The following is a 144,179-nucleotide window of genomic DNA, read 5'->3' as shown; positions in this document are numbered from 1 at the left end:
GACACAAAAGGTCCATCACGCACCAGACCCAGAGCAGAGCCCAGCACTGCCTTGGTCGTGTGGCACTGAAAGGAGCAGATCCAAGCAGGCTTCAGGGACAGAATCTCCAGCAGTAGCACAGGTCCCTCCACCCACAGGGGCCAAAGGTTAGTGAGAGGGTGTCTCCATAACCCAGGCCCCCTCGGGAGGCAGCAGCTGAGGTGGCAGCAGAGGCAGCAGTGGACAGGGGCTCCCAAAGCAGGCAGGAGCTCGGATCCATTGTTGAAGGTCTCCAAGTAAACCCCCTGAGGGAACTAAACCCCATGTGGCGGCCCTGCCCCCACCTGAGCACCTGAATTTAATCTCACTCCGAATAGCAGCCCCACCCCCTCCAAAAGCCCTGAGGCTGGGAAGCAGCATTTGAATCTCAGACCCCAAGCACTGGCTGGGCAGATCTGGAGGCAAGGTGGACATGGAGAGGAAACTCAGAAGTCAAGCAACTGGCTGGGAAAGTGCCCAGAAAAGGGAAAAAATATAAGACCATAGAAGGTTACTTTCTTGGGGAACAGATATCTCCTCCCATCCTTTCAGAGGAGGAAGAACAAGGCTTACCATCAGGGAAAGACATAGAAATCAAGGCTTCTGTATCCCAAACATCCACAATAAATATTTAATGGGCTCAGGCCATGGAAGAGCTCAAAAAGGATTTTGAAAATCATGTTAGAGAGGTGGAGGAAAAACTGGGAAGAGAGATGCAAGAAAAGCATGAAAAGCAGGTCAACACCTTGCTAAAGGAGACCCAAAAAATGCTGAAGAAAATAACACCTTGAAAAATAGGCTAACTCAATTGGCAAAAGAGGTTCAAAAAGCCAATGAGGTGAAGAATGCTTTCAAAAGCAGAATTAGCCAAATGGAAAAGGAGGTTCAAAAGCTCACTGAAGAAAATAGTTCTTTAAAAACTAGAATGGAACAGATGGAGGCCAATGACTTTATGAGAAACCAAGAAAGAGTAAGAAAGCACAGAGTGAATTGAATAGGATGGGATCATATCTTTAAAAAATGAAATTAAGGGGTGAGAGAGAAATATATTGGGAGGAAAAAGGGAGAAATGGAATGGGGAAGATTATCTCTCATAAAAGAAGCAAGCAAAAGACTTTTTAGTGGAGGGAAAAAGAGGGGAGGTGAGAGAAAAACATGAAGCTTACTCTCATCACATTCGACTAAAGGAAGGAATAAAATGCACACTCATTTTGGTATGAAAACCTATCTTACAATACAGGAAAGTGGGGGAGAAGGGGATAAGCAGGGTGGGGGGATGGTGGAAGGGAGGGCAATGGGAGGAGGGAGCAATTAGAAATCAACATTCTTGGGGAGGGACAGGATCAAAAGAGAGAATAGAAGCAATGGGGGGCAGGATAGGATGGAGGGAAATATAGTTAGTCTTACACAACACAACTATTATGGAAGTCATTTGCAAAACTACACAGATATAGCCTATATTGAATTGCTTGCCTTCCCAAAGGGAATGGGTAGGGAGGGAAGGATGAAGAGAAGTTGGAACTCAAAGTTTTAGGAACAACTGTCGACTACCATTCTTGCTACTAGGAAATAAGAAATACAGGTCATGGGGTATAGAAAGTTATCTGGCCCTACAGGACAAAAGAGAAGATGGGGACAAGGGAAGGGAGGGATGATAGAAGAGGGGGCAGATTGGTGATAGGGGCAATTAGAATGCTCAGTGTTTGGGGGTAGGGGGAGGGGACAAATGGAGAGAAAATTTGGAACCCAAAATTTTGTGAAAATGAATGTTAAAAGTTAAATAAATAAATTTAAAAATTTAAAAACTAAAAAAACAAACAAAAAAACCAAAAACTGATTTGTCCTATAAAACTTGGGCTCAGTGGAAAGGCCGCACCCAAGGACCTAGAGATAGCCTGTAGAATTGTCTGGAGAGTGATTGATTCTTCACCAAACCTTCAAAAAGCTTTTCACATTCAAAGGTGATTTGGGCCATAGCTAACTGATAAGAGTTTGTGCCAGAAGGGGTCAGAAGTCATTCTCTACCGAAGTGCTAACTGGTCCATTTATTTGGCAGAAACTTAGCAAAGCTGGTACTCAGCAGTTGGCAGCTTTAGACAAGTGTCTTCCAGCTAATCTAGTACTTTTGTCAGCCTTGTTTTCTTCAGTGAGCTTTTGTACCTCTTTTTCCATTTGGCCAATTCTACTTTTTAAAGAGTTTTTCAGTGAATTTTTGTATTTCTTTTTCCATTTGTCCAATTTTGCTTTTCAAGGCACTCTTCTCTTTGTTGGATTTTTGTGCCTCTCTTACCATTTGGCCACACTTGCCAAAAAGACTATTTTATGGAGAACTCTCATGGGGCAGACGATCACATGGTGGTCAGAAGAAGTGATACAAGGACACTCAAGGTCTCTCTCAAGAACTTTGGGTTTGATTGTGCACAGGAATGCTCAGCATGGCATGCCCATGAGCACTGTGCTCTATGAGCAAAGCAGAATTGAAACAGCACAAAGTAAATGTAGGATGCACAAATTTGGATTATTCACCCCAAATATTCACACAGAGTATCTATGACCAACCTGTGGTAGAGCATTCTGAGCTCGTATTGGTCTGATCAGCCACAGTTGGACACACTGAAATTTCACTTTATCATGGTGATGTCATTTTGGTCCTCTTTGATAATGAAGGACAACAACCAACCATTTCGCCTATTCTGTTTCTTAAGATGTTTTCTTCATTTTTTTGTTCCTCGTTTATCAAGCTATTGACTCTTTTTTTTCATGATTTTCCTATATCATTCTGATTTCTCTTCCCATTTTACCTTTACCTCTCTTCCTTGATTTTTAAAATTCTTTTTGAAATTGTCTATGACCTGAGACCAATTCATATTTTTCTTTGAGGCTTTGGATGTAGCAGTTTTCACTTTGCTGTTTTCTTCTGAGTTTGTTTTTGATCTTCCCTGTCACCATGGCAACTTTCTGTAGTCTGAATTTTTTCTGCTGTTTGCTCATTTTGCCACCCTATTTCTTGACTTTTAACTCTATGCTCAAGTGATTCTCTGTTTGTGGAGTGGAGGGGCCACTGTCCCAAGTTTCAGAATTTTTGTGCAGCTGTTTTCAAAGATAATTCTGGGTACCTATAAGTTTTTGGTTCTTCCAAGGTAGTATGATCAACAGAGAGGTGTGTTTACTACTCTCTTTGCCTGTGCTCTGGTCTGTGAACAATCATAAGCACTTTTTTCCACCCTGGAACTGTGAACAGGGTCCCAGCTCATCTATACCTGCAAGCTCTGGTGTGCTAGTGCTTCTCCTCACCCTGGGACTGAGACCCAGGACTGTGACCCAGATTCAACTATGGGCAATGCAACAGAGTCCAGCCACTTGTGCCAGCAAAGAGATTCCTGTAATCTCCTTCTGATCAGTTGTCTGATCCCCTTACTGTCTATGGGCTGAATGGTTCAGAATTCACTCCTGCTGCCACTGATTCAATCACCCTCAAGACCTGCTGCAATTTTGCTGGGGGGGATGTGCTGGACTGTGCTCAACTCTCACTCTGGTACAACAGACCTTTCCTGACAACATTCAAAGTTGTTTGGGGCTAGAAGACTGTTTCAACCCATCCTTTCATGGGTTCTGTCACTCCAGAATTTGCTTTGAGGTATTATTTAAAGGTATTTGGAGGGGCTTGGGGCAGAGCTCAGGCAAGTCTCTGTCTTTTCTCCACCATCTTCCCTCCATCACTTTCTCAAGTCTAGATAATCAACAAACCAATAAAACAAGCCATGATTGGTAGCATTTGCCAATTTCTGAGGTATAAATGCTCACACTGAAAATTTAACACTCAACTCTTATGAACCAGTTCAAACTGGCTCCAGCATACTGGCTGCCATGTTTTGCAAGTTTCAATGTAGGAGGTATTAATTATCAGAACATCCAGGAAGTGAGCCCCCTCATGTTCCTGGCAGTATTCTTTTAATAATCTTGGTTGACTTTTTCTTAATTTTCTTTTTCATTATGGAAAATTTCATCATTTTCATTATAAGCATGAACAAATATGACCATTACGATAGACAAATAAAAACAAGAAGGGGGGGGGTTTATATACAAAGCTATGCAATTCTGTTATGGATAAGTTTGTTGTTGCTGCTGCTGCTGTTTGTAATTAACAGTACTTCCAATACTACCCTGCTTGTCTGCATCTTCTTCTGTCTCTTAGCACTTTGAGTAGGCTAGAAGGGATCCCAATGCTGCCACCCAAAAGATGGCAGCCAGAGCTTGTCAAACCAGAGCCATGCTGTCTACTGCCCTATTTACAGTTACAATTCCCTTAGGGAACTTTCCAGATGACATTGATATAGGCCAAAGGTGGGTAGTTTTCATGTGGAGACACCACGGTTCAGGGAGGGAAAAGACTATTGACTCCAGACTCAGAGGACCTAGACCCACATTCTAACTCTGATGCTTGCTTACTTAGGTAACCTGGCACAAGTTCAAATTGTTGGACCTTCATATTTTAGCTATAAAGTGAGGGGATTGAAATAGAAGGACTCTAAAGGCTCTTCTAGAGTGTAACGTTAAGGGAATTTGAAGATCTTCCCTGCCCCTTAATAGACCCATGTGACCTGCTTTGAGCTTTGGCTCAGCCCACAGCTTGAGTCACATGAAGCCCATGATGGGAGGAACTTGCTGAATGGGTGCAGCAGAAAGTGACAGTGAGGTGGAGCCCAGAGAGAGGCAGCAGGCAGAGCAGAGCAACTAGCCTGAGTGAGAGAGGGGCATTTTGCCTAAGGGAGTTTGTTTGTGGGGAGGCCTAATGGAGGGAAGTCTTGGGAATGGCAATCCTCCCTCTATTGTAAATGTGTACAAACTTCCTTGTTACCATGGTGAAATTGGCTTTCTGGTATCTGAATAAATATTTTGGTTTCATCTTTGAGGAAGAAAGTTTCTATTTTTCAAATTTAACCTGGAAATACACCTGCATATCCATGGTAGCTACTATGGGTATTGCATTGGTGCTACATAGAGCTAAATCTAGAAGCCTATAATGACTTTGATCAAATCAATCTACCCCCTCAGGCCTCAGTTTCCTCATCTCTAAAATGAGGGGATTGGATTGGATTGTCTCTGAGGACCCTTTCAGCTGCAAGATCAACCAAACTGTGAGTTCTAAACTAGGTTGTAGAACAGGGGTTCTAAACATGTTTTGAGCAATAGACCCCTTGGGTATTCTGGGGAAACCTATAGATCCATTCTTAGAATCATGTTTTTAAAGAAATAAAATTGGGGGCAGAGCCAAGATGGCAGAGTAGAAGCACATACCTGCTTGAACTCTCCCCCAAAGTCCCTAAAATAGCTGTAAAATATTACTCTAAACAAATGTTAGAGTAGCAGAAGCTACACAATGACAGAGTGAAACAGATTTCCAGCCCAAGATGTCCTGGAAGGCCGACAGGAAAGGTCTATTGCACCAGGCACAGGGCAGAGCACAGCGTGGGCTGTACTGGCACAGACTGGACTGGAAAAGACTTCAGGGTGCAGAATCATGGGCAGCTGCTGTGGTTTCCAGATTTCTCAACCCACAAATGCCAAAGATAGCTTCAAAGGTCAGTGAGAAAGCTCTTTCATCTGGGTGAGAGGAGAGTGTCGTCTGATCCCAGATCCAACCCCAGGGCTAGTCAACAGGAATATATCTATGTCTATATCTATATCTATATCTATATCTATATCTATATCTATATCTATATCTATAGATATATAGATATATATACACACACATGTATATATATGTATGGGTATGTATGTATGCATATTATATATGTATAGGTATGTATATGTACATGGATATGTATGTGTGTATAGATAGATAGATGATAGATAGATAGATAGATAGATAGATAGATAGATAGATAGATAGACAGATAGATAGACAGACAGATATTCACACACACATAAACAGAGGGCACAGGGTGAGCTGAATATGAAGGAAGAATACTTAAAAAATAAAATTTACTGTTGAGTGGAATGCACTAGGAGTAAGAGAAAGGGGAGGTAGAATGTAGCAAATCATCTCACATAAAAGAGGCAAGAAAGAGCTTTTATAATGGAAGGGAAAAGGGGGAAGATGAAAGGGAATAAGTGAGCATTGCTCTCATGGGATTTGGCTTAAGGAGGGAATAATACACACTCAACTGATTATGGAAATCTATTTTACCCTGCAGGAACTCAGGGGGTAAGGAGATAGGAGAGGGAAGATAATAGAAGGGATATTAAATGGGGGAAAGGGATAATCAGAAGCAAATGTGGGAGGACAGGTCAAAGGAGAGAATAGAATAAATGGAGGACAGGATAGGACAGAGAGAAATGTGGTTAGTCTTTTGCAACATAGCTATTATGGAAGTGTTTTGCATGGCTACACATTTATGACCTATATTGAATTGATTACTTTTCCAATGAGGGTGAGTGTGGAGGGAGGAAGGGAGAGAACATGGAACTCAAACCTTTAATAATGAATGTTTAAAGTTGTTTTTGCATGTAATTAGGAAATAAGATGTAGAGGCAATGGGGTACAGAAATCTATTTTGCCCTACAGGAAAATAGAGGGGAGGGGGATGAAAGAGGGGTTGGTAATAGAATGAAGAACAGACTGGAGGAAGAGGGATGGGGTGCATGCTGTCCTGTGGTGGGAGGTGAAGAGAGATGGGGAGGAAATTTTGAATTCAAATTCTTGTGGAAGTGAATGTTGCAAGCTGAAAAATAAATAAATTATATATTAAAGAGCAAAAAAAGAAAACTCAAGAGAAAAAAAAGAAATAAAATAACATACAGAAGATCACAAAGAAAATCTATTCTATTGGAATATAGTTATCAAAATACTTTTTTTAAAATATCAAGTTTATGAACCCCAGCTCATGAATTGCCTCCATAGAGGTGTCTTTTGTAGATGTCTCCCACAGAGTGACTGGAATGCATTCATCACTTGAAATTTGGAAAACCTATATAGCAGGGCATTAGACATCCTTAATCCTCACAGTTGCTACTATGTGAGATCCTAGGAGTTCAACTGGAAAGGATCCAGGAAGGTAAAACAAGGCCAAGGTTCTTCAGGAATTGAAACAGACCCCTTCCTCTTCTACCCCTCTAATTCATTTACTGCTTCATAATGACATTTCATCACGATTCTACTTTTGATCAGCTAATGCCTCATTTTCCCCTTGAATGCTCCCAGCACACATAGGACCATATAGGCTACACTCTTAAGAACAGATAGTACTGTCCTTGTATCCACCTCTTTTGACCTCTGCTCCTGAACTCTGCTACTGTGCCAATTCTCAACAGACCCACTTAAAAGGCAGTGATCTAGGAGGCCTCTCATTTTACCTGATTCTTGATGAATATCTGGTCACTGGATACAGCTGGCTCTGGAAAAGAAGTTAGGCTGGTGACCTTGCACAGCCCTCCCTCACTCAAAATAAAGTCAAGTGCAAGTCATGTCATCATGTCTCTGATGACATGATCTTCTTCAGCAATGAAGGACAAACACAACTTTTGGCCTGAAAGGTCCATACATAGAAAGATGTTCTGAAACCCAGGGAGCCATTTCCTTTTTTAAAAATTTTATTTGTTTTCAGTGTTCTACAATCATTTCCCTATATCTTAGTTTTTTTCCCTCCCTCCCCCTCCTTCCCTGCTACCTCCCCATTCCCTCTTTGAGATGGCATACAATTTTATATAGATTCTACACATACATTCCTATTAAATACATTTTCACCTTGGTCATGTTGCATAGAAGAATTAAAATGAATGAGAGAAATCATAAAACAAAGCAAAACATAATACAAAAGAAAATGGTCTGCTTCATTCAGCGATCAAATTCCATAGTTCTTTCTCTGGATGTGGAAGGCATTTTGCCTTAGGAGACCAATGGGAATTTTTTAAGTCCTTGCATTGCAATGAAGTACTAAGTCTATCAGAAAAATTCCTTGTACGCTATGGTTGTTGCTATGTTCAAAGTTCTCTTGGCTCTGCTCCTTTCACTCAGCATCAGATCATATAAGTCTTTCCAGGCCTCTCTGAAGTCCTCCTGTTCATCATTTCTTATAGCACAATAGTATTCCATTACATTCATATACCACAATTTGTTCAGCCATTCCTGAATTGATGGGCATCCCCTCGATTTCCAGTTTTTGGCCACCACAAAGAGTGGTGCTATAAATATTTTTGTACATATGGAACCCTTTCCCATTTTTATGATCTCTTGGGGATACAGTCCTAGAAGCAATATTGCTAGGTCAAAGGGTATGGACATTTTTTAGCCCTTTGGGCATAGTTCCAAATTGCTCTCCAGAATGGTTGGATCAGCTCATAGCTCCAGGGAGTCATTTTCAGCAGGCTCTTCCTGATCGTACACTCTTCTTCTATCTGTTAGATCTGAGTGGTTTGGGGTGGGGGAGGAAGAAGAGGGGAACTTGTTGGGGTGGTGGTGGAGGCAGTCCCTTTTTGGTCACACAGCAATAGCTTCATTAATAACAAGATATCACACATGGTCCCCTTGAGAACTTGCATCACCCAATAGGGGCCACATCTCAGCTCATGGTGTTCTGCAGAAGCTTTCAGAGCCTTAGCACAAAGTCAAAGCCCTTTGCTCCCTCCTTCTAGAGGATAAGTAGGGACTCCTTTCATATGGCCTAAATATCCAATTGACTCTTGAGCCTCCACATACATGAAAATGACGTAGCCTTGTAGTGTTGCGTTTCTGATTTACATAAAATGTCACAAGCAGATACTCCGAGTCTCTTTACTGTTTATCACCATTTCTCTGCCTTAGTCCTCTACCCTCTTGCCCCATACCAGCACGGTTGCATTCAATATGTTCACCTTTGATTGTCAGAAAACATAATTAGTTCAAACAAAGGCATCTGATGAAACAGTATAATAAGAGAAGTAGCAACAAATCATCTTCTCCATACCTGGGACACAGTCTCTCACATATATGTTGTTGTTGTTCAGTTGTGTCCAACTCTTCATGACCCCATTTGGAGTTTTCTTGGCAAAGATACTGGCTTGGTTTGCCATTTCCCTCTCCAGATCATCTTCCAGATGAGAAAACTGAGGCAAGCAGATTGAAGTGACTTGCCCAGGATCACACAGCTAGTAAGTATCTGAGGCCAGATTTGAACTCAGGAAAATGAGTCTTCTTGACTTCATGCTTGGCACTCTATCCATTGCATCATCTAGCTGCCCCTCCCATATATACTCACCATTAATGAAAAAAGTAGGCATGTGGAAGGAATACCTCAGTATAATATTTAACGAAATTCCTGCTATGGTAGAAAAATGGGAGAGAGAATATATAGGTTAGAACTGAAGGTGGTAAGCCTTACCTAAGAATTACTACTTGAAAATTAGAACGAACCAAACAAGAAATGATCACTCCATGAGACAATATGAACTAGTAAGCAAATGAGAAGACACTGTTCTAATGGGCACTAAACTCTATCAGATCCTGCTGTAATGGATACATAATTTCTTCTAGAGGCATTATCTCCATTGGATGCTGCCAGGCATGACCTCACTGAGAACATAGATGTGGAGCATCTTTCTGCTGCTAGCTCCTGGCATCAGCTGAAATCCTTGGTTATAGTACTACCTCTTCCACTTGAGCAAAGTGGACTATGCCATGTTCTTTCAAAGATTCAATTCAAAGACTTTTTTCTTAAGAACTCTTGTAGAAAATCATTATCACTGCCCTAGTTCCAGAAGAAATTCTGCATACAGGAAAACAATCCTCCGGGTTTTTCTTTTTCTCTTTAAGAAGTGGCCAATTTTCCATCAAAAAGCCTTCTGTCTACAGGAAGAGATTCTTTGCCCCAGGTACCTAACCCATAATGACATAGAGAAAGGCTCTTCCCATTAGCATGGGCCATTAGACTTGATCTTTTCTGTGGTCTAGGTGCTCAAGTCTCTATAGTATAGTCTCACTCTACCTCATGGTGAAGATTGCATAAAACTGCTGGTTTTCATCTCTGAAGGCTACACCTAGTAATGATTCAAGTAGTGGTTACTTTCTCAACAATAGTCCCAAAGCTGTGGAGTTTGAAGTCCCCCATTTCTAAACTCCAAAGCCTCTTCTTCCATGTAGCAAAGTGGGGGAGGAAAGAAGCAAAGCTAAGATTTACTTAAGGCAAAGTTTCATACCACCCTACCTGACTAACCACATTGCTGGCCTTTCATCTTCCGAAGACACAAAGGGAAATAAATTAAGTAAAGAGGAAAACAGAATTGGGGTAGGGGGAAGAACAGCATGGACACATAAGGAATTCACCAACCAATTTAGATGTTATGTATTAAATGTATATTTTCTGTATATGTATAAAAGATAGAAACAATGGCAGCAATTAACAGAGGATTGTTCCTAAGAAAATCTGAGAATGGATTATTAAAAATATGTAAATATTACTTCACATTCACCTGTAACATCATAATAACATCTGATATCACCAGTTCCCTTGTAGTGACAATATCACTATGTGTGTGTGTGCGCGTGTGTGTGTGTGTGTGTGTGTGTGTGTGTAGTAGCCTCACTTCCTATATCTGAGCTAGCAGGATCAAAAGTTAGAACCAAATATGGAACAAAAGATTAGTTTAAGATTGGAAAAGGAGCAAGGATGGACTGGAGATGGGAACCTTGGGCGGGCCGAGAGGAGGGTAGACAGTATTAGTGGCAGAGCCAAGATGGTGGAGAAGAAAGACAAGCATATGCTAGCTCTCCCCCCACAACCCATAAAATACCTGTAAAGAAAGACTCTCAACAAATTCTAGAGCAGCAGAAGCCACAGAACAACAGAGTGGAGGAGATTTCCAGTCCAGGGTGACCTGAAAGGCCGATGGGAAACGTCTGTCACATAGGACATGGAGCAGAGTCCAGCCCAGCCTTGGATGAGTGGCTTGGCTCTGGGAGGAGGATGTGAGCAGGCCTCAGGGGCAGAATCTCCAGTTGCAGTAGCAGCAGTTCACAGATCCCTCAACCCACAGGTGCCAAAGGTCAGTGACAGGGTTTTTTCAGCTGGCAGAGAAGGGAGAAGGGCCTTCCCATAGTTCTGGCCTCAGGCAGTGGCCACAGAGGCCACAGCAGCCCCTACAGAACCCCCCATCCATTGTTGGATTGTAAAACCCCTGGGGGCACTAAGCAGCTGATTCTTACCTTAGCCCTGTGTAGAGGCCCTGTAGCAGCTGATCTTTATCTCACACTGAATGGGTGGCCCTGCCCCTGCAGCTTATCTGAATCTCAGCCCCCAGTGCCAGCTTGGCAGAACTGGAGGTAAGGTGGTTGTGAAGAGGAAACTCTGTTAAGATTCTGGGCACAAAAATCTCTCCCTGTTCCCAGATCAGTGTACACACTTGATTGTGCCACCTTGGAGGAACTGAGAATTTACAGATCTCCAGAGTACACCCTACTCTTGACAAATGACCCAAAAGACAAGTAACTGGTTGGGAAAATGCCCAAAAAGAGGGAAAAATAAGACTACAGAACATTACTTTCTGGGTGAACAGATATCTTCTCCCATCCTTTCAGATGAGGAAGAACAATGCTTACCATCAGGGAAAGACATAGAAGTCAAGGCTTCTGTATCCCAAACAACCAAAATAAATATTCAATGGTCTCAGACCATGGAAGAGATCAAAAAAGATTTTGAAAATCAAGTAAAAGAGGTGGAGGAAAAATTGGGAAGAGAAAAGAGAGAGATGCAAGAAAATCATGAAAAGCACATAAACAGCTTGCTAAAGGGGACTCAAAAAATGCTGAAGAAAATAGCATCTTTAAAAATAGATGAACTCAGTTGGCAAAAGAGGTTCAAAAAGCCAATGAGGAGAATAATGCCTTAAAAAGCAGAATTAGCAAAATGAAAAAGGAGGTTCAAATGTTCACTGAAGAAAATAGTTCTTTAAAAATTAGAATGGAACAGATGGAGGCTAATGACTTTATGAGAAACCAAGAAATTACAAAACAAAACCAAAAGAATGAAAAAATGGAAGATAATGTGAAATATCTCATTGGAAAAACAACTGACCTGGAAAATAGATCCAGGAGTGACAATTTAAAAATTATGGAACTACCTGAAAGCCATGATCAAAAAAAGACCCTAGACATCATCTTTCATGAAATTATAAAGGAAAACTGCCCTGATATTCTAGAATCAGGGAGCAAAATAAATATTGAAAGAATCCACAGATCACCTCCTGAAAGATATCCAAAAAGAGAAACTCCTAGGAACATTGTGGCCAAATTCCAGAGTTCCCAGTTCAAGAAGAAAATATTACAAGCAGCTAGAAAGAAACAATTCAAGTACTGTGGAAATACAATCAGGATAACACAAGATCTAGCAGCTTCTACATTAAGGGATCAAAGGGCATGGAATATGATATTCCAGAAGTCAAAGGAACTAAGGCTAAAACCAAGAATCACCTATCCAGCAAAACTGAGTATAATACTTCAGGGGAAAAAATGGTCTTTCCATGAAATAGAGGACTTTCAAGCATTCTTGATGAAAAGACCAGAGCTGAAAAGAAAATTTGACTTTCAAACACAAGAATGAAGAGAAGCATGAAAAGGTAAATAGGAAAGAGAAATCAGAAGGGACTTACTAAAGTTGAACTGTTTACATTCCTACATGAAAAGACAATATTTGTAACTCTTGAAATTTTTTTCAGTATCTGAGTAGTTGATGGGATTACACACACACACACACACACACACACACACACACAGAAAGAGAGACAGAGACAGAGATAGAGACAGAGACAGAGCACAGGGTGAGTTGAATAGGATGGGATCATATCTTTAAAAAAATGAAATTAAGGGGTGACAGAGGAATATATTGGGAGGAGAAAGGGAAAAATGGAATGGGGCAAATTATCTCTCATAAAAGAGGCAAGTAAAAGACTTTTCAGTGGAGGGGAAAAGGCGGAAGGTGAGAGAAAAAACATGAAACTTACTCTCATCACATTCGACTAAAGGAAGGAATAAAATGCACACTCATTTTGATATGAAAACCTATCTTACAATACAGGAAAGTGGGGGAGAAGGGGATAAGCAGGGTGGGGGGGGGAAGATGGAAGGGAGGGCAATGGGAGGAGGGAGCAATTAGAAGTCAACACTATAGGGGAGGGACAGGGTCAAAAGAGAGAGTAGAAGAAATGGGGGGGGCAGGATAGGATGGAGGGAAATATAGTTAGTCTTACACAACATGACTATTATGGAAGTCATTTGCAAAACTACACAGATATAGCCTATGTTGAATTGCTTGCCTTCCCAGTGGGGATGGGTGGGGAGGAAGGGAGGAAGAGAAGTTGGAACTCAAAGTTTTAGGAACAACTGTTGAGTATTGTTCTTGCATACAACTATGAAATGAGAAATACAGGAAATGGGGTGTAGAAATTTATCTTGCCCTACAGGACAAAAGAGAAGATGAGGATAAGGGAAGGGAGGGATGTTAGAAGGGAGGACAGATTGGTGATAAGGGTAATTAGAATGCTTGACGTTTTGGAGTGGGGGAGGGGAGAGATGGGGAGAAAATTTGGAACTCAAAATTTTGTGGAAATGAATGTTGAAAACTTAAATAAATAAAAAAATTGTATTAAAAAAAGATTGAAAAAGGAGTACAAGAAGGTTGTATGTTGTCATTTTATTTATTTAACTTATATACATAATACATCATGCAAAATGCTAGGCTGGATGAATGAAAAGTTGAAATTAAGGTTGTCAAAAGAAATATCAATAATCTCAGATATGCAAATAATACCACACTGATGGCAGAAAGTGAAGTGGAAATAGGAAGCCTTTTGATGAGGGTGAAATAGGAGAGTGTAAAAGTTCTCTTGAGGTTTAATATAAAGAAATAAAATATTGGTGACTGATCCAATCACTTTCTGACAAGCAGAAAGAGAAGAAATGGAAGCAGTATTTAATTTTATATTTTTGGATTCAAAGATCACTGCAGATGGTGATTGCAACCATGAAATTAAGAGATTTGTCCCTGGAAGGACAGCTATGGCAAATCTGGATAACATGCTAAAAAGCAGAGACATCACTTTGCTGACAAAAATCCATGTAGTCAAAGCTATGCTTTTTCTAGTAGCAATGTGTGGCTGAGAGTTGGACTATAAGGAGGGCTGAGCATCATAGAATCAAGGCTTTTTGAATTGTGGTGCTGAAGAAGACTTTTAAGAGTCCCTTGAACAACAAGGAGATCAAATCAGTCAATACTTAAAGAAATTAATTCAAACTATTCACTGAAAGTTCAAATACTGAAGCTGAGTTTTAAATACTTTGGCCACATAATGATAAGCCAGAACTCATTGGAAAAGACCCTGATGTTGGGAAAGATTGAAGGCAAAAGGAAAAGGGGCTGGCAGAGGATGAGATAGATAGATAATGTCATGGAAACAATGAATATGAACTTGGACAGACTTCAGGAGATAGTGGAGCATAGAAGGGCCTGGCATACTATGCCTTGGGATCACTAAGAGTTGGATGCAAGTGAATGATTGAACAATAGGATCATTATGGAGTTGGTTGTCCATATCTGAACTAGCAGCAGAGTCAGATTGGCTATCAATGTTTGTGCTCCATGGGTTGAAACCATACCCTAGAAGTGTCTGCAGTATTTCTAGGCAAGATAAGAGTTTCATCTAGGTTCATTTCCCCTGCGCTGTAATAATATAGTCTTCTTCACTGGGAACATCATTTCTAGTGCCTGTATCTGGGTCAAAAAGTCTTTGTATAAGTAGGCAGAGCCAAGATGGTGGAGAAAAGTCAGGAAGTTGCCTGACTTCTCCTCAGTTTCTCTCAGAAACAATGTTAAATCAAGTCTCTAAAGAGAGTCAGGAGTGACAGATTCCACAAAAAGATGCAAGCAATTTTCCATCGTAAGATAACTTAGAAGGACTTCAGGAAAGGTCTGTCTCACTTGGGTAAAAGGGGAGCACAGCCCATTGCAGATGGTATCTGGGAAAGCCAGTGGGAGGCTCTTAGCCACAGCACAGATCAGCAACTGAGGCCCCTCAGTCCTGAATGAGCAGGCTAGTGGCAGAGCAGGCCAGTTAGGAGGCCTCCAGTCCCAGTGCACAAGGCAAATCACCAGCCCCAGAACCCCAGCACAACAGGTGTGACTAGGCCAGGCCACCCCAGAGCAGTGGGTAAGCTGCAAGCACCTGAGGCCCCAGTATGAAAATCCAGTGACCAGGCCCCTGACCTTCAGCACAAGAAGCTTGGGACAATGTCCCCTGTGCCCCAGTAGCAGAGCTCAACTTTTAAAAATGAGCAAAAAAACCAAAAAGAGCTCTGACCATGGAAAGCTACTATGGTGACAGGGAAGATCCAAACACAAACTTAGAAAAGGAAAATAGTGTCAAAATGCCTACATGTGACGTCTCAAAGGGGAATATGAATTGGTCTCAAGCCCCAAAAGTCCTCTTGGAAGAGCTCAAAAAGAATTTTAAAAATCAAGTAAGAGAGGTGAAAGAAACACTGGCAAAAAATGAGTTATGCAGGAGAATTATGAAAAAAAGAATCAACAGCTTGGTAAAGGAGGCACAAAAATATTCAAGAAAATAACTCCTTAAAAATAGAATTGACAAAATGGAAAAGGAAGTAGAAGACTAACTGAAGAAAATAATTCCTTAAAAATTAGAACTGGACAAGTGGAAGCTAATGATTCTATGAAACATCAAGAATCAGTCAAATAAAAACAAAAGAATGAAAAAATAGAAAAAATGTAAAGTGCTTCATTGGAAAAACAATTGATCTGAAAAAGAGATCCAGGAGAGATGTTTTAAGAATTACTAGACTACCTGAAAGCTATGACAAAAAAAAGAGCTTGGACAGCATCTTTCAAGAAATTATCAAGGAAAACTGGGATGATATCTTAGAACCAGGTGGTAAAAGAGTCATTGAAAGAGTCCACCAATCACCGCCTGAAAGAGATCCCAAAATGAAAACTCCAAGGAATATTGTAGCTAAATTCCAGAATTATCAGGTCAAGGATAAAATACTGCAAGCAACCAGAAATAATTCAAATATCAAAGAGCCATAGTCAGAATTATACAGAACTTAGCATCTTCTATATTAAAAGATCAAATGGCTTGAAATATGATATTCTGAAAGGCAGAAGAAACTTGGATTACAACCAAGAATCAATTACCCAGCAAGATTGAGCATAATCTTTCAGGTTATAAGATGGACATTCAATAAAACAGGGGACTTTGAAACTTTCCTGATGAAAAGACCAGAGCTGATCAGAAAATTCAGTCTTCAAATACAAGACTCAAGAGAAACATAAAAGGTGAACAGGAAAGGAAAACTATGTTATTCGATAAGATTACACTATTTACAACCCTACATGAGAAGATGATATTTGTAACTCCTGAGAACTGTATCTCCATTAGGGCAATTAGAAGAAGTATAGATAGACAAAGGGTGTGGGTGATATGATGATATAAAATAACCAAGAAATGAGAAAGAATTGTACTGGGAGAAGAGGAAAAGGAGAGACAGAATATGGTAAATTACACCACATGAAGAAGTGAAGAAGACCTATTACAGTACAGGGAAAGAAGGGAGAAGGTGAGCATTGTTTGAACCTTAACTCTCATCAGATTTGGCTCAAATAACATACACATTCAGTTTGTTACAGAAATTTATCTTACTCTATAGGTAAGTAGGAGAGGGAAGTGGACAGAAACGGGAAGGGGAGATGATAGAAGGGAGGGCAGGTTGAGGGAAGTGGTGGTCAGAAACAAAATATTAATGAGGAGGGACAGGGTGAAAGGAGAGAGGAAAGTATAAACAAGGGAAACGGGAGGTAGGGAAATACACAGTAATTATAACTGTGAATATGAATGGGATGAACTCTCCCATAAAAGAGAAGTGGATAACAGAGTGGATTAAAAACCAGAATCTTACAATACGTGGTTTACAAGAAACACATCTGAAACAAAGAGATGCACATAGAGTTTGAAGCAAAATATATTATGCTTCAGCTGAATTTAAAAAAAAACAGGGGTAGCAATCCTGATCTCAGATAAAGCAAAAACAAAAATAGATCTAATTAAAAGAGATAAAGAAAGAAACTACATTTTGCTAAAAGGTACCACAGAATATGAAGTAATATCACTGCTAAGCATATGTGCACCAAGTTTTATAGCATTCACATTCTTAGAGGAGAAGTTAAGTGAATTACAGGAAGAAATAGACAGCAAAACAATACTAGTGGGGGATCTCAACCTCCTCTCAGAACTAGATAAATCTAACCACAAAATAAATAAGAAAGAAGTTAAGAAGGTGAATAGAATTTTAGAAAAAGTTAGATATGATAGACCTCTGGTGAAACCTGAGTGGAGACAGAAAGGAATATCTTTTTCTCAGTTGTACATGGCACCTACACAAAAATTGACCATGCATAAAAACCTCACAATCAAATGCAGAAGGGCAGAAATATTAGATGCATCCTTTTCATATCATGGTGCAATAAAAATGACATGTAATAAAGGGCCATGTAAAGATAGATTAAAAATTAATTGAAAACTAAATAATCTAAATCTAAAGAATGAGTGGTTCAAGCAATAAATCATAGAAACAGTTAATAATTTCGTCAAAGAGAATGACAATAATGAGACAATATACCAAAACTTATGGGATGCATCCAAAGCAGTTCTTAAGGAAAATTTTATGTCTCTAAATTCTTGCATGAATAAAATAGAGAAAGATGAGATCAATGAATTGGACATGCAACTAAAAAAGCTACAAATAATTACAAATCTCCAATTAAATACCAAATTAGAAATTCTGAAACTTAAAGGAGAGATTAATAAAATTGAAAGTAAGAAAATTATTGAACTAATAAATAAAACTAAGATCTGGTTTTGTGAGAGAGAAAAAACAATAACATAGATAAGTCTTTGGTTAATTTGATTTTAAAAAAGAAGAAAATCAAATTACCAGTATAAAAAATGAAAAGAGTGAATTCACCAGCAACGAAGAGGAAATTAAAGCAATAATTAGGAGCTATTTTGCTCAACTGTATGCCAATAAATCTGACAATCTAAGTGAAATGAATGAATATTTGCAAAAATATTAATTACCTGGATAACAGAAGATTAAATAAAATACTTAAATAACCCCATTTTAGAAAAAGAAATTGAACAAATCATAAATGAATTTCCTAAGAAAAAAATCTCCAGCCCCATTGGTCAAAGAAATTGGGGACATGAACTTACTGGGGATGTGAATTGATGGGCACTCATCCAGGCAAAGACAGAAAAAGAAACAGTTGATAAGTTATACAAAGACTTCTTTTGCACCTAATAGTATTTTATTTTTTTCCAGTTATATGTAAAGTTAGTTTTAAATGTTCATTTTTGTAAGATTTTGAGTTCCAAAGTCTTTGTGTAACTTACAACAGCTTCTTTTTCTCAGTCTTTACCTAGATGAGTGCCCATCAATCCACATCCCCAATTAGTTCATGTCCCCAATTTCTTTGTCCATTGGGCCTTTAAAAGTGACCAATGCCCCCAAGATGCCTTGGGGCATTTGTTCAAACTGGCAAAATCCAGATGGACAGATGAAAGCAGTTCGTTCCTTGTCTCCCTCAGACATAGGAATCTGGTGGTATCCACTCTACAAGTCCAGGACTTAAAATCATTGGCTGCCTAGCTGACATTCTAGGGTGTGATTGAAGCCATGGTGTAGTTTACTCATCCAGTTGAGTTTCTTTGTTCAAGGTCCTTTCATCTGTACACATTTGTGATCTTTCCATTTTTCTTAGGCTCTACCACTATGAGTGACACATTCTATCATGAAGGATTTCTCCTAGACCTTCTTAGACTGAATGATCAGGAACCGGTGACCTAGATTTTATGAGTTGTATTTCAAGTACATCTTACATGCCACTATTAGGTAAGTATGTAAGAACAAGCCTATCCACAGGTCATGCCTGCTAAAGGTGAGTGTCCCTAAGGGTTCTGTCCTGAGTCTTCTTCTCCCACTATCCTGTTTCATTTGGTGATCTCATTAGTTCCCATAGTTTCAATGATCATTTCTGTACTGAAGATCTTAGACCTTCTCATCTAGATCTAACCTCTCAACCTCTAGACTTACAAATCCAACTTTCTCTTAGACATCTCAAACTGGATATTCTGTAGACATCTAAAACTTAACATGTCCAAAACTGAGCTCATTATCATTTCCCCCAAACCCTCCCTACTTCCTAACTTCCCTGTCACTGTTAAGGGCAGCCCCATTCTCCCAGTCATGCAGCCTTGTAACCTAGAATTGAAATTCTCACTTCTCACCTCCATTCTGTTCCCAAGGACTGTCAATTCTACCTTCTCAACATCTCTTCCATGCACACCCTTCCCTCCTCTGACACTGTCACCACCCTCATCACCTCACACCTGGACTATATTGCCATAGTCTGCTGATGGGTCTGCCTGTCTCAACTCCCTCCCCACTCCAATCCATCTTCCACTCAGCTGTGAAATTAATCTTCCTAAAGCACAGATCTGGCTATGTGGCTCCACCACCCCTTCCCCATTCAATAAACTCCAGTGGTTCCCTATCACCTCCAGGATCAAATACAAAATCCTCTGTTTGGTGTCCAAAGCCCTTCATCATCTAACTCACTAATCTCTTCTTACATCTTACTCCATTACACTTATTCTATCCAGTGACAGTGACTTCCTGGCTGTTCCACAAATAAGACACTCCATCTTTCAGCTCAAGACATTTTCACTTCCTGTTCCCCATGCCTGGAATGCTCTCACTCCTCATCTCTGTCTCTTGGCTTCCCTGGCTTCCTTCAAGTTCCAGCTAGAAAGCTTTTCCCAATGGCCTCTTAATTCTAATGCCTTTCCCCCGAGATTTTCTCCAATTGACCCTTGTTTATACAGAGCTGTTTGCATGTTGCCTCTCCATTAGATGGTGACATCCTTGAGAGCAAGGACTGTCATTTACCTTTCTTTGCATCCCCAATGCTTAAAGGCACAGATCTTGGTACACAGCAGGTGCTTAATAAATACCTATTGACTAAGTTTAAGCCTCAATCTATGCTTTTATTCTTTTGGTACTGGAGAGTCCCTAAAGCCAAATACCACAGGATCCAGCTCAGAAGTTGAACAGTCAGGGCAAGTCAGTCAATAAACATTTATAAAGCACCTACTATGTGCCAGGCACTGTGCTGTGATGTTCACTGGCACCACTTGTTTCTATCCTGTCTGCATAACTGTGACCATATCTGATGTGCAAGGGTCAAGTCCCAAGTGCTGGCTCAGTCTCCACAGTTCCATTTCACCTGAATTTTCAGGGTCCACCAGGTTTCATTGCATCAGTCTGTGTAAGCATTGCCCTGCCCTCAGGAGGAACTCAACAGGCTTATTTCCTTCCTGTTCCACAGTATAGAGCAAGGGTGAGGAAGCTGCAGCCTTGAGGCCATATGTGGCCCCTTAGGTCCTCAAGGACAGCCCTTTGAACTTGGATTCAGTCAACCGCAGGTTCCTCACCCCTGATATAAAGCCTAATTAGTATTGGCTTCTTTTGACTCCCCCCCCAAACATCTCAGCTACAGTTTGGATACATTTGAGCGAGCTAGGTGACATCTGGCTGTGTACCTGTGTTCACTGCCATTCAGGCTGTCTCCCTTAGCCACGCTATCAGGGTCATCACTTTGGCTCAGGGACCTTCCAGTGTCTTGGGTCCACTGGTGCCTCTTCCATCCCAGCCTCCCGGTGGAGTAAGAGTATTCTGGAGCTGGGTCCTATGTGTCAGAGAGAAGACTTAAATTTTCAGTGTGTGATTTTTACATCTCAGAAATCAGGGCTTCATTAATGTGTTTTATTGACTGTCTAGACCTAATAAGGATATGGGGAAAAAATGCTAATAGTGAAGATCTAACTTCAAAGTATGTCATGTATCCATTTTATTCCAGAGAGCCTGTTGTCAAACATTTCCCAGAATATCCCTGGATACAGGCCTCCTGTCCAAAGAAAATGACAACTTGCGACCTATGTCTACTGTGGCCTCTGGCTTCCTCACAGATGTAGAAATATTTCTGAATTTAACTGTGAAATTCGGTCTCCCTGGAGAAATTTCTCCTTTGATTAGAGAATGGTTACCCTTTTCAGTTTTTCGCCCTCAGAGGGCCAACAAGTGTGAAATGCCCAAGGGGAACTCTCCACTGTCAGTTGTCAGGAACAATGGTCATAATTCTCAGGTGGGATTAGGAAACATTCCTGGGTTGTCTCACTTTCTTTGCCATTAGTGATATTTACAATACACTTTTACTTTCACTTTTCTGCTCAATACCCTTAAAATGTTCTAATTGTCAAGGTATGGGTCTACTCCTAAACATTAGGAGATCTCTATGTTCTTCAACTACAAATGGAAGACAATACTATTGCCTCAGTTCCCATCTTTTTTGAAGGCAACTGGGGAGTGCCATAGTGCACAGAGTGCTGGGCCTGGAGTCAGGAAGCCCTGAGCTCAAATCTGGCTTCAGATACTTCCCAGTTGTGTGACCCTGGACAAGCCATTTATTTGCCTTGAGGAAACTGCCTCAGTTTCCTCAACTGTAAAATGTAATGTAATGTAAAATGTAAAAGAAAATCTCTAAGGATTGCTGTGTAGATCAGATGAGATAATATTTGTAAAGGACTTAATAGTGCTTGGCACATAGTAGGTACTTAATAAATGCTTATTCTCTTTCCTTCCATATTTTCTCACGTTCATATAAGAGAGACTGAGAGACATAGACAGACAGACAGACAGACAGAGAGAAACAGAAAAAGAGAGGGAGAGAAGAAAGGAGGGAAAGACAGAGCCAAAGAGAGCCGGAATGAGCCAAAGACAGACAGACAGAGACAGAGTGAGAGTGAGGGAAGGAGGGAGGGAAAGAGACAGTCAGAAGAGAGATAGAGTGAGTGAGAGAAAGAGAAGGAGGAGGAGGAGGAAGAAAGGAGAGAGGGAGACAGACAGAGTCAGAGATAGTGAGACATAGACAGACAGACAGAGAGAGACAGGGAGAAAGGGAGGGAAGGAGGGAGAAAGAGAGAGAGAAACAGAATAAGCCAAAGACAGAGAGACAGACAGAGACAGTGAGAGAGAGAGAGAAGGAGGTAGGAAGAGAGAGACAGAGACAGAGAGATCCAAAGACAAAAAGACAGAGAGGCAGAGAGAGAAAGAGATAGAGAAAGAGACAGACAGAGAGAGACAGAAAGAGAGGGAGGGAAGGAGGGAGGGAGAAAGACAGAGGAGAGACAGAGACAGAGACAGAAAGAGAGACACAATGAGACAGGGAGAGAGAGAGAGAGAGAGAGAGAGAGAGAGAGAGAGAGAGAGAGAGAGAGAGAGAGAGAGAGAGAGAGATTTAGATAGAAATTAAGATAGAGCTAGGTAAAGATCTAAATGTATGTGTATTTGTTGATGATACAGATTTTGGACATGGCTAATGAGGAAATTTGTCTTACTTGATTATACGTGTTTATAATGAATTTTGTTTTTCTTGTTTTTTCAAGATGGATGGGAATGAGAGGATTCAGAGCTGAAAATAAAATAAAATTGAAGTTTAAACTGAAAAAAAGAAAAAGGAAAGTTAGGAAGCAGTCAGGCTAGGACTTTAAATGCCTGAATAAAGGAGTTTCTATTTGATCCTGCAGCTCACTGAGCACAGGGGTGACACAGTCAGACACACTGTTGGAAAATCCCTTTGGCAGCTGAGTGGAAACTGGATGAGAGGGAGGGAGGGATTTGAGGCAGGGAGACCAGTTGGAAGGCTAATGCAGAGGTGAAGCCAAGATAATGGAATCACAGGAAGCAAGACAGCCAGTTCCCCTCCAAACACTCCCTTTCAAAAACATTTCTCTAAACAGATCTAGAAAAGTCACCAGACCAAATTCTGATGGGAGAAATCCAGAAAAGTCAAGTGGTTCATTTGTCTAGCCCAAGTTGGTGTAGTGGGGCAGATGGAGAGGTTTTTAGACACTTGGGACATGACCTGGTCAGCAATGTACATGGAAGAGCATTCCAGCACTCTGAGAGAGGCTATATACCAGGGCAAGAGGAGGTTCCAGAACCACACTGGGGCATTGTATAGAGTGTGCAGGAATAGGGACCAATTGGTAGCTTGGGGACCCACTACCCAGTTCAAGTTCCCATATCCAGGACAGACTGAGAAGCAGAAACTGCACTCAGGGATGGTGTTCCCTTCTAGAGAGGCTCTGGGTGGAGTACAGAAAGGAACAAGTTCAGAAGCAGGTAGCAGAGCTGTGGCTCCCCACCCCGCTTCCCCAGGAGCAGAGCAAGGTCTCAGTTCCAACTTCTAGCACAATCTGAAGCCTGCAGAGGAATATACAGGGCAGGACGTTCTGACCAAAGGTTAACTTAGAGTTTGGTTCCTCTGAACCAGCAGGGCTTTCCAATAGGCTGAGAGTGGCTTAGTGCAGCAGCAATCAACGTTTGCTCAGACTCAAATCCAAGTCAGGCACTTACAGAGTTCAGACCAGCAGGACAGTGATCAGACTCTGCCTTGGATCAGACCAGTTGGAGAGCACTGTGCACTTCCATGGGTGTCCCTGAGATCCTGGAATAACACAACACTCAGTACTCCAAGAAAGTAGCAATAGGACAAGCTCAGCTCTTTCTTCCAGCAGTGTCTAGAACCTGGCCCTAACATCAAGTCCAAAGACAAGACGTAGGCTAGAAGAATGAGCAAACAAAAAGGAATCTCACTATAATGAGTTATTATGATGACAGGGACACTCAAGACACAAACCTAGAAGAAGAGAATGACTCCAAAACATCTACAAACTACACCTCAGAGAAAAACACAACTTGAGCACAAATTCAATGAGAATTCCTGAAAGAGATGAAGCAAGAGGTTTTTTTAATGTTTTTTTTTTATAAGTAGAATGAAAATGCTAGGGGGAAATTAAAAAAAAAAGTAAATGAGAGCTATAGAAGAAAGAATTAGAAAAGGATTTAACAACTTGGCACAAGAGATATTCAATATTGCCCAAGAGACAAAAATCTTAAAAGAAAACTGCCCGTATCTCTTAGAACTAGTAGGCAAAGTAGAAATAGAAAAAAGCCCCAAAATGAAAACTCCCAGAAGCATCATAGCCAAAATCCAATGGTTCCAGGTCAAAGAAAAAATATCTTGAGCATCCAGAAAAAAGGAAAAAAGCATCGAGAAAGAAAAGATTCAAGTACCAATGAGCCATAGTCATAATCACACATGATGTAATAGCCACCACCTTAAAGGAGTAGAGAGCTTGGAATATGATATTCCATAATGCAAAAGATTTGGACTTACACAGAAGAATAAGTTACCGAACAAAACTGAGTATAATGCCATGGGGAGGGAAATAGATCTTTAATAAAGTAGGTTTTCAAGCATTCCTGATGAAAAGACCAGAATTGCAGAGGAACTTTAAAGTTCAAATATAGGAGTTAAGAGAAGTGAACAATTAAAAGGACTAAATAAGAATAAATTGTTTATGTGTAAATATGAAGAGATGATACATGTATCCCCTCTGAACCCTATGATCATCAGGGATCATAAGAGTTTAATTAGATGAAGTCTTGGAAGGATTCTGTTTTGTCTTGATGATCCTAAGATAAGAATGAAAACAGAATAAAGAGGAATACACCGGTGGGGGTGAGGGTGGGAAGAGAAAGCAAGATTAGGGGAAATTGTCTCACATAATCAAGGTGTGCAAGTACATGTCTATACAAACAAGGAAAAAGAGAAGGACTCAGAGCGCAGAATGAAACATAATTTGGGGTGGGGTAGGGACATGTCCAGTGTGGGAATTTGTTTTGCTTGACTATGCATGTTTGTCAATGGGGTTTTGTTTTCCTTTTGTTCTCAGTTGAGGGGGCAGAGTCAGAAAAGAGATTTTTTTGCTTATTGAAAAAAAAACAAATATGCATATGTGTGTGTGTATACATGCATATATATAATACATATATATATATATGAAGAGAGAGAAAATTTTAAGAAAGGGATTGCAGTTGTCTAAGCAAGAAGGAATGAAGGCCTCAACCAGGCTTGTAGCTATAGAAATGAAATAAATGGGACCTCTATGAGATGTGTTGTGAGATATAATTCTGCGGTTCATTGGATAGAGCACTGGGCTTGGAATCAGAAAGATTCCTCTTTATGAGTTCGAATCCAGCCTCAGACACTTACTAGCTGTGTGACCTAGGGCAAGTCACTTTACCCTGCTTGCCTCAGTTTCCTCATCTGCCAAATGAGCTGGAAAAGAAAATGGCAAACCATTCCAGTATCTTCACCAAGAAAACCCCAAATGGGGTTACAAAGAGTCAGATATGGACAAAAACAACAAGACAAAAACATTGGATATGCAATGGGAGGCTTGAGGAGACATGAAGTTTGGAACAGCTCCCATGAAGAACAGAAGAGTGAATCAGGGGAATTGGATTTCCTTGAGGGCCCAGTTTAGATAAGATAACATAAATGTGTAGTGGGCCCAACCAAGACAATTTCAAGGTTTCTTCCATGTTCAACAGCACATGAGTAGGATCAAAGGAAATGTGTGATGGGAGTAATCTAGAGTTGGGGTGTAATCAATAATAAGACAAAGGGGCAAGGGATTCAAGAGAAGAGGATTGTGTAGAGTGAAGTTCATTCCTTCATTCATGAAAGGATTGAGGAAGGAAAGGAAAGAAGGAAAAGTGTAACCAGTGCAGGGGTGATGGCCTAGGAAAGAATTAAGAGATAGAAGTATAGAGGTCACAGTGAGGATGAAGAAAATAATTAGGGATTGCAAAGCATAAGGGGAAAATGGAATGATCAAAGTTTATAATCAAATAAAGGAATTTCAGAGCTCACAAACTGGAAGCAGAAGACTTGTGGGTGGTGCTAGGTACAGTGCTAGCTCCTGGGGATACAAAGAATGAAATAATAACTACTCTCAACGAACTTATGTTCTGATAGAAGAGAAAACAAGTACACACATAAGCTTTGTTGCTCTCCATTGTGTCTGACTCTAAGAGACCTCATTTGGGGTTTTCTTTGCAGAGATGCTGGAAGAGATTGCCATTTTCTTCTCTAGCTCATTTTACAGATGAGGAAACTGAGGTAAATAGGATTAAGTGACTTGCTCAGGGTCACACAGCTAGTGAGTGTGCAAGGACAGATTTGAACTCAGGAAGTTTTCCTGACTCCAGGCTTGGCACTCTATCCACTGCAGCACCACCTAGTGGCCCTATGATTTTTTTCAGTCATATCCAACTATTTGTGACCCAATTTGGGGTTTTCTTTTTTTTATTTAATTTAACTTTTAACATTCATTTTCACAAAATTTTGGGTTCCAAATTTTCTCCCCTTTTGTCCCCTCCCCCCACCCCAAAACACCGAGTGTTCTAATTGCCCCTGTCTGCCAATCTGCCCTCCCTCCCCACCCCTTCCCTTTGGAAGGCAAGCAATTCAATATAGGCCAAATCTGTGTAGTTTTGCAAATGACTTCCATAATAGTAGTGTTGTGTAAGAACTAATTATATTTCCCTCCATCCTATCCTGTCCCCCATTACTTCTATTCTCTCTTTTGATCCTGTCCCTCCCCATGAGTGTTGACCTCAAATTGCTCCCTCCTCCCCATGCTCTCCCTTCCATCATCTCCCCAACCCTGCTTATCCCCTTATCCCCCACTTTCCTGTATTGTAAGATAGGTTTTCATATCAAAATGAGTGTGCATTTTATTGCTTCCTTTAGTGGAATGTGATTAGAGTATACTTCATGTTTTTCTCTCACCTCCCCTCTTTAGCCCTCCACTAATAAATCTTTTGCTTGTCTCTTTTATGAGAGATAATTTGCCCCATTCCATTTCTCCCTTTCTCCTCCCAATATATTTCTCTCTCACTGCTTGATTTCATTTTTTTAAGATATGATCCCATCCTCTTAAATTCACTCTGTGCACTCTGTCTCTATGTGTGTGTGCGTGTGCGTGTGCATGTGTATGTGTGTAATCCCACCCAGTACCCAGATACTGAATAGTTTCAAGAGTTACAAATATTGTCTTTCCATGTAGGAATGTAAACAGTTCAACTTTAGTAAAGTCCCTTATGACTTCTCTTTGCTATTTACTTTTGCATGATTCTCTTCATTCTTGTGTTTGAAAGTCAAATTTTCTTTTCAGCTTTGGTCTTTTCATCAAGAATGCTTGAAAGTCTTTTATTTCATTGAAAGACCAATTTTTCCCCTGAAGTATTATACTCAGTTTTGCTGGGTAGGTGATTCTTGGTTTTAGTCCTAGTTCCTTTGACTTCTGGAATATCATATTCCACGCCCTTCAATCCCTTAATGTAGAAGCTGCTAGATCTTGTGTTATCCTGATTGTATTTCCACAATACTTGAATTGTTTCTTTCTAGCTGCTTGCAATATTTTCTCCTTGACCTGGGAACTCTGGAATTTGGCCACAATGTTCCTAGGAGTTTCTCTTTTTGGATCTCCTTCAGGCGGTTATTGGTGGATTCCTTGAATACTTATTTTGCCCTCTGGTTCTAGAATCTCAGGGCAGTTTTCCTTGATAATTTCATGAAAGATGATGTCTAGGCTCTTTTTTTGATCATGGCTTTCAGGTAGGCCCATAATTTTTAAATTGTCTCTCCTGGATCTATTCTCCAGGTCAGCTGTTTTTCCAATGAGATATTTCATATTATCTTCCATTTTTTCATTCTTTTGGTTTTGTTTTGTGATTTCTTGCTTTCTCATAAAGTCCTTAGCTTCCATCTGTTCCATTCTAATTTTGAAAGAACTATTTTCTTCAGTGAGCTTTTGAATCTCCTTTTCCATTTGGCTAATTCTGCTTTTGAAAGCATTCTTCTCCTCATTGGCTTTTTGAACCTCTTTTGCCAATTGAGTTAGCCTATTTTTCAAGGTGTTATTTTCTTCAGCATTTTTTTGGGTCTCCTTTAGCAGGGTGTTTACTTGTTTTTCATGCTTTGCTTGCATGTCACTCAATTCTCTTCCCAGTTTTTCCTTCACCTCTCTAACTTGATTTTCAAAATCCTTTTTGAGCTCTTCCATGGCCTGAGCCCATTGGGTGGGCTGGGATACAGAAGCCTTGACTTCTGCGTTTTTCCCTGATGGTAAGCATTGTTCTTTCTCATCAGAAAGGAAGGGAGGAAATTCCTGTTCACCAAGAAAGTAACCTTCTATAGTCTTATTTTTTTTTCCCTTTTCTAGGCATTTTCCCAGCCAGTGACTTGACTTCTGAGTGTCCTCTCCACCCCTACCTCGCCTCCAGATCCGCCCAGCCAGCACTTGGGGTCTGAGATTCAAATGCTGCTTCCCAGCCTCAGGGGTTTGGGTAGGGGCAGGGCTGCTGTTCAGTGTGAGATTAAGTTCAGGTGCTCAGGTCAGGGCAGGGCTGCCTCACGGGCTCCGTTCCCTCAGGGGGTTTATGCAGAGACCTTCAACAGTGGATCTGGGGTCCTGCCTGCTTGGAGAGCCCTGGTCTGCTCCCGCCTCTGCTGCTGCCTCCCGAGGGGGCCTGAGTTATGGGGGCACTCCACTCCCCTCTCGACCCGCCAAAGAGACCCTCTCACCAACCCTTGTCACCTGTGGGTGGAGGGACCCACGCGGCTGCTGGAGATTCCGTCCCTGAAGCCTGCTCGGATCTGCTCCTTTCAGCACTGCGCCACCGAGGCAAGGTTGGGCTCTGCTCCGGGTCCGGGGCGTGAGGGACCTTTTGCGAGAGGTTTTCAGGCTCTCTGGAGCATAAATCTCATCCACTCCATTCTGTGGCCTCCGCTGCTCCAGAATTAGCCAGTGGCTCTTTTCCTTACAGGTATATTATGGGCAGTGGGTTTGGAGGTAGTGTATGTGCGTCTTTCTACTCCGCCATCTTGGCTCCGCCCCTATTTGGGGTTTTCTTGGCAAAGGTATTGGAGTGGTTTGCCATTCCTTCTCCAGCTCATTTTTCAGATGAGGAAACAGAGGCATACAAAGTTGAGTGATTTTTCCAGTGTCACACAACTAGTAAGTGCCTAAGGGTAGATTTGAATTCAGGTCTTTCTCACTCCACTGTGCCATAGTAATTATGGAGGAAGACTTCAAAACAGACTTCATGTCTGAGATGGTGTTTAAGCTGTATCATGAAAAAAGAGATGAACTCTATGAGGTGGAGGTGAGGAGAGAGGGCATTCTAGGCATGGGAGACAAGCAGTACAATGGCATAGAAATGGGAGATGAATTACCATGTGTGAGGAATAGAGAAAAAGTCAGTTGTCTGGATCATGGAATACAAGAGGGAGTGTAGGTTACAATGCAGGTAGAAAGATAGGTTAGGTTGTGATCAGGAAGGGCTTTAAAAGCTAAAAAGTTTCTGTTCTATCCTAGAGGCAATAGGGAGACAATGGAGTCTATTGAGTAAAGGAGGAGAGACCACAGTGAGGAGAGATGAGAGTCAGGAAGACTTATTAGAAAGTCAAGGGGGTGGAGCCAAGATGGCAGAGTAGAAAGACACACCTACTCTAGCTTGTCCCCCACAGTCCATAAAATACCTGTAAAAAAATGACTCTAAACAAATTCTAGAGTAGCAGAAGCCACAAAATGACAGAGTGAAAGAGATTTCCAGCCCAAGGCAGCCTGGAAAGCTGACAGGAAGAGTCTATTGCATTGGGGTGCAGAGGGGAGCATAGCCCACAGAGCCCAACCCAGCCTTGGTTATGGGCACCAGCAGGAACAGGACCTGAGCAGGTCTTGGAGGCAGAATCCCTGACAGGAGCTGCTGTTCTCTGATCCATCAATCCACAAACTCCAAAGACAGCTTCAAAGGTCAGTGAGAAAGCTTTTTCACCAGGGTGAGAAGGGAGCAGGGTTCTCCCCTAGCCCCAGCCGCAGGCAGCTGTGGTGGTAGCAGCAGCAACGTCTGTTTTTGGAGCCATTGGCCTAAAATCCCTGGGAGAATTGAACTAATGATCTGGGTCTCAGCTCTGAGTGGCAGCCCTGGGGTGAGGAAGAGTGCTGGCATGGTGGAGCTGGTGGAGGCCCCGGAAAGAGAATTCTACTTGCAGATCTTGGGCAGAAAAGCTTTGGTAGCTCCCAGACCAGAGCACAGGCCAAGACAGGAGTAAACTCCTCTCCCTTAAGTATGCCATGTTGGAGTAACTGAGAACTTATGGGTCCCCAGAGTATACTCTTCTCTTGACAAAGGACTCAAAAGTCAAGTAAATGGCTGGAAAAATGCCCAAAAAAGGGGGAAAAATAAGACTATAGAAGGTTACTTTCTTGGTGAACAGGTATTTTCTTCCATCCTTTCAGATGAGGAAGAACAATGCATAGCATCAGAGGGAGACCTAAAACTCAAGGCTTCTGCATCCAAAACCTCTAAAATGAATATGCAATTGTCTCAGGCCATGGAAGAGCTCAAAAAGGATTTTGGAAATCAAAGAAGAGAGGTGGAAGAAAAATTGGGAAGAGAAATGAGACGATGCAAGAAAATCATGAAAAGCAGGTCAAGAGCTTCCTAAAGGAGACCCAAAAAATGCTGAAGAAAATAACACCTTTAAAAATAGGCTAACTCAACTGGCAAAAGAGGTTCAAAAAGCCAATGAGTTGAAGAATGCTTTAAAAAGGAGGATTAGCCAAATGGAAAAGGAGGTTCAAAAGTTCACTAAAGAAAATAGTTCTTTAAAAATTAGAATAGAGCAGATGGAAGCTACTAACTTTATGAGAAACCAAGAAATTACAAAACAAAACCAAAAGAATGAAAAAATAGAAGATAATGTGAATTATCTCATTGGAAAAACAACTGACCTGGAAAATAGATCCAGGAGAGACAATTTAAAAATTATGGAACTACCTGAAAGCCATGATCAAAAAAAGAGCCTAGACATCATCTTTCATGAAATTATCAAGGAAAACTACCCTGACATTCTAGAACCAGAGGGCAAAATAAATATTGAAAGAATTCACAGATCGCCTGCTGAAAGAGATCCAAAAAGAGAAACTCCCAGGATATTGTAGCCAAATTCCAGAGCTCCCAGGTCAAGGAGAAAATATTGCAAGGAGCCAGAAAGAAACAATTTAAGTATTATGGAAATACAATCAGGATAACACAAGATCTGGCAGCTTCTACATTAAGAGACCGAAGGGCTTAGAATATGATATTCCAAAAGTCAAAGGAAGTAGGATTAAAACCAAGAATCACCTACCCAGCAAAACTGAGTGTAATATTTCAGGGGAAAAATTATCAGCCAATGAAATAGAGGACTTTCAAGCATTCTTGATGAAAAGACCAGAACCGAATAGAAAATTTGACTTTCAAACACAAGAATCAAGAGAAGCATGAAAAGGTAAACAGGAAAGAGAAATCATAAGGGACTTACAAAAGCTGAACTGTTTACATTCCTACATGGAAAGACAATATTTGTAACTCTTGAAACTTTTCTCAGTACTTGGGTAGTTGGAGGGATTATACAGACATACACACACACACACACACACACACACACACATATAGACAGAGAGCACAGGATGAGTTGAATAGGAAGGGATGATATCTAAAAAAATAAATTTAAGTGGTGAGAGAGGAATATATTGGGAGGAGAAAGGGAGAAATGGAATGGGACAAATTCTCTCTGATAAAAGAGGCAAGAAAAAGCTTTTCCAGTAGAGGGGAAGGGGGGGAGGTGAGAGAAAAAACATGAAGCTTACTCTCATCACATTCGACTAAAGGAAAGAATAACATGCACATTCAATCTGGTATGAAAATCTATCTTATACTACAGGAAAGTAGGGGAGAAGGGGAGAAATGGGGTAGGGAGGATTATGGAAAGGAGGGCAAATAGGAGGATGGAGCAATTAGAAGTAAACATTTTTGGGGAGGGAGAAGGCCAAAAGAGAGAATAGAATAAATGGGGGGCAGGATAGGATGGAAGGAAATATAGTTAGTCTTTCACAACATGACTATTATGGAAGTCGTTTGCAAAACTACACATATATAACCTGTACTGAATTGCTTGCCTTCTCAGTGGGGATGGACAGAGAGGGAGCAAGGGAGAGAAGTTGGAACTCAAAGTTTTAGGAACGAATGTTGAGAATTGTTTTTCCATACAACAGGGAAATGAGAAATACAGGTAATGGGTTATAGAAATTTATCTTGCCCTACAAGACAAGAGAGAAGATGGGGATAAGGGAAGAGAGGGGTGTAATAGAAGGTAGGATAGATTAGGGAAAGGGGCAATCAGAATGCTCGGCATTTTGGGGTGGAGGGAGGGGAGAGATGAGGAGAAAATTTGGAACTCAATATTTTGCGGAAATGAATGTTGGAAACTAAAAATAAATTTAAAAAAATAAAAAAAGAAAGTCAGTGTGGGGCAGCTAGGTGGTGCTGCAGTGGATAGAGTGCTGGCCTTGGAGTCAGGAGGACCAAATATCCTCAGATATTTACTAGCTGTGTGACCCTGGGCAAGTAATTTAACCCCAATTGACTCCAAAAAAAATGATCTCCAACTGGAGAAGGAAGGAAGGAAGGAAGGAAGGAAGGAAGGAAGGAAGGAAGGAAGGAAGGAAGGAAGGAAGGAAGGAAGGAAGGAAGACAGGGAGGAAGGAAGACAGGGAGGAAGAAAAAGAGAGAACTGAATGTAGTGGTACACTCCATTACCCTGTTACTAGGGCAATCTGAGGCTGGTAGGTCCCTTGAGGTCAGAAGTTCTGAACTGCTGCCAGGCTAAAGGGTGTCAGCATTAAGTCTGGGCCCAGTATGGTGAACCCCCAAGAGCAGGAGGGAGGGAGAGGAGTAGAGGAAGAAAGCTGCTTTAAGGAGAGAGGAAGCAGCCCATATCAGAAAGGGAGCATGCCAAAGCTTCCAGACTGATCATCACTGGGATAAGACCCAGGAGTGGTCACTGTCCTTTCAGCCTGGGTGAAATGAAGAGACACAGCGCCTTCCCAAACAAAAAATAATGTTATAAAGCTATTTCAGGCCACTGAGGTGGTACTGCAATGGATAAAGTACCAGCTGTGGAGTCAGGAGAACCTGATTTTAGACATTTGACACTTACAAGCTAGGCAAGTCACTTAACTAAAAACAAGAGCTATTGTAATAATCTAGGCTAGAGTAACAACAGCTTTAACTAAAGTAACGGCTCTGTAAGTGGAGAGAAAGGGCAGATAGATGTAAGAGAAGCAGCAGAGAGAGAAATAGCAAGATTTGGCAACTGATTGGTTGCATGGGCTGAGGGAGAGTGACAATTTGAGAGAAAGAGATGGCAGGGTCCATCTAGTCTGACCATTTCATTTTACAGAAGAAACTGAGACCCAGAGATATTAAGAGGTTTGTCCAAGAGTAAATTTCCCAGAGTCTTTGAATTTCTGTTTCCTTTGTCCTTGGAGGAATTTCTACCCTGAGTTGTTTGGGGGTTTTTTGGTTTGGGTTTGGGTTTGGGTTTTTTTTTTCTTTTTTTTGCAGACTTCAGGAGGACTTTAGGAGAGACAGACAGACAAGCAGTAAGCAGAGTCCAGATTCGAACCCAGGTCTCCTGACTCCAAATCCAATGTTCCTCCCAAAAAAATAATGCCAAAGTTCTAGACCTAGAAGACTAGAAGCAATGTTTTATCGCTCAATCTTTTAAGGATTCTTTTATGTGTAACATGGTAAAGATTGCCCCAGACATAACTGGAGCAATATTTGGACCCCTTTAGGTTTTAAGCAGCTAGGTGATGTTGCAGTGGATAGAGCAGCAGGCTTGGAATCAGGAAAACCTGAGTTCAAATCTATCCTCAGACACTTTCTAGCAGTGTGACCCTGTGCAAGTCACTTTACCTTGTTTGCCTCAGTTTCTTCATTTGTAAAATGAGCTAAAGAAGGAAACAGCAAACCACTCCAATATCTCTGCCAAGAAAGCCTCAAATGGGGTCATGAAGAGTCAGAATAACTGAAAAGACTGAAAAACAGCCATCAAAAGGCCTTTAAAACATCTGGAGCTGAACAGAGGAGACTCAGAGATGAGATAAATTATTTCTCTCTCATATTAGTAATCAATTATTGAATTAGGACCAGGATTTTTTTCAGAAGTCTATAGGTTGTTCAGTCTCTGAAGGGTATTGTTGATGGATGAGATTATCCAAATCCCTGGGGTCCAACATGCCTTTTGATCCCTACCCAACTAGAAAGCCTTACAAAGAATTTAATCTAAGGTAAATTTAGGCAGGTTTGAGCGGGGGTGGTGGTGGGAGGGAGATCCTTTTGTCTCGACCAGACCTACACAACATATGGCCCATGGGCCACTTCTAGTCCACCAAAAGATTTCGGGTGGCCTCCAAAAAATTGTAAAGGATGTAAAAGAAAGTAAAGATGTAACAAGTGCTTTGTCTGTGCCCCACTTAACCCTCTTTCCACTAGTCAATATTGTGCCTGTCATATAACTTGGTAGGTGGGTTGTCACTGCACCCTCTCTCCTGCTTGTCACATGACTCATGACAACCAACCATGGTCAGTCTGTCTCTAGTCTGAGCCTTATCTTTTCACTGTGTTTTCTGTCGTTACTGGCATTCAACGGGAACAAAGTGAGTGCAGCTGACGCCATCTATGCGATGAATGACAACAGGGGAGGGCTTCTTCCCCTACCTCTCTGCTAGGCCGTCCTTCAGGTTTCATGAGTGTCTGGTGCTCTCTCCAAGGTCAGACATTGATTTCAGTATTTCTTCGTAGGTAAGCAGTTGAAGTGGAGAATTTTTTGTTTCTAACATTAAAGTTTTTAAAGTAACTTTATAAAATAAGTGATAAAAAGAAACGGAAGATCAAATCGGAACGTAGAGGAGTGGACAGCTACTTGCTTACTTACATGAGAGATAAAATATTGGGCCTTGTTTGCAGAGAATTAATAGCTATTCTGAAGGAATACGATCTTTGTTGCCATTCCAAATCAAAACATACTGACTTACGCAAATTGGACACCAACAAAAAACAAATTAAAATGTCCAAACTGTTGAAAAATCTCCGTGGTGAATAATTTTTCAAGAAAGTAAACTCAGAAAATGCGATGGCTACTATGATTAGTTTTCAGATCTCTAAAGAAATTGCTGCTCCTGGGAAATCTTTTACTGAGGGTAACATTAAAAAGAAGTGTTTACTGATTGCACTTTCTGACTGATGTTCCAATAAAAAAGAGTTTTAGAGAACTATTTTAATCATGAATTATACTTTTACTTAGAAAGTGAACCACTAAAAACCTATCCATGGCTCAAAAGATTTTAGTCTATTTTCATTTTGGCCCCTGTCTACTGCCACATTAAACAGGTGTGGTCTAGATTACCCTAGACAGGGTGAAAAGAATATAGATGTCTCTTTGACCAAGATCGAGTGACCAGAGTCAAGTCTCCCAGCCCCTCATTAGCAAAGACCCACCCCTCATTGTAATAGTGCTTCTTCTCATTAATTGTTAAATAATCAGAGTTGATTGTCACCCACAGGAACATCCACTCTTCCAACAGTGTTGAGCAGGTTTCATGAGGGGTCTTTGGCATTCCAAAGTGTCACTGACTTCTTTTATTAATCATTGGTAGGATGGTTAATAAAATGATTATCCAGAAGTTATGTCTCTCAAATGTTTTATACATCACAGAGGGCAGGAGAGATGGTGTGAAATGGCTGCCAGTCCGTGACCCTGACCATTTGAGGAAGGGATGCACAGTTATATTTGTTTCCTTCCACTTTAACCCTCAAAAGGACATCTGCTAGCTTCTAGACACTGAGGTGCTGCCCTCTTTTGGGCATTGAAGGTACTGAGACCCATGCTTTGTTCAAATTTCAGATATTAAGGTGACTTCTCCTTTTCAGGTATTGAGACAACTGTGTGCCAGGTTGGGTCTCTCAGTCAGGTTAGCCAGGCCAGTTTGAACATGCAGGTATGAGCAACAGAGAAACGGGTGGCATTGGTCTGGCCCCAGGCAACCAGAAACATCCAATGGACTTGAAAATGCCAACCTTTTTAATATGAACAGTAGAACTGATGTGGAGTCCTGTCAGGATGGGGATTCAGACTGGTGCTTTCAGGAGATGTGTGGGAACAGGAAGCCATTCTGGTGTGGGTGGCAGGAAGTCTCCTGATTAATTTAACTAGAAATTGGTCATTAACTTTGTTTTCTTATTTTAAAATAAGTGATTTTGTTTTGTTCTAGTGCCATAGTTGTTGCTTGGTTTGGGTCATAGGGTCAGTCAAAAAGAGAAAGGGGGAGTTAGTGTAGAGACTGTTTGGGGCTTTTCTTTGTGCAACAGTGACCTTTGCCCTCCCAGATACCACCCATGAAGAGTCTGATCATTTTCAAGATACTCAAGGTTCCAGCTACCTACTCATGTAGCAGGGGAGTGACATGGGAGTACACATACACCTGATAGATGATGAAATAAAAGACAGTTTGAGATCTTTACTCAATACCCAGCTTTCCAGGACTTCGAGAAATGACCAGGGGGAAGGAGCATAGAGGCTTGAGCAAGCTAAAAAATGTGTGCAAGTATAAATTTTCCAGAGTCCTCAATGTTGTTTCCTTTGTCCTTGAAGGAATTTCCACCCTGGGATATTTTTATTATACAGGCTTCAGAAGAGAAAGACAGATGGGACAGACAGAGACAGAAAGACAGAAAGATAAAGGGAGCAAGAAAGAAACAGACAGAGGGAGAGAGAAGAGGAGAGGAGAGGAGAGGACAGAGAGACAGAAGAGACAAAGAGGAGAGACAGGGAGATATGGAGAAACAGACAGAAATGAGAGAGAAGAGGAGAGGAGAGAGAGATGGAGAGAGACAGAAACAGAGACAGAGAGGAGAGACAGAGATGGAGGGGCTGAGAAAGAGGAGGGGGGAGACAGAAAAAAGGAGAGAGACAGAAAAACACAGAGAGAAACAGAGACATAGAGAGAAGAGGAGATAAATAGAGAAGAAAGAGGAGAGACAAAGAGATGGAGAGACAGCAAGAGATGAGATGGAGAAAGAGAGAGAAAGAAAGGCAGAGACAGAGAAAGAGACAGAGATAGGCAGAGAGAGAAGAGAGACAGAGATAGAGAAGTGGAGAGACAGAGAGAAGAGACAGAGAAATGGAGATTCAGAGACAAAGACAGAGAGAAGAGAGAGTAGACAGTGACAGAGATGGAGAGAGAGAGAGACAGAGATACAGAGAAATAGAGGCAGTGAAGAGAGAGGTAGTGACGGACAAAGATAGAGAGTGATGGGGGAGAGAGAGACAGACAGAGAGAAAGGGGAGAGAGACAGGGAGAGAGAACAGAGAGAAGAGAGACAGAGAGATGGAGAGAGAGATAGAGACAGACAGAGAGAGAAGAGGAGAGACAGAGACAGAGATGGGGAGAGACAGAAACACAAACAGAGAGAGAGGAGAAAGATAGAGACAGAGAAAGAGAGAAGAGGAGAGAGAGACAAACACACAGAGAAACAGAGAGAGAGAAGACAAGAGGAGAGAGAAACAGAGACAGAGATGTAGAGAGACAGAGAGGAGAGACAGGGAAAGAGAGAGACAGAGAGGAGAGAGAAAGGAAGACAGAAAGAGAGAGAGGACAGAGAGACAGACACACAAAGAGAAACAGAAATGGAGAGCGAAGAAAAGTGGAGAGAGAAACATAGACAGAGATGGAGAGAGACAGAAACACACACAGAGAAAAAGAGATAGAGACAGAGAGAGACAGGGAGAGAAAGAGAGACAGTGGAGAAAGACAGAGAAAGAGAGAGAGAGGAGAGTTGGACACACTCAGAGAAACAGAAACAGAGAAGAGGAGAAAGAGAAGAGACAGAGAGAGTGAGAGAGTAGAAGATGAGAGAGACAGAAAGAGAAAGAGAGAGACAGATCCAGAGAGAGGAGTGAGACAGAGAGAAGAGAGAAAGAGACAGAGAGTGAGAGAAAGGAGAGAGAGAGACAGAGAGAGACAGAGAGGAGAAACATAGAGACAAAGAGTTGAGATAGAAACAGAGAGACAAACGGAGAAACAGAAACAGACACACAGAGAGAAACAGAGACAGAGAGATAAAAGGAGAGAGAGAAGAGAGAGAGGGAGGGAGAGAGAGAGAGAGAGAGAGAGAGAGAGAGAGAGAGAGAGAGAGAGAGAGAGGAGGGATATCAGAGACAGAGATGGGGAGAGATAGAGACACAAACATATACACAGAGAGAAGAGGGCCAGAGAGGAGAGAGAAGTGGGCCAGAGAAGAAAGAGATAGAAACAGAAAAACAGACAGAGAGAGAGAGAAGAGGAGAGTAAGACAAAGTGAGAAAAAAGAGATAAAGGGAGAAAAGGAGAGAGACAGAAGAGAGAGAAAAAGAGAGTGGAGAGACAGAGAGATGCAGAGAGAGACAGAAATGGAAAAGATGAGAGAGAGTAAGAGAAAGGAGAAAGAGAAGCAGAGACAGAGAGAGACAGAGGAGAGAGAGAGAAGGGACAGAGACAAAGATAGAGAGGAGAGATAGACACACAGAGAAACTGAGGTAGAGCGAGAAGAAGAGAGAAACAGAGAAAGAAGAGAGAGAAGAGGAGAGTGTGGACAGAGAAATGGAGAGAGAGAATGAGAGAGAAGAGAAGATGAGAGAGAGAATGAGTGACAGAAAGGAGAAAGTGAAACAGAGACGGAGAGAGAAAGAGGAGAGACAGAGAAACAGAAAGACAGAGAGAAAGGAGGGAGACAGAGAGGAGACAGAAAGAGAAAGAGAGAGGTGAGAGACATAGAGACAGAGAGGAAAGAGACAGAGACAGAGGGAAAGAGAGACAGACAGAGAAGAAGGAGACAGGAGAGAGAAAGAGACAGAGAGGAGAGACACACACAGAGAAAAACAGAGAGACAGAGAGGAGAGAAAGAGAGAGGAGAGCGAGAGAAGAGGACAGACAGAAAGGAGAGACAGAAAGATTGTGAGAGACAGTCAGAGAGAAGAGAGAGGAGGAGAGACAGAGACAAATGGAGAGAGAAAGAGATATAGACAGAGAGACAGACAGAGAAAGAGAGAAGTGAGAGAAAAGAAACAGTGACAGAGAGAGATAAAGACAGAAAGACAGACAGAGAGGAGGAGAGACTGATACCCAGAGAGAAACAGACAGAGTGAGAAGAAGAGAGACAGAGAGAGAAAAAGAGACAGAGAGATGTAGAGAGAGACAGAGTGAAGAGATGAGAGAGAGAGGGAGAGAAAGGAGAGAGAGAAATAGAAACAGACAGAGACAGGCAAAGAAACAGAGAGACAGAGAGAGAGAGTAGGGAGACAGAGAGGAGAGAGACAGAGAGGGAAAGAGAGATAGACAAAGAGAGTGACAGACAGAGAGAGGAGAGAGATAGATAGAAGAGAGAAAGAGACAGAGAGAGGAGAGAGACTGAGAGAGAGATAGAAAGACAGAGAAAGAGATATAGAGCCAAAGACAGAGACACACACACACACACACACACACACACACACACAAAGAGAAAGAAACAGAGACAGAGTGAGAAGAGACACAGAGAGAGAAGTGAGAGAAGAGGAGAGAGTGGAGAGAGAGAGGTGAAGAGAGAGACCGAGAGAGAAGAGAAGATGAGAGAGAGACAGAGTAAGAGAAAGGAGAGAGAAACAAAAAAGATAGAGACAAAGAGGAGAGAGAGACAGAGAGGAGGGAGAGAGACAGAGTCTGAGAGACAGAGACAGAAATGAGAGACAGAGAGGAGAGAGATAGGGATAGAGAAAGAGAGAGAGAGAGAGAGAGAGAGAGAGAGAGAGAGAGAGAGAGAAGAGTACAGAGAAACAGATGGAGAGAGAAGAGGAGAGAGAAACATAGACAGAGATGGAGAGAGACAGAGAGGAGACAGACAGACAAGATAGACAGACGGGAGACGAGGGATGAGAGAGCGGTGGACACACAGAGAGAAACAGAGAGAGAGAGAGAGAGAGAGAGAGAGAGAGAGAGAGAGAGAGAGAGAGAAGAGTCAGAGAGAGAGGAGAGAGCCAGAGACAGAGATGGGGAGAGACACAAACACAAACACATACACATTGAGAAGAGGGCCAGAGAGAGAGAAGGAGAGGCAGAGAGGAGAGATACAGAAACAGAGACATAGAGACAGTCAGAGGGAGACAGCGAGAGACAGAGAGAGAGAGAATGATAGAGAGACAAACAGAGAGGAGAGAGACATAGAGAGAGAGGAAGAGAGAGAAAGAAAGAGAGAGGAGAGATACAGAAAGGGAAAGATAGAGAAGAGGAGAGAGACAGAGAGAGATAGAGAGGCGAAACAGAGGCAGAGAAGAGGAGAGAGAGGAGAGGAGAGAGAGGAGAGGAGATCAAAGAGAGACAGAGACAAAGAAACATATACAGAGAGATATTGACAGGAGAGAGACAGAGAGACAGACAGAGGGAGAGGAGGGAGACAGAGAAAGAGAGATGGTGAGAGACAGTCAGAGAGAGAAGAGAAGAGGAGACAGTGACAAAAACAGAAAAAGAAAGAGAGAAGAGGAGAGAGACAGAGAAACAGAGAGAGAGAGAGAAGAGGAGAGAGAAACAGAGACAGATGTGGAGAGACACAGAGACAGACAGAGACAGTGACAGAGTTGGAAAGAGATAGAGCACCCGAGAGAGAGAGAGAGAGAGAGAGAGAGAGAGAGAGAGAGAGAGAGAGAGAGAGAGAGAGAGAGAGAAAGACAGAGAGAGAGAGATAGAGAGGAGTGAGAGACAGAGAGATAGAGAGAAGAGGAGACAGAGAGAAGTGGAGAGACAGAGAGAGGAGACAGGGTGATGTTGAGAGAGAGAGAAGAGAAGGAAAGGGAAGGGAAGGAAAAGGAAGGGAAGGGAAACTTACAGAGAGGAGAGAGACGGAGAGAGACAGGAGAGAGACAGAGAGGAGAGAGAGCAAAACAGAGAGACAGCAAGAGGAGGGAGACAGAGAGTAAGAGAGAAGAGAAGATGAGAGAGAGACAGAAGAGACAGAGACAGAGAGGCAGAGACAGAAACAGAGAGAAAGACAGAGACAGACAGGCAGACAGACAGGAGGGAGACAGAGACAGACAAAGATAGAGAGGAGAGAGAGTGAAACAGAGAGACAGCAAGAGGAGAGAGACAGACAGACAGACAGAGACAGAGAGAGACAGAGAGAGAGAAGATAGAGAGGAGAGACAGAGAGATGGAGAGGGATAGAGACAGAGAGAAGAGAAGATGAGAGAGAGAGACAGAAACAGAGGCAGAGAGAAAAACAGAGAGACGGAGACAGACAGGCAAACAGACAGAGGAGGGAAACAGAGACAGACAAAGATAGAGAAGAGAGAGAGTGAAACAGAGAGACAGTAAGAGGAGGGAGGCAGAGAGAGAAGAGAGTGGAGAGACAGAGAAATGGAGAGACAGAGAGATGGAGACAGAGAGACAGACAGAGAGAGACAGAGAGGAGAGAAAATGAAACAGAGAGACAGCAAGAGGAGGGAGACAAAGAGAAGAGAGAGAGAGGAGAGACACAGAGATGGAGAGAGAGATAGAGATGGAGACTGAGAAAGAAGATGAGAGAGAGACAGGAGAGAGAGAAACAGATAGACAGAGAGACAAAGACAGAGAGAGACAGAGAGAGAGATACATACAGAGAAATGAGGAAAGGAGGAGGGACAGAGAGGAGAAAGAGACAGAGAGAAATAGAGAGAGGACAGAGACAGAGAGAGATTGAGAGAGGAAAGAGAGAGAGATAGAGAGACAGAAAGAGAAAGGAGGGAGACAGAGAGACAGAGAAAGACAGAGAAGACAGAGAAAGAGATAGAGAAGAGGAGAGAGAGAAGAGAGATAGAGAGAAAGACAGGGAGAGAAGAGGAGAGATACAGAGAGAAGAAGAGAGTAGAGAGAGAGAAGAGAAGGGAAGGGAAAAGGAGAGAAGAGCAGAGCAGAGGAGAACAGAGAAAGACGGAGACAGAGACAGAGAAACAGAGATACAGAGAGAGATAGAGAGACAGAGAGACAGAGGAGAGAAACAGAGAAAGTAGGGGAGATTGATGCCCAGAGAGAAACAGAGTAAGGAGAGAAAGATAGAGAGAAAAGAGGAGAGAGTGGAAAGACAGAGAGATGGAGAGAGACAGAGAGAAGAGATGAGAGAGTGAGAGAAAGGAGAGAGAGAAAGAGGCAGACAAAGGGGAGAGAGATAGAGAAACAGAGACAGAGAGAGTAGGGAGTCAGAGAGGAAAGAGAAAGAGACAGGACAGGAGAGAGACAGAGAGAGACAGACAGAAAGACAAACAGAGAGACAGAGGAGAGACATAGAGACAGAGAGGGAAAGAGAGATAGACAAAGAGACAGAGAGACACACAGAAAGAGGAGGGAGATAGAAGAGAGAGAGAGACAGAGGAGACAGAGAGGAGAGTCATACAGACACTCACAGAGACAGAGAAAGAGAAAGAGAGATAAAGCCAGAGAAAGCCAGAGAGACAGACACAAAGAGAAAGAAACAGAAACAGAGTGAAAAGAAGAGAGAGACACAGAGAGAGAAGCAAGAGAACAAGAGAGAGTGGAGAGACAGAGAGGTGGAGAGAGAGACCGAGAGAGAAGAGGAGAGAGAAGGAGTGAGAGAAAGGAGGGAGAGAAACAAAAAGATAGAGAAAAAGAGGAGAGAGACAGAGACAGAAATGAGAGGCAGAGAGGAGAGATAGAGACAAAGAAAGAGAGAGAGAAAGGGAGAGAAGAGGACAGAGAGACAGACACACAGAGAAACAGAGACAGAGAGAAGAAAAGAGGAGAGATAAACATAGACAGAGATGGAGACAGAAATACACAGAGAGAGAGACAGAGAGGAGAGAGACAGACAGACAGAAAGAGACAAGAGATGCGAGGTATGAGAGTGACAGACACAGAGAGAAACAGAGACAGAGAGAGAGGAGAGAGAGCCTGAGATAGAGATGGGGAGAGTCACAAACACACATACACAGAGAGAAGAGGGCCAGAGAGAGAGAAGGAGAGCCTGAGAGAAGAGATATAGAAACAGAAACAGAGAGAGACAGAGAGAGATAGAATGATAGAGAGACAGAGAGGTGAGACAGAGAGACATAGAGATAGAGAGGAGAGAGAGACAGAGAGAGAGAGAAACAGAGAGAGAGACAGAGAGAGAGGAGAGGAGAGCAGAAAGGAAAAGATAGAGAGAGGAGAGACAGAGAGAGAAAAAGGACAGACAGGAAACAAAAAGACAGAGAAACAATGAAGAGAGACAGAAGGGAAGAGGAGAGAGAGAAAGACAGAGACAGAGAGAGATAGAGAGCAGCGAGAGACAGAGACATAGACAGAGAGAGGAGAGAGAGACAGAGAAGAGGAGAGAGACGGGGTGATGCTAAGAGATAGTCAGAGAGAGAGAAGGGAAGGGAAGGGACAGAGAGAGAGAGATATAGAGAGGAGAGACAGAGACAGAGAGAGGGGAGATAGAGAGACAGACAGAGAGGAGAGAGTGAAAGAGACAGCAAGAGGAAGAAGACAGAGAGAGAGGAGAGACTGAGAGAGAAGATGAGAGAGACAGAGAGACAGGAGAGAGAAACAGAGAGACAGAGATAGAGAAAGAGACAGAGACAGAGAGAGACATACAGAGAGAGGGAGGAAGGGGGAGAGAGAGAGGAGAGAGACAGAGAGATTGAGAAAGGAAAGAGAGATAGACAGAGACAGAAGGAGAAAGGAGGGAGACAGAGAAAGACAGAGAGGACAGAGAAAGAGACAGAGAAGAGGAGAGAGAAGAGAGATGGAGAGAAAGAGACAGAGACAGAGAAAGAAGAGGAGAGAGACAGAGAGAAGAGGGTAGAGAGAGAAAAGAGAAGAGAAGGGGAGAAGAGAGAGCAGAGGAGAACAGAGAGAGATGGAGACAGAGACAAAGAAACAGAGATACAGAGAGAGAGGAGAGACAGAGACAGAGGAGAGAGACAGAGAGACAGAGAGAGAGGAGGGAGACAGAGAAAGAGACAGAGAGGAGAGAGAGACAGAGGGAGAAGAGAAGATGAGAGAGAAAGTGAGAGAAAGGAGAGAGAGAAACAGAAACAGACAGAGAGAGTAGGGAGACAAAGAGGAAAGAGAAAGAGACAGCAAGAGGAGAGAGACAGAGAGGAGAAGAGACAGACGAACAGAGAGGAGAGAGAGACTGAGGCAGAGAGACACAGAGAGAGGAGGAAAGGGAGAGAGAAAGCTCCTCCTGAATTCCATGCTTTGTTGTTGCTGGGTTTTTCCCCTCCTTAGTGGGGGAAGTAGAGAAGGTTCCTCATGTGCCACCTGGCCCCCAGGGCAGCAGGCTGAAGCCTGAGAAGGGAATTCACCAGGGCAGAAAGGGAGGGCTCAAGAACAGAGGACCTTCAGACGAGATACGAGGCCCAAAGCAAATGCGCCACTGTTGTGGCATGGACAAATGAAGGGCCAGACTGGCCTAGCTGGGGACCCGGTCCCAGTGAGATGTGCCAGGAGGAGGGGTTGGGAGAAAGGAGATTGTTCCCCAAGCTCTAGGTCGCTTCCAATAGCAGCTTGCCACCTGAACACTTTTATTTGCTATTTGCTTGAGTGTCTAAGCTACCAGATTGTGTCAACAGGTCACTTGGCCATTAAAAAGAGGGGGTTGAATGAGCTGCCCTTTGTAGTTCCCCTGAGGTCTAGACTTATGAGCCTATGTGTAACCTTGGACACCTCACTTCGCTTTCTATGGGCCTCAGTTTCTCCAGCTGTAAAATGTGGGAGTTGATCTTAAATGACCCATGATCCCATCCAGCTCCAACTTTAGGACCATATGTGAGACCCTGTACAAGTTACTTCACCCCCATCCCCCTAGAGTCACTTTTCTCATTCAAATGCAAGGGTTGGCCTGGGTGGCTTTTGAGGTCCTTCCCAGCACTGAATCATGGATTCTATACAAGTGAAGGACTTTAATCAAATCACTTCCCCTGTTTGGGCCTCAGTTTCCTCATCTGTAAAATGAAGAGGTTTGGACTAAATAACTTTTGATACTATACTAGTATATATAGGTATCTTCTAGTGCTAGATCTAGGATGTATGTGACCCAAGGCAAGTGAGTTGACCTCCTTGAGACTCAGTTTCCTCCTCTGTAATAAGGGTTTGTTCTAGATGCCTTCTGAGGATGCTTGGAGCTGTAGAATGGAGATACTTGTGACATTGGGCAGATCATTACCCCCTTTCTGTGCCTCAGTTTCCTGCTCTGTAAAATGAGAGAGTTGGACTAGGTACCCTCTGAGCTAGGAGCCTATGTGTGACCTTAGACAAGTCCCTTCATCTGCCTAGGTCTCAGTTTCCCCCTCTGTAAAATGAGAGGGTTGGATTCGACCTCTGAGATCTCTTCCAACTCTAGATGTAGGATCTTAGATGTGACCTTGGGTCGGTCTCTTCTCCTCCCTGGGTCTCTGTTTCTCCCTCTGTAGAATGAAAGGGTTGGATTCAGCCTCAGAGGACTCTTCCACCTTTAGATTTGGCATTCAGTGAATTATCTAAGCCTTTTCATTGAAGGCTGTCATTACAAAGGAACTAAGGAGAATCAAGATGGGAGTGATTTCATATTTTGCTAACTGAAGCAAGCATATTTCAGGTCCTTTGTTCATAGCCTACTGAACCCAAGGGTCTGCTGTTTACAAGCTGCTGTTTATCCTTCATTCTCAAAGAGGACCATGACATCAGAAGGTGATGCCATGACTTGTGACTTGGATTTAAGTGAGGCGGGGCTGTGCAGCCACCAGCCTCACTTTCTCCTCCAGAGCCATCTGAGTCCACTAGCAAGATACATACAAGTAGATTAAGGACAGAGCCTAAATGAGGAGGAGTCAGGGGAGGGGAGGGGCTGGTAGGCCATTCCTGTGTAACTAGATAGCCATCTAGCGACCAAATAGCATACTACACCCCCTCCCTTTTAGCTGGTTGAATACTTGTTACCTGGAAACAGCTTTGTGATAGCATCAATCCACCAACCAGCAAGTATTTATTAATCACTTACTGTATACCAAGCTGGCAATACAAGCAAAGGCAAAAACCAGTCCCTGTCCTCATGGAGCTCCCTCTACTGAGAGACACTACATATCAAAATCCAACCATACAAGATAAACAGGAGGAAGTGATTGAATTTATCACTACATCCACCTCTAGCACTCACCACCCACCACCAGCTGTCATATATGATTCGAAAATAAGCATGGGAAACAATTTGTTGGCAGACAGCTTTTTAAGAGGGTGTTCATCTCTATCAAATCAAATGCTCTTTTGGAGACAACAAACAATTAACAAAATGGAATCTTGCATTCATTCTCTGCCCTTTTCAATGGTGTAACCGTAAAAGGCAGTCTGCTATAGAATATCATTTTGGAAGGCCTCAGTCTGCTATAGAATATCATTTTGGAATGCCTCCCTCATCCCTTTGCATGCTTTCATAAAGGAAAGGTAGGAAGAGACCATGTTGTGAACGGCTTTCAAAGCCAAACAGAGGATTTCATATTTGATTCAGGGGGTAATAGGGAGCCACTGGAGTTTGAGTCAGGAGGATGACACGGTCAGTATGGTGCTTTAGGAAGATCCCTTTAGCTACTGAGTGGAAAATATACTGAAATGGGAAGAGTCTTGAGGCAGAGAGGTCAACCAATATGAGGTGACAAGGGCCTGGACCAGGGGTGGCAGTTATGTGAGTGGAAAGAGAACACAGATGGAGAAAGGTAAAGGTAGATACAAGACTAGAACAGATTGGATGTGTGGGAGAAAAGCCAAGAGCTAAGTTGTGAGCCTGAGTCACTAAGAATTTGGTGATGACCTTGATGATAATAGTTCAGAAGAAGAAAAGGTTTCAGGGAAAGGTTAATGTGTTCTGCTTCAGATATGTTGAGTTTAAAACATTCAGCTGGAGCTGTCCAAAGGCAGTTGGAGATGCGAGACTGGAGGTTAGGGCTGGATGACTAGATGATAACTATCTGATAGGTATGATGATTGAACTGAATCCACAGAACCCAATAAGATCATCAGGCAGGCCAGAATCCCTGGCTTCCTTCAAGAATCAGCTCCAGGCCCACTTGGGCAGATTTTCCTGACTCTCTCCAGCTGCTAGGGCCTTCCTAAAGCTATCTTGTACCTTCTCTGTAGTATTGTTTATGTACTAAATTGTGAACACCTTCCCCATTAGAGTATAAGCTCCTTGAGGGTAGGGGCCAATGCTTGCCTTTTTTGTATCCCCAGTGCTTAGCACATAGTAGGTGCTTAATGAATTCTTGTTGACATAGGGGAATGACTAGATGGCTTCTGGGATCCTTTATATGGCTTTTTACAATATTGAGGTCTTTTGTTTTTTTTCACACAACCCCAAAATGACCTTCCCACCATCCCAGTGAACTGTTCCTTGTGCCACTGAAAGACAGTTCATCAAAATCAATCAACAGTGCACATTCTGATGGGATAGACAACATTCTATGCCTGGCCTCTCCCACATCTCTTCTGAGAGGAGGGAAATGGCTTTGATCACTCATCCTCTGGAATCAAGACCGCTTGCAGAATTGGAAAACAGCTGTCTGTCACCATCAGTTTTCATTCATATTCATTTTATCTTTCTTGTTATTTCAGCCATGTCTGACTCTCCATGACTCCATTTGGGGTTTTCTTGGCAGAGATACTGGAGTGGTTCATTATATCCTTCTCCAGCAGATGACAGATGAGGAACTGAGGCAAATAGGGTGAAGTGACTTGCCCAGGGTCACACAGCTAGGAAGTGTCTGAGAACAGACTGGAACTCAGGAATTTGAGTCTTCCTGACTCTAGGCCCAGCATTCTATCCACTGCAGCGCCATCTAGCTGCCTGCCTAGCACATAGTAGGCACTTAATAAATCCTTCCCCAAAATGAAGGCTGCGCCTTTTAGGAAGTAGACACACATACTACCTTCTCTATAGCTCTTCCTGTGACCCCCTCCCCACCAGCTATGTGACCTTAAGGTTTCCCTTCTTTATGCCTCTGTTTCCTCTTCTGTAAAAGGAAAGGGTTGAACTAGATAATCTCCAAAATCCCTGCCAGCTCTGACACTTTATCAGCATGTCAACTTATTGCCCATCCAGCCTGGGGAGGGAGGGAGTATGTACTCCAAGGTACCATAAACTGGTATTAGGACTTAAACTGGTGAGACCAATGGTCAGTGGTAGGCCACAGAAGAGTAAGTGGAAGAAGCATCTCGACTGCCCTGGGCAGGGGTAGGGAATCTGAGACCTTGAGGCCACATATGGCCCTCCAGGTCCTCAAGTGGGATCCTTTGACCAAACCCAAACTTCACAGAACAAATCCCCCATAAAAGGATTTGTTCCATAAAACTTAGACTCAGTCAAAAGGCCACATCTGAAGACCTAGAAGGCCACATGCAGCCTTGAGGCTGCAGGTTCCCCACTAGAGAATTCTGAAAAAGAACAGTAGAGTGGGCCAGCTGCCCCTAACAGAGAAATCTAGTCCTCAGCTCCTCCATCTGGATTCCATTCAAATTCTCATCCTTTTCCCCAAGTCACACTCACACGTACATAGTCTACTATCTCCAAGCCATCTCTCCTCCCCCAGAAGGGAGGAAGGGCAGCCTGCACACCCACAGACACACAACCCTTGTCCTCTTGACTTCAATACCTATGCTGAAACTCAAGATGCCATCCAGCTCACATGGGCCTACAGCCCATGCCAACCCAGGCCACCCCAGTCAGTCACTCTGGCTCCCCCCACCCCCATCCCCTTCACCAACAGGAGGACAGCCACACACAAATAATGTTTGTGAATACTTTATTTGCCGGGTGAAGGGTCTTTGCACTCCCCATACCTGCCTGTCCTAAGCACCTCCTGCCACTGACCCCCCAAGACCACAATTACATATCGTGATACATCTACACAATATGTATGTGTATACATGTATAGAGATATGCGTATACATATGTATATATTAATATATATCCCGACTGTACAGTATTTATAGGTACAAAAGAGACAGGCTTAAAAATGGTAATTAATTAGATTAACAGCTATGCCCCTCCCCCCTCCCCCTCCCCCCCCCCCCCACATCCCAATTACTTCTACAAAAAAAGGCAGCAAAACCCAAGGTATGGGATTTGAAATGCCAAAGATAGAGAAGAGTGGTTAGGGCTAGATCAAAAGAAAGGCAAGAGAGAGTGCTGGCCTGACACTTTGGGAGACCTGAGTTCGAGTCCCAGCTCTGTCCCTAACTAGCTATTTCTGACCTTGGGCAAGGCCGCCCCTCCCCAAATCTGGTTGATCCCCAAGGTCCTTTCTATCACTAACACACTTGGAGATGAAGTCCCAGCTGATTAGCACAGTCAGTGTCTTGCATACAGTACGTACTCAAACAATGCTGGCTAAGCTGGTTTGTCAGGCTACCTGCATGATCATATTACCACTAGGGGTTTTTGGGAATTTAGCTAGCCTGCTACAATCAGCAGAAATGGGGGCCAGGGGCAAGGTGGAAGCTGAGGCACAGGGGATCTTTCGTCTTCTCTGCTTTTGCTATGGTATGTAAAGCTGGCTGTTCTTTTCTAGCTAGCCACTGGGGCAGTGAGTGGAATGCGATGCTGCCAGGCAATACCATCTGGGGCTGGGTGAGCAGCCCAGGCACCATTGCTCACCTGGTGGCAGTTAACTTAGATTAGTACTTAGGAGGAAATTAATAGCCTTGTGGCCAAGTCATTGACAGAGGGGAAGCTCCCTTCAGTTGAGGAGAGTCCCTCTACCAGAGCAGAATTTCACCTGTCTCAGTGAGAGGTCAAGTGACATGCAAGGGTCACAAAGTTAGGACGGATCAGATGCAGGACGGGAATCTAGGCCTTTCTGTCTCCAAGGCCTGACTCTATCTGCCTCTCGATTTGAGCTTGATATCAAGGAAAACCTTGCTAACAAGTGGAACTGTACCAAGGGAAGTGGATAGGTGGCCTCACAGGCCTAGGGGAGATGGGTGCCTTCCTAGAGGGGTTGGACAACCATTTGTCAGGGATGTCAGGCAAACACTGGGCAAACTGCCCTCTGCCATCCTTTCTCATAGCCTGGCTCTACTCTAGGAGGAGACATCCCACCCAGGCCCAGGTGATGAGGGCAGGTCATCCTCCCTATCGGGAGAAAGCTCTAGGCAACAGGGTGGGGGAGGGAGGGAGGGAGAAAGCCACAGGGAGGTACCCCCTCAATCCTCCCCAGACTGGGGTTAGGGCATTGCCTGCCAGAGAGTGACCCTGGGACTCTTAAGCTAGTCTGAGCTGGCGCTACGCTGATTCAATAAAATCAAAAGAGCCAGCCCAGGAAGACTTCCCTCTTCTCTCTTCTCTCCCTGCAATCTGCGCTCTCTCTCTCTCTCTCTCTCTCTCTCTCTCTCTCTCTCTCTCTCTCTCTCTCTCTCTCGCGCGCGCGCTCTCTCTCTCTCGCGCTCTCTCTCTCTCTCTCTCTCACTCACTCTTATTCTCTTTCTTTCTCTCTCTCTCTCTCTTGCTTTCACTTTCTCTCACTCTCTCTCTCACTCTTATTCTCTCTATCTCTCTCTCTGTCTCTCTCCCTCTCTAGCTCTCACTCTCTCGCTCTCTTTCTCTCACTTTCTCTTGCACTCATTCTCTCTCTCTCTCTGTCTCTCTCACTCTCTCTTGCACTCTTATTCTCTCTCTCTCCTCACCACTGGATGCTTGGCATGTTCTGGCTGGTAAACAAGGTGAAGGCTGAATCCCAGCACTCTGCAGTTGTCATGGCTGCTCCAGCCCATCCATTCTCTACACCTCAAGATGAGGCAGTCGGGGGGAGGGGGTGGGGTAAAGGAAAGGGGGGCCAAGTCCCACCCAGAGTGCACTGGGCGGCGAGGACCTTGGCAGGCCCAGGTCAGGGCCCACATTTGTTTGCTCTCTTCAGCTAGCTATTCTGGGAAGACCCAAACGAGAGCATCCCTGGGCCCTGCCTGGCCCAACTTGTTCACAGCTTTGTCTCAGGGATGGGCCGCATGGTAGCGAAGGAGTCTCGGATCCTTGCCACCTCCATGGCACACAGGTGCCCAAACACCTTGTTATACCAGTCAGGAGAATGGCCCCTGGGGAAGTAAAAACAGCAAGTCTGAGTAGGCAGAATGTTCTAGCTTTGCCCCAGGATGCTCTGGTTGGGCCCAGGGGGAAACCTTGACTCCAACAAGAAGCCAGTGACACACAAGCTGGGCCTGAGGCAAGGTTCTGGGATGGGGGAGAGGAAGGGAAGGGGGCTGGAGGATCCCAGGGCCAGGGATCTGGGGGAGCAGCCAGAGATGGGACTCTTACCGGAGGTCAGCCCTGCAAATGTGGATTAGCCGGGAATGCCCTGGACCATAGGGTTCTATGAGGTACTGAGAAGTGAGCAGCATGGCTCGGACCCCAGACTCTGGAATTGGCTCCTCAGGCTCCAAAGACTGAGAAACAAGCAGGCAGCCCCCTCGGGGCAGGTCTGAGCGCCACATCCTGGGTAGGGAAGGGGCAGTAAGCTGAAGGCAGTCTGGTTGGCAGACCCCCTCCACCCCCCTCCCCCATGACAGGCCCAAAGCTCACCGGAGCACCACAAAGTCTCGGGATGGCTGAGGAGCCATGCTGTCTGTGACATAGTGGTAGACATCCACACTGGGGCCCAGGGACTCCAGCACGTGAGCCCGCAGCAGGTCCTCATCCCACATGGCCCGTTCTCGTAATACCCGATGCAGGACCGCCACAGGCGGGGCTGCTACCTCGGTCGTCACTTTCCACAGGCGCAAGGGGTGGCCATCCCGGACCTATGAGGACATTCTGAGGAGTCTCTCACCCCACCACCCACTTACCTTGGGCTTGAAGAGAAGTTTCCCTCCCTCCTGGCTCCCCAGCCTGGCCATGGACTAGATGAGGCTTGTCCTACCCATAGCAGTCACCACCCCAAGATCTCCCATGGGTCCCTCCCCCAAGCCAATTCAAACCTGATCTCTCTATCCTCCTCTCCTTATTGCTTATTCTTTTCCAGTCTTTCTCCCCAACCTCCAACCCATGCTCAGGATACTCTACATCCTAACTTGGATGACCTAGGCTCCTTCCCCTCCCTGGGCCTCAGTTTCCTACCCTGTTGCATGAGTGGGTAGGTGGTTATATGCTCTCTAAGATCTCATATATCTGCAGTGTTCTGTCAGAGAAGTAGATGGGACATTTGTTCTCTGACCTCCTAAGTAGACCTACTGCTTATTTCTTGGTGACTAATGAAGAAAGTACAGAACTTGGGAGTAAGAAAGATCTGAGTTTGAATCCTATCTTGGATACCTACTAGCTATGTGACCCTGAGGAAGTCACTAACTCCTCTCAGCCTCAGTTTTCATATCTGTGCAATGGAGATAATAATAGCATCCACCTGACAGGATTGTAAGGACCAAGTGAGAAAACCTGAAAGCACTGGAGAGAGGCTTACTGTTATTATTACTGAGAGCCAGCCTCTAAACCAGGAAGTCCTGGGTTCAAGTCCCACCCTTGGTAGCTGTGGTGAGTCATTTGCCCTCTGAGTGCCTCAGGGACCACAGGCTCCAGAGAAGATACTGACCTGCAGGGATGGATGAAGTTTCCCCATCCCCTATCCCTGTCATCATTATTTTTGTGTCCCTGGAGCTATAGGTACTGGTTCACTGATCAACCGCTAGGGAATGGGCCCTGGCCTAGCCTGGCCTGGCCCCAAGGCTAGTGGGCTGGTCTGTCCAGGGGAGACTGACCTTCTTACTGGCTAGCTCTGTGTGCTGCGGTCCAGGCATATTCAGCCAGCCCTTGAATCGTTCAGCGGCCTCCTGCAGCAAGCTCTGCACACTCTCCTCCAGGTAGTCCCCGGGCTTGTCCCGGAGCTCAGCAAGAGCCAGAGGAGGGGAGCTAGGTTTGGTTACCACATAGGAGTTACACAGCTGCAGCATCATGTCCTGGGGCACCTGGGGATGGCCAAAACATTAGTGGATCCCACAACCACTCTGGTAGCCCAGTTTAGTAAAGAGAAAGGGGTTCAGAAAACTGAAGAAGGCCACCAGGGGGGTGTGAGAGGCCCCCATCCTGAGAGTATGAAGCACTCACAGTACCCTCTTTCGGCAGAGGGCCTTCTCTCTTCGGAGAACTGGTTGTTCACATCCTTTAACCATTTATCTACTGGGGAATGGTTCTGTTCTATTTATACCAGTTCCCTATACATTATAGATATCAGACCTTTATCAAATTTGCTGCAAAATTTTTTCCCAGTTCATTGTTTCCCTTATAATTCTAAGTGCATTGATTTTGTTTGTGCAAAAACTTCTCAATTTTAAGTTGTCAAAATTGTCCATTTTATCTCCTATAATCAAACTTCTCTAATCCTTGTTTGGTGAGGAGTTGTTCCCCTGAGGACCCTCTCTCTAGGATGGGCACCAAGAAGGCTCTGGAAAGAAGAAGAGTGCCCATCCATTGGCAAATGGCTGAACAAGCAGTGGTATGTGAATGTAATGGAATACTATTGTGCTATAAGAAATTATGAGCAGGTAGACTTCAGAAAAACCTGGAAAGACTTATAAGAACTGATGCAGAGAGAAGTGATTAGAACCAGGAGAACACTGGACCTAGTAACAGCAACACTGCACAATGATCAACTTTGATAGACTTAGCTCTTCTCAACAATGCAAGGATCTAAGACAGTTCCAAAAGACTCATGATGGAAAATGCTATCCACATCCAGAGAAAGAACCATGGAGTCTGAATTCAGAGCAAAGAGACTATTTGCTCTTGTTTTTTGTTTTTTTCTTTCTCATGGTTCTTCTCATTTGTTCTAATTCTTCTATACAACATGACTAATGTGAAAATATTGCATGCCATCTTGGGGAGGGAGGTGGAGAAAATTGAAAACTTATGGAAACGAATGTTGAAAACTAAAAATAAATTAATTTATTTAAAAAAAAAAGTAGGGTGGACAATAAGGATACTCAGAAAAGAGGCTGGGTAGGGATCCATGAAAACAGCCCATGGCAGGGTGGGGTGGGGAAAAGTGGGAGGGTACGTGTTGCTCTTCCCCCTCCCCACCATGTGGCAATAACTCCAGTTTTCTAGCACTAATGTCTATGCTTTTCTCAAATCAGTACTGTGAGATGCCCATTTTACAGATGAGGAAACAGAGGGTCCAAGAGATATCTGGGATCACACACAACTGGGATCTAGTACTAGTGTGGGGACACTCCAGCTTTGCCACTGCCTGCCAAGAGAGCTTTCCTTTCCTCATCCAGTACTCAGTGTCTCAGGGTCAAGCCCCCCACCTGAAAGAGCTTCTTGCAGTCAGTGATCATGTGGGACAGGCCCTGGGTGGCAGCCATGTTCTCACTCAGGTCTCTTGGGGCTGGTTTGCCTGACTGGCCACGTCTGGGAATGACTCTGGAGAAGGGAACAGAAGGAAAAATGGCTGAGGCTCCTGGCCTACCACTGCCCTGCCCCCCAAGCTCTTAATAGCCTTGGGCTCAAGTTCTGACTTCCCCCTGTTCCCAAAACAATCCTAAAACCCAGAGTTGTGGAAAAGGTGCCAATCAACATTGGGAAAGGGAGTTTCCCCAGTCAGAGGGCTGGTTGAGATAAACAAAGGAATGAATAAATAAATGAGTAGAGAGATAAACAAACGAGCAAACAAACAAATAATAGTTCCCAGCTCTCCCCAGCTATGTTATCCTCATTTTATAGATGAAGAGGCTGAAGCTTGGAGAAGGCCTTGACGAAGATCCCTCAGTAAGGACATGTCAGATAGTCTACTCTGAGGTGCTTGCAGAGCCCAAATTTGCTGAGATAGTCAGACACTGTGCACAGGTGCCATAATTAGCCAGGCTGACCCCTTGTGGTGAACCTGAGAAGTACAGCTGATTCCTTTCTAGGTGAGGCTCAAGGTCCCTTAAGTACCTGCCTTACCCCCTCCCCCACTTTTCCTCCCCCAAAATACCAGATCTCTCTCCCTTCTCTCCCTGCTTCAAACACCCCATCCAGCCATCCACTCTGGCAATCTTGCTGTCTGCCCCACCCTAGCTCTCCCCTGCTTCTTCCCCAGGGAGTCTAACTCAGCTCCATGCTTGGACCTAGGCTAAGCTGAGCTCAGCTGTGCAAAGTTGAACCACACTGCCCTGACTGGTGACTGAGGGAGTGCCTGGAAGCCAACCAGCCAGCCCCAGACCTTGCTTCACTTCATCACTGTCATGCCCTCATTCTCACATCAGGAAGAGCATCCCCTTCAGCCTTGGGGGAGACTCTGTATGTGCCCCCACCCTGGTGGCTTTAACTTGGATTTAGAAGCCCCAGACTCACCACCCATCCTGTGTGTGTTGGCCCCTGCCCTGCCATCCCCTCCCCACGATCCCCTCCTACACCACTGGCTGTACTCAGTCATTATTTGATCACTGTCCTATGCCACAGCCCAGTCCTAATTCCCCACCTGGGCGAAGTGCTATCCTTTGAGACGTTGAGGTGGAAGATGGAGGGTGCAAGGCAGACAGCCAAGTTGCCAGCAGTCATCTGGTTTTCTTGGGCAGCAGCAATGTCACTCAGGAAGTAGAGCAAGGTCTGGAGCACCTCCCGATTCTCATCAGGCAGCAGGACCACAGCCGCCTGAGCAGCCAACAGCTGCTGGTCCTTTGGGACAACTGCTGGGATGGGCAAGAGGGGCCAAGTGACCCTCCCCAGAGCCACAGACCTGGCCCCCAGGCCCCAGCCACAGCCTTTGCTTGCAAACCCCTTCCCATCCCTACTTTGTACTCAATGGCCGGATCTGGATGGAGGGGCCTGAGAATTCACTGGCTCTGAGATCTCAAGACAGAAGGCAGCATCATATCCAACTTGGCCATTTTACAGAGGAGGAAACTGAGGCCCAGGAAGGGGAAGTAGCTGACTCCAAATCCAGCTCTCTTTCTACTATCCCACACTCCATACTCTTCATTTTTCCGATGAGGAAATGGAGGCCCAAAGTTACAAGGGCAGATCTGAGCTCTTTCTGCAATGCCTGTCTGGAAGTCCATCAAATGGGATCTTCACAGTTGATTCTCCCTCCCCAGAGCCATACTACTTCTCCTCTCAGCTTAAGTTTGCCTATCTTTAAAATGCAGCTTATCATATTTGTATGACCTATCTGTCAGGGCAGCATTATTCTCCCCATTTTTCAGGTGAGGAAATAGGCAAGTACCTTGGCCAAGAGTGACAGATAGCCAGAGCCCTCCAGGCCAGGTATGCTGAGGCCCTTCCCATAGCAGTAAGTCAAGGCAGGCTCACTCACACTGGTAGAGGCGTAAAAAGGTGGTGGTCAGCTTGCTGGTGAAGATGGGCTCTGGGAGGTCCCGGAAGTACTGCTTCAGCAGGTCTGCCACATCATAGGCCGATTGACCTTCATAGACAACATGCTCTGGGGATGCCTCGTTCATCTGCCTCAGGGTCTGGATCCTTGACTTCACCCCAGACTTGCGGAAAATGCCCACCTGGTCCAGCCGGAGGAGAGGAGGCAAAGGGTAAGAAGTCCCCAGGTTGCTCTAGGCAGGCCCTGGCTTGCCTCAACTCCTCTGAACAGGACTACAAGTCCCCCTTTCAGGCTAATGGGGGCCACCCCCATCCTATGAGCTCATACTGGGGATCCAGCCACAACATGGGAAGAAGAAAAAACATCTGCACATGATAAAAACAGGTAACATGTGAATGAAGGAGGAGTGTATAAGGTCAGTAGGGGCCCAGCAAAGATGGAGAAGTCAAAGTCCATAAGGCTCAGACCTGGGGAATGCTGGGGGGGGAGGTGGGGAGGGTGAAGGGGAGCAGAGGACTTGGGCAGATGACAGAGGCTAGGGAAGGCATCACACTACAAACAGGAACCCAGGAGAGGAGTGAGGTGGATAGTGATAGTGCACTTGGCTAACTCCCTTCCCACACAGAGGGCATTGGTAATGGAGGCTCAGCCTCAGGCACAGTCCCCTGAGGTGGGATCAGGGCCAATGTCTCACCTGGTCCAGGCACTGGCTACGGAGATAACGCATGGCCTGCTGGATGCTCTGAGGCAGAGGCTGGCCTGTCCTCTGCATGTGGATCAGGAGGGGCACTCCAAAAACACTCTTGCCCTGGTAGCTGGGAGTTTTGCTCCTTTTCATGAACTTGGGGACTGACCTGTCAGAGGAGGGAGGCCACACTCAGAGGTCAGCAAAGCTGAGGCCTGGTATCTGCACAAACTACCTGCCTGTAACTGAGGGAGAAGCCCAGTGTCCTGTGGCTAACACCACTTCCAGCATGCATTGACACACATCTTTTACCCATATTACCCACGCAAAAGACAAGTACGCATGTCTTGGTCCCACTTTTCTCCCCAGGAATACATTATAGGCTGGGTACCTTCCTGAGACACCTTCCCTGATGCTTCTGCACCCAGTACTCTGGGGTCGCCCCACCAGGGGCTCCTCCCTAAAGCTCACCAGGCCCAGGTCTGCTTGTGAGGTACAGAGTATTTCTCCATTAAGGCAGTGAGCCGCAGAAGGGAACCCTTGTGGAGCAGGTTGAGCTGGGCTACAGACTGGCGGTTGAGCTCGAGGGAAGCCGAGTTGAGGCTAGGTCGGTGGGAGTTCTGGAAGCTGTGCCAGCGGAGTTTCCTGGCAGGGAGAGAGAAAAGCGGGGTTCAGGGCTGGAGGTGGACACTGCCTGCCTGGATGCCTCTCCAATGGCACCGATCCCATCTGTACCATGCTTATCATGCTCATCTTAGACAGTGGTTGACCCTCAAGGCAGGGGTTCCCTAGTGCCTAGAACAGGGTACCTGCTTAAATAAATGACACCTGACTGACCCCTGGAGTCATGTGGTGGTCCTTTATGATCCAGGACATTGGCTCTGACGGGCCACTAAAGAACTAGAGAAGGTGGTTTGTCATTCCCAAGGTCAAAGGTCAATACCACCTTCCTTAATGACTCATGTATAATGCTCAACTTAGATCCCAGATGTTGATCTGGAACCTCAGGGGCCTTTTAAATCCAATCCTCTCATTTTACAGAAGAGGAAACTGAGGCCCAAGGAGGGAAAGTAAGCTACCCAAGGTCTTATAGGTGATAAGCAGTAAAGCTGGGATTTGAACTCAGGTCCTTGGACTCCAAATTCAGTGTTCTTTCCCTGTTCTGCTCTCTTCCACCTACCGTGTAGAAACTTGACTAAGCCCCTACTTTCCAGGTGCTAGAAACTCACTACCTGCTTTCCACTTTCAATTCCCAAGCCCACATTCCCAGGGTTTAGCAAAGTTAGGCTGAAAAGTCTTCCCCCAGCTCCTATCCCAACTTCCCTTGGCCAGTCATTAAAAGTCAATGAGCCTGCAGAGGCCACTAGAGGGCATCAGAGTCCACTGTGCAGCCTGTTGGTAAGAGCTTGGGCCCCCCGGGGGTATGTGAGAAAGGCTAGACACACTGGGATGTCCCATCTGACTGCCCTTGCTCCAAACCTTCAACAAAGCACTAGAAGAAAAGCCTACAAAGAGAGAGCGTAGAGTCTGCATGGGAACCTTGAGATGAGAGTGGGGAGGGGAGATCCCCCTACTTTCTGTGACTGGGGTGACAGCCTACCCCTCTAGGGCCCTAAGGTTTGGAGCCTCTGGCTCTATCGCCACTGGCTACCTGTATAACCAATCACTTCTCTATCTAAGTCTCAGTTCTCACACACATAAAATGAGGGGAGTGGGCAATATTGCCACTTTCTCTTCTGACATGACAGTCCCTGTTCTAAGGGCCCTCCCAGCTGACAATCCTTATTCTAAGATTCCACTCAGTCCTGCCATTCTATATTCTAAGAGCCCTTTCAGTTTTGACATTCCCTGTTCTAAGGTTCTTCCCAAACCTAAACATCTCCTATTCTGAAATCTTGTGACCCCCAGTTCCCATGGTTCCTCAGGTAACCCACCTGCAGGGCCTCGTGAGTGAGGCTCCCACCCCAGAGTCCCGACGTTCCCGTATTTCAGTTTCCTCAGTTTCATTCAGGGAGTTCCCAGTACTGTCAAAGTCACTGGCAGAGGTGCCCATATCAGACATGGAGTGCTCCTCTTCCAGGTGCAGGCTAAAGGGGAAGGCCTGCTCTCCAACCGAATCTATATCCTCCTCCTCCTCCTCCTCTTCTTCTTCTTCCTCCTCTTCCTGTCTAGGCTGCCCCATGTCTGGGCACACAGCCTGGGACCAGAGTTCCACATGTTTCTGTAGGCCCCACATGTCCTGTAGGATATCATCAAGTTGGGCACAGTTGGTCTCAGGCTCGGAGTCCCTTGACTCCTCCCCATTGCCCATCAGCTCGGGCATGTTGTCATAGACACTGAGGCGGCTGTCCATGGAGCTACATGAGCCCCGCCGTTTCTCTGGGCCCCAACTCCCCGGCTTCTGCCAATCTACTAGGCGGTGCCCTTCCTTGGGGCACAGGCTCTCAATGGACAGAGACCGGGGGAAGGTGCCGGGCTTGTGGTCACCTGGCACATGCACCAAGCAGGCCTGCCAGCGTCCCTGCTGCTGTTGTTGCCATCTTGACCCTTGTCCAGGCCCTGAGCCCAGAGGCCTAGCCCCCTCAGCCTCTGCGTCTGGATCCTGGCTCTTGGAGGAATAGAAGCCAGCTGAGAGGAAGCTTCGGCGGCTGTGAAAGGAGAAAGCCTTCCCAAGCTTCTCAGGGGCAGTGGCCTTGGTGGGAGTACTTGGTTCCCCCAAGGCTGATCTGGCCTCAGGGCTTCCCGGCTTCTCCCTCCTTCGCAGAGAGTCAAGGTGCCGGAGAAAGCTTCGGGTACGGCGTTTCCTGGGCTTATCTAGGGGTAGACCAAGGAAGGAGCTGGGGCTGGTGGTCCAAGTGGGTGACTCAAACTGGGTCACAGCCTGGTCTGGGGGCTCTGGTGGGGGAGACACCACAATAGCCAGGGTGTCCCGAGCCATGTTCCCAGCCTGGCTGGTCTGGGATGTGGCACTGATGTTGGTGAGTATGCTCTCGTGGCTGGAAGCTGCCCACAGGCCTGCTCCAGGGGAGACCGCCAGGTCTGGGGAGCCCAAGCGGGACCACCTCCGACTATCCCGTTGGAAGGTCCAATTGTTGCTGATGGCACACAAATCTTCCTCCTCTGGGTCTTCATTCTGCACAAGACTGCCACAAGTCAGAGGAGGCCCAGGCCTAAAGGCCTCATAGGTCAAACACAACTCCACTAGCCTTCCCCCCTCTCCCAGAGAGTTTGGGACCAAGATCCCAAGCCCTTTCCATGTCCCCACAAATCTCTAGAAGAAGAGACAGACTGAAATGGGGCTAACTCACAGCACCACAGCCAGTCAGGGGCAGAGGATCTCAGGAGTTGGCTCAGTGGTCCAGCTTGGGGACAAGGTCACCTCTGCCATCCCCAAAGTCTAACTTGGGAAATCACTTGTCTGGGAGGCAAGACCCCACTGAGTAAAGGACTCACTCTCTTGGGTTTTGCTGGAAAAAGCAGCGTAAGTCAGGAGGCCTGGGTGCTTTAGGTCTGACGCATAGTACCTGGCACCCAGCAGGCACTCAGTGAATGTTGTTGATTGACTGACTGCCACCAACTGGCAGCATAACCTTGGACAAGTCCCTTCCCCCTGTAGGGGTCAGTCTCCTCCTCTGGAAAATTATCTGAGTGAGCTGCCCCAGTTGTGGCCCACTAAGGCTCATCAGCCTCTTCCCCTGAGATCCTCCCAGGCCCTGCCCCATTCAAAGAGGCTGCCCAGCTACCCAGAGAAGGGAGCTGCTTCCCAACCCTAGAAGGGCCTCCTCCCCCCAACCACGATTCCCAAGCAGCACACTTGCCAGGCACTCCCCACCTTCCCCATGGGCTCTGCGTTGGGGGCCCAGCCTCACCAGTTTGCGCTGACTGCGAACCTCCAGTTTCATCGAGGCACAGGCGTTCAGGGTCATTAGTCTCCTACAAAGGAGGAGGGAAAGGGATGAGCGCTCACCCACCTAGCCCCTCTCTGATGCCAACCCCCCTTCTTTGGCACCCTTCAAGGTCTTTTCTCCAGCTGTCCTTACCGGCAGAGGGCACGCAGGGAATCCTGGTCCAGAAAGCCATGGTCCTTCTTCACAGAAGTGATGTCCAGGGGGAAAAGGGAGTCTTGGAAAAGAGGGGTCACAGTAAGAACCACAGAGTTTTGGGGACCAGCTTGGGGGCAAGGGGGAACCACAGGAAGCAGACTCTGCAAGATCCTGGGGTAGGGGGAATCCCAGAACATAGACTGTGTCAGAGACAGGGTTGGGGGGATTCCAGAACATAGACAGTGTCAGAACCTGGGGGGGGGGAACCCAGAATATAGACTGCCTGAATTGAGAGATCCCAATGTGGTCAGTGAACCCTTCAGACAAACAGTCCCTGGTATCTGCTTACTTCTCTAGGAATTCCTTAATAAGGGATTTCAGGGTGGCAATGTGAAATTGGGTCATGCTGTCCGTCAGTTCTATCCCTTGCCCCTTGGAGGCTCTGTGGAGAGGGAGCCCTCTTGTGTCTGGTCTCCCCTTGGCCCCAGAAGCACAGGTGAGAGATCAGACCTTGGTCCCAGGTGTCACCACAACCTGAAGGATGGGAGCTTGGGGCCTGGGCCCTTAGCCTGTCCAAGTTCCAGAGTCAGCCAGTTGGGCCCCATGCCTCCACTCCTTCACACAGGGGATGGTAGAGAGCCTCATGTCACCTGCCTCCCCCACCTTCCACGGTCACAGTTCAATATGAGATAGGATTTATCAGGCCACTTTCTAATGTGGTTCAAGTTGACATCCATCCCCCAGGCACTGGCCCCTCAGCTTTCTCCCTGAGCTCTGGGCCCTCTTGTGCTCAAGTAGAGGAAAATCAGGGGTGGAGGGGAGATGATCTCCAGGGGGCCCCCAGAGGTACCCTTACCTTCATACAGCTGGGCATACTGGGGAAATCCCGCTGCACGCAGCCAGTCACAAGCCTTCTTAGCCTCAAATTCTGAAAGAGAGAAAAGAAAGGCAATGTTGTTGGGGGTCAAGCCTCTGCCCCTTCAGTAGGTGAGCTAAGAGGGCAAATTCAAGCACACAGAAAGCAACAGGAACAAGATCCAAACCCTGACTCTGTCACTAATGTCCATGTGATCTTGGGCCTGAGCCTCCGATAAGGGTCCGCTCCTCTCTAAAATGAATGCTTGGTCTCTTCTGGCTCTAGAGCTATGACCCTACAGGCAACCTCTCCTCCCTTGGCCTCAGTTTCCTCTATCTAGTCTAATTCCCTCATTTTGCAGACTGAGGAAACTGAAGCCCAGAGAGAGGAAATGACTTGCTAAAGTTCATAGAAGTAGCAGTGGAATTTGAACCCAGGACCTCGGACTCCAATGTCCATGTCCTTTCCCTTATGCCATATACTTCCTAGGCATGGAGAGTAGAATTCACCCACAGGTCTGACCTCTTTAAAAACAAAATTACCCAACACGCAAATAATTTTTTAAAAAAAACAGGAATGGAAAATACACCAGCATTAGATTTCTCCTGGTTTCTCCTATTTCAGGTCAACGTCTATGATACTGACCAATGAAATAAGGATAGAGAAGATTAGGGGTGGGGGACAGAAAAGCTAGACCTGCTAATGATCATTTGGACCATATGATTCCATATCTGAGCTCTGGTCAAGACCCAAAGCATCCTGGGCCTGACTTCCAAGGTCACTAGAAATCGAGGACAGCTGAGAACAGATGAAAATGAATGTGGCTCTCATGATAGTCTGGGACCTTAGATAAAATTTCAATACCACTCTCTTTGCTCAAGAACTATCAATGGCTCCCTATTTCCTAGGGAATCAAGTTTCAGCTCTTTTCCGAGTCTTTCAAAGCCTTCTCTAATTGGATCCAACTTAATCTCCCATGACTCCTTCCCCACCATCCTATCCCCACCCCACCTCACAACACAGTCTTTGTCTGTCTCTGTGTCTCTCTCCCTCTGCCCTGGTCAGGTTGATCTCCTTGCTGTTTACCATATATACCATGATCATGGCTATAGCTTTGGTCTGGGATATTGTCATATTCCCATTCCCACCCCACCCCTCAACTTTTCCCCACCTTCCAAAGCCCTGACCAAACCCTGTCCATCCTTGCCCATGGTGATTTCTTCTTTTGCAGCATTTAGTTTAGACAGCAGAAATTAGTCTTTGATTACATATACAATCATTTATTGTCCACTACTGTTATATGTATCTCCTTAGCTAGGCTAAGCCCTGGCTGTGGAACCCTGGGCCAGAAGATTGCTTCTCTCTTGCTGGTCACACATCCCCCCTGGGGATGGAGGCCCTATCCATCCCAAAACATTTCCTTTCCTCTCCTCCCCACCCCCAGAGCCTAGCCTTGCTACACTGGCCCCAACACTGCCAAGGTCAAGGCCCTTCTGGTGGGTCAGGCGTGGCCTCCCAAAGAGAAGGGATCACTTTTTCCAAGACCGGAAGAACGTTCCCTTCCATACCCTCCCTCCAAAGGAAATCCAAGATGGGATCTTGGCAGCCAGACGTAACAGACAAGACAAGACAGTATTTCTGAGAAGTTGGGCAGTGGCCATGGACAGGGGGAGTTGTTGAGGGTGGGGGAAATGGAGCCGGGAGGAGGACAAGGTCAGGAAATGGATAGGAAAAGAGTGACAGAGACATTGAGGCAGAGGTCACAGACAGATGTGATCTCTAGGATGGAAGGAGGATGCTTGGACAGGCCCATGGGAGGTTTTGTAGTTTGCCTGGGTTTTTTTAAATAATAGTTCTATTATTATTATTAATAGGCTTAGCACCATACGTGGAACATTAGAAGTATCTAATAAAATGATTTCTTCCTTTTTTCTTTCCTTCTTTTTGTCTATATATTTAGCAAAATTCTTTCTTTTCTTGCTACGTATTTAATAAAATGCTTTCATTCTTCCTTCCTTCCTTCCTTCCTTCCTTTCTTGTCATTCATTCATTCATTCAGCTTCCAAAATAGGGGCCCTTGCGGATGTCATCAACAGGAAGGAAACTGTTCCTCAAGGCTGGCCCTTGGGTTCAGGGCCTACTCTTAGATGGTGTGGGTATCACAGCATATAAGAAGATGTGTGTGTGTGTGTGTGTGTGTGTGTGTGTGTGTGTGTGTGTGTGTATGCGCGCACACATGTATTTACTTCCATGAACAGTAAATAGGTGTTGTAAAACCTCTTCACCAAAAAAGATGGCCCAGGAATGCCCAGATCCAGAGATAATGCCCAGAGTTTTAGATGAAGATGGCAGAGCTGAGAGCAACTTTAGGATGTAAAAGAGCCAAGCTGGAATGGCCCTTAGAACACAGAAAGCCAATGCTTGGAAGGACTTTAGAACACAGAACATCAGAGCTTGCAGCTGAGCTACCTTAGAATAAACAAAATATTTTTAAAATTTTAAAATGAATGTTAAAAATTGTTATTATATGCAGTTGAAAGAGAAAAAGAAAAGCGTTTTTAAAACAACAACACTCTATGACTTCTGTTCTAAGTTCCCTTCCAGCTCTTACTAGAACAAGAAGGAGCCTGAAGCCTTAGAGATTAGACAGTATTAGGTGGGGAACCTAAGGTCTAAACCAGAGACTCTTCCACAATCACACAGCTAGAAACCAAATCTCCCAATTGCTGTTCGCAGATCTAGCCAGCACTGGAAAGGAATTAGGAGACCCCTCGTTGGACAGTGGGGGAAACTGAGGCTTGGAGAAAGGAACCAACTTGCAAAGTCACATAAGTAGCAAGAGATTAAGATCTGAACCCAGGTCATCTGACTTGAAATCCAGAATTCTTTTGCTCTTGCTACAAATGAAGTCTAAAGTGAAACAAGTATCACTGTTGATATAGCTTGAAATAAAGGTAAAGTATAAAAAGTTATCAGTAAAAAAACAATTTTTAGTAAAACTGTTGCTTCGAAATTCTAGGAATCTAAACATCAGCAACTATTGAATCACAGAATGATGTGATGGAACCAACTGTTAAATTTTCGGTGTGGGCAGTTATACCTCGGAAATTGCAATGGTTATCAGTCAGGACTTCTTTGATTAAGTATCTAGACTTAAGAAAGTGAGTGAGAAAATATGAATAATGCAGATGAAACTTATGCACACACACACACACACACACACACACACACACACACAGCTGGTTGTTAAACATTTACCAGCACAACTCTGGTTAGGACCTTCTAGAAAAGGCTGTTCTTACACTACCATTCCTGAAGAGGGTGGTTCTCGTGTTATACAATCCTACTGCTCCCCCCGAAAATAGAAATGCTGTATCTGCCCTCTAACATGTGCAAATGACTTACCCCAAAGCTATTCTATCTGGCTAACATCAATCTTTTTCACCCAAATTTCAACCCTCTGCCTACTGTTCTGTCTTCAACGGAGACAGCAAACAGCTAGCAAGCACCCTCCATATAAAAGCCGCTCCGGGAACAGATAACTATCAGATTGTCGAATAAAATCCTACAGTTGGGTGAAAAAAGAAAGAACTATACAAGACAACTTTCCAGAGAAAACATGGCCAGGCAACAATGAATCCATGTGAAAACCCTGCAGCGAGTCTCACAATCAGAGGATGGCAGATCCACCTCGTCCAACCTGTACTTCAATTTATGAAGCGCCCAGTGCTGAGCTGGAGGGGTCAGCTGGTGGATAAACAAGGGGCTAATGACCTGAACTCCAACTTTCTTTCTCCAGGAAACAATAGTCAAAGGAGATGAAAGGACAGTTTTCAAAGAAGGAAATCCAAGCTATCAGCAACATAATTCTAAGGTACTACTTCATATCAATTAGATTGGCTAATAGGACAGAAAAGGTAAATGACAAATGTTGGAGGGGATGTGAGAAAATGAGAAATTAATGCACTCTTGGTGGAGTTGTGAACTGATTCAACCATTCTGTAAAGCTTTTGGAACTATGCTCAAAGGGCTATAAAACCATGCATACCCTTTGACCTAGCAATACCATTACTAGGTATGTATCCCAAAAGAGATAAAAAAAAAACCAAAAAGGAAAATGACCTATATGAACAAAAATATTTATAGCAGCTCTGGGGCAAAGAATTAGAAATTGAGGGGATGCCCATCAATTAGGAAATGGTTGAACAAATTGTGGCATGTGATTATGATGAAATATTATTATACTATAAGAAATGATGAGCAAGATGCTCTCAGAAAAACCTGGAAAGACTTGCATGGGCTGATGCAAAGTGAAATGTACTGTATACAAAATAATGGCAATATTGTAGGATGATCAGCTGTGAATGACTTCACCATTCTTATCAATACAACGATCCAAGACAACTGTGAAGGACTTATGATGAAAAATGCTCTCCATCCCCAAAGAATTGATGAATGCAGATTGGAGAATATGGAATGCAGATTGAAGCACACTTATTTATTTATTTTCCTTGACGGTTTTTTTTTTCTTGGTCTATGTTTTCTTTCACAACATGACTATTATGGAAGTGTTTTGCATCACTACATATGTTCAACCTATATCAATTATCTGATTTCTTGATGGGTGGGACGAGGGGAAGAAGGAAGAGAATTTAGAACTCTGAGTTTTAAAAATGAATGTTAAAAATTGTTTTCATATATAACTAGGGAAAAATAAAATACTGAATAAATAAAAAATAAAAACACTAAAAAAGCTAAATAAAATGAGGAAACAAAAAAACCCTACCATATGAAAAAATTCCCCCAAATTGCTAATAGTTAGAGAAAACTTGAACAAAACCAACCTGGAGGTTCCACTGCACACCATCAGACTGGGAAAGTCAACAAAAAAGGGAAAATGACAGATGCTGGAGGGGCTGTTAGAAAACAGGCACATTAATGCACTATTGGTAGAGCTGTGAACTTGGTCCATCCATTTGGAAAACAATTTGGAACTATGTCCCAAAAGCCACTAAACCATGCATATCCTCTGACCCAACAATGCCACTACTAGTCATACCCCTAAAGAGGTCAAAGAAATAGGAAAAGGACTCTTTTCTGCAAAACTATTTTCAGTAGCTCTTTTTGAGGTAACCAAGAACTGTAAACCAAAAGGTTTCCCATCAACTGGGAATGGCTGAACAAATTATGGTATATGAATGTAAGGGAATACTATTGTTCCATAAGAAATTATGAAAGGGATGGTTTTCGTGAAACCTGAGAAAGCTTGCATGAACATACTGAAGTGAGCAGTAGCAGAACATATTATACTGCAAAATCAACTTTAAAAGACTTAAGACTTAAGAATGCAATGACCAACCAGGATTTTGAAAAATCAATGATGAAGCCCGCTCTCCACCTCCTGGCAGAGAGGGGATGTGTTCCTGGTGAAGAATGAGACATAGATTTTGTGGATATAGCCAGTGCAGGAATTTGTTTTGCTCAACTATGCATATTTGTTTACAAGGGTTTTGTTTTCCTTTTTTTTTTTTTATAATGGTGAGGGTAGAGAAGTAGGAGGAAGAGAAAACTTATTTTTGCTAATTAAAAGAATAAAATTTAATTTTCAAAAAGGGTACTGAGCCTGGCATGTGATCACATTACTTCCTCTCTGAGCCTCCATTCAACCAACTTCTTCATACTGTACATCCGGAATGAATCTTACAGATTCCCCTTCATTTTATTTTTAGAATTTTTCTTTAAAAAGAATACATTCTATTGATGCCTTTTTTGTTTTGTTTTTATGTTACAGTCCTTTCCTTCCCCACCCTGCCCCCCACCTTCCCATCCTCCCTTGTGAAAAACAACAACAAACTAAAACTACAGGGATCACATCTGACAATGTATACAGCATTCTGTCCAGCATTCTACCAAGAGAGAGGTGGTATGTTATTCATTGTTTCTTCTTGAAGCTTTTTTCATGACTCATCTTCCTTTTAGCGATCTTTCCACTTATATTGTTGTACTCATCCTGTGTTTTCCTCTTGGTTCTACTTATTTTACTCCCTCATATAAATCTTCCCATGTTTCTCTAAATTCCAAATCATTTCTGACAGTGGAATAATATGCCATCACATTCATAGACCACGCCTTTTTCAGCTTTCCCCAATTGATGGGTAGCCACTTTGCTTCCAGCTCTCTGGTACCACAGAGGGCTGCTGGGAATGGTGTGGTACATACTGGACCTTGGTTTTTATCTTAAATTTACTTGAGATCCCACTTGCTGTAGCAGAAGTAACATCCACAAGGGTCATTGCCACTAAGACTGGGTCAATTTTCCCCTAAGAGGCAGGAAGGCTGTTCTGAGACTTGATTAATCTAGAGTATTAAGATTCCAGCTGATGACATAACCACTCCATCACCTAGTGCACTGGCCAGCACATGAGGAGTGGGTGCCTCTCAGACGCCATGAGAATCACCACATTCCTCTGATCCTACCTCTCTGTATGGAGAAGAGGGGGGCTGCAATGTCTTCAAACAATCTTTTATTGCTCATGTCATGCTGGTATTGGGTAAACTTTTTTAAGTTAAGTGTTGGATGATCTATGAGTATCCCATTGTGTTCCAATCCCAAGCCTGAATCATTGGACCAGCCTGCAGAGAGTCTGATTTGCAACAAAAGCCCAGTCATAGTGGATCGGCTGGGTCAAAGGGTATGGGTGATTTAGCCACTTTTCTTGGACCACTTCCCAGCTCTAAACAGGACTCCTCTAACACTGACAATGGTTGGTTATTGTTTGTGATTCTTCTTTTGAAAACTATTTATTTATCTCTTTTAATCATTTATCTGCTGAAGATTGCCCCGCACCTGAAAAAGTCCAGGACACGCAACTGAAGAGTATTAAAGAGATATGACAAGCTCCAAATGACTTATGGTGAGAGAAGTGCAGAGGAGAACAATTGAGGTTTCACTGGACAACATGCAAATTGGCAAAGATACTGACAAATAGCTACAGGTGGCGTGGAGGAGCCAGGGGAATCAGCCAATCGTTAGGGTTTCCATTTGGAGTTAAGCAAGAAAATCAACTAATTGATTCGTATCCTTAAGCCAGCATATTCCAAGGAAATCAAAGACAGAAACGGAGGCATGAACACAAAAAGGCACTCAGTGATTCAGAAGTAACCAAGAAAACCGATGATCTACGAATGCAAAGGAGCATCACTGAGCAGTAAGAAATGATGCCTATGAGGGATTTAGAGAAACCTGGAAAGGTTTATATGAACTGATGCTGAGGAGAGTAAGTAGAACCCAGAGAGCAAAATAGACAGTGACTCCGATGATTTAAATGAAAACCTCAAAAAGAGGAAGGTAATCTCTGACTAATGGAAAAACCAAGGATGGTCCAGTCCAACAGACAATGAAATGAGCCTAGCCCCTTAGGACAGAGAGTGGGAGGCCTGCTAGGACAGAACATTATATCCTTGGTCAGATGTAGTCACTGTGTCTGATGTTTTAATTTAATTGTTTTTCTTTGCCAGAAGGGAAGGTCCATTCTGGGGGAGGGGGAAATGACTGATGTAGAGACAAAAGCATCCTTAAAACATAATTATTTATTTTTAAAGGGATGGACCTTTTCAGAGAGATACTGAGAGAGCTGAACACAGCCCAAAGAACAGCAGTGGGATGAAAAGTCCATCTGGGTGCTGGGAGAGGCAAACACTCGATGCATCTGCACCATCTCCACCCGCCAGGAACTGCTAAAGGCTGCCTAGGGCAGAGGTCCATTCTATCTAAACATCCTCTCACCCTGAGAAAGTTCCTGGACCCCAACCATGGGGAGGTAGTTGTGTAACCTGAGAGATGGAGAGGCAAACAACGTGGTGGACGTTCCTAAAAGTCCTTGAGTGCTTACATGGGAGCCCGGGCCCTTTTACCTACATCTTTGGAAGCCTATATTCGGAGATTCACAGAGGAAACTCATGGTGGGGGCAAAATGGGCCAGAGAATTGAAAGCCCCCCTAAAGGGGGCTTTCCCCAAGACTGACCTTGATTCACATAAGCGTGGAGTTTGGGGCACTGGGCAACAGGTAATACATGTAAAAGTGCTTCAGGGCCACAAATATGGGAGTACAGGAGGTGGACCTTTGCGACAGTCTAGGCCCACCTCCTATTTACAGAGGTAAGCTGAGGCTCAGTAAAGGAAAGGGACTTGCCCAAGGTCATACAATTAATAAGCAGAAGCATGAGGATTCAAATTGAAATCTTCTGACTCAGTTTCCACTATCCCAACCTGGGCCTTGTTTGCCAACCAATCTTTCAAAGAGGGGCATGGATTTGCCCACAATGGAAAGGGTAGCCAGGAGGGAGATGCCAAGGGATGTGCAAATGAAGCCTGAGACAAGGCCTTCTGTCCCATAAAGGCTGAGCCTTCCCAGCCATAGTCTGTTGGGTGGGGCTGGCAGGTGGGCATGTGCTTCCAGGGAATGGGGAACAGAAGGTGAGAGCCAGCCCAGCAGAAACTGGGACAGCATTGGCAGCTCAGCCCCATCGTGGCCCAGGTCAAAAACTTGGCTACTTTCCCTTCAAGTCGGCTTCAAAGTCAACCCCATTTCACTTCACAAACTCCTAGACTCAGTTTCTCCACCTCCCCCACCATAGAGGTCTCTTCATCTCCCAAGGCAGAGCCCTCAATCCCGAACATAGCAGTCAGGCCCAGCCTCCCTCCCTTGCTCAAGTTACGTTTATTCAACCTCTCAAGGCCTCTTCTTCCTCTGGAAAATGAGGGGCTTGGATTAAAGGACACTTAAGTCCCCTTGAAATCTCATAAATCTCAAAGGTAAAAGGAAAAACAGAAAGACAGAGAGAGATGGAAACAGAGACAGAAACAATGAGAGGGGCAGAGACCAGAAACAAAGGGCAGGGACAGAGGCTGACTGGGCGGCTTTCCCTCCTAATACCCTCCCGAAGCCGCTGGGGGCTGAGGTCTGAGCAGCTTCCCAGGGCCAGGACTCCGGCCTTCAAGTCCCATTTCCCAAGGTCCCCTTCCCAGGTGCAGGAGTATCCTCCATCCTGCAGAGGTGCTCTGAGCTCCAGCAGGAGGACAGGAGGACATGGGGGTGCTCAGGGAGATTTGGCCAGCCCTTTCTCAAGTTCCCCTCATTTGCCAGTCAAAGCCCTGGTTTGTCTCCACCTTTCCCCCTTCCCCAGTCTGGATGTAGCCAGTCTGCCCCGCCAGCCCCTGGAGCCTAGCCTGGCACGGTGGTGGAAACTGAGTGCAATGGAGAGACCTGGGAGAACAACTTACCCAGCCCCAGGATGGACCAAGTATGTGGGGCCCTGTGCTTACTGCTACACTGGGGAGGAGGTGGAGAGAGATGGAGGTGTACCCCATCAGTCTGGGGGGGGGGGGTAATGGAGACATACCCTATCCGTCACACACAAAATGAGATCTCTTTGAAAGAAAAAGCTCCACCTCCATGCTGAATAATTTCATCGATCACAGGCTGATCTCAAATTTTCCATCAGCCCTCTCTGGGGCAAGGTATAAGCTCTTTGGGCCAATATGGTACAAGTCAGAGCCTCTTCTTAGGGGGTTTGCCATGAGGAAACCAGCCAAACACACCCTTCTTAAAGGTCCTGTGATTCTGTCATCGACATGGGGTCCCCTCCGCTGATGCCAAGCCCAGCCAGGCCACACTTTAGTCTCCATGAGTTTCTATAGCTGGAAAAAAATTTCCCCCAGATATCAGCCCACCTCTTAGTGATCTGACTTCCTAAGCTTCACCAGGGTAGTGGTTCAACAGCAAACAGGCACCGTTTGTGGTCCTGTGCTAAGACTTCAAGGACCCAGAATCACTTCTACAACACAACTAGGCAACAACCCCCCCTAAGTAATAATGATTTGGACTGGACTTGTGAGTGTTTTGGTATGGGGAAAAGTCCCTCTACTAAGGCAGGATGTCCCCTTCTCTGCATCTTAGAGTCTTAACCCAGGGTCTCAGAACTTCAAAAAAATGTTTTTGATAACTGTATTCCATCATTATAATCCTATGAAGTTTTTTATTTTACATATGTAACAATATTATTCCAAGAAGGCACCAGACTGCCCAAGGCCTATGGGGTACTAAAGGGTTAAGGAGCCATCTTAGAGTTACCATGGCACTTGGTGCTGAATCTAATAATGTGACTCCACACACACCCAGATCAAATCCATAAAAATGGGGAGCACTTACCACCTCTTCCTTTATGTATTTGAGAATGAACTGCCTGTGGCCTGAAGAGGACAGGTGAGCTATCCAGGGACACCCAGCCAGGATACAGGCCAAGGATGCTTCTAGAGCCTGGGCAGCTATGAGCATTAAGACTGAAAGACTTCCCCTCTACACTGCTGTCTCTGCCCCTTCCGGGGAAGCAGGTTGCACTGCTGTACCATTTACTCTTCACCACAGCTCTGAGAGGTTAGCCCTCCATTACCCCCTTTTAACAAGTGACAAACTGAGGTTCAGAAAGGGCAGGTGACAGCCCAGGTCACACAACTGAGATGGTTAGAAAAGTTTTCCAAATTGCTAGTCCAGGGCTCTTTCCATGACACCATTCTAGCAGAGGCAGGAAACCCAGCGCTAAACTGGCCCGTCCAGATGGCGCAGCAAGAGAAAAGAGGCTGGCGGGAAAATCGATTCCAAAGCAGGTTCTGTTCTCTCAATTCTAAAGTGTGTTGCAGTTGGACAAAGCAGAAAGCAAGCCAGAAAGCAAATGTCAAATTGGAAAAAAATAATTAAAAATAAAAAGGTCAGCTACTCTTGATCAAACAAATAATCTTCCAATGCACACCCCCTCTCCCCCCAAAACACTCATGCAAGCACGCACACCCGTCAGCAGCATGGGATAGCAATTAGAGCAGGGGTAAGCTAGGCCTCCTAGGCAGGGGAGCTTTCTGCAGCCAACCCACATCCACAAGCCTTTGAGCCAGCTTCTGTCGGAGGGAGAAGTAGGCCACAAGCAGTGGGCGTCCATGGGAGGTGGCGGGCTGGGCAGGGGGGCCCCCAGCAACACCTTGCTGCTCACCTGGCTCAGGTCCCTCTTCTGGGAGGGGGCCTCTAACTTTGGTGCTCTCAGGAGAGCTTGAGAGGACTCAACTGGGGGCTGTCTTTGAAGCCCCTGCTACTGGCAAGGCTTGGGGGTGAGGGCCAAAGAGGTTGTTATTCACTGTCATCACCAAGGATGCTCACCCCCCATAAAGTATTTGAAAATGACTTCTCTTTTTCCACCTAAAACCAGAATTCTAACTAGAAATAAGCTAAAACAAACACAGACACACACACATACGCACACGCACATGCACAGTCACCTTCTGCCCCCAACCTGAGTGGAAGACAGGCCTGCACAGATAATCTCATGCCCACAAGTATGTGCACATGCACACACACACATGCACACACACATGCATGCACATGCACACACACACACCTGGATCAAACGTATAAATTCTGAGTGTATACCCACAACTGGTATTATTTCTCTAAAGGTAAATATACCTCATTTTTCTTTTCAAGAAGATCTACTTTGTGGGGTGGGAAAGAGAACACTGTCTATTTCTGGTTGCCATCTTGGTACTGGCAGAAGGCCTGAGGGAGAATACGGAGTGTACTACCTTGGGCAAAGTCACTACCCTTCCCTCGTCTCTCAGTCCCTCCAGATGTCACATTCTCTGATCTCAGGGTCAGATAGGCCCTCGCCTCTTTGACTCACCCAATCCAGGCCAGCACACCAGGAGCTTGGGCCCCTCTCAGCTGCTGGGTCCTGGTTAGATTGGGTCTCATGATCCCCCTTTTAAGTTGGGTATTACTTAGGGCAAACCAGTTTAGTCTAGTTTAGGGCAGCTTCAGGCCTGAATTGGAGGCACACCTTGAGCCCAGCACATCTGGTCACAGGGCAGGGCCAGGGGCCATGGACATCCCCACCCCTCCTTTTGTCTGTGCAGGTATCGTTCTACCTGCTGGACAAGCCAGGCCACAAGCCGGCAGGAGGGGGCCCAGCCCTGGCCCCAGCCCCAGGTAGACAGACCCCAGGCCAGTGGTAGGAGTGGGGAAGAACAGAGGCAGGGCTTCTGGCCCAACCCTTAATTACCCAGACAGATGTCCCTCACTCCTCCAAGCATCCAGGCCTCGAAGGCCCACATGAGATGGTATGTTATGGGGAGCCAACAGCTCTGACATCCTGCTTGGGAATATTCCATCCCATTTCCTGTATTCCTGGCAAGAAAGGTTGCTGGAGAATTGAAAGTATATGTAACCCTCCCCTAAAACACACACACACACACACACACACACACACACACACACACACACACACACCCCTACATAAACGCATACACATACACAAACATACCTCTACATATACACATACATACCCCTACATATACACATGCATGTATACACACCTACATATACACATGCACATATACATACCTACATATACACATGCACACACACACCCCTACATATACACACACACCCCTACATATACACATGCACATACACACCCACCCCTACATAAATGCATACACATACACAAACATACCCCTACATATACACATACATACCCCTACATATACACATATACACACACCCCTACATATACACACATACACCCACACACAAAGAACACCTTGCTGTTTTTGTCTCTCAGGAATTTTAAAGTGTCCTAGAAAAACAATTCCACCAGAAGCCATTTGGGGAGCAGTCTCTCGGAGCAGCATAGAATGGCAGGGCTGGACGGGATGTCAGGGGACACAGAGGATCACAGAATCGGAGATCTAGGGCTGGAAAGGGGGTATGCAAGTCCAATCTCCCCATTTTACAGAGAGGGAAACTGAGGCACACAGAAGTGAGATGGCTTGACCAAGATCCTAAGAACTAGAGCAGGAAAGGATCTCGGAAGCCATCTAGTCCTATCCTCTCATTTTACGTGAGAAAACTGAGGTCCAGGGAGGGGTTGCTGCATGCTAGATCAAGGCCATCAGGGTAGGCTCCATCCCTTTACAGTAAAAGGAGAAATGTGAGCTCCATGAGCTCCGACAGGCTCATATAAACAGGTCTGCACCTTCTGAACTGTCTTGGGATCTGCTTCTTTCTCCTTAGTTTTGGTTTTGGTTTTCATATCTTTTTCAGTAGCCCATGGCCTGAACCCTGACAAAATCCTGAATGCTTCCTCAGTGAATGTCAGGAATTCCTGGAGTCAAGAAACCCCGAGTTCAAATTCAATCTCAGATACTTACTAGCTGTGTGAGCCTGCGCAAATCACTTAAGCTGGTTTGCCTCAGTTTCCTCATCTGCACAGGGCTGTTGTGAGGATCAAATGAGATAATCATTGGAAAGCACTTAGCACAGTCATTGGCACACGGCAAATGAAATAGAAATTTCAGTTATTATTATCAGGTCTGATACTCCTTCCTCTACAGCAAGGCTACCACTCCACCCCCCAACCCCACCCCATCTCCATCTTCCTTTGAGCAGAAAGGAACAGCGCGACTTCATTCTCCTCGGTTTCACTTCCAAGTCAGGGGCAAAAGCAGAAGTATTGGTCCAAAGTTCCAACACTCCCCATTCTCGGCAAGGCAACGGAAGGGCTCATGCTCGGGTGGGAGTGGGACAGCTTGGTTCTGAGGCTAAACACTTGTCCATTTGCCCAGAAGTACAGTGGACCTACATGTATCACCAGGGCCCACGGCTGTGGTCTGGGGTTCCTGGGGGTGGCAGACAAAAGTTAGGACCTTCCAACACCGCATCTGGAGATCATTTAGTCTAAACTAAACAATTCCTCCCCACCTTTACAGAGGGGGAAACTGAGGCTCATTGGAGGGAAGTGTCTTAGTCAAGTAGTAGAATTAGGATTCCAACTGAGGTCAGAACTAATAAATCTCTGGCATGCAGAGAACACTCTTCGCATTTGCAAAGTGCTCTACAAACGTTACCTCATTTAACCCTCATGATAACTGCCAGGTGGATACAGCCCCCATTTTTCAGATGAGGAAACTAAAGCACTAAGAGGTGAAGTGACTGGCCCAGGAAGTGTGTGAGGCTGGATTTGAACTCGGGCCATTCTGACTCCAGGCCCCAGTGGATTCTGAGAGGCCACCCACTCTAAGGCCCAGAGATTAGAGGACATTAAGTGCCTGAGGTGGGATTTGAAAGTCAGCCTTTTGGATGCCGAGTCTAGTGCCCTCCCCCATTCACGGCATCACTCTGGCTCCAAACTGTCATCATCCCACACTGCATTCAACCCAGTAAGGCCTGGCCTGGGAGGCAGAAGATCTGGGTGTGAGCCCTGTGACATTGGCAAAGTGCCACTTTGCTTCCATGGGCCTCAGTTTCCTTCCCGGTAAAGAGAGGTGTGGGGAGGGGAGTCTCTGCACTGGATTTCTCCGATTCTTTGGAGTGTCCTGGGATTCCTGCTGCTCAACTTAGCCTCGGCCTGCCTTGCTGCGTTCCCCAGGACTGCTGAAACTTGAGCCTGCCCTTGGCTGCCTGGGCAGTAAAGAAGCGTAGGCAATGACCATCCTGACAGCTGCCACCCCCGTGCCAAGGCGGGGACTTCCCTGGAACACTGAAGGTCAGGGTCACCAATAGCTCCCCTGGGCTCAGCAGAATGAAGATGAGGGCTCCCATTTCTCTAGCATTTACTAAGCACCTACTATGTGCTAGGTATGCACTGTGCTGGGGATACAAGTTCAAACCAAGAAAGAGCCTCTGTTCACAACAAGATACAGGGTGCTTTCCTTAGAACTCTGAGAGAGAAGCCACATGCTACTGCAACCATTTTACAGAAGAGGAAATTCAGGCTTGACAGCATAAAATGACTTGTTTCAGGTCATACCATAGGTAGAAGAGCTGAGAATCCACACCCTGGTCTTAGAGCTCAGAAGACTGATCGAGTTTAACCTCACTTGCTCAAGGTAACCTGTAAGATTCTAGATCTAAGGGTAGAAGGGACCTCAGAGTCAACGTTGCTGTCCTCTGATCTCCCTCTGACAGTCCTTCAGGCTCCTGGACACCTCATTCTCACCCCCCCAGATCCAATATGGCGCCAAGTCTCAAGGGGGCTTTCACATACACACACCCCATATGGCCCCCACCCCAGTGCAAGCCTTCATCATCTCATGCAGGGTCTACTGCAACGGCCTCCTGAGTGGTCAGCCTGCCTTAAATCTCTCTCCACTGCAGTCTGTTTGCCACTCAACTAGCAAAGACCAGATCTGACCATGTCACCCCCCTTTCCAGCAATCTTCCTATCATCTCCAGGATCAGCCCCATGTCACTTGATGCCCCCCCTTTACGTTTCCAACCAGGTTACATCTCATTCCTCTCTGAGTAGTCTCATTTTACAGAGGAGAAAACTGAGGCCAAGGAAAGGGAAGTCACTTGCCCAACATCACAAACAATAGTAGAAGGGCCACGATTGGAACACGTGTTCTCCTCCATCATTATTCCAGCCCATCCCCCAGAGACCCCATCCCGGGTCAGTCACTGAGACTTCTTGAAACACCGAGTACCCAGAGAAGGTCACAGAAACAAAGAAGAAAAGACAAAGTGTTCTATTAAGCTCATGTGACAGCCCCCACGGTTGGGCAAACTGGTCCCCAGCAGACAATGAGGCTGCTGGTACCTGGTTTCTCTGGCTCTTCTTGCTCACTCATTCTGGAACCTTGGACAAGGGAATTACCATGTAAAATGAGAGAGGGTTAGAGTTAGGATCACAGACCTGGAAGGGACCTCAGGGACCCTCTAGTCCAACCCCCTCATTTTACAAAGGGGGAAACTGAGGCAAAGGAGGAGAAGGGGCTTGCCCAAAGCCACACAGGTAATAAATATCTGTCCTCTGGCTCCAAACCCAGCATGATCTTCACTGTGTTACATTGCCTTCCAGTAGATGACATGGTCTCTAAGGCCCCTTTGAGTTAAAACCGTATTAGTCCACTACAACCTTCCACTTCATACCAGCCTAGACCCCAGACAGACACAGCAGATGTGGGATGGAGTGGCCTGGCCCAATATCCACAGCAAATGGATGGCTTCCAGAGAAGGGGCATCCAGTTACCTAGAGATCAGGCCAAGGCTTTTGAGCCCCACGCTCTGCTCACCAGCCTTGGAATTCTGTAGCTCTTCAACAGACCAACTCAAGTATACATAGGTACAAGGCCCCAAAGATTCCATGTGGAGTCCCAGGACCCGGTTCGAGTCTGACCTCTGAAACATGCTGGCCATGTGACCCAGGGCAAGGCTCTTCAACCTGTCCCAAACAACTCTCTTAGCCAACTAGCTGCAGAACAGGTGCTGCCTGACATTGGGGGAGGGCATGTGCTCACCTGAGAGTTCCTTCCACTCACCAAATCAGAGAGCTCTTTGGACTAATTGGCTCCCATGGTCCCTTCTGCCTCCAGATCTAGGTTAGATCTCACCCGCAGCCCTCCCCATCAGTCCTTCTGCCTCAGTTGCCTATAGATGGCATAGCTGTCTGACACTGAGGTCACCTGTCCCCACCCACTGCCCCAGGATCCCCCCCTCTATCCCCCTCCCACCCTACTTCCCTAGTCTGCCTCTTCTCCACTTCCCTTTCCCTTAGTGCTAAACCAAATATAAATTCCCAGACAGGAAATGCCTTTAAGGAGCCGAGCCACACCCCACGATCTGGGGAAAACTGTCTCTTGGTCAAAAAGGAAATGGGCCCGGGTGAGTTACCCTTCCTCTCCACCAGCTCTTGCTGCCCTCCCACCCCCTCCCCCCATGCTGGGGAAGAGGGGAGGGGCCGAGATTCCTGGCATCCCTGGCTACAACCCAGGATGCCACTGGATTCCTTCACAATTTTCCTAACCTATCAATAGAGAACAGTTTTGCTATTAGCCCAGAGATGGCCTTTACTGTAGGTCTATCACCCAGAAGTGATAGTGGCCTCAAGGGAAAGTTTCTTAGGGCTAATGACTAACTCTTGGGAGCTCAGGCCAGGCCATTAGTTAGCAGGGGCTTGGCCATCAACAGAACTGTCAACATGAAAGTACAACCCACCACTGATCAGAGGACTCAAAGGTTCTCCTTTCCTTATAGAGCAGCAAGGCTGGCAAGGCAGGACATCAGGACCTCACAGGTCAGAGGAGCCCCTGCTGGCCCAGGATCCTCCACTGACTGTTAGAAACGGGAACCCCAGAAGCTACTCAGTCCAACTACCTCATTTTACAGAGATGGAAACTGAGGTCTAGGGAAGTTAAAGGATGTAGCCAAAGCCACTCAAAGGACCTCAGATCTAGAGCTAGAAAGGATCCCCCTCATTTTAGCCTCCTCATTTTACAGAGAAGGAAACTGAAGTCTAGGAAGGTTAAAGGATTTACCCAGAGTTTAAGTCAGAAGCAGGAATGAAACCAAGGTTCTGCTTCTTACTACCTATATGACATGGGTCAAGTCATTTTACTTTGGTTGTCTCATATGTAAAATAAGGGGCCTGGACTAGGGGACCTCTGAAGTCTCTTTCAGATGTAAACAGAGCCATTACCTAAGCTGCTTGGACTCTAGAGACATCCTGCCCCTGCTGACCTGTTAAGTTCACCTGCTCTCCAGAGATCCCAAAGGTAGCTTAAGGCAATTCACGCTACTGAATCAGGATATAGCCGGCAAAGGAAAAGTCCCAAGAGGTATACTCTCTTGGCCAGTCTAGTAATCAGTGTGGTCAGAGACCTGATCCAAGGAGCTCCCATTGTCATAGAAAAGCACATTTAATGGACAGAAAGATCTAGAAGTCACCAGGTACAGCAGCACTGAGGATGGTGAATGGTAAGGTATGCCAAGAGAAGGTCTTTAAATGCCAGGACTGACCATTTACCCTATCTTTTTAGCCAACTGGATAAAATGCAATTCTTATTCTTTCCAAGGTGGGGCACACCATGTTCAGACCTGCTTTCACTTTAGGAAGAGCACTTTGGCTGTGGAGGGGTAGCTGGGTGGGTATGGGGCTAGACTCGAGGCAGGAAGACCGATTAGGAGACTATAACAGGTTTTATAAAAAAAGATCATTAATAATTATTATATTATTATATGTGTGTGTATGTGTGTCCAGGTGAAAGGTGATAAGGGTGGAAGAAGGGTGGCCGCTGAGTGAGCAGAGTGAAGGCTGTGGAAGATGGGATTGATGAGAGTTAGCAGCTGGTTGGATATTCATGGCTGAGGGACAGTGAGGAGCCAGGGGATGACATGGACACTCTGAACCTGGGGGCCTGCTAGGATGGTGTGTCCTCAGCAGAAATGGGCAGGTTCTGCAGAGGGGTGCCTATCCCACCCTGAAGGGAGACACAGGAAGTTCCAAGAAGCTTTACTGGAGAAAGTGGTAGCATGGGGCTTACCTAGACTCTCAAGGAAGGACAGAAATACTACAGAGAGGTGTGTGGAGTTTGCCTCTCTGACCACACATTCCCTCAGCCCTCCAAGATCCCTCCCATGTTTCACATGCCATGGGGCTGCCACATGAGAATGAAGCCTCACTTCCCAACACTTGGCCACTTCTCCAAAGGCTTTTATTAAGAAGCCAGATGAGGAAAAAAAACTGGGGAGGGGAGGGTGACATTCCCTGACTGACTTTAAGCCTCCAAATGGCCGGCTCGCCTGTGGCATCTTCCTATCTCAGGCTCCTCAGAGATGGGCCATTGGTCAGCCAAAGATAAGGGGCAGGAAATCCTCCTCCTCCCCACAGTTCAGTCTCACCCTAGAGCAGGGCCAGGTCTAAGGGCTGGGGTGAAGGCAAGGGCTGGAGGCTTCTTGGAGATAGGGAAGCTACAGGCCTCCTTATCAGATGACCTGGAGCAGGAAAGCATTAATGACATTAGGAATGCCTCCCTTTTCTGAATCAGTTGGGTGTCCTAGGCAGGAGACCTCAAAGCCTGGCCACTATGGCACTCATGCCTTCTTCTTCCCAGAGTTCCTTGAGCAAAGTAGCACAGTGCGGAGCACTGGCTGGCCCTAGACTTAGAAGAGCTAGATGACCTTGGGCAAGTCATTTAACCTCTCCAATTCACCTTCCTCTTCTTGAAAATGGCCATCCTACTCAAACCCTAGACTTGGTCATTTACTCACCAGCATTTACTACAGGCTAGGCTCTGTGATAAGCACTGGAGATACAAAGAAAGGTAAAAACACAGTGTCTGACCTGTAGCTGGGTGGTGCAGTGGACAGAGCCCTGGACCTTGAGTCAGGAAGACTTGAGTTCCAATTTAGCTTCAGACACTAGCTGTATGACCCTGAGCAAGTCATTTAACTTCTGCCTGTCTCATTTCCTTCATTTGTAAAATGGCAGTCCCTAATATCACCTACCTTGTGAGGATCAAATGAGTGGACACTTACAAAGTGCTTAGCAGAGTGCCTGGCACCTTTCCTCCCTCCACCCCGTCCTCAAGCAACTCCTATTTTAATGGCAGAGAACATAGCAGTAATTGTATGTACATGATATTTACAGGGTAAATGTGAGGTAACCTCAGAGTAAGACACTAGCAGGGAGAGGCTTCTTGCAGGAGGTGGGATGTAAGCTGGAACCTGGAAGCAATTAGGGAAGTCGGTTAGGTGGAGGTGAGAAGCAAGAGCATTCAAGGAATCCAGGCAGACTGTCCAGCATTGGGAGATAGAGGGTCTTGGAAGAAGAACATGAAAGAGGGTGGTGCCATGGGATCAGAGAAGAGTAAAAAGAGAGAAGACTGGGTTGCTTAGGAATGATTTTGAACACCAAGCAGAGAGAGGATTTTGTATTTGATGCTGGAGGTAAGAGCGAGCCAGTGAGGCTCAGTGAACAGCAAGGTAACATGGTGGGCCCTGGGCTTTAGAAAAATCACTTCAGCAGCTGAGTGGAAAATGGACCAGAGTGGGGAGAGAATGAGGCCGGGAATCTCTGCAGTACGCCACTGCCATAGAGGGGTAAGGTGACAAAGGCGCCGTGTCAGAGGAGAGAAGAGGATGGATACAAGAGATGATACCAAGGCAGAGACAAGGTCTCCCTTGACAGTATAGAATAGGGGAGTGTGGGAAAGGGGAGAGTTGAGGGAAGATGATGAGTTTTTGTTGGGACATTCAATGAGAGGTATCTAATAGGCAGGGCAGTGATGTGGGATTGGAGCTCAGGAGAGAAATTTAGGCTGGATATATAGATCTGGGATCACTAATTGAATCTGTGGGAGCTGATGAGATCATCAAGCATAGAAAGAGCCTTGGGGGGTCATCTGTGGTTAGTGGGTGTAACCTGGATGAAGATCAAGCAAGGAAACTGAAAGGGCATGGTCAGACAGGTAGATAAATCAGGAAACAATAGTGTCACAAACACTGGAGAGGAGAGAGTAAGTAGAAGGTAATCAACAGGGTCAAAGGTTGCAGAAAGGTCAAGAAAGATGTTTGAGAAAAGGAAAAAGAAAAAAGCTCTGGCAATGAAAAGATCGTTGGTAACTTTGAAGAGGGCAGTAACTTATTAAAAAAAATTCAACTAACTGAGTTTTTTCTCCATCTCACCTCAATTTGAAAGAAAAACAAAACCTATGTGACAAATATGTGTAGTCAAGCAAAACAAACTCCAATATTGGTCATACTCCAAAATCTTGATCTTATTCTGCATCTTAAATCCATCAGATGCATCATCTCTCTGTCAGGAGGCGGGGAACATGCTTCAATATCTGAAAACGTGATTGGTCATTATATGAATCAAAGTTCTTGAGTCTTTGAATGTTGTTTTCCTTCACATTATTGTGGTCTTAATGTAAATTGTCCTCCTGGTTCTACTCACTTCCTTCTGCAACAGTTCATACAAGTCTTCCATGGTTTCTCTAAAACCGTCCCTTTCACCATTTCTTACAACACAGTAGTATTCCATTACATTCCTATATCATAATTTGTTCAGCCATTCATGGGTATCTCCTTACTTTTCAGTCTTCTGATACTACAAAAACTGCTGCTCCAAATACTTAGGTATTAAAAGGGTCCTTTTTCTCCTTCTTTGATCTCTTTTAGGCTCAGGCTTAGTCAAATGGTATGTGACTTTGGGGAGAGTTACAAATTTTTCTACAATGGCTGGACTCATTCACAATTCAACCAACAATGCATTTATGTGCATGTTTTCTTGCAGTCTCTCCAATAGTTATTTTCCATTTTTGGTCAACTTTGTTAATCAGATGAGTGTGAGGTAGAACCTCAGAGTCGCTTTAATTTGTATTTATCTAATTATTAGTGATTTGGAGCATTCCTTCTTCTGCCTTCTGCCTGTTCCTATCCTTTTGTCATTTATCAATTGGGGTATGGCTCTTATTCTTATACATTTGAATTAATTCCTTATATATAGACAGGTAGGACAGTGAATAGAGCCTTGGACTTGCTCTGAGTTCAAATCCAGCCTCAGTGGCTATTTGACCCTGGGCAAGTTATTTAATCTGTTTGCCTGAGTTTCCTCAACTGTAAAATGGGAATAATAATATCACCTACTTCCCAGAGTTGTTGCGAGGGCCAAAAGAGATATTTGTAAAGCACTTAGCACAGTGTCTGGTACATACTGGCATTTAGTAAATGCTTATTCCTTTCCCCTAAATGCTTATTCCCTACTATGGACTTTGCTACTAACTCACTAGATGACCCTGGACCTCAGTTTCTTTATCATTAAAATGAAAAGACTGGATTGAAATATCTCTAATAGCCCTGCCAATTCTAACTTTCTATGCCTTATGATGCCTTCCAATCCTTACTATCTGTAGAACCTCAAGCAAACCCCTTCACCTTTCTAGACTTTATTTTATGCATCTGTAAAATGACATGGAAGTGTAAGCTGGATGGAATTACAGTTAGGTGCATTCAAAACTGGTTGGATGACTAGAACCAAAGAGAAATCCTTCACCACTGATCCAATACCAACTTAGCAGGAGGTGTCCATAGAAGGTCACAAGGAGCAATCCTACTAAATAGTTTTATTAATGACTTAAAGGCATAGATAGTCTGATAATCACATTTTCCAATGACATGAAACCAGAAGAGATAGCTAATACTTTATAACAAAATCAGGTCAAGATCTTGACAAGCTAATTAGGCCTAAGAGAATCCAATGAAATTTTCAAGTTATTTATTTATTTATTTTTAGTTTTCAACAGACATTTCCACAAGATTTTGAGTTCCAAATTTTCTCCCCATCTCTCCCCATCCAATGAAATTTAATAGAAACAAATATAGTCTCATACTGAAGCAAAACAATTTATTCCACAAGGTGGGGAGGCACAGTTAGAGAGTAGTTTGCCTGGAAAATATCTGGGAGTTGTAGCTACCTGTAAGCTTTACGTGAGTCAACAGTGAAACACAGCATCCTAAAAAAAGCTCAGTTGGTCCTACTCTAGGGAAGGGGAGCAAGGGGGAGAGAATCTGCAAAGAGGCAGATTCAGGCTTAATATCTGGGGAGATTTCTTAACATTAGAGCTATCCAAAGGAGAACAGGCTGCTCTGGAGTTGGTGTGTTCCCTCTCGCCGGATACTCAGACAATCATAAACTTATAGCTGCAAGGGATCTGTCACCTAGTCTAAGTCTCTTATTTTATTACAGAGGAGAAACCTGAGAATGTTCGAAGGCTGCATGACCACCTGTGCGGGATGTCACAGAGGGGATTCTTGGTCAATTCAGGTGGGACTAGATGACTTCTGAGATCCCTTCCTACCATCACTGGCATTATTTATCTAACCAGGTTTCATTGGGTAAATTGCTTAGTACAACTGCCTGACAGCTAGAATGCGAAGCATATAATTCTTCCCTATCATTTCTCTCATCCTTCACCAATCCTTATTACACCATGGAGCTGACTCTGGATTCTCAAGGGTTGTGCTAGCATACCCCAAATTCTGGCAGGTTTTCCCCTGCTGCAAAGGCATCAGGTACAGTCCCAGCAACCAACAAAGTTCACTTTCCAAGTTCCAGTCTAGCTAAGTCCAGAGGTTCATCACTGGGAGTGGGACTAGCTACCACCTGAGGGACCTCATCATCCAACTGAAGATGCCCTCTCCAGAGTCACAAAGGATCACTTCACTGACAAATCTGATGGTCTTTTCTCAGTCTTCATCATTATTGGCCTCTCTATTGCATTTGATGCTACTGACCACTCTCTCCTTTCTGGGTTTTTGTGGCCCTACTCTCTCTTGGTTCTCCTCCTTGTCTGACCAATCCTTCTCAATCTCCTTTGCTGACACCTAATCTAACCTATATTGGGCCCCCTACTTGGGGGCATTCCCCAGAGTTCTGTCCTGGGCCCTCTTCACCAAGGGTTCTTAACTCTTAGGTCTGTGTACATATTTCAAGGGGTATGGCAATAAATACATTTTTATTTCAGAATAGTTGGCTCCCTTTGCAATCCTCCGTATTTTATTTAATACATTAAGAGACATTATCCCAAGGAATCTTTCCCCAGACAGACTGCCAAAGGGATCTTTGACATAGGGATCTGTGACATCTCTTGGTTGAGCTCATCAGCTCCCATGGCTTTAATTATCATCTCTATACAAATGACTCACAGATTCACCAATCTAGCCCCAATCTGCCATGAGCTTTGTTCTTGGATCAACAATTGCTTACTGGATATTTCAAACTAGAAATATCTCAAACTTCAAGTTTAAAACTGAACTCACAATTCTTTCAGCCTAAACCCATCCCTCTTGCAAATAGAGCTACTTCTGTGGACATCCTTCAAATGTCTCAGGTCATAAACTTGGTGTCATCCTAGACTCTTCACTGTCCCTCACCCCCCAAATAGACTCAGTCGTCCACTCTTGCCCTTTCTCCCCTCATAACATGTGTTGTCTCTCCAGTCACACAATCACCACCTTAGCTCAGGTCTCTGGCCTAGTCTCAAGTCTTTTCCCACTGCAGTTCATCCTCTGCCTGTTGCCAAAGTAATTTTCCTTAAGCGAAGATCTGACCACATTACTCCTCTACTCAACCAACTACAGTGTTTAGTGTTTTCTCTTATTTCCTTTAGGATAAAATATCAACTCCATTGTTTAGCTTTTAAAAGGCCAAGAACACCCGGCCCCAATCAATCTTTAAATTTTATAAATTTACAAATCAATGTTTAGAATGTACTCCTTCTTTCCTCAGGCTAAGAGACCCCTTTTCCTTTACCATGTAGTTCATAGACTACCTTGCCAAGATAGGCCTCCCACTCCCCCTTCCCATTACTAGCATCTTTCCTCCTCAAATAATCTAGTATTTACTTTGCATATACTTGGATATGTGCATGTTGTCTTCCCCATTAGAAATGTGAACTCCTTAAAAACTAAGATTATTTTTTTGTCTTTGTGTCTATCTTTGGTGCCTAGTACAGTCTGGTACACAGTAAGAGCTCAATAAATGATTGCTGGGATGGAAGGGGGAGGAGCCAAGATGGCGGAGTAGAAAGATACACATATGCTAGCTCCGAACCCAAAGCCCATAAAATACCTGTAAAGAAGAACTCCCAACAAATTCTGGAGCAGTGGAAGTCACAGAACAATGGAGTGGAGGAGATTTCTGTTCCAGAGAGCCCTGAAAAACCAACACCAAAGATCCATCGCGCACCAGACCCAGAGCGGAGCCCAGCCCTGCCTTGGCCGCACAGCACCAAGAGGAGCAGATCCCAACAGGCTTCAGGGACAGAATCTCCAGCAGCCACGCAGGTCCCTCGACCCATGGGCACTAAAGGTCAGTGAGAGAGCCTTTTTGGCTCCCCGAAAGGGGAGCAGGGTATCCCCATAACCCAGGCCCCCTTGGGAGGCAGCAGCAGAGGCAGCAGCAGACAAGGGCTCCCAAAGCAGGCAGGAGCTCGGATCCATTGTTGAAGGTCTTCACGTAAAACCCCTGAGGGAACTGAGCCCCGTGTGGCGGCCCTGCCCCCATCTGAGCACCTGAACTTAATCTCACACTGAATAGCAGCCCTACCCCTGCCCAAAGCCCTGAGGCTGGGAAGCAACATTTGAATCTCAGACCCCAAGTGCTGGCTGGGCAGATCTGGAGACCAGGTAGGTGTAGAGAGGAGTCTTAGAAGTCAAGTCACTGGCTGGGAAAATGCCCAGAAAGCGGAAAAAAATAAGAACACAGAAGGTTACTTTCTGGGTGAACAGATATCTCCTCCCTTCCTTTCAGAGGAGGAAGAACAAGGCTTACCATCAGGGAAAGACACAGAAGTCAAGGCTTCTGTATCCCAAACACCCAGAATAAATATTCAATGGGCTCAGGCCATGGAAGAGCTGAAAAAGGATTTTGAAACTCAAGTTAGAAAGGTGGAGGAAAAACTGGGAAGAGAAATGAGAGAGATGCAAGAAAAGCATGAAAAGCAGGTCAACACCTTGCTAAAGGAGACCCAAAAAAATGCTGAAGAAAATAACACCTTGAAAAATAGGCTAACTCAATTGGCAAAAGAGGTTCAAAAAGCCAATGAGGAGAAGAATGCTTTCAAAAGCAGAATTAGCCAAATGGAAAAGGAGATTCAAAAGCTCACTGAAGAAAATAGTTCTTTCAAAATTAGAATGGAACAGATGGAGGCCAATGACTTTATGAGAAACCAAGAAATCACAAAACAAAACCAAAAGAATGAAAAAATGGAAGATAATGTGAAATATCTCATTGGAAAAACAACTGACCTGGAAAATAGATCCAGGAGAGACAATTTAAAAATTATGGGACTACCTGAAAGCCATGATCAAAAAAAGAGCCTAGACATCATCTTTCATGAAATTGTCAAAGGAAAACTGCCCTGAGATTCTAGAACCAGAGGGCAAAATAAGTATTCAAGGAATCCACAGATCACTACCTGAAAGAGATCCAAAAAGAGAAACTCCTAGGAACATTGTGGCCAAATTCCAGAGTTCCCAGGTCAAGGAGAAAATATTGCAAGCAGCTAGAAAGAAACAATTCAAGTATTGTGGAAATACAATCAGGATAACACAAGATCTAGCAGCTTCTACATTAAGGGATCGAAGGGCGTGGAATATGATATTCCAGAAGTCAAAGGAACTAGGATTAAAACCAAGAATCACCTACCCAGCCAAACTGAGTATAATACTTCAGGGGAAAAAATGGTCTTTCAATGAAATCAAGGACTTTCAAGCATTCTTGATGAAAAGACCAGAGCTGAAAAGAAAATTTGACTTTCAAACACAAGACTGAAGAGAAGCATGAAAAGGTAAACAGCAAAGAGAAGTCATAAGGGACTTACTAAAGTTGAACTGTTTACATTCCTACATGGAAAGACAATATTTGTAACTCTTGAAACTTTTCAGTATCTGGGTACTGGGTGGGATTACACACACACACACACACACACACACACACACACACACACACACAGCACAGAGTGAATTGAATAGGATGGGATCATATCTTAACAAAATGAAATTAAGCAGTGAGAGAGAAATATATTGGGAGGAGAAAGGGAAAAATCGAATGGGGCAAATTATCTCTCATAAAAGAAGCAAGCAAAAGACTTTTTAGTGGAGGGGAAAAGAGGGGAGGTGAGAGAAAAACATGAAGTTTACTCTCATCACATTGCACTAAAGGAAGGAATAAAATGTACACTCATTTTGAGATGAAAACCTATCTTACAATACAGGAAAGTGGGGGAGAAGGGGATAAGCAGGGTGGGGGGGGGATGATGGAAGGGAGGGCAATGGGAGGAGGGAGCAATTAGAAATCAACACTCATGGGGAGGGACAGGATCAAAAGAGAGAACAGAAGCAATGGGGGGCAGGATAGGATGGAGGGAAATATAGTTAGTCTTACAGAACACGACTATTATGGAAGTCATTTGCAAAACTACACAGATATGGCCTATATTGAATTGCTTGCCTTCCCAAAGGGAATGGATGGGGAAGGAGGGATGGAGAGAAGTTGGAACTCAAAGTTTTAGGAACAACTGTCGAGTTCTGTTCTTGCTACTAAGAAATAAGAAATACAGGTAATGGGGTATAGAAAGTTATCTGGCCCTACAGGACAACAGAGAAGATAGGGACAAGGGAAGGGAGGGATGATAGAAGAGAGGGCAGATTGGTGATAGGGGCAATTAGAATGTTCAGTGTTTTGGAGTGGGGGGAGGGGACAATTGGGGAGAAAATTTGGAACCCAAAATTTTGTGAAAATGAATGTTAAAAGTTAAATAAATAAATTTTAAAAAAATAAATGATTGCTGATTGAAATGTACTTTAAGGAGCCTAAATAGCTGCATCTTTGTATACCATTGACTAAGGAAAAGAATGCTGTGGTCTGGCTGAAATGATTCCCTTCCCCTCTAGGAGCCAGGATGGGCCAGACATCCCTTAAAAGCCAGGCTGACTGATGACCTAAAGAGTGTGACCTCTGACACCTACAAAATCCTGCTTACCCTCCATTCCTGTGTTTATTGTTCAGACAGCTTCTGCCACAGAGACCTAACCTGTAATCTGGGCCAGGCGCTGATTTTATGGAACTGGTCATTAATCCATCAAACAGCAAGCATTTATTAAGCACCTACTAGGTACCAGGCACCATGTTCCTTGTGAGTTCCTTTATATCACAGAGAGCAGAACAGTCTTCTCAGAAGATGAGGTGGCCTGAGAGGTCATGTAGAATAATGGAGAGAGGACCTGGAGTCAGGAAGAACTGGGTTCAAGTTTGGTCTCTGACACACAGTAGCTGTGTGACCCTGGTTGACTCATTTAACTTCTCACTGCTCTTTGAAACTCTATAAACTCTCTCTAAGTTATAGGACAAGTGCCAAACTATATTGGCAGAAGGAGTTTCCTCAATAGGAGATCCCAAAAAGTCCCCCCACACAAAAGATCCTTTTCTCCTTTTCCTATATTCTCAATAAAGCCAGCTCCAGATCTAAGGAATATGGATAGGGCTGTTTTGATATCTTTCAATCTAGACCCAGGCTCAAAAGTTATGGGATGTAGTAGGTAGAGAACTGGCCTCAGAAGTCTGGAAGACCTGAGTATGAATCCCAGCCTGGACACTTAGTAGTTGTGTGGCTCTGGGTGAGTCCATCTCTGCCTCAGTTTCCTCATCAGTAAAATGGGAATAATAATAGCACCTACCTCTTAGGGTTCCTGTTCAAAGGAGATAATGGATGTAAAGCAATTTGCAAACCCTAAGCTGCTACAGAAATGCTAGCTATTATTAATAACAATAATAATAATATTACTACCCCTATACTCCTCTTTGGTCAGGCCAAATGTGGAATATTATATTCAGATTTGGGCACCACATTTTAGGAACAAGAGGGGGGATGCCAAAGGGGTTCAGGGCCATGTCATAGGTTGAAGCATGTTCATCCGTCATTGCCGAAGAAGACCATGCCATCAGAGAAATGATGACATGACTTCCACTTGACTTTGTTTTGAGTGAGGGGGGGCTGTGCAGGTCACCAGCCTCACTTCTCCTCCAGAGCCATCTGAATCCAGTGACCAGATATTCATCAGGATGACTGGAGATAACCCAGGATGAGGCAACTGGGGTGAAGTGACTTGCCTAAGGTCACACAGCTAGTGAGCATCAAGTGTCTGAGGTGAGATTTGAACTCAGATCCTCCTGACTCCTGCACTGGTGCTCTATCCCCTGCACCACCTAGCTGTCCCATAGGTTGAAGTAAAGAATGTTTAACCTTTAAAAGAGAAGATTCAGGGGGTACCATGAAAGTCATTAAGCTTTTGAAAAGGGAGTCACCAGGAAGAGGGAGCAACCTTGTTCTATATGGCCTCAGAAATAGGAGCAACGGGTACAATTTCTAATGACAGACTTAGGTTTGTTGTAAGGACAAATTTCCTAAAGATTAGAGTTGTCTCCAAACAGGATGGGTTGCATCAGGAAATAGCAGGCTCCCTCTCATTAGCAGGGGGGTAGAAGGGAAGTTCTGTTCACGTAGTAGTTGGACTAGATGATCTCTGAAGTCCCTTCTGAGACTCAGAAATGGGCGAGCTGATTTTATTATGCATCCAAAGGCAACAAAAATCGTCATTTCATGGGACACATGGTCCATGGTTATCTCCTATCAATCGCGAGGCCCTGCAAAAAGCAGGTGCAAAAAGACCTAGGTGAAGACAACTGCAGACTAGGGGCCAACATGTGACAGAGAATAAGGAGGATGAGAAGCTTGATAAGACACCTCGCTCCTGTCTAGCCCCCCAATTTAAGTTGACATCTACTCTGATATTTTGTGACTTCCATGCAGTGACCAAGCAGAAGATGACCAAAATACAATGGAAAATACAGTTCAGGAGTAAGACTTAGAGCATTTACCTAAACTGGGAGGCACAGTCCTCTCCCCTCTAGAGGGCAGGCTACAAAGCAATGATTCAAATGATTAGGGATTTGGGTACTCCTATTCAAATACATTAACTTTTTTTTCAATGAAAACAAAGTTCAAATCAAAGTTAACAAGATGGAGCGTAATACAGGAAAGTGCCTTGAACCAACAGGGAACCCAGAGCAGCCATTATACAGTATGAACAAATGAGGTCACATTTGAGTCAGTTCCTGTCCAATCAAAGTGGGTGTGATTGGCCCCAGTGCCCATTCTTTTATTCACAGATGCCTGCTGCATTTGAACAGAAAAAGTGCGACCCTCAAGTTAAACAGGTTAAACAGTGCAGAAGTCAAAAGTACTATAAAATCTGTTATATTTTTCAGTACTGTTAACTTTGGTAAGTACATCATAAACTGGCCTCCTCCAAAAGTGCAACTTCTTTTAAGAAAATCAGAAGAGGTCAAGAACAGCTAATCACCTAATGAAATGTAATTGCCTTTGTTTTGCTGTCTCTAATTTTAAAAAAAGGAAATATCCTTTAATGAAGATAAACACATAACTTGGTTGGAAGGGATGATCCAACGAAGCTGCAAAAACTAGTCTAAATGAAGACAATAGTGGCAATACATAGCAGAAGTAGAGAAATACAAAATGAAAAATCCAGATCCAGAAAACATGATCACTACGATGTCTATCACTGGAACTCACAAGTACTTTTACAGTTACTGTTGGGGAAGAATGACAGTGATGTTTGCTTGGACCAACTGTGATCAAAATTTTCTCCTGAAATTTGTGCATTTTGTGGATATTTTTGAAAATGAAAATGAATATTCTAAATAAATCAATTCAAAGTCTTTGAATTCATACCTGATCCAGAAAGAGAAAGTAATTGCATGTATGAAAAAGTTAGGGCTATGGATACTCATTTCATAAAACAATATTTTTTATATTTTTCCCAAATCTTAAAAAAAAATCCTCACCAGCAAACGAAATAGAAGAAAAAAATTTCACTAAGTTTTCTAAGCAGTCAGCACAGGGTTATGTGGTAGTGATACAGATACAAGGAAAAACAAGACAGTCCCTGTCCTCAAGAAGTGCATTCTAAAGAAGACAACACACAAAAGTAAGCAGGAAGTGGGAGGGAGGGAGAGAGGGAGGGAGGGAGAGAGGGAGGGATGAAGGGAGGGAGGGAGGGAGGGAGGGAGGAAGGAAGGAAGGAAGGAAGGAAGGAAGGAAGGAAGGAAGGAAGGAAGGAAGGAAGGAAGGAAGGAAGGAAGGAAGGAAGGAAGGGGAAGGAAAAAAGGAAGGAAGAGAAAGGAAGGAAGGAGAAAGGAAGGAAGGAGGGAAGGGGAAGGAAGAAAGGGAGGGAAAGAGGGAGGAAAAAAGGAAGAAAGGATGGATGGATTAAGCCTAGGCCTGGAGTCATGTATATCTGAGTTCAAAATCAGACTCAAAACATTTACTGTGTGACCCTGGCAAATTACTTGACCTGTCTGCCTCGGTTTTCTCAACTGTAAAATAGGGATAATAATAACATCAATCTCCCAGGGTTGTTGTGAAAATCAAATTAGATAATATTTGTAAATTGCCTAGCACAGTGCCTTGCATATAGTAGATACTTGTTCCCTTCCTTCCATCCTCCCTTCCTTCCCTCCTTCGTGACCAGCTGGGTATAATGACCATCTCTATACAAATGACTTCCAGACCTATAGCCTCAGACAGTTAACTCTAGTCCCACGTTACCAGCTGCCTACTGGACATTTTGATGGGATCCAGATAAGACACTGGATGTCCCAATGGCATCTCACACTCAACATGTCCAAGAAAGAACTCCTATCTTTTCTCCAAAAGTTACCTCTTCTGCACTTTCCTATTTATGTCAATGGCATCACCATTTTTCTAGTCACCCTGATTCACAATCTGTCATTCTCGACTCCTTCACCTCAGATGCCAAATCTTGTCATTTCTATCTATACACCTGTCACATCTGTCCCCTTCTCTTTATTCCCATGGCCGATACCCTAGGTCACTCCCCCTTTACTTCTTTGCCTGGACTATTATAGCTTCCTAATTGATCTCCCTGCCTCAACTTACCCTCCTATTCAATAAACTACAGGGACTCCTTATTACCTCTAAGAACAAATACGAATTCTTCTTCAGTCTGGTCTCAACCCTACCTTTCCAGTCTTTTCACACATCACTCCATTCTATAGTACAGCCATCTGGCCTTCCAGCTGTGCTCCACTCACAACACTCTCAGTGCCTTTCCATCAGCTGTCCTCCACATCTGGAATACAACCTCTACTCACTTCTACCTCTTAGAATCCCTGGTCTCTTTCAAAACTCAGTTCCCAGGCTACCTTCAGCATGAGGTTTTCCTTTGTCTCCCTAGATGCTAATGCTCTGCCCCACAGAATTATACTCTGTTTTTTGTGAATTTTGGGGAGTATGTATGTGTGTGTGTGTTTATGTGTGATACATATCTGTATCTGTATATGTATGTGCATGTGTATGTATATATATATATGTGTGTGTGTGTGTGTGTGTATGTATGTTGATAGGGTAGTCAGGTGTCGCTGCAGTGGATAGAGTGCCCACCCTGGAGTCAGAAGGACCTGAGTTTAAATCTAGCCTAAGATTCTTAATAGCTGTATGACCCTTAGCAAGTCACTTAATCCTGTGTGTCTCAGGTTCCTCACTTGTAAAACGAGTCAGAGAAGGAAATAGCAGAACACTCTTAATATCTTTGCTAAGAAAACCCCAGATGGGGTCACACACACACACACACACACACACACACACACACACACACACACAATGGCTCTTTTACTAGAATACAAGTCCCTAAAGAGCAGGGACTGTCTCACTTTTGTCTTTGTACCTTTGGTGCCTAGCACAGTGCTTGGTATAATAGTCCTTCTCCAGATCATTTTGCAGATGAGGAAACTAATGTAAACACGGTAAAGTGACTTGCCCAAGGTCACACAGCTAATACATGTCTGAGGCCACATTTGAATTCAGGTCCACCTGACTCCAGGGCTTGAACTCTATCCATTGTACTCCTTAGCTGTAGACACTTAATAAGCTTTTTCAATTTACTGTCAATTGTCATCATGAAGTCATTTGTTCTTATCTCATCAGAATGAGAACAGGGAACAGACTGGTCTTATGATAGAATGCTGAAATAAGCATTTAAGTCTGAAAATCTTATGTTTTGGCTACAAGTGAATAAAAAGGCATTGGATTTACCAAATACAAATTTTATTGTCATTCATGGCAGGGTTTTCTACTATAGCTGTTATAAAAATAAAATACAGATGGTCACTGGACCAGTGATTTCATTGATATAGTGAAGAAATTCCCTCTATCAATGCAGGTCTCCAACTTTTTTTTTTTTTCAATTTAACATCTGAGAGAATTCCTAGAGAACTGAGAGTTTAAGTGACTTGCTCAAGGTCACAAAACCAGCACATGCTAGAGAGGTAAGCCTTCCTGGCTCTAAGCCCAGCTCTATCCACTCTACCAAGCACAAAATAGCGATATTCATCATTTTTTTCTTAATAATATTTTATTTTTTCCCCAATTACATGTAAAAACTCTGTTTTCTATTTTTTGAGTTCCAAATTTTCTCCCTTCTGTCTTCCTTTTCCCCCTCTCTGAGATGGTAAGCAATATGATAGAGGTTATACATGTGCAATCATATTTATATTAATTAGAGCTGGAAAAGGATTATGAATGATAATACCTAAGACACTAAGTTTTAAGAAACATTTTCTCTCCAAAACCAAGGTCACTCATCACATTAATAATAATATGATTATAGTTATAATTTAACAGGCCATAACCATGAAAGTTGTAAATGTCTGTGTATGGTTATTTGTCTTGTTATGTTTAAGATTTGCATTACAAAAACTATAAGTGGAGGAGCAAAACTTTTTTTGTAGAAAATGGGATCATTATTTCATAAAGTTGGAAACCTGTTAGCTTCTATAATTCAGACCACAAAGATGATTCATGTCTATATATCATGAATATTTTCTTTAAAGAGAGAGTCGGGAGTCTCTAGACAGAGTGCCAAACATGACAAAAAGCTTTAATTCATTACATTCAGACAGAATATGACTGGTTACAGACTCAGTAGCCATGCCTGAATCAAGTGCATGTACAGTTAGACCATCAAAATGGTATAACAAGGATAAAAATTAATAAAAATCAGAAGAAACAACAAAAATCAAAAGATATGGTATCTAACTGAAGCATCTCCAAACTGACTTAAAGAAGTTGTTGATGCCAAAATGGGAAATGAATAAAAGAACAGACATTGACACAGACTATCACCATTTTCAAAGGAAGTTTAAGCAATGTAAACCAACTGCCACAATAAGGAGCTCAAATGAACCTAGATGCAGTCTCAGCCAGCAAACATGTTACCTCTTTGCCATGAGGAGAGATCTAGCAGTCAAGGGCAAAACCTGTTTACAATATACGCTCTCTTTATAAAATCTTAAGGACAGATATGGTAGAAGAGTATGAGCAGTGTTACCTCTAAAACCAGCTAGAAGCAGCAGAGGGGAAAAAAACAACCCAACATAAAGTTGATGAGAAAACCAATTAAGCCAATTCATTCTGCAAGCATTTAAAGATTAAACTGGAAGGAAGAAATAGAAAAGATCTATAAAGATCTTTTTTGTAAAAATAAAAAATGGAAAAGTTAATAAAGAAACAAGATATAAAATATACCCCAAAAATGATAATATACAAAAAAAGTCTGATTAACAAAACTTATTAGGAGGGGCTAAAAAAAAAAGAAAATTCCCTTCAAAATTACTACACAATGCCAACCTGTGAGTAGACAGAGCTGCCTGAATGCTACCAGCTAGCTGGGTAACTCAGCTCATCCTCTCTCTAAACCTATCCCTCTCCCCTTCCTTCTCTCCAAAAGAAGGTAAATTTTGATGATCAGAAGCTGCCCAGTTAACTTGAGGTATACTGGCTAGATTTCTTTCTTTCTTCTTCCTTCTTTCTATCTTCCTTCCTTCCTCCTTCCCTCCCTCCTTCCTTCCTTCCTTTCTTGACTCCCCTAAAACCTTAGACACAGTGCACCCTGAAGCCCATGAATTGAACAACAATGGGTCGCTGTCCAACCTCCACTCAATGGTTGTTTTTGGACCCTACTTGCTTAGAGTGAACGACAATACTAACAATTTCTCTTCCAAACAACAATCCTGAGGCTTCTGGCCCTCCAACAGTGATTCATCTATTTATTTATTTTTCTTTTCTATTAAAGGGGCCATTCCTCTGACTACTTTTTAAAGAGGCCTATTCACTGAATAGGCATTAACTCACATTAAGTGAGTACCTGAAAAGGCCTTAGCCTAAAAGGCCAAGGTTTCCCATTGCATCTTGGGCCATCTTCAGTCATCTGGTCACTGCATTCAGATGGCTCAGGAGGAAAAGTGAGGCTGGTGAACTTCCACAGCCCTCCCTCACTCAAAACAAAGTCAAGTGCAAGTCATGTCATCATTTCGCTGATGGCACGGTCTTCTTTGACAACAAAGGACGAACATAACAACAATGCAGAAAAAAATACAAAAATATCTGAGAGTTAGCCTACCACCAATACACACTCAAGACTCAAATGAATAAAACTATAAAGCATTCTTTATAGAAACTGACAAAAAACAACAAAATCCATTTGGAGAAAGTAAAGGCCAAAAATCTAAAGAGAAATGATGAAAAAAGTAGAAACAAAGCAGTCAGAACAGTATCAGTTCTGAAGCTAAAGCAGTAATCATCAAAACTATATGATACAGGTAAAAAAAACTGAACAAAGGGACCAAGTGAACAGACTATGTAAACAATATCTGGAAGCAATGAGACATAGTAAGAGTGCTCAGTGATGCCATGAATACAGCCTGCCGGGCAAAGTGTTCCTCAGTTGGGAAGAATAGCTGAGAAAACTGGACAGCAACTTGGCAGAAATTAGTTTTATACCAACACTTCATGCCATATTGCAGAAGTTCCTAAGGCATACAGTCAGTCAATAAAATGTACTAAGTTAATTAGCATTGATAAGATGCTTAAAAGTGGGGAGACAAAGAAAGGCAAAAGGCAGGCCCTGCCCTCAAGGAGCTAAGTCTACTGGGGAAGACAACTTGCAAACCACTATACACAAACAAGAGATAGATAGGCAGACAAACCTATGAATATATGTGTGTGTGTGTGTGTGTATAAAAGTACATATGAAATATTTTTGTATGTGTATACAAGATAAATTGGAGTTCATCAACAGAGAAAACGCTTTAACATGAAGGCAGATTAGGAATGGCTTCTTGTAGAAGATAGGATTTTGGCTAAGACTTGAAGGAAGCCTGGAGGCTGAGATAAGAAAGGAGTTTCAGGTATGGGGGACAGCCAGGGCAAATGCCCAGAGTCAGGAGATGAAGTGTTATGTATGGAAAACCAGCAAATGGACCAGTGTTACTAGATTGTAGAGTCCTTGACAGGCTACAATATGGAAGAAGACTGGAAAGGTAGGAAGGGGTCAGGTTATGGCAGGCTTTATAAGTCTATCTGATCCTGGAGGTAATAGGGAGCCACTAGGTGAATCAGTAAGGTGATATGTATACCCTAAATACAGACAATACATCATAAAAAAAATTAGAAGAATGAATAAAGGTCCCTTTCACAGCTATGGTTATAAAGAGGATTCTTAAACAAGGACAAAAGTGATCATAAAAGATAAAATAGGCAATTCTGACAAAATAAAATTCAAGAGATTTGGCAGGAACAAAATCAATGCAGCTAGAAGTTGATTGGGAAAACCTTTTCATCTCAACTATTTTTGATAAAAGGCTGATACCCAAAATACATAGCAAATTAATGGAAATATATGAGAAAAAGAGTCATTCCCAAAAGACAATGGATCAAATTTAATTAAGACCAATAAACATTAAGCACAAATGTGCTAAGTACTGTGTTGGGTGCTGAGGATATAGAGACAAATATGAAAACAGTTCCCATCTTTTTTTTTTGTCAATTTTCTTCTGGTAGAGAAATGAGATAGATACAATTGGATAGCAATTGTATTGGATGGATAGTCAAGCTTTAAGTCTTACCTAAGATACCTACCTATCAGCTCTTTGTCCTTCAGAAAATTACTTAACCTCTTAGTGACCCAAGCAACTCCTAGAGCAAAAGGTACCAAAGAGCTCTAGGTCTGCCTTGGCATAGGTAGTTCACTCTTCCAGGAAGTCCCTGTACTAATAAACCTACATTTGGATGAAAATCACCTCCCTGTAACTCAATATGGCTACAAGTCATGGAATCTCCCAGTCTCTGAAGAAGCAAAGGTCTGGTGGGTCATCCAAAAATGGTGGTAGTGAAGAAGCTCCAGGGTACTACCAGCAAAGAATTAACCATTAGATATGGCAGAAAGAATGTCACCCAAAAAATGTAAGGCTCAGAAAGGAAGTGGGCCAGCCATGTACTACAAGGGAGGAATGATAGAGAGATGGCCTGCATGCACCATTGGTATCCATGCATTACAGATGAGATCTACAGCATGGCCCCCAGTATACTGGGATGGAAATCAGTGGGAGGGCACAGACAAGAGGCACACAGAATGGGAAGGCATGGATAGTTTGCAATCCTATCACCCATTCTGAGGACAGGGTAGTTTTCCCTTTCAGTACAGTGGGAAAAGGTGTGGCCCTGGAATCAAGATGACTTGGGTTAGAACCCTGCTTCCAACATTTCCTAGCTGTGTGATCCTGGGCAAATCACTTAACCTCTTAATCAGTTTCCTCATTTTTTAAATGAGGATAATAATAGCTGTAGATTGTGGTGAGGTTCAAATGAGAATGTATATGAAATGCTTTGCATACCTTAAAATACTTAAATAAATCACTGTTAGTATTCCACTGGATACCAGCTAAAGTTCTTCTAACTGCAGTGTAAAACCAGTCTAGGAAGCAAGCTAGAAGACAGATTGAAACAGGAGCCATCTTTGCAAGGAAGATCTTGGACAGAAAGGCTTGGCAATGGTAGGAATGTAGAAGTTAGGGATTCTCTGGCTCCTTGGAGAGGAAAGAAGGTTGGTGAGTAGAGGTCAGAAAGGTGACCAAAGAAATAAGGGGCCCAAGCAGCCTTAACTGGTTGGGTCCATGGTGGGCTGAGCCCTCCCTTCCCAGAACCCTAGCTGGCACAGGGAGGAACGGGTCACTCATTAACCCAAAGCTGAATGGGTTGGAGTAGGGTCAGCTGGGGCAGGTACATTTCAGACGGGTAGGCCAAACCAGGTAGAAGCTGAGCCCAGCTGGTAGCTGTTTAAACTGACAAAAGACGGTGAGACTGTTTAATGACCAGAGCCTGGTAGAAGTCAATTCCAGCTTTTATTTGAAGTAGAGAGCTGGAAAAAAAAAAGGTCCTGACTGGGAATGAGACTTCGGCAGAGAAAAATCAGAAAGCTGACCTCTAGTCATTGCCAACCTTCCCACTCTCAAATACAAGCTCCAGACCTAGAGCTAGAAGGGCCCTCAGATGCCATCTCATCCAACCTCCTCAGTTTACATATGGGGAAACTGAGACCCAGAGAGAAGTGGCTTGCCCACAGTCACACAAGCAGTATGTGGCCCTGCCTCCAAATCCAGCACTCTGTCCACTCTACCATGCTGCATCCGATGCAATGTGTTGCCTGGGAATGAGCCTGTGCTTTCCTAGAAGAGGCAAAGATAGAGAACATCAGTGGTGGAAGGAACCTTAGCACTTCAAGTACTAAGCTGGAGTGGACTTGAAAACACAGAATGAGAGAACATGAGTCAGTCCAACACCTTGGGACAGCCGCCATTCTTTGCCCTTGTGGGATGCCACATCAACAGCCATCATAGCTACTGCCCAGCAGCCTGGATAAGAACTACCACACTGGGTTTTATCCAGGCCCCAGTCCTCCAGGGCCAAACTGCCCTGAGAATAAGCCCTGAAAGCCTTCAAATACATCCCCGGTCACACACAGGCATCATCAAGTGTCCACAACACGCCCAAGGAGCCACCGCACTTGCACATGACCACCCGATCAACAGCACCAAGTGTAACCAATGGAAAGACAAGCCCGCCCCACTTACTAAAGCCCCACAAAAGGACATTTTCACCCCCATGTCCCTGGAGCTACCAGAAACCAGTAGGATTTCAGCAAAGGGAGTGACATTAAAGAGGAGGTATAAGCATCTGCTTTGCTGCTGCTGCACCCTTCCCCCCACCAGGAACCATCAAGACTTTGCCATCTGAGTTTCCAATGAAAACTTTGAGATGTAGTGTGTCCCCCCACTCATTAGCATGTAAGATCCTTGAGAACCTTCTTACGCTCCTATCTGTATTCTCAGAACTTAGCATATAGGAAGCATTTAATAAATGCTTTTTTTTATTCAATCCCCTGTTAAGTAAGAGGGTTGGCCTAACTGGTCTAAAAGGTCCCACTCATCTTGTAAGATCCCCCCTCACCACCACCATCAATGAGCTGCAGCCACCCCCATGACCAGATGAGCCATCTCAGAGAGCTGAATCTATCTGGTATCTATATAGTTGTATGTACATGTTGTCTCCTCCACTGACTTGAGAACTTTTCTTTGCATCCTCAGGGCTTAGCATGGTGCCTGGCATACAGTAGGTGCTTACTAAATGCTAGGTGACTTGATTGGGTCTCTGGCCAAGAGTCAAGCCTGTCTAACCCCATCATTTGAGACTGAGCTACATCTTCCCTTCTCCCTAAATCTTGTCAGCTACATTAGTGTGATCTGAGGGTCCCCTGGGAGCAGGCCTTGCTGGGGATGGGAGACCCATTTGCCTAAGGGCAGTCTCAGCTCTGCGTCCAGTCCAGGTCTCCAACTCGGCTCAAGACCAACCATTAGGTTGTCCTTTACAATGTCACGCAGGAGTTTCCAGACTATTCTTGAGGGGGAAGGAGCCAGAGGACCCCAGGGCACTAAGGATGGCCTGTGCCTGTGTCCTGCACCCTCACTGTTGCCCCTAAGCAACTGAGTCCAACCAGTGAGGAGGAGGAGGGAGGAGGTGTGCCCGAATAAGCAAGGGGAGACAACACTCCCAGGAGAAAATTCGAGGACAAGATGATGAAAAACAATCAAGTACTGAGATGAAATAAAATTAAGCAGTATGACCTTGGGCAAGTCATTTGCAAAACCATCTTTTGAGGGTCCTACCACCTCGGACTTTCTATGTTCTGGGGGCCTTCCCAGAGAGCGTCCCAGACACGATTTGAATTCGGGTCCAATGCTCTTGCCACTGGCTCTGCCTTTTGGACAGTTGTTCAGCCACTTTACATAGAGACCAAGTCACTTTGACGATAGACAGAACAGGGCCACAACATTGTAATTTGCCATCAGCCCAGGTAGAAGTGACTCCACATAAACAGATTCTGCCAGGGGAAATAGACCCCATGGGCCAAGACTCCCAGAGAGGGGCTCAGGGACTTAGGACAGGGTCCTCCGGAAACCATGGCTTCTTTACCTTTGGTGTGTCCTGTGCTCCCCCACTCACCCCCCACCCCATGGTCGGAGAGTCTGGGGAAGCCCATGGCCTCCCTTCTCAGAATTATGTGCATCCATACTGCAAAGGAAATACATGTGATCACAAAGGAAACTTAGTGATTACCACAAGAAAAAAACCAATTCACAGAGTCCGGGTTGAGAAGTCTTGATCTCAGCTTTGGAATGGCCAGGGGCCAGGCAGTTGGTTAATGGCCGTCCTCTGGAGGTGACTTTCAGGAGGTAGTTGCACAGCTCAATCATTAACCATGCTAAAGGCTCTGTTGGAAAGGGGCCACTTCCCCTCCCAAGGGCAGGCGGACAACAACTGGGCAGCTGGTCCAGGAAGGGGGCAGCTCAGAGACTCCTTCTCTCTCCTCTGTCTCTGTCTCTCTCTCCCTACTCTTACCCCACTCTTCTCTCCTCTCATTTTCTCTGTCTCTCTCTCTCTCCTCTCTTTCTCTCTCATTCTGTATCTCTGTCTCTGTTTCTGTCTCTGTGTCACTGTCTCTCCTCTCTCTCTCTCTCCTTCTCTCCTCCTCTCCTCTCTTCCCTTGCCTTCTGTCTCTGTCTGTCTCTTTCTCTTTCTCTCTCTTCCTCTCCCCCACCACAGTGCCCATGAGATGGTAGGGCTTGGCACCAGGCTTTGTGGGAAAGTCCCTATAGACCTTACTGAAAGACACTCTTAACCATGAGGATAATTAGTCCAACCTGCGGCCACAGGTCATTCTTGGTCACCAACTTAAGCAACCTAATCAGATTGGGCCAGATCTGCAGCTTTTTGTGGCTCCCCACACCTAAACACACCTCAGCAGAGGAAGCAGACTAGGGGTCTCTATTCTCCAGGAAAAAGACTGAATGTATCTTCCCAGGAGCCAAGAGCCGGCCTATAGTCTTTAGATAAGACATGGTTGCTGGTCCTCAAGGATAATGGCATCCTTTATTAAGGACAAGGTAGACATCCTTATTAAGTAAGAGGTAGGCAGGAGCCATGGGCACCCATCCTGGAACCACAGGAAGGGCAGGCCTCAGCTCCCTCCTTGATTCTCAAATCAGGCTACCATGGAGTAGTGAGGACCAGAGGGCATTCCCAAGTGCCCCAGACCCACTGAATGGGGTAGGCAGATGACAGCAGCAAGGCCAATCCTTCTCTCTTAGGGACCTTTTCTGGGGTCTGGACCCCTTTCACAGACCCCTACTATGCCTTCTCTGCTGGAGTGTGTGGGAAGCCTACAGGTCCCTTTGCAGAATCACAGCTTATCACCTCCATACATAATGGAAAGACATGCTAAATTTTGGTTAGAGGTTGGTGGTAATAAAGAGGGAATTTTTTTTCCCCATCCAAATTCACAGACTTCTTAAAACCTCTACCCATGGACCCTAGGTTTAGAATTCCTGTTAAAAGCCAACTGTTTACCTCTGGTTGACGTTTACAATTTGGGGATCCAGGAGGCCCAGGGTCTATCTTTCACTAGCTGTGTGAGCTAAGACAAATAACTCTCCCTCTCCAGACCTGAGTTTCCTCCTCTGTAAAATGCTTGGACTTGCTACACTCTCAGGAGCCTTGCAGATGCCAATCCTAGACTTCTGGGAGGTGGGCATCAGCAGCTGTGTCCTATCCACACTTGCTCCTATACATGCTTGCTCAGCACCTGGATTCTGAGACCTGGATCAACTCTGGATCAGTCTCTACAGCTGAACTTGTGGGCAGCATCAGAGTCTCATGGGAACATGCAGGCCTCACAATCTTATTTACTGCCCTCCCCCCGCCCCAATGTCTCCTGGACTCCAAAGGGAAGCCTTCAGCACTCAACACTTACACTTACAAACACTGGAAGGGAATACAAAGTGATGGTCTCCAAGCCCTGGCTGCAAGCCCAGCTTAGCTTTTCCACCTACTGCCTAGAGAACCTGCAACTTCGGCTTCCTGCTCTGTAAGATCGGGCACGGGCTCTTCTTTGCAGAGTTGGGGGACTATGGATGAGGAGCATTATACGTCACATCAGTCTTTTTCCGTAGGTTGGGTTTTTCTCCCCTTTTTAATTCTTTCTTATAAGGGACAAAATCACATGATATAGATAAGAATTTTAAAAGAAAAAGGGATTGGACTGGATGATCCCTAAAGTCACAGGATTTAGTGCACTTAGAGATAATCCCTCCTTTTGCAGATGGGGAAATAGAGGCCCAGAGAAGAAAAATTACTTAGAATCTCAAATTTAGAGCTGGAAAGAACCTCAGAGGCATCTAGTCCAATCTCCTCATTGTACAGAAGAAGGAAACTGAGGCCCAGGAAGACTGGCCCAAGGGACTTGCTTGAGGGGATACAGCTAATAGGAGGTCCGAATTAGAGGCCAAGTCCTGACCCCCGATCCAGCACTCCTTCTAATCAACATTCCGTGTCTCTTGGCCCTCTGAGGATCTAGACAACTCTGAGATCCTCTCCTCCTGTGTGAAAACTTGCCTGACTTTGGAGGAAGTCTGCACACCCCTGGCGGGAAGAGAGAGCAGGCGAGGGTTTGCTCCTGAATGTGAGAGGAAGCCCCAGCTGAGCCAGAATGATTAGAGGACATGCTAGGGAAAATGTTCATCCAGGATGCATCCTGTTTTGCTCGGAACTGGCCTCAGAGACTGGGGTGGAGGGAAGGGGAGGAGGAGTGGGGAGGGCCTGGTTAGACTATGACCTCTCGAGAGCTCAGTCAGTCAGTCAGTCAACAAGCTTTTAAAGTTAAGCACCAGGCTGAGAAAGCCCACCATGGGTTTTACATCGCCCCAGTATGGGGGCACATGGAAAGGTTTGGAATTCCCTTTTCAAGCTGGAGAAACAAAGCCCTACAGAAATTCACAGGAGAAGCAGCATCAAAATACTCACAAAGGTCCTGTGTCCACCTAACACTCACATATTGAGGCAGAGAGGCTGGCCCCCAAAGGCATCCCACAAATGAGGGGGATAGACCAGGTGGCCAGATGGAAAGAGCGCTGAGCTTGGAGTCAGGAAGACCTGAGTTCAAATCCAGCCTCAGACACTTCCAAGTTATGTGACCCTGGGCAAGTCACTTAACCCTGTTTGCCTCAGTTTCCTCAACTGTAAAATGGGAATAATAACAGCACCTGCTTGCCAGAGTTGTGAGGATCAAATGAGGTAATATTAGTAAAGCAGCTAGCACAGTGCCAGGCACATAGTAGGCTCTATACAAAGACTTATTCCCTTCCCCCCACCCAGTCCCCTCAACACTCTAGTGAACGCAGCAGGGAATAGCAGAGTCGCCATTTACTAGCTGCATCACCTTGAGCAATGCAACTCTCCTTCTCTGGGTCTCAGTTTCCTCATCTGTAATGTGGGGAGAATAATGTGGGGAGAATATTTGCCACAGCACTTGATGTCAGGAAAGTGCTTTTTAATCTCCATGGCAATGTAAGCTCTCTCAGGACTATGTTCTAGAGCTGATGTTAGGTTCTCCAAGGGCCTTTTCCATCTCAGATCATCGTTCTGTACTACCAGTTCTCTTCCAACCCTGTTAGCTCTGTTCTAAGGGCCTTTCTAGTCCTCTCCCAAGTGATAGCTTCAACAGCTTCTGATCATGCACAGAAGGTCTCCTTCAGTCAATGGGACAATGGGAGGGAGAACACAGGTTCGAGAGAAAGAGGATCTGGATTCAAATTCCACTTTTGATACTTACTGCATGTGTGACCTTGGACAAATCACTTCCAGTCCCTGGTCATGTTTCCTTCTCTGTAAAATGTTGGGTCCAGACCACTCTATTATAGTGAGAATTCCTTTCAATATATGGACTGGACAAGATGGCCTCTCAGGAACTTTCCAACTGTCAACTTTTCAAATTCTCCAACCTTAAAGGTCTCTGAGTTCTAGATCAAAGAACCTATGGGTGACCTTTCTCCCCAAGTCCTCCCTTCCCCCTAATTGCCCTAATACTGTCAAGGGCATTGCTGGGTCACCAAGGCTGACAACTCCTTGCTCTCTCTCCCCAGCTTACTCTAGTCTATCTCCTACCAACATCTCTTGAATACACCCGCTTCCCTCCTTCAACAAGCCCTGACGCAGTGCAGGCCCTCCTCACCTCACCCCTGGCCTACTGCCATAGCCTGTTGGTGGAGCTGCCTGCCACAAGGTTCTTCCCGATGCAGCCCATTCCCCACCAGCTGCCAAACTGACCTTTAAAGTACAAGGCTGACCACATCATCCCTGTGCTCCACAACTGCTATGGCCTCCCATTAACTCCAGGATCAAATATGAAATCCTCTGTTTGGTTTTGAAAGTCTTCCCTAAACTGACCCCTTCCAACCTTTCCAACCTTCTTATACTCTAGTCTGGGGCTCCAAGTACTCAGGAAGCCAGTGACCATGGCCTCCTTGATATTCTTTCCACAAGATTGACCATCTCCTGCCTCCAGGCATCGTCCCTACAGGTGCCAGTCCCCAGGGCCTGGAATGCTCTACCTCCTCATCTCCCCCGCTTTCCTTTAATTCCCAGCTAAAATCCCACCTCTCCTGGAAGCTTTTCCCAATGCCCCTTAATGCTAGTGCCCTCTCCCCCCCACACCATCCCCCCAATCAGCTCCAGCAGACCTGCCTATAGCTTGTTTGTATATAATTGTCTTCACATTGTCTCCTTCAATTAAATTATGAGCTCCTTGGGGGCAGAGACTATCTTTTACCTTTCTTTGTATCACCAGAGCCTGGCACATAGTAGGTGCTTAATAAGTGTTTGCTGACTTGACCGTGGGCAAGTACTTCCTCTCCCTGTGTCTCAGTTACCCCTCTGTAAAATGAGGAGTTGGACTTCATGGTCTAAAAGAACCTTAGTATGGAAGTCTTATTCAGTGCTGACCTCACGATTTATAAGCTGTGTTGTCTTGGGTGAGTCTTGACTGGGACCCTACCTAACTTAGTTACTTCCCTGGGCCTCAGTTTCCTCCTTTGTAAAAATCTCAGAGATTGACTTAGAAGAGCTCAAAAGTCCCTTCCTGCACAAATATTCTGGGAATCTGAGAGGCCTCACTTCCAGGCCTCAGTTTGAAGCAGGCAGGAAGGCGGGGGGACTGTGTAACGTAGCCAAAAACAACCCCAAGAAACCTGCTCCTGAAACACATCCACACTCTTGCTTTGCTCCAATTCCCTCCCAAGCCTGACCTTTCCTTCCTTCATTCCAGGAGATGAAAGCACGGCCCAGAAGGCAGCCTGGGGCGGGGAGTGCAGACCACAGGGGTCTCACAGTAAGAGGATTGAAAAGAGCACACGGGACCCAGGGACGCCCTTTCTGGGGAGTACACTGACTTCCAGAAGGCCCCAGCCTCGATCTGCTGGCTTCAGGGGAAGGGAAGTGGAGTGTTTTCGTAAGGCCTGCAGTAACCCAGTTGAGCTGGGCCTAGTTTTCCACCTGATTTGGTTGCAGGATCTTCTCAAGCTCTTCCATGTGCATAGTTTGTCTCAGCCCAAGGGTCTGAAAGGGAATGCCTTTCCTGCTGGCCAAGGGCTGAAGAAATCAGCCAGAGAAATCAAAGGGACCAAAAAGCCCATGGTAGTCCTGGCCCTGGAGAGTCACAGGCTGGAGTGGGGCAGGGATAGGGCTGCCACAGAGCTGCCCCTCTGATCCAGCCACACTTCCCCCAACCACCTTGGGCCCGGTGCTGACCTTGGCCAAGTCTCCCAGAAGCTGGTCGAGGACAGTGAGGGATTTCTCTGAAACTGAAGTTGGCCAAGGAGGTCAGAGGAGCCTAGATTTAGAGCAGGAAGGGGCCAGGTATCTGGTCCAAACCCTTCAAGGAAACTGAGGCTCAGAGAGGGAAAGTAACTAAGTAGAAAGTGCAAAGGTCACTACTCTGAACCCAACTCCCCTGACTCTCAAGACAACACTGGATCACATCCTTTCCAAATCACAGATTCTCTGGAGTCACTTCACCCTCGGAGCCTCAGTATCCTTGTCTGTAAAATGAGGGGGTGGCTGGATTAGATGAGATAGTACTCCCCTTTACACATTCTGGCCTGGCTGTTCCTCACCCAGCATGCCATCTGTCTTGGGGCTTTTGCATAGGTTATGTATGCCTCATGCACTCAATACCCACCCCTACCTCCTGGGGTCTCTCATTTCCTTCAAAGCTCAGCTCAAACCCCAGGCCTTTCCTGATCCCCCCACCACCACCCCCATCCACTAGTGCCTAACCAACCCCCACCCCCAAACTGCCCTGCACTTATATGCATATAGACATTTCCCCCCAACAGAATGTAAGCTTCCCGAGATTTTGTCTTGGAATCTGGAATAGAAAGCATCGAACACATAGTAGGTGCTTAGTAAATGCTAGTGGCTCCAGGGATAGATGATCACTCAAGGTCCCTTCCAGCTGATGGGAGATTTAGTAAGCTTTTAGGAAAGCTATGTTGGGATGTTTCTTGCTCTCTATATTTCAGTGAGAATTTAGCCACCTGGGAGGTGATTTCAGTTCATTCCCTTCTTTGGTGATAAAAGAGTGCTGAATTTGGAATCAGAAGAGACCTGGGTTCAAATCCTGTCTCAGAAATTTGCTACTCATGTGACCTAACCCCTCTGGGCCTCAACGGAGTCATCTGTAAAAGTAAGGTAATAACACTGCTTTATTCATTTCAGCATTTCCTGGATATCCCCCCCCCCCAAAAAAAAAAAAGACGAAGCAGCAACTGCCCTGGGGAACTTACATTCTACTGGGGTGGGGGGGGGGACTTAAAAGGGGAGGCCAAGAAACAGATACAAAGTATTTCCGGAGGTGAGAATCAGGACAACGTTTCAATGGGAGAGGCAGCATTTCAAGCCAGCTTTTGAAGGAAGCCAGAGATTCGGAGAGTAGAAATTCGGAGGAAGTGCATTCCGGGCACTGGGGCCAGCATATGCAAAGGCATGGGGATAGGAGATGAAATCTTATGTCCCAGGAACAACAAGGAGGCTGGTTTGGGTGGAATGTAGAATCCCAAAGAAGAAAACTGTATTAAGTAAGGCCGGAAAGTTAGGCTGGGGCCAGATTCGGAGGGGCTTTGGAGAAGCCAAACAGTGGTGTTTGGATTTGATTTTGGAGGAGAGAGGGAGCCACGGGAGCTTCCTGAGCAGGGGAGTGACAAGGTTGGATCTATGCTTTCAATTTCCGTTATTATTATTATTCATACTAAGAAATTCCCAGATGCTTCTCAGAAGGGGAGAGGAAGAAAACATTTTTGTCCTTTCGAGCCACACACTGAGTCCTTAACCAGATACCTTTAAAAGCAGGGGCTTTGGGGGAGGGGCAGGCCAGCCGGGGGTGGGTAGAGAATGAAGATGGACTGAATGAAGAATGAAGAAGCCTGGATTCCTCCCCCCTACCCCCCACCTAACTTGCCTCTGCTGAGGGAAGGGGGTGGGGATCGGGATGTCACTCGCAGACCTGGCAGAGGCCCAGTGAACTCACTCCATGCTGGGCCAGCAGACTAACCTCACTCCCACCTCCGCCCTGCTCCAGTGGCTTTCCCCTGCCCCAACCCCAAGTTCCCAGGAGGCTGGAAGATCATGGCAGATCTCAGGCCAGGGGGCTTTAAGAAATGCACCCGCATTTCTGGGTCTTTACGCAGGCACCTCTTCCAGGAAGCCCGCCTTACAAGGGATCTGAGCGTTCCCTTCAGTTGACAGATGAGGAAACTGAGGCCCAGAGAGGGTAATGGGTCCAAGGTCACACGGCTCGTGAGCCAACTGGGATCCTCGAATTGACTCGGTGTAGGATGACCGCCTTCTGCCGGCTCTGACCCAAGCCGGGAGCTCCGGAGCGCCCAGTCCCAGGCTCTTTCGGCAAGCGCTCCCGGGAGCCGCAGACGTGCGGCAAATGCGCGGCGGCTGGAAGGCACCCCGTGGCCAGGGTCGCGTCCGGCCCCGGGGTTAGCGCTGGCTTACCTGGAGTGCAGCGTCGGGGTTCTGCCCGGGGCTGGGTCCTGGGAGCGCACGCGGAGACGCTGCTGCTACTCCGCGAGCGGAGGCGTCGGAGGAGGCCCCAGGGGAGCCCCGTGGGGGTGGGGGCCAGCCGAGCCACGGCCAAGGCCACCACGGGGCTCGCGTTCGTCGGCCGGCGCACTCCTGAGAGCCCCCCACTCCGCTAGCAGCCCGGGGGCTCGGCTGGGGGCGGGGGGCGGGGGACAACGGGGAGAGTTCCGCGGGCCCCGCCCACCTCTGGATGCACTGGCTAATGAGAGCAGAGCTCGGCCGCGGCCCGCCTCCCTGGAAAGGGTTTCAAAGTGAGGAGGGGGGGCTCATGCCTCCGGCCTCCACCAATGGCCGGGCAGCTGCGGATCCCTCGTGTCACACGGCGAGGAAAAGAGGGGAGGGGAGGGGACTGGAGAGGGCGGCCGAGGGAGAGAGGGAGAAAGCTAGAGAGGGTGGCCCGAGGGGACTGCCCAGGAAGCTAGGCACACACCGGGCCACCGATGTCTCCGCGGGGCAGGCAGCACTGTGGTGGGCCGGGGACGCCCAACGATCGGGTGATCAACATGCATCTATTAAATGTCTCCCGGGTGGGAGGCGTAGCGGAGGATAACGAGCCGTCCTGGGAGCCAGCAACACCGGGGTTCCCAGCCTGACTGTAGGAGCCTGGGCAAGTCACTGGCTGATGTCCTCTGCTCCTGCCGGGCAGGAATTTCTTGGGGCCCCCAGCGGCCCTTTAAATTATAGGGCAGATGCCAATCTGCTTTGGTACAGGGCGTTTCCCTCTCGGGAGTGCCCTATGCCAATGAAACCACAAATCTGATTCTGCTCCCCTTTTTCCCCTCCAAACCCACATTTTTTTTAAAAAGGCGCTAAATTCTCAATATACAAAGACAAAACGAATATGTTTCTGCCCTCAAGCAGCTTATATTCTACAGAGAGAAACCATATCAATCGATCATTAAGTATTTATTAAGCCCCTACAACGAGAAAGGCGGCAAGAAGAAAGGCAGCAGGGGTAGCTGAGGCTCGGAATTGTATACATTTCAACATATCCGAAATAAACACAAGATGACTTTTTTTAAAGGATGAGACACTAGCACCATTAATTAGTGGTAATTCGGGATAGGGGACTAGAACAGTTCGCTCTAGGGAGAAGGTGTGTGCCTTTTCTTCAACTGATAGTCTAGGAGAGTGGCTGGGGCATTGAGAGGTTAGGGGGACTTGCCCACCCCCACACAGCTAAGGACCTGAACCAAGCTATCTTAACTTTGGCCTTTTTTCACTCATTAATAAAGCCATCTCAAAATATGCCCCTGGATTGCTTTAGAACCCCGGATGAGAGTGAATAAGGAAAACGAGCTAGTGTCAGATAGTGAAGGGTGATCACCCCACTGAACCTCCAGGTGAGAGTGGGTTGTGAACAGAACTCTCGGACAAATGAGTAGTTTTGGAGAACCCTGCTAGCCAAGCACTTGGGGCACAGATTAGGGTTTAGGGGGAGCAGTCAAGGGACCGAAAAGAACTTGGCAACTAAATGAGCCAGGTGATGTTGGCCGACATGGCCCCATGCTTCCCGGGGAATCTAGAAGTTTGAGAAAGACCCTCCATCTGCTGGACCGGGGAGGGGAGATCCCATCTGGAACCCTGGTGCTAATTAGTCACCCCATACTGGAGCTGAAAGAATGAATGAAGATTTAGTGTTTACTATGCAAAGCAAGATAGTCCCCATCCTAAGTCTCTCAAATTGGTCTCCCCCATCCATCCTTCCCATAGCTGCTGGAGTTAGCTGCCTCATGCAAAGACCTTGTCCATGTATCAGAAGATCACAGAATTGGAATTAGGAGGCACCAATGAAATCCAACTCTCTCATTTAACATGAAGAAACTAAGGCACAGAGACCCATTTGAGAGACCTGGGATCTAATTCTCAGTGAGCTAATAAGCATCAGAAGTAGAATTAGAACCCAGGTCTCTCCCAACATCAAGTCTGCCTGTGTCTCCTTGTCCAGGAAACGCCTTTCCCATCTATCTGTGGTTCCTTGGTGCCAACTTCAATGCCCTGTACATAATAGGTATCCAGTCACTAGGTTCAAATTCTCAGTCATTTTGGATTCTTCTCTCTTCCCTTTCCCCTACCCTTCCCCCATCCAGCCCATTGCAGAATCTAGGGATTCCAGAGGTGGTGTAATTGAGAATACACTGGCCTTGGAGTAAAAAAAGAAAAAAAAATATTGGTTTCAAATTCTGTCTCCGACCTGAGCTAACTGGGTGACCTGGAGTAAGTCCCTTTCCTTTCCTGGCCTCAGTTTCTTCCTCTGTAAGGATCTGGACTTGATGGTCTCTGAGGTCCCTTCTAACTCTAAACCTCAGATCCTATGATCTCAACTCCCATTTTCCCTTCTCGTGCCATCCCCCACCCCTCTCCTGCTAATATAGGCCCCTCATTACCACCGGCCTCCACTAGCCATCCTCCCCAAGCCAGATAATAATCTTCTTCATATGCAGATCTGATGATATCACTGCCCTGCAATTGGGTACCCCAGGCAAGGTTTGGAAATTGTAGGCCTTGTGGGTTACTGCTCACCAGTCTTCACTGGAACATATGCAATTTTAACATCCCAAAATAAATATCTGCAGGCCATGGAAAGTGGAATTTTCTGGTATTAAAAAATGTGTACATTTATTTTTTTAAAAGGAATATGAAAAAGCATCCTGACTTACATAGATGTACATACACACACACACACACACACACACACACACACACACACACACACACACACACCTCTCACTTCCCTACTTGCACCTACCCCTAAGCCTGCCTCTGGTTCCCTAAACACTGTTTATGTTAGGTCCCTCCATGTCAAAAACCATCGAGGCTTCTCTGATGCTTACAGGATAAAGTCTAAGCTTCTTTTTTTGGCATTCAAGGCCTCCACAATCTGGCTCAACCTCTCTTGCCAGTCTGATCTCACACTACTCCCCTCCAAGGAAATTTATGCTTCAACCTAACTGAACCCTTCCCCATTCCCCATCCCCCAGACTCATTACTCAATCTCCTGCCATGGGCCACCACCTGGATCCTCCCCAATGCCTAGAATCCCCTCTCTTCCTCTCATTTCCATCTCGGCTGGATGAAATTCTCCAAGAAGTCTTCCTCAATTCTCTCATCTGGGAGTGATCTCCCTATTTGGTAAATTTCCACAGCCTTGCCCTGTTCTAAGAATTGACACACTTTGCCTCTGTTCTTGGTTGGTCCTTTCTGTAAGTTCAGTGAAGCCAGGGACTCTCCCTGTCTCATTCATCTCTGCATCAGAAGTGCCCTGTAGAGGAGCCTGCACACGGTAGGCACTCAATAAATGTTGGGGAGAGGAGTATTTTAGAGAGTATGCTAGAGTTTGCAAAGTACTTTATTTACATCTGTTATCTCATTTAATCCTAACATTTACATGCTGGTGATATATAATTATCATCATCATCTCTGCCACTACTACTACTACTACTACTACTACTACTACTACTACTACTACTACTACTACTACTATTACTCCCATTTGACAAAGGAGGAAACAAAAATTCCTAAGGTCACACAACTAACTGTAGCAGTAGCAGAATTCAAATCTATATGTCTCCTATCTGGCCTCCAGTCCCTGCCCCTTTGCCAGGTCCAAATCAGGACAAGAGACCTGCCTCCCACTCCCCTGCACCCCACTCTCCCATCCAGGGAACTCCATCCTGGCTAATAATTACAGGCTAAGGAAATCAACCCTGTCTCTAAAACCATCTGGTACCCAGACACAGGTCCCTGCCCCTCACCACTAGGTCACCTGGCCAGGCCAGGCTAGTGAGAAGTGGACAAGGACTCACCCCACCCCCACCTGGCCTTCCACCTTTTATTCGGGGGAATGATAATCTGATCAACTCTGAGTGAGGCCTGGGGCCTAGCTGCCTTGGTCCCTGGGAAGGGGGTGATTATCAACTATCCTCTGGCTAGTACACTCTCTCCTCCTCCCTCTCCTCCTCCTCTTCCTCTTTCTCTTCCTTCTCCCAGAATCCCTGGGATTCAGAGTCCCAAATAGCTTAAGCAAAAACTCACTTTCCCTGCTACAATATCCTCCTCCCTCATACCCATCTATGTCTGCCCTACCTCTTCCATGGCTCCATCCTGCTGTTCCCCTCAATTCTGGTATGCCCCCCTGGAACTCCATGCCACTGTTAACAAATTGCCCCTTAAGAATTGGACCCCCATTTCATGAATACCACCACCAATAACAATAGCTAACATTTATATAGCACCTACTATGTGTAGAGCACTGGGCTAATCATAACAACGATAGTGTAACATTTATATAGCACCTGCTATGTGTCGAGCACTGGGCTAATCATAACAACAATAGTGTAACATTAAATAGCACCTACTATGTGTACACTATGCTAAATACTTCACAATTATTATCTCATTTGATCCTCACAACAACCATGGGCAGGAGGTGCTATTATTATCCCCATTTTACAACTGAAGAAACTGAGGCAAACAGAGGTTAAGTGACAAACAACTAGAAAGTGACTGTGGCTAATTTTGACCTCAGATCTCCCTGACTCCAGATCTAGCTTCCATTGTCTTCCTCCCAGAAGACACTGCATCTCTGGTCACTCTCTACTCTCCTGCCCGCTAACACACTGTACCTGGAGGAGTCTCTGTGATCTTTTGCCTTCCAACCCCTCCCTCTGTCACCATCACTCAGCAATCTCCTCCTTTTTAGGGTTCACCCCATCCCTCTTCATCCCCCTTGCAGATCCTAGGAGGCTTTTCACTACCAGCCCCCAACTCACTCTTTTTTCTCAAGGGGTTCAGTACCATCTTCCCAGTCCTCCCTCCCCCACTGTGCCCTAAATCCTTAAAGACTGCATTTGATGGCTCTTCAAAACCCTGATCTCCAGGTCGACTGGCTTCCTCAGCAGACAAGACATTCACACTCCAACCCAGCCACAGAGAGATGGTCATACCCTTGTTCTATGATACAGAACTCGGAAATTCCTTTATCTGACCACAACCTCCAATCTTTCCATCTTTCTCGCTGCCTTATTGCCTCCTCTGTGGCAGCTGAGTATCATAACAGATAGAGTGATGGGCAAAGAGCCAGAAAGATCTGTGTTCAAATCCCAGCCTTGGAAATTACTAGTTGTGTCACCCTAGGTTTACCTTTATTTCCCCAACAATAAATTGGAGATCATAATAGCACCTACCTCTCAGTTGTTAGGAAAAGCAAACGAAATATTAACTGTAAAGTGCTTGGCACATAGTAGGTGCTTAATAAATGCTTTTTTCCCTTCTTTTTTCCCTTCTCTCCTAAACGAATTGTTTCCTCATTGCAACCTCTGATCCTTCTTCTACCCCTCCCTCTATCCATCACTTCTGCTCTGGCCTAACTTTCCTCCCTTAACCAGTTCAGATCCTTTGTCCCCTTGTTCTATCCTTTCACATTCCTTTTCAAACCTCAGCTCTGGATAACCCCCACATCTGCCTTATCCATCCCTACTCCTGTGCTGCCAAACTCCACTGGAAGAAGTCCCACAACTTTGTTAACTATGTTCACTGAAAATTTGTCCTATCTGATCAAAGCACATCCTTTTCCTCTCCCCAGGCAGGATTTGAACCCAAATCTTCCAAAGTCCAGTTTCCTAACTAGGTTCAACTGCTGCCACTTAACTACAAAAGTTTTCACCAAGGTCACCAATAATCTCTTTATTGTGAAATGCAAATAGCCTTTCTCCAGTCCTCTTCCTTCATGAGATCTCTGCAGCTTTTATCACAAAGGACCATCCTCTCCTACAGTTTTCTGGGACACTTCTCACCCCTAGTTCTCCTCCCTATCTATCTGAATGATCAAGCTTCATCACCTTGGTTGGATGATGCTAAGCCCTATCGATTTCACCTTTGCAATATTTCCCAAATATGCCCCTTTCTTTCCTCTGACACACCCACCACTCTGGTACAGGACCTCATCACCTCAAACTTGGACTGTTGCAGTAGCTGCTGGTGGGGCTGCCTTCCACAAGGCTCTCCCCACTCCAGTCCATTCCCCACTCAGCTGTCGAGTTGATGTTCCTAAAGTACAGGCCATGTCATCCTTCTTCCTATTCAGTCAATTCCAGTGGCTCTCGACCACCTACAGGATCAAATACAAAATCTACCTTTCCAGTCTTCCTATAGACCTCCATCCCAACCTCCAAGCATTCTGAAAGCCAGTGACACTGACCTCTTTGCTGTTCCTCGAAGAAGACACTCTATCTCCTAAGTCTAAGCATTTTCACTGGCTGTCCCTCATGCCCGGAACTCTCTCCCTCTTCTTCTCCTCCTCCTGGCTTCCCTCGAGTCCCAGCTAAATCCCACCTTTTACAGGAAGCCTTTTCCCATCGATCCCCCTCAGTGCTAATAGTGCCTTTCCTCTGTTGATTATTTCCAATTTGGACAGTTATGCATCTTAGATATACATAGTTGTTTGCATGTTGTCCCTCCCCCCCTCCCCCTGTTAGACTGTAAGTTCCTTAAGAGCAGGGACTGTCTCTTGCCTTTCTTTGTATCTCCAGAGCATAGCATAGCATCTGGCACATAGCACATAAATGCTTACTAAGTGACTGATGCATCATTTCATGTCTTGCCCCCTAACTGTGGCTGTCTCCTGGCCTCTCTTTTCTTATTTCTCTTCTATCTATCTATCTATCTATCTGTCTGTCTGTCTGTCTATCTATCTATCTATCTGTCTGTCTGTCTCTGTCTGTCTGTCTGTCTATCTATCTATCTGTCTGTCTGTCTGTCTGTCTGTCTATCTATCTATCTATCTATCTATCTATCTATCTATCTATCTATCTATCTATCTATTATCTTAGCTAGGAGATCACTTGGTGATCTCATCAGCTCCCAAGGAATCAATCACCATCTCTAAAATGATTTCCAGATCTACATATACAGCCCTGATGTCTTTCCTTAAGTCACATTTCAAATCATCCACTACCATATGGACATTTCTATCTGGATGTCCCTTAGGCATTTCCAACTCATCACCTCTGAAAGAGAACTTGGGATCTCTCCCCGTAGACCACCCACCCCCTTCTTCTATATGCCCCATATCTGTCAAGGGCACCAGTCACCCAAGTTCATAGCCTCAGTATTACCTTTGACCTTTCACTCTCACCCCTTCTATCCAACTGGTTGCCAAGTCTTCTAGCTCTCCCCTCCCCGGCATCTTTCCTACTGCCTCCTCTCCTCTCCCAGGGCCACCACCCTCCTTCATCTGGATTACGGCAATAGCCTCTTACAAGGTCTCTCCCCTCCTCCACGGAGCTCCCAAAACCAGCTTCCTAAAGCTCGAGGCTCCCCATGCCCCTCCCTCACTCAAGAAGCCTCAGGGACTCAGTCTTGCCTTTAAGATCTAATACAAACTGCTCTGTTTGGGATAGAAAGCCTTTCCTAGTCTGGCTCCAAGCTACCTTTCCAGACGTATTTCACATTATTGCCTCTCACACATTCTACATTCCAGCCAAACTGGCTTGCTTACTGTTCTCTGTTCGTGATATTCCATCTTCTGCCGCTGTGGCTGGCACAGGCTATCCCCCATGCCTGGAATGCGCTCCCTCCTCACCTCCACCTCTAAGAATCCCTAGTTTCTTCCAAGGCTCAGCTCAAATCGGCCTCCTCCTAGAAGGGGCCTTTCCGGATTCTCCTGGTTAGTTTCCTTCCTCCAGGAAATTACTTTCTATTCACTTTATCTATTTGAATTCATGCTCTTTCCCTCTAACCAGAATATAAGCTCCTTGAGGACAGGAACTGTTTCTTTTTTCTCCACGTATCCCCTGCATCTAGCACAAGGCTTGGCACATAGTAGGAGCTTACTTTCCGTTTGCCGTTGCTGTTTTTCTGGTGCAAAGAACCCTGGATGTGGATTCAGAAGACTTAGATTCTTGATAGTTACTAGCTGTGCTGCTTTGGACAAATCACCTAAGCTCTCTGAACCTTTGTTTGCTCATCAGTTAAATGAGCAGACTGGATTCAGATCTCTAAATTGCCTTCCTGTTCTTAATCCTATTAATTCCTAGAAAGTCACTTTCATTTTCTCTCCCTTCCAACCCATCCTTCAGACTGCTGCTAGGATAATCTCTGTGAGTTGCCCTCATGTTACTCATCCACTCAAAAATCTTCAATGGCTTCCTATGGCCTCCTGAACAAAATTCAGATTTGTTTGCCTGTTATTCAAGGCTCTCCACAACCTGGAACCACCCTACCTTTTCAACTTTGTCTCACACAACTCCCCTCAACATATGCTTCAGCCAAACTGTGTCCCTCTCTGTCCCTGAACATACTGTTCCCTCCCACCTCTATGCCTTTGCTCAAGCTGTTCCCTAAGCCTAAAACACTCTCCTTTTTTTTTTTTGATTCGCTCAGCGTCCTTTAACATCTAATTCCAATGCTCTCTACTCCAGGAAACTTCCCCTGATTCATACCCCTAGTTGGTCATGCCCTTTCCCCTCTGACCTAGCATAGCAGTTTGTATGTAACTCATCATATAATTGCTTATGATAGATAGCCATCTGGCAGATCAAAGAATCGGAGATACAAAGCTGGAGGGGACCTCTGAAACCATCTAGTACAACACCATGATTTTGCAAAAGAGGAAACTGAGGCCTGGGAACATGAAGGAACTTCCTTAAGGTCACAGACATAGCAAGTGTCAGAGAAAGAATCTGAACCCAAGTTTTCTAACTCCAGAGCCAACCAAAGGTTCTAAGTCATTTTGGGGCCCTGGACCCTTCCCTTGGTGTCTGGTGAAGCCTATACACCCCTTCTCAAAATCACGTTTTTAAATAATTGAAGAAAATGTCCATTTCAGGTAGAGGTGAATGAAAACAACAATGTCATTTTTTCCCATCCAAGTTCACAGACCCACTGAAATCCATCCATGGACCCAAGACAAGGGGCTCTATACTCCTAGATCATCTGTGTTTGTATTTTACCTCCCTACTAGACCATAAGCTCCATGAGGACAGGACACTATGTTATCACTGTTTTCAGTCCCTCAGTGCCTAGCGCAGAGCTCTATACACAGCAGAAATGCTAGATTTGTACTTTGAGTCAGTGAATGCACCAGGCCTTTAATCCCAGGTATCCTCCTGTTTGGCCCTCAGTCCCCTAGACTGAAATGGAATGTGGTTCATTCCCTGCCTCCCCTCCCACCCCCACCCCCCACCTTGAGAAATAGAAACAACAACTGTAGGGCTCTTCTACCCCACCCCCATGCTTCCCCAATGCCAGGACTGGAGTTGGCATCCACAAGGGCTCTTCGTAAACTGACACCCTGCAACTGAGACATCGTGGACCCCTCTGGGGGCTGGCCAGGGATGAGGCGGGAAAAAGGAACAGCTGGAAAAGCTGATTCATTCTCCCCTTCTTCTGCCCAGGGCCCCCCTTGCCTTCAATCCTTCCCTTCCACCTGGCTCTCTCTTTTCTAAACCTTAGTCCCTAGATTCCCTCCCACCTCCCCAGAGACGTACATGGAGAGAGAGAGTGGAGAGAATACTGGATTTGGAGCCAGGGGTTGTCTTTTGGAATCCTGCGACTTTTATTAGCTATATGCCCTTGATCTAGTCACTTCCTCCTGAGAAGCAGCCTGCCATGTTGGATAGGGCCTAGAACTAAGAATCAGAAAGACCTGGTTTCAAATCCTTCCTCAGATGCTTATCAGCTGTATGCCCCTGCACATGTCATAAACTTCTCCGCACCTCAGTTGATTTATATGTAAAATAAGGGGCCTCTAAAATCCCTTCCAGCTCAAAATCTATGATCCAGTGACCCTTTTCAGGGCCTCAGGCTCCCCATCTGTACTCTGAGGGGGATTCAATTAAATCAACTCTTAGGTCTCTCCCAGCCCTATTTTTATTGTGGGATTGGAGCAGTGGGATAGGGGTGGTTGGGACAGTCATCCTTACATCCTGAAGTAATGGGAAAAGCAATTGATTTGAAGCCAGAATACCTGGGTTCCTGCTGCAGTAGTTGTACTGTAGGATCTTGGACAAGCCTCTCTTAAGCCTCAGTTTTCCCATCCGTTGCCCAGGGATAACCCAACTTCTTCAGAATTGCTTTGTTGTTGTTTGGTTATGTCTAACTCTTTGGGATCCCATTTGGAAGTTTCCTGGCAAAGATACTGGAGTGGTTTGCCATTATTCCTTCCCCAGCTCATTTTACAAATGAGGAAACTGAGGTCAACAGAGTTAAGTGACTTGCCCAGAGCCACACAGCTGGTAAGTGTCTAAGATCAGATTTGAACTCAGGAAGATGAGTCTTCCTGACTCCAGGCCCAGCACTCTATCCACTGCAGCACCACCTAGTGGCCCCAGGGTTGTGGTGAGTATTAAATGTGATTCCAATTTAATTGGGAAGCATTACTGCTATGCTGATGATTCTGAATACAAAGCCCTTTGAGGCTCTGAGTTGAGCCAGAACAGGGGTGTGGAGCCTGGGGCCTCAAGGCCACATGTGGCCTCCTAGATCCTTGGGTGCAGCCTTGAAGTTCCTCACTGGGGCTTAAAAAAACAGAACCAAGACCACCTTGGGCTACCTGTGTATAAGCAATCAGGAGACCTGGGCTTGAAGTACTGATGAGCTGTGCAACCTTGATTGTGTCCCTCCCCTCTCTGAGCCTCAGCTCCCTCTTGTCTCAACTGAGAAGGTGGAGCTACATGGCCACTGGGTTTCCATTCGTGTTTACTATTATGTGATTCTGAAATGTGAGTGTGGGAAGGGCATCTGGGATACTGGGGAGGGGAGGAGGATTTCTGTATATGGCCAGGTCTTTATCACATCCTTTTAAACTTTAAGAGGCTGTGTGGAACAGTGGAAAGAGTACTAGCTCCAGGGGACCTGAATTCAGATTCTGCCTCTGATGTTTAGCATTGGTGTGACCCTAAGTCCCTTCCCCTTCCCCGGGCCTCAGTTTCCACCTCCATTAAATGGACTCAATGGTCTCCAAGGTCTCTTTCAGCTCTAGACCTAGTAACCTATATGCAACCTTGGACAGGTCCCTTCTCCTCTCTGGGCCTCAGTTTCCTCCTCTATAAAATGAGAGGGTTAGACTAGGTGGCCCCAAAGGTCCCTTCCAGTTTAAGAGCTAGTATTCTAAACTCTAAGCAGACTACACAGTGTAGAAACCATCACAGAATTCCACAAAAGAGGGAAGTTTCAGTCTTGTCTCTGCCATTTACTCAATATGTGATGCTGAACAACCTTGATGAGCCTCACTTTCCTTATCTGTAACATGGGTATAATCATGTCTGCAATGGCCCTGTTGGAGGCTATGGTCTCTTTTGGGAAAATGTTTGCAAAAGGCATTAAGATCAGAAAGTTAGAGATCTAGAGAGCTCTGCCATCATCAAATCCAACCTCCTCATTTTTCAGGGGAAGAAACTGAGACCCAGGGAGGGGAAAGGACTTACTCAAGGTCACAGAGGGGGCAGATACTTGAAGTCAAATCCAGTGTTCTATCCACTGCTGAGGAGGATGCTTAATAAATTCCACATGGTACTACCACTGTGCATGTGTGTGTGCGTGTGCGTGTATATGTGTGCACTCATAAGAGCACCCATTTGTGCACATTCATGCATGTATAAACGGGAAGGATAATATTTGATATTGGGGAATGATAAGACTCCCTGCCTCACAGGATTAAAGACCAGAAGATACAATATTCATGGAATCCTTCAGAAACCACAAAGCTTGACATAAATGTGTAGGAAGGGGGAGGTTTTGACATTCTGTGTTCCCAGTTCCCTACTAGCTTTCACACTCTATGTTCTAAAGTTCCTTCCAGCTGACCTTTCTATGTTGGGGCCACTTCTGGCTCTGAATCTTCAAGGTCCCTCCCAGCTCTCTGCACAGAGCCTGGAAAATAGTAGGTGCTTAATAAATGTTTGTGGACAGACTGGTTGAATGACTGCTTAACATTCACATTCCATGTAATAAAGTCCCTCTGAGCTCTAACAATCTGAAAGAAAGGAGAAGGGGGTAGAGGATGCCACCAGGCCTGCTGGCACAAGGAGATGGAGGAGCAGGGTGAGAAGAAGCAGGAAGTTGCTCCTTAGCCCTTGTAGAAAGCCTCCAAACTTGCCCAGGATCTATCCTTGGAGAGAAGAGAAGAGTCTGGAGAGCTCTGCCCAGTGCTCTAGCCCATGTTTGAGCCTAGTGAGGGGCCACTGTGCCTGGTAGTCCCCTGAGAGGGGGGCTATCTGGGCCATCATGCCACGGACAGATGAGTGCTCATGTGGCTCTCCTACTGAATGACTGAGGAACAGCACTCACAGATAGGCCCAAAAGGACCATTTCTGGGAGGAAAAGGGGCCAATGATAGAATGGCAGAGCTGGGAGGGGCCTTGGAACAGGGAATGTCAGAACTGGGAGGGCCCTTGGAACAGGGAATGTCCGAGCTGGGAGGAGCCTTAGAACACTAAATCTATGAAGGTCAAAGCTCAGAGACCTTTGATAGTATCCATGCTGCCCTTCTCACCCCTCACAGGAAGGAAACTTGACCAGGGTCACAGAAACAGCAAATGGCAAAGCAGGGTCTTGGGATCCAGCCCACAAATGGCTACAATATAACTGCATCATGATAAATGCATAAAATGAGGTGCCAAGTCTTATGTGAGTTCATTTCCAAGGGGGAAGGATCTGAGATGGATTTGGGTAGGAGAAGGAATTTTGAGCTGGGTCTCGAAAGATGAGTGGGGTGGGAGGGTGGAGATCACTTCAGGTATAGGAAATGCTAGGAGCAAAAGCCTAAAAGTGGGGGAGGGGAGGCCGCAGCATACATGTGGATCTGAGAAGCAAGCAGTCCAGTGTGGTTGGAAGGGGATAATTTCAAGGGGGAAGAGATAAGGATGCAAAGGAAAATTGGGGCCAGATGGTGCACAGGCCTTGAATGCCAAACTAAGGAATTTCAATTTTATCTCGCATGTAAACTGTTTTAATGGTTTTCCCACACAATATGGTGACTTTGAGCAGGTTAATCCAGGTAACCGGTCCAAGATGGAGTGGGGAGGGGAGAGAGCTGGGAGTGGTGAATTAAGGCTTTTAGGAGACTATGACAATCCCCCAAGGGGGAGGTAAGGAGTCAGGGTAATAGGGTGGTAGTAGCCGGAACAGAGAGGAGGGGCTAGAATCCAGGACACCTGGGAACAGGCTGGGGGGGAGGGGAGAGGGGAAGGGGAAAGGGAAAGGGAAGGGGGAGGGGAAGGAGGAGGGGAAAGGAGGAACCAAAGGTGACTCTTTGGATTCCAATCTCCCGGACTAGGAAGACAGTGGGGCCATTAACATAGATAGGGAAGGCAGGAGGCGGAGCAGCTTCGGGGCAAAGATACCTAATTAGAGATCAATTTCTAACAATAATAATGATAGCTTTGAGGTCAGAATAGCAGTTTATGAGAGAAGCAGGGGGCAGAGAGCTGCCTTAGGACTCAGGTTCGAGTCCCCGGGGCCACCTCTAAGGCTCTAGGACCTAGGATTTCATTTAACCTCCCACAGCTTCAGGCAGCTATCTAAAACCAAAAGTAGGTGGTGATATGCATCGGAAGAGGGAGTTTCCACTCCGTGAGTTCCTTTTACCTAAGAAATCATAAATCCAGCCCCTGTCAAAAAAAGCATGGAATGTATATTATTTCAATTGATCTTCAGTGACAGGATACCCTATGGAAGAATGGAGGGCATTAAACTACATGGCGTTGGGCAGGTCCGTCTTTGTGCCTCAGTTTCCCACTGGTTGGGGAAACTGATCTAGATCTATGTCCCAGTTCTAGATCTATGATCTATGGGACCCTGAGCAAGGTGCTCAGTTATTAGACCTCAGTTTCCTCCTCTGTAAAATGAGATGGGCTTGGAAGTCATGCCTAGCTCTAAATCTGTGAGTCTCCTGTGACTTTAACCTGTACCTGTCTGTCCTTAGGAAGTGATTGTTTCTCCTAGTTGCCATTTCCATGCTTTGACAGGTATAGGGCATCCAGGCCAGGGGCACTATGGGAAAGGGGAAGGTAAGTGAGTGAGCACCCTTGGGGTGGGTGGACATTTCATCCTCCCACAGTCTGGCTTGACCTCAGGCCTCTATACTCAACCTGTATGTGGAGTACACGGAGGGAAGGAGAGGATGCAGCTTTGCCCTTAATGCCCAGTTGCCAGGGGCCTATCCCCATCCTGCCAATCCAGGTCTCCTGGGATTTGGCAATTTCTAAATCAGGCCAGGCTGGGCACACTGGGTCACAGGAGGGGGGAGGGTCATCCCTCCACACCAGGCTTGGACAGTAAGGCACATGCCAATGTTCCACACGCTAAACACTATACAGTCCAGAAGTCTGAGGCTTGGACTTCCTTTCTAGAAGACTCCAATGAGACCAAGGCAAGGTCTATATGGTAATCCAGGTCCATGAAATCCATGGAATCACAGAATGGCAAGTCAGAAATGACCTTAGAACATAGAATATTCCAGCCGGAAGGGCCTTGAGTAGTCAGTCCTCCACGATCGTTGAACAGAGGAGGAAACTGAGGCACAAGGAGGTACAGTCACTTGCTCTAGGTCACAATACGACCCCAGATCTAGAGCTAGAAGAGAGGCCATTTAGTCTAACTCCCTCTTTTTACAGAGGAGGAAACTGAGGAACAGAGGGGGAAAGAATTTGTCTAGGGCTGCAGAGTGTTGGAGGTAAAATTGGACCTCAGGTCGGACCCCTGAATGGGCTGTTCTCACTACATTCCCTTTTGGATTACGCTAGCAGCTACTTTCAGAGTTAGCTGGAAAACAATCAATCCCAATCAGTAAATATTTACTGATTGGCTACCAAATATGCAAGGAACTTGGGGGTGGGGGGTGAGGAAGAGACACAGAGAAGTATCAGACCTAATCCTACCTTCAAGGAGTTTGCAATCCGTTAGCTGGGAAACCAGAAATACACACATAAAAAGATAAGGTATTTTGTTCGTAAGTGCCAAATGAATGGTAGAGACATTACGGGCTTTAGTTTAGAGGCACTAACCCTCCCGGGACGCAGAATGAGCATGCCCAGATGCCTCTAGATTTCCTCTTTCCCCCACCCCACCCCCAATTTCCCCTCCCCCTAGGCTCCTCTGTCTGGGAGTCATAGGGCAAGAATCCCAACCCTATTTCCTATTTCCTCTATCTGAGAGGGGCTGGGATGGGGGGTGGAGGGCAGTGTTCCTGGAGAGGAGAGGGCATAGGGATTTGAAAGGTTGGGGGTACTCTTAGAGATGTCCTGATATAAAGACATTGGGGAGAGGAAAGACCCAGGGAGCCAGGGGTTGGACTTGAGGAGGGGGGTGCGGGGGTGTTAGAGGACAGAGGCGCAGAGACAGGACGAAGTGATAGGGAGGGACAGACAGAGAAAGGGGCAGGGAGAGGGAGAGAGATGGGGACAGAGGGATGGGGACGGAATGGGAGACAGGATGGACAGGGAGAGAGTATAGAAAAGGGGCAGGGAAACAGAAATAGAGAGGGGAACGGGAAATAAAGAAAGGGGGTACAGAAAGCCAGAAGGAGCCGGAGGGAAAGGGGGGCGGAGTGTAGCGGGAGAGGTGAGAGGGGCGACCGAGGACCGGGAGCGGGGGCTGGGGGACAAAGGCGGACAGGAGTAAAGGAGGTGATGCAAAGGAGAGGGGAAAGGTGGGGCGGCGGCCGAAGGAGATGGGGTGGGGGGCGCCGGGGGCGGGAGACGGACAGCGCCGGCCGGCGGGGCAGCGCGGAGCGCAGAGCGCAGCGCGGGGCAGCGCAAAGAGGAGCGGGCGGGCGGGCGAGCCGGCTAGGCAGGGAGGGCGCTCGGCCGCTGGCCGCTCGGGGCTGGGCTCGCTCGCCCGCCCGCCCGCCAGCCGGGAGGGAGGGGCGGCCGGCGCTCACCTGGTTTCCAGCGCGCCGGGTTCCTCGGCGGCCCCTTGGCGCGCCACAGGGTCCACGTACTGGGCTTGGGGAGGCGCAGGGGCGGCCCGGGCCCGGCCCCGGCCCCCGGCCCCCGGCCCCGAGGCTGCTCCATGTGCCGCAGCGGCTCTCGGGGCGCTGCTCCGCCCCGCCCCTCCCCGCTCTGCTCCAGAGCCCGAGCCCGGAGCCGGGACCTGGCGCTCGCAGGACGTTGAGCTGGATGGCAGGGGGAGGGCCCCGACGGCCGGACGGGACGGGCTGCACCGCCCCGGCTGCTCCGGACCCCAGAGCACCGCCTCCTTCCTCGACCCTGGGCGTAGCCAGCGGGGCCCCCGCCCTTCCCCGCCCCCCGGGGCTGCGGCTGGGGGGGCTTTCCCCGAGACCCGGCCACCGGGCACTCTTCTAGCCCCTGTGCCACGAGGTCTCCTGTTCCTGCCCCTTCCCTCACCCCACCTCATTCCTGTCCCTAGCCTTCCGAGCCCCTCCCCCCTCTCCTCGGGAAGTAGCGGACCATCGAGAAGCCACTACCAATTTGCTGTGCGTCCTCGGGCTAAACACTTCCTCTCTCTGGGCTTGTTTCCTTGGCTATAAAATAATACTCATCGCTCACGTTGACAACGCTCTAAGGTTCGCCAAGCATTTTGCACGGGTTCTGGTTCTTTCGACAATGGCCGTTCACCTCTGCCTTTGGGGAAACATACGAGTGAGATGCTGAGAGGGATGGAATCTGGGTGCGTACACTCAGGGTCCCCATTTCCTTTCCTATTGTCCTTAACAGGCTTTTCTGCCTTTCTGTCCCGTGAAGCGGGAGCGGCTGTGACCAAGACCACTGCATGTGGATCAGAAGGACCGGTGGAGCACAAAGCAGCGACCAGCCCAGATTCCCAGACAGAGACGGGCAGCTTCCTTAACTGGGGAGCTGAGAAGACTAGGAGGACGAGCCGCCTCCCAGTCCTGTCCCAGTCTCTCCCTTGCCTTCAGGGTTCCAGACTAGGGAACCCTGGAGCTGCTTTGCCCTGAGGGCCACCAGCACTACACCCTTTCTCTCAGACCTGGGATATGTTCTGGGTGAAGCACCCAAGCAGAGAAACTGAAACCTTTTCCCTCGCACGTTCGCTTGACCCTCCCACCCCCTCCAGCTATTGTCCTTATATCTCTTCCTCCCCTTCTCAACCAAAGTCCAGGAAAAAGCTTTTACACCGAGCTTTCTTGATCTCCTTTCCAGGTTCATCAATCAATCATGTCCGGCCTTCTAAGTGTGGGTGTCCCCCAAGGGTCTGCTCTCTCTCTCTCTCTCTCTCTCTCTCTCTCTCTCTCTCTCTCTCTCTCTCTCTCTCTCTCTCTCTCTCTCTCCCCCCCCCCCCCGCCGTCTCTCTGTCTTTCACACACACACACACCCTCCCATGCATTTATTGATTATCTCTATGTAGATGATTCCTACATTTCCAAATGTAGTACTAGCTTCCCATCACTAACTGCCTTTTGGACATTTCCAACTAGAGATCCCCTAAAGTGCAACACATCCCAAAGAGAGTTCATTATCTCCACAACCCTGTATCGTCCACTTTCCAAACTTCACTGTTTCTTCTGAAGGCACCACCATCTTCCCAGTCACCACTGGAGTTCCTCAAAATTATCCTCAACTCCTTCCTCTCATCACTCCACACCTCCCATAGCTATCAGTAGCCAACTCTACCTCCACATCCCACACTGTTGCCTTCTATCTACTCAATCGCCATCAGATCCTCATCACCTCTCAACTGAACCATCGCTATTCTGTCCTCCCCCTCTACCACCAAATCTTTCCCTTTTCCAATCAATCCTCCACCCAACTTCCAAAGCGTTATTTCTGTGCCATTCCTTTGCTCAAAAAGTTTCATTAATTTCCCACTGCATTTGGAACAAAATTCAAACTTCTCTGCTTAGCATTGAGAGCCCTTCCCAGTGTGACTGTTTTTCCAGACTGATGGATTACTCCCCCTCACTCACTATATATTTCAGCAATACACAACACTCCATCGCCTGTCTCTGTCCCTGTGTACAACTGTCCCCCTTGCCTGGAATATTTTCCCTCTTCACAGCCCACCCCCCTTAGAACTGAGATCTTTAAAACTCAGCTCAAGGACCACCTTCTTCAAGAGACCTTTCTCGATTATCCCATTATATTATATTACATATCCAGTGGTATGCTGGAGTCAGCTCAAACCGGCTCCCAAGAGCCAAGTGTTAAATTTTTAGTGTGAAAATTTACACCTCAGAAAATCAGTAACTAGAAATCAGGGCTTGGTTTATTGTTTTGTTAATTGTCTAGACATAAGAAAGTGACAGACAAAGTGTTAATAATACAGATTAAACTTAAAAGTGTGTCAGGCAAGTGAGTAGCTTTCCCCTCCAAGAGAACTAGTTGTTAAACATTTACCAGCACACCCCTGTATATACATATATATGTACACACATATATATGTGTGTGTATTTATATGTATATATACATGTGTGCGTTTACATGTATATATACACATACACACATATATATAATGTCCCTTTATTTGTGAATATATTGTCTTCTCCATCTCTCCATATCTTTGTATCTCCAGTATCTAGTACAGTGCCTAGACACAATAGGTGCTTAATACATGCTTGCTGATTAATTGATTCACTGTATTAAAAAAAAAAAAACATATAGCTACAGAAAGTTGAGTGCCTGTATAGTATAAATATAGAGGGTGGAGACTTGAGGTGGGGAAAAATCCAGATGTGGGGTGGGGGCTGGTAATAAGCCTGAGCAATATTTTATATCAACCCCTAGGCTAAAATTCAAAACCCAGCCATGGCTGGTCTGTTATTTGCCAAGTTGTTTGAAGCAACAAGGTGGTGAGAGACTCCAGAATGACTGTGTGCCAGAAAGACTTGAGTATAGTGATGAACAAGTCTGATGTTATCTGTACTCCTTGTTGGGGAATTAATAAAGTGACATCCTACCATCCTGTATGCTTAACTAGCTACACACCAGTGGAAGTGGGCTGTAACTGCTACTGTGGCAGCCCATGCCTTGAATGCTGTTTACACCACAATCACATACACACACACACACACACACACACACTCACACACACACACATTATCTCATTTTATCCTTGCTACAACCCCTTGAGGTTATTATCTCCATTTTGCAGAGCAGTTAACTGAGGCTGAGAGATTCAATGACTTGCCCAGGGTCACACAGCTAATAAACAGAATTGGAATCTAAGTCTTTCTGATTCCAACTCCAGTCATTAATCTAGAATATCACATTGCCTATTTGATGAGGGTTGAACTAGGGAGTCTCTAAGGTTTCTGCCAACTCTAAACTGTTGTGATTTGTTCCATGTTGTTCAATGAAATACGTTAATAGCGTTCTTTTGGCTCTAAATCCTATGACGCCTCCACCTTCTTTGCTTCTGCTTCTGAGTCCTGATGCTCTAGCTGCTTAAGGCCAGGCAGTAGTATTGTCACCCTTAGAGCCCCAGAAGCAGAGGGGAAACCGGGTTTGGTGGATAGAGTGCTAGTCCCAGAGTAAGGACAAGTCTGGGCTCAAACCTTCCCCTCTGCACCCTGCCACACACACACGTACACATGCACACATGTACTGGCCATGTGACTCTGAGCAAGTCACTATCTCAACGCTCTGGGCAACTTGCAAGGGCTAGAAATTGCACGCGGGTGCCAAACCACTGACCCTTTCAAGATATTGGAGTGAGTCCCCAAGCATTTTTTCCAGGAGATAGGGAGGGTGCCCAAATGCTCAAAGACCCAAAGCTGTAACAAGGGTTGTGCAAACAATGCTTTGTGCCAGAGAACCAAATTTAGAAGACTCTGGCAGCCCTTTAGTATCATTAAACAACAGAACTCAGCACCGGTTAGAAAGAATAATTCATTTAAATAGGAATTTGCCAGTTGGTAGATGAGTACACAAGCATTAGACATGGGACAGGGGAAGACTCAAATTCTAATTAGCCCCAGATGTTTCCTAGTTGAGTGACCCTGGGCAAGTCACTTAGCTTCTATCTGCTTCAGTTTCCTCATCTGTGAAATGGGGATAGTAAATGGGGATACCCTTCCTCCCTGGGTTATTGTGAGGACCAAAGGAGATACTATATATAGAGATTTGCAAGCTGGAAAGTGCTATATAAATTCTGGTTATTATTCTACCCTACCCTGCCCTGCTTCTTCCAGCTACAGAGAACTTTCCATCATTAGCCTGGCCCTCTCAACCCACAGCACACATCTCAACTGAGGTAGGGCTTTTGCAGCCTGTTTGGGATCTGGTTTGCAGTGCTTGCCCTAGGCACAAAGATTCCTAGTTATAGCTCTTCCAAGACATCTTCCCTGCTGCAAGGCAAGACACCTGAGCCCGGAAGCTAGTTCACTGGCAGCCTGCCTGAGTCCCAAGCTCTTCCACTGGCTCTTTGAGACAAACCAACCCTCTTGTTCCCAAGTTGCCTGATTAATCCCAGTGTGTGTATGTGTTGGAGGGAGGGGCAAATGCATGCCTGCATCTTCCTCAATCAATCATAGGAGCAGGACAATAATAATAATATCATTGATCTTGTGCTTGAATTTTTGTAAAGTGCTTTAAAAATATTATCTCAGAGAGTTGGAAGGGACCTGAGAGAGGCAGTGGACAGAAGTTAGAGGACCTGAGATCAAATCCTGTCTGCCACGGACTACCTGGGTGATCTTAGGCAAATCGCTTCCCTTTTCTGGCCCTGTTTCTTAATCTGTAAAATCACAAAGTCAAGACTAAATGGTCTTTAATGCCCTTTCCAGCGCTAAATCTGTAATCCTATGATGTCATATTCTCTGTGACCTTATTTGGGATTTTCTTGGCAAAGATACTGAAGTAGTTTGCCATTTCCTTCTCCAGCTCATTTTACAGATGAGGAAACTGAGGCAAACAGGGTTGAGCAACTTGCTCAGGGTCATACAGTTGGTAAGTGTCTGAGGCCAGATTTGAACTCACAAAGATGACTCTTCCCGACTCCAGGTTGGGTATTCTATCCACTGCAGCGCCACCTAGCTGCCTATCCTATGATTAGAGATCATTTAATCAATCAACCAATCTTCTCTCTGGGACTCCAGCTCAGGGAATCTAAGACCCTCTTCCTCTTTCCCTTTCCTTCCCCTCCTTTCCTGGACTCCAGATCAGCTACTTCAGCTGTGTTCCAGAAAACAGGAACCTATAATGAGTTGCATTGCACCTCCTTTTCATGTGGACTGTTTACAGTGCTGCCCATCCCTCCATACCCAGCCTGCTCTTCTCTGCATAGGCAGCCCTGCCCCCTAGTCTCCCAGGATGGAAGAATGACTGGGAGGATACCACCCCCCCAGTCTGAGGGCTCCCCAACCCTTTCGCTTCTCCTTTCCCTGCTGAGCCTTCTGCCTTGGTGGCTGACTCAGGGACAAGTTCCCCTCTGAGGAAAATGAGGCCTGCTCAGCTTCCTCAGGCTCAGTGGGGTTTCCCTTTTGCAGAGCAGAAGCCAACTTTACTGCTTCAGGGAAGGTCAGCCACAGCAGCCATTTCCCATATGGGCCACCCCATGAGGAACTAGAGAGGAAGTTTGGACCAGTGCTTTGAGTGCTGGATTTGGAGTCACAGGGGCTGGGTTCCAATGTCACCTCCTCCATTTACTACATGTATATTCTGGGGCCAGTCCCTTTCCCTCCTTGAGTCTCAATTTCCCACTCTCTAAAAGGGGGGTTGGATTAGTTGACCTCTAAGGTTCCTTCCAGTGTATGATCCTATGTGAGACCTTTGACAAGTCACTTCCTCCCTCTGGGGTTCAGTTTTCTCCTCTGGGGGGATTGGACAAGATGGCTTTTGAGATCCCTTCCAATTCTGGATTTAGCATCCCCAGTAGGGCCTAATTCTGTCCCCTGGAGCAGAAAACAATCTAATTATCCCTCTTCTACATGACACATTTTTAAATGGAATCATAGGATAGTTATTGCTATTAATATAAACACAAAGTTCCAACCTCACCAGAACCCCAGGAGGATTTGGGGAATGCATTTGCTCCAATGCTGTTTTATGCTAAGGAAATTGAGGGTCAGAGAGGTTCAGTGACTTGGTCAAGGTCACACAGCCTCAGAGCTTGGACTGGAACAGAAGTTTTCTTACTCCAAGCCCAGAATTATTGAAATAGAGAACTGAATTATTTCAAGAATTATTCCAATTACATCACACATAGTCTATGGTTACTCCCATCAAACCACATCTCCAGTTTCATACCTAGCTCTTCTAAACATTCAGTATGTGACATGATTCAAATCATAGGCTCATCAACTTCTACATCTCCAGATGTCAAGGACCTCAGAGGCCAGCTGGCACAACCTTCCTGCCCCCATCATTTTATAGAGGAGGAAATCGAGGTCCATGGTCACCAGTCACCTGTAGAATCCTAGATCTAGAGCTACAAACGGGGACCTCAGAGGCCATCTTTTACAGAAAAGGAAACTGAGGCCAGGAGAAAAAGATATTTTCCTGCAGTTACACAGGTGGTAGCTTCAAGGTGAGATTTGAACCCAGGTCTTCTAACTCCAAATTGAGCATTATTTGTCCTACTTCACACTGCCTTCTTCCTCATCAGCTCCTCATTTTCTATACTGAATGAGAACCCTTACTTCCTGCTGCACTTTGACCTCACATCACTGCCTCTTCTACATTAGTTATATCGAAAGATAACAAATTCCTGAGGATATATATGGAGACACTTCAGTGATGAACGAATATATGAATGAATGAACAAATGAGTTTTATAGATTCATTCAAAAACAAACTATGGGACAGAACTTGGAAAGATCTTAGACATCATCTCATTCAATGCTCTCCCATTTTACACCTGAGGAAACTGAAGCTCAAAGAGGTTAATTGACTTTCTCAAAGTCACCCAGATGAGAAGTGGAATTAAACTCCTAGGCATGAATAACTGAGAGATTAAATGCATTTTAAGGTTTACAGGGTATTTTCTTCTCAAAGAGTCAGATGAAGTAGATATTGCTTATTGCCTCCATTTTACAGATGAGAAAATTGACACTGGGTGGTGGAGCAGTTTGCCAAAGGTTAACCCAAATAAGGAAATGGCAGAGCCAGGCCTCAAACCCAGGTCTTCCTGCTGTAAATATACGGCTATGTCTACTACCTTCCATTCCCCAGAGGAGCAACATGAGAATACCGCTAGACGAGAAAGAATTTGGGGCCCTTCGGCATCAGAAATGTGAGTCACCTGTGTTCCCAACGTGTGTTACTTTCTACGACTCTAGATGTGTGTCTGCTGACCAAAGTGTGGAGTCATCAAGAGAGTGTGTACCACATTTACGGGGGAATTTAAGGGTTGGGGGGAATGTTGTAGTCACTGCTCTTTCCCCACCATATATACCTTTGTTTTCAAGCTAGTTGTGTCTGCTGGAAGACTATTGAAATGAAACACACTGGTAAGATCTCATGAGCTACAGTTTGGATCTACAGAATACCTGGAACCTGGGGTCTAAAGCTATGTTTGAATTGGGGGAGGGAAGGGGTAGGGCAGGGTAACCCCAGACAAGTAACCATCAGAATTTTTTTTTCCATTCATTTTGTCTTCTTAGATGCTCATAGTTTTGGAGTATCCATAGCTTTGGATTTTGCTCCTTTCCCCAACTTTGCATTATTTCATAGAAGTCTTTCCAGATTTTTTTTTGTATTCCTCAAACTTATTTGTCTTAATTGTATTATGTTATTCCATTACATTAATGTAACAAAATTCACTTGTCCGTTCCTCTCTGGCTCAACGTTTAGGACAGGACATTTCCAGGTTTTTGCAATTACTTAATTCTGCTATGAAAGAAAATCTCTGAAGGGAGAGCCCTTTTTGATTTGTTTGTTTTTGATAACATTTTCAGGATATATTCCCAACAATGGAATGATTGGGTCAAAGGCTAGGATTATTTTTGTAACTTTTGCTGTGTGCTGCCAGACTGCTCTCCAAAATGAATCTGCTAATTTGCAATTCTACCGGCAATGGATGAGTGTACTGCGGGGGAATCCGAAGCATTGAGTTTTGTGGCTTTTAATCATTTTTGTCAATTTGACCGGTATGAGAATGCACCTCAAAAGTGTTTCCATTTGTATCTCTTTAATTATTACTGATGTTTTGCATTTTTCAAGTGATCATTGTCAATTTGCGTTTCCCCTTTTGAAAGCTGGCTGCTCACCGAAACCAGAACAATTTATACAGTAACTGCAAAGAAAAACAAATTTGAAAGAGTTAGGAATTCTGACCAAAGCAATGACCAGCCATGATTTCAGAGAAGTAATAATAAAGTGTGCTCCTGGCCTCCTAACAGAGAGGTGATAGATACAAGTTGCTAAAGGAGACACACGTTTTTGGACACAGGAAATGTGTGGATTTGTTTTGTTTGACTATGTATATTTGTTTCAAGGATTGTGGATTTTTTTTCCTTTAGGAGCAGGAATTGGTGAGAGAGAGGAGAGTTCTCGATAATCTTGTTAAAAAAAGTAGAAAAAGAAAAAGGTCATTCAAATATCTTTTAAAATGCTCAGAAAAGAACAAAGAATCAGACGAAAATATCAACAAGCAGGATAGTTTTGTAAGTAACATAGTGAATTTATTAGCTAATTAAAAAGCAAGCTGTCAGTATACGGTAGAGATTCAAAGGTTCATATGTAAATTGCTTTCCCCATTCTACTTTATATGTGAAAATATTCAAGAGTTTAGGGGATTCATTAAGTTCCAAATACAAAAAAAAATCAAATTAATTTTTAAAAATATAATTGCCTACTCACATGCTTTGATCATTCATCCATTGTGAATTTTTAAAAAACAAATATTTACATCTCTTATAAAGCCAAAATTCACTGGGGGTATTTTGTGAAAGATATGGGTCTAAATCACTTTCCTGTCAAATTGCTGACCAATTGTCCCCGATACATGTGTTAAATAACAAGTCCTCTTACTGTTTTTATTTTCTGATCTTTTGGTATATCTATGCAATTCCATTGCTCACTTTCTCTACATATGATCTAGTACCCAAAAGTTTGGAAGCTAACTGCTTTGTAATATGTTTTAATATGCTTAACATGTTTAATATGTTTTAAAGCCCGAGAGTACAAGACCACCTTCATCCACTTTTCTCCTCTGTGTGTGTGATCTTCTTGATTGCATAGTTTCTGCTTCCTCTTCCATATAGATAATATTAGAGTTTCTGCCTAATTCTATAAAGAAACCCCTTGGGTTTTTAAAACGATCATTGTAGTGAATATACAAATTAATTTAAAGAGCACGATAACTTTTACGATATTAGTCTGAGTCATTCATGAACACTGAATGTCCCTGAAATGATTCAGTTGTACCTTTATTTAGTTTTAATGTAGTCCCTATAACAGGTCCCATTGTTCCCAAAATTTCATTTAGGAATTAGATATTTAGGATTAAAAATCCTAAGAAGTCAATTCCTAAATGTAGTATGAGGACTTTTTATTATTACAAAAGGAGTTTTTATTATGTTTTCTATACCTTTATCACTAATGAATAAGAATGCAGACAATTTTTGTGAGTTAATCTTGTTTCTGGTAGCTTTACAGAAGTCATGTGTGTCCACTAGGTTTTTGGGGTTTGAGGCCATTTGATTTTCTAGATATACAATTATATTATCTTAAAGTTAGACTCTTTTGACCTGTTCATTTCTAATGTTAATACCCCTAATTTTTTGTGGCTTATTGCAATGACCAGACTTTTTAATATGATGTCAAATAGAAGAAGTGAAAATGGGCTTCCTTATTTTGTACCTGATTCTAGCAGGAAAGAGCATAATGTTTTGTTATGTTATGTTGTATTGTATTATAATACATTATATTATATTATGTATATATAACATATATTATATATTATAATACATTATATTATATTGCATTAGATTATTTTATGTTAAAACACATTACATTATATGTTGTATTATAATACATTCCATTATACATTGCATTATAATACATTACATTATATTGTGTATATAATATACATTATATATTATAATACATTATATTATACTACATTCGATTATTTTGTATTATAATGCATTCCATTATATATTGCATTATAATACTTTACATTATATTGTGTATATAATGTACATTATATATTATATATATTGTATATATGTATTATATATTGTATTATACATTACATTGTGTGTATAATATACATTATATATTATATATCTATATATGTATTATATATTGTATTATGATACATTCCATTATATTTTGTATTATAATACATTACATTGGGTTGTATTATAATACATTAGATTACATTGTGTTATGTTACAGTATATTATATTACATTGGATTATGTCACATATTGCATTGTAATACATTACTTTACATTATATTGTGTTGCATTGCCTATATTATATTTATTGTATTATATACTCGATTATGTTATATGATATTACCCCCTCCATCATGACTAGAAGTCCATTATATTTATTTCGTGTTCCTGCTTTGTAAAGTGGAGGGGGGAAAAGGGGAGGATCAGATGACCTCTAAGGTCCCTTGCAGCTCTAAGTCCCATGATGTTTCTAACTTTATTTCCTGCTGCTTATCTGTTTAAACACTGCACCAATCCCACTTCTATCAACACATCTTATAGTTTCCTCCCTCTACACCTTTATTCATGCTATCCCTTCACCTGGATGCCATCCCCACTCCTCTGCCTATCTAAATCCAGCTTATCCTTTGAGGCACAGATCCAATTTCCGCCTTCTCTGGAAAAACCTTCCTTCCTCAGAGTGATCTCTCCCTCCTTCCTCCTGACAGACAGAACATATTTTTTGCCCACATGACCCATTTGATATTTTAGCACAGACTTTGTGGTATAGCTATGGCTTGATCGTTCTCCATCAGGGCTTGATTTATTATCTTGTTGAGTGCCTAGACTTGAGAAAGTGATGGAGAAATTGTCCAGTAATGAAGATGAAAACTAAAAGTATGTTGGTACATTTTTTTTGCTGGCCCAGCTGGCTTGTTGTTAAATATTTACCAGCACACCACTGACTATGACGACAAGAACAATGGATCTGGAGTGGAAGACCTGAATTCGAGCTTGACTAAGTGACCATCAGATAAATCACTTAAAACTCTCAATCTCTTCCTCTTTAAAATGAAGATAATGATAATCCTCCAAGGTTGTTTATGAGAATCAGACCTACTTTGTAATTGTAAGATACTATTTAAATGTAACTTATTCTTAGCTGTTGTTTTGGGGGCAAATTTCTTATCTTGGACTTTTTGCAGGCAGGAAGGCACTGAACCCGGGGGGCCTGGGTTCAAATTCTTACTCTGTGACTACTTGCTAGACCCTTCCCCTCTCTGAGCCTCAGTTTCCTTTCCTGTAAAATGAGGGTGTTGCGCTCAGTGGCCTCAAGTCCCTTCCAGCTCTAAACCTGGAATCCTTTGTGTGACCTTGGGCCAGTCACTTCCCTTCCTTGGACCTCAGTTTTCTGCTCTCTCAAATGAGTAGGGATAAACAAGATGTCTTGTTGGCCTCTGAGGTCCCTCCCTTTTCTAGACCCAGGATCCCATGTGTGACCCTGGCCAAATCACCTTCTATCTCCAGGCCTCAGTTTCCTCTTTTGTAATATGAGGGAGCAGGGCTAGATGGTCTCTGAGGTCCCTTCCAGCTCTATAATTAGGATCTGGGATGGCAGGAAAGTCTTCTCTCCAAGTTTCAACAATTGCTCTTTTGGGGAGACCATTTGTGGGCCAGGATGGCAAGGCAAAGGAGACATAGAAGCAGTGGAATCTCCGGTGCCAGTCTCCTTCCTTCCCTTCCCTCTGACCCTGGAGGACCAGGCTAATTTCCACCCTATTGTTCTTCGTGCAAACCCTGTCCGCTCCTCCCCTTTCACAGCCTTCCCGGGCATATGTGTCTTTGCTCATGAGCGCTTGTGGATGTGTGCACACCTGGTCAATCTGAGGCTATTGAATTTCTCCATGTTTATCCAAGAAACTTTGCTTTGTCAGCTCTTGCTTCCGGGATTCTGAACTCGGTTATTTGGGGATGCCCAGCTGAGGTTCAAGGAAGTGAGGGATTCCCCAGAGAGCTTTACAACGTTTATTCAAGAAATGACTTCTGGGCCTGATCTGATTGGCTGGGCCTGAGCTCAGAGCCCCAGGGCCAGGCCAAGGAACTAGGCCTTCAGCCTGGACAGCAGGGTCAGCTTGCATGTCTTTGCCCTTGTTTCATCAGTGCCTACCACAGAGCCTGTCACATAGGACCAGGAGAGGGATTGGATCTCCCAGGTGAGGGAACTCACTCTAAGGCCAGTTAGTATTAGAGAGTTGTCCAGAGGACTGAGTTTAAGTGACTTGCCCTGGGGTCACAGGCCAGGAGCAGTCAGAGGCTGAACGTGCTAGACCATGGCGATTGACCAATAAATGTGTGTTGAATTGAGTTGAACTGAATTGTCCTAAGGAGGACTGGCTGGGGACCAACCAAGAGAGCACCTTACAATTCTGTGTACAGAATAACAGCAGCAGTAGCAGCTTCATTCTGTATCATTTGCCTCTATAAAAAGAGCACCAAACTCAGGAAAGAAATAAGAAACCGGCATTTTTAAGAGCCTACTACGTGTCAGGCCCTGCACTAAGCCCTTTGCAAACACAACATCTGTTCCTTGCAGCAACCCTGGGAGGCAGGTTCTATTATAATCCCTATTTTACAGTTGGGGAAACTGAGGCAGGCAGCAGTTAAGAAATTTGCCCAGGGTCATACAGCTAGTGTCTAAGGTTGTATTTGAACTTGGGTCTTCCTGAGTCCAGGACCAGTGTGCCACCTAGCCGGGTTCTAGTCCAGGTTCTGGCAAGCCCTTGATTTGGAATCATAAGATTTGAGTTAGAGTCCTATATCTACTCTTTACTCTCTGTAGGATCTTGGCCAAGTTACTGCTACTCTCTGGAACTCAGTTTCCACCTATGTAAAATAAGGAGATTGAACTCCCTGACAGCTGGAAATACTATGAACTTGTAGTAGGACCTTAGAGGAAATCACTTTGCTCTTCTGGATCTCAGTTTTCTCATAAGTAAAAGGGAGACACTGATACTTAACCCATCTGCTGCCACAAATTCAGAGAATTCCCAAACTAGGAATTGAAAGATCATCTATTACAATGCATTTTTACAGAGGAGGAAACCCCAGAGTGGTCTCCTACTCCATCCTATCTACCCCCTCACTCCACATTGAGGTCCAGAGATATATCATAAGACCCTAGCTATAGGGTTAGAAGGTATCTCACCAGCCATCTATTCCAACTCCCTCATGTTACAGAGGAGGAAACTGAGGCCCAGGAAAAGGAAGTGACCTGCCCACAGTTATACAGATTATAAGTATCAGAGATTTGAACCCACATCTTCTGACTCCAAGACTCTTTCCACTGTAGCATGTGGACCACACCTTTCCATCTTCTCTTATTCCTCAGTGGAAAATGAAAAATAGGTGGATAGGTAGGTAGGTAGATAATGAATTTATTAAGTGCTTACTATGTGCTAAGCATCCTGCCAAGTGCTAGAGATACAAATACAAACAAGCAAAGTAGCCCCTGCCCTCAAGTAGCTTACATTCTAATGGAAGAAGACACATGACATTGAATAGGGCAAAGGAGTGTTATAAACATGGTGACAGAGGGAGAAGATGCCTAGCAAGTGTTGGCCAGGTCTCTGAGATAAAGAGAAAGCTCCCTTATTAGAGGAGGGAGGGGGAACTTAGGGGCAGAGTTCAAAGTTGCAGATGAGGATAATGGTGGCAGTGTAGACAGTATGGTGAGGAGAAAGCCTGACCCACAAAAGAGACCCCATCTATTCATGGTCATCCATACCACTATGCTCCACAAAAGGGACTGTCACTAATCCAGGGAGAGAGAGAGACAGAGAGAGAGATGGAGAGAGAGGAGAGGGAAAGAAACAAAGGAAGAGAAAGAGGAGAGAAAGAGGAAAGAAAGAGACAAAGAAAAACAAAGAGGAGAAACAGAAAAAGAGAGAGAAAGAAAAGCAAAGCGAGGGAAGAAAGAAAAAGAGGAGAAAGAAACAAAGAAAAACAAAGAGAAAGAGGAGAGAGAAACAAAGGAAAAGAGGAGAGAAAGAAGCAAAGAAAGAAAGAGAAAAAGAGGAGAAAGAGAAAGAGGAGAGAAGGAAAGAGAGAGAGAGAATTGAACCTCTTTCCTTTCTCCACTTGTTGAGAAACAAAATTCTCTCAACTCCTTCCTTCCCCTTCCCTCTCTTCCCACCTTAGGGAAACACATAATTGGAGATGAGGGAGTGTGGTGTAGTGAAAAGAACCCTGGGATCACGTTCCTGAGTTGGGGGAAGGGAGCTAAGCCCTGCTCCCCATTGGCTGTGTGACCTTGGGTACTCATCCTCTCAGAACTGGTCTCCTTGGCAAGATGGAAATCTTATTGTGTGCCCTTCCTAAGTCATGGGGCAGCAGTAAGGATAACATAGGATCAAGGATGTGAATGCACTCTTATTTCTCAGTCATCCTTGGAAGGTGCCTTAGTACTTACTACAGTGGAGCCTTTTTCTTCCAGATCCTAACTGAAGAGCCCCAAGGTGACCAGGGGGAGGTGGTGAGAGTGGTATCAATGACCCAGGCAGATTTGTAAATACAGCAAAGGCACATCAGCAGCCTTGAAGGGCCCAATAACGACCTGGGGCTCAGACAAAGGACATCTTAGTAGGTATCAGGTCTCTGCCCCAAACCATGGCTTGCTCAAGGTGGGACTGGTGGGACCAAGTCTCCAGTCAGCAGTACAGAGGGCAAAAGAGGACTGACTCTGAGTTAGAAGACCAGAGTTCAAATCTTGTTTCTGATGCTTACTACCTGTGTAACCTTAGGTGAGTCCCTTTTCCTCCCTGGGCCTCAGTTTCCTCTTCTGTAAAATGAGGGGGTTGGACTTTGATAGCCTCTAAGGTCCCTTCCAGCTCTGGAGTTAAGATTTTGCCATTCTGACCTCCACAATATTGCTGCCTAAATGCCCCGATTCTCTTACCCACTCAAGCTTATCCTCTACAGAGCTACCAAAGTGGTTTTCCTTAAAGACAGATCTGACTATATCACTTCTCTTAAAAAAAAAAAGAAAGAAAGAAAAAGAAAAACCAAACCTTTATTGGCACACTCTTATCTTCAGGATCAAATCGAAATCCCTCTGTCGACCTTTTAAAACCCTTTATAACCTGACTGCAACCAATCTTTCCTCATGGTCCAGTACTCCTCTGCCTGTAGGAGATCTAGCCAAATCACCCTCTCTGTTGCTCACATACTATACACCGTCTCCTAGTTCCATGCCTTTACAAGAGCCATCCTCTCTATGGGGAATGCATCCCATCCTCATCTCCACCTGTTAGAGTTTTTTTCTTTCTTCACCACCTGCTACATGACACCTTTTATGATCCCTACTTGTGTTCTCCCTCCCTAACTACTCTGTAGTATCCTTTTTGCATTTATTATCCTTCCATTATACAGTATATACTTATATATGTGCTTTTATCTCCCCCATGTGAGTGTGAACTCCTCCGGATTAGGGATTGTTTCACCCATTGTCTTTGTCTCCCTAGTGCCTAACACGCTGCTTGACGCCTAGCTGGTAATAAATAAAGTCTTGGCTGGTTGATTGATTCTTCTTATTTTATAGATCTGGGCCAACTGAAGACCCAACAGGGCCAGCAGCTAGAGCACTGTGAGGGGAGCCAGGCCAGGCAGCTGCCCCGAGTTGAGCCTGGGCCTCCCAGGGCCACCAGACCACACTACCTTGGGGTGGAAAGCTGTGGATTCTGTGTTCAAACTGTATTCGAGCTTTTCCACGTCCTACATTTGGCCTGCAGGAGGAGGATGGACTGAATTCGCTGAAATAGAAGGTTTTCAACCAAAAGTAACAAACCCCAATTCCCCAGGGACATATCTAAAGCCTCAACTGCTTTCCATCTGAACTTCTGAACTCTTGCAGAGGTGGGGGAGCCTTGATGGGAGGGAGGGGACACTGGGGGAAGCCTAGCCTCAGAAGTCGAGTTTCCTATTGCATCTTGAGAGGTGCCCTGTCAGCCCAGTTTGGTGGGTCGGGTGCCACTGCTGGCCTGGCCACGTGAGGAGAGGGCCCATCCACCCTCATCACCCCCTTAACCACCTGCGGTTGCGTCTCATGCCTGACTGCTGACTCATCCTGAGGTTCCTTCAGCCCCAACATCATCTCAGAAAGAAAACCCCCAATTTCTCAGCTACCACTTGGCCTGGTCAGAGGCTGCCGGCTCACAGGGACACCCAGTCTGGGCTTCCCTGGGGCTGACTTTGTAGGAACTTAGACGGGAGGAAGATGGGCAGGCAAAAGCTTTTTAGTGTTGGTGACCACAGACTTAATGTTGCCAAGTTCAAAGATCCTGTTCCAGAAAGACTGCCACCATTTAGTGGCTTAACAAACATGCCCCGAATACCTCCAAGGTACCTAAGTTGCCTCTGCGAGTCTGTTTCTTTATCTGAAGCGGGGCTAATAATATTTCTACTACAGGGCCGTATATTTGGCAAGACCTGGAGTCAGGAAACCTGGGCTTCCCAGCTTTTCTAGTTCTGCCATACACTGCTTATGAGACTTTGAACAAATCACTTCCTCTCTGGAGGTTAAGCTTCCTCTACTATAAAATGAGGGATTGAAGGACCTTAGAACTGGAATTGGAAGAGATCTCAGAGGATATCTAATCTAACCCCCTCATTTTACAGTAAGGAAACTGAGGCCCAGAAAATAAAAATGACTTGCTTAAAGCCACAAATCACATCATGGATCTAAAGAGGTCCCAGATGCCATCTAGTCCACCCCCCCTCCCATTTTACAGAGGAAGAAATTGAGGCCCAGGGAAAAGAAATGACTTGCTCAAAGTTAATAGAGGTAGTAAGTGCCAGAGATGGGATTCGAACCCAGGCCTTGCCCAGGTACTGCACTGCTCTCAGGAGGCAGGGAGAAGGGGCCCATAGCTTAACCATATGGAACAGACAGAAGAATTAGAGGGGATCACCAGAATGGGGCCAAGCCCCCATGAGCCATACACACTCATAGACTGCCCCCCTTTGGGATAGCTGCTTCCAGCATAGCTGGCCTGAATGAGGGCCACAGCCAACGGACAGCAGAATTGCGTGCAGGTGACGGACCCAAACTTTGTCCTCACTGAAATCAATCAGATCTGGGGCAAATCATCTTGATGGTGCAAACTGGAAATGCACAGTCTTCTGGGAAAATACAGACTGTCCCACATTCTCCTGTCATAAAAGACCTCTGGGACTGATAAGACTGAAGGGGAAGTAAGAAGGTTACTGGGATACTGGAATGAAACAGCACAGCTCTAGGTGTGATGGCTAAAGTTCTTTGTGGGCAACCCAAGGACCTGGGTTCAAATCCCAGCTTTGCCACTTGTGTTCCTGGGGTAAATCATTTCCCCTCACTAGGCCTCAGTTTCCCTCTTGGAGAAATGTAGAGTTACACTAGATTGCCTCTGAGGTCCCTTCTAGTTCTCAGTCTATAATCTTATGATCCTATATGTGATCTTGAACAAGTCACTCTCTGATTATCATTCTTCTCTGGAAAATAGGCTAGATGGCTTTGGAAGTCTCTTTTAGTTGTAAATCTAAAATTCTAGGGTTCATCTTCCTTCCCCTATAAACACAGACATAGCCTATCCATTCTTTCTCCCCACTTTTCTCTTTCTCTCTTTCCTTTTTTTCTTTTCCTCTCTCTTCCTTATTCAGGGTGAGATACACTTACTTGTCACAACCCTCAGATTTCCAACATTTCTCCTTTCAGGGGAATTTTGCCACTGTTCAGTCACTCTTTCCTGATTGGCTCTGGCTTTTTTGACCATGCCCATCTCTGCTCTGACCCCGTATTCCTTCCTTAGGCTGCAATCCCTCTCCCAAAAATAGAATTTAACTCCGTAAACCCAAAAAACAATCTGGAAGAGGCCTTGTCATTGGAGAGAATGGGGGTGGGGCAGTAAGAGCCCTAGATATGAAATCAGAAGCCAAGCTCTACCACCTCCTATCTGTGACCCTGGGCACCCCAGCTCACTTCTCCAAGGCTTAGTTTGCTCATGTATAAAATGGGAATGATAATTTTTGCATCACCTCCTTTATGGGGTTGTTTAATCAATCAACAAACATTTACTAAATGCCTATTTATGCCACAGATGCTGTGCTAGGTTCTGAGGATACAAGTACAAAGAATGAAGCCCTCAAGGTGCTTATATCTGAATGAGGGAAGACAATAAAGATGTAGAAGTATACTTAGCCTAAATAAAAAGTGAATAAATTTTAAAAAATACAAAGTTGTTCAGATACAAAGGAGGGAGGGGGGCTACCAGGAAAGGCTTCATGTAGGAGACAACTCCTAAGATGCTGAGAGGAAAGCTCTTACAGAACTACGGAGGGCAGGTAGGTGGCGCTGTAGTGGATAGGGTGCCAGACCTGGAGTCTGGAGGACCTGAGTTCAAATACAGCCTCAGACACTTCCTAATTGTGTGACCTTGGGCAAGTCACATCACCCTGTTGGCCTCAGTTTTCTCATCTGTCAAATGAACTGGAGAAGGAAATGGCAAACCACTCCAG

The 144,179-nt window shown here is 45.1% G+C and overlaps 1 protein-coding gene across 3 annotated transcripts; it reads right to left on the bottom strand.

Moving 5' to 3' along the window:
- Positions 1–50,352: 50,352 nt before the first annotated feature.
- Positions 50,353–125,853, bottom strand: STARD8 (StAR related lipid transfer domain containing 8). 3 transcript variants are annotated; one of them, XM_072626487.1, is made up of 14 exons: positions 125,491–125,853; positions 61,813–61,884; positions 60,954–61,035; positions 60,783–60,846; positions 58,848–60,046; positions 57,385–57,558; positions 56,923–57,082; positions 56,211–56,409; positions 55,377–55,587; positions 54,223–54,337; positions 52,675–52,881; positions 51,506–51,723; positions 51,242–51,418; positions 50,353–51,021 (listed from the first exon to the last, which is right to left on the bottom strand). In XM_072626487.1, exons 1-14 carry the CDS (start codon positions 125,621–125,623, stop codon positions 50,907–50,909), a joined length of 3,126 nt encoding a protein of 1,041 aa, XP_072482588.1. In that variant the 5' UTR covers positions 125,624–125,853; the 3' UTR covers positions 50,353–50,906. The 3 variants fall into 3 exon arrangements, with proteins under 3 accessions (XP_072482588.1, XP_072482587.1, XP_072482590.1); XM_072626486.1 differs by having other exon boundaries at positions 55,377–55,584; positions 125,491–125,705; XM_072626489.1 differs by lacking the exon at positions 125,491–125,853 and adding an exon at positions 109,524–109,722.
- Positions 125,854–144,179: the final 18,326 nt, after the last annotated feature.

This window comes from Notamacropus eugenii, chromosome X (genome assembly GCF_028372415.1).
Source record: "Notamacropus eugenii isolate mMacEug1 chromosome X, mMacEug1.pri_v2, whole genome shotgun sequence".
NCBI lineage: Eukaryota > Metazoa > Chordata > Mammalia > Diprotodontia > Macropodidae > Notamacropus > Notamacropus eugenii.
This window is presented reverse-complemented; position numbering and strand designations above follow the sequence as displayed.

What these genes read in the sequence shown, in the direction of transcription:
- STARD8 (XM_072626487.1), bottom strand. Translation starts at nt 125,623, where the DNA reads ATGGAGCAGCCTCGGGGCCGGGGGCCGGGGGCCGGGGCCGGGCCCGGG. An exon ending in CCCGGCGCGCTGGAAACCAG is followed by an intron (nt 61,885 to 125,490) that starts GTGAGCGCCGGC and finishes TCTCTCTTTCAG; the next exon opens with AATTTGAGGCTAAGAAGGCT. An exon ending in CGAGACTTTGTGGTGCTCCG is followed by an intron (nt 51,419 to 51,505) that starts GTGAGCTTTGGG and finishes TTCCCTACCCAG; the next exon opens with GATGTGGCGCTCAGACCTGC.